This window comes from Carassius auratus, chromosome 36 (assembly GCF_003368295.1).
Source record: "Carassius auratus strain Wakin chromosome 36, ASM336829v1, whole genome shotgun sequence".
Lineage (NCBI taxonomy): Eukaryota > Metazoa > Chordata > Actinopteri > Cypriniformes > Cyprinidae > Carassius > Carassius auratus.
Genome location: NC_039278.1, coordinates 1135542 through 1279720, shown reverse-complemented (window position 1 = coordinate 1279720; position 144179 = coordinate 1135542). Strand labels below are relative to the sequence as shown.

General features: G+C 38.9%; 4 protein-coding genes and 1 pseudogene across 7 annotated transcripts; all 5 read left to right on the top strand.

The window, feature by feature from the left end:
• The first annotated feature begins 26086 nt into the window (after nucleotides 1-26086).
• LOC113054919 (60S ribosomal protein L29-like) lies at nucleotides 26087-43991 on the top strand. Of its 2 annotated transcripts, none has more exons than XM_026220720.1 (4): nucleotides 26087-26176; nucleotides 26424-26472; nucleotides 26594-26658; nucleotides 43839-43991. In XM_026220720.1, the coding sequence occupies exons 2-4, from the start codon at nucleotides 26436-26438 to the stop codon at nucleotides 43929-43931; spliced, it is 195 nt and encodes a 64-aa protein (XP_026076505.1). In that variant the 5' UTR covers nucleotides 26087-26176; nucleotides 26424-26435; the 3' UTR covers nucleotides 43932-43991. The 2 variants fall into 2 exon arrangements, with proteins under 2 accessions (XP_026076505.1, XP_026076506.1); XM_026220721.1 differs by having other exon boundaries at nucleotides 26137-26218.
• LOC113054918 (uncharacterized) lies at nucleotides 27565-31929 on the top strand. The gene is made up of 2 exons (XM_026220719.1): nucleotides 27565-28041; nucleotides 28264-31929. The coding sequence occupies exon 2, from the start codon at nucleotides 28571-28573 to the stop codon at nucleotides 29882-29884; it is 1314 nt and encodes a 437-aa protein (XP_026076504.1). The 5' UTR covers nucleotides 27565-28041; nucleotides 28264-28570; the 3' UTR covers nucleotides 29885-31929.
• Nucleotides 43992-46926: 2935 nt separating the features above from the next.
• Nucleotides 46927-54675, top strand: LOC113054917 (uncharacterized). 3 transcript variants are annotated; one of them, XM_026220716.1, is made up of 6 exons: nucleotides 46927-47284; nucleotides 48427-48478; nucleotides 51292-52294; nucleotides 52391-52546; nucleotides 52725-52814; nucleotides 54114-54675. In XM_026220716.1, the coding sequence occupies exons 3-6, from the start codon at nucleotides 51308-51310 to the stop codon at nucleotides 54420-54422; spliced, it is 1542 nt and encodes a 513-aa protein (XP_026076501.1). In that variant the 5' UTR covers nucleotides 46927-47284; nucleotides 48427-48478; nucleotides 51292-51307; the 3' UTR covers nucleotides 54423-54675. The 3 variants fall into 3 exon arrangements, with proteins under 3 accessions (XP_026076501.1, XP_026076502.1, XP_026076503.1); XM_026220717.1 differs by lacking the exon at nucleotides 46927-47284 and having other exon boundaries at nucleotides 47747-48478; XM_026220718.1 differs by lacking the exons at nucleotides 46927-47284; nucleotides 48427-48478 and adding an exon at nucleotides 50590-51106.
• A 15449-nt stretch (nucleotides 54676-70124) lies between these two features.
• On the top strand, nucleotides 70125-142898 carry LOC113055615 (isoleucine--tRNA ligase, cytoplasmic-like; annotated as a pseudogene).
• Nucleotides 81732-85598, top strand: LOC113054916 (serine/threonine-protein kinase Nek2-like). Its single transcript, XM_026220715.1, has 8 exons — nucleotides 81732-81853; nucleotides 82012-82044; nucleotides 82146-82611; nucleotides 82750-82886; nucleotides 83952-84171; nucleotides 84252-84316; nucleotides 84438-84563; nucleotides 84667-85598. Exons 1-8 carry the CDS (start codon nucleotides 81815-81817, stop codon nucleotides 85120-85122), a joined length of 1542 nt encoding a protein of 513 aa, XP_026076500.1. The 5' UTR covers nucleotides 81732-81814; the 3' UTR covers nucleotides 85123-85598.
• Nucleotides 142899-144179: the final 1281 nt, after the last annotated feature.

Below are 144179 nucleotides of genomic sequence, written 5' to 3'. Positions count from 1 at the left end.
CATTTGCAGAGCAGAACTGCCGATTTTCCTTTGCATTTTCTGCAGAGATTTTTAGACTGTGCATCAGATGTCAGCTGGAGAGTAATGGCCCATATTGTTTTGCAAAGCTTTGGACTAAACAAACATCTGTTTCTACTAAACCCTTTAAAAATGGACTTGTCTGTTTTTCCACCTTTTTATAAAGAGTCTTTAAAAAAAAAAGTTTGGAGTTTTAAATTCATAAATCTGAAAACCCGTACACACTTTACTGGCTTCTGGAGGAACCTTTAATTCTTGGGGCTCGGCTGGATGTAAATGACAATAACAGTTTTTTTAATATATATATATATATATTGTTTTAAGCTTAAAGAATCAAAAGTGATTTTTTAGGCACTAGATCTGTTCGATTAATTGCAAAGTTAAAGTCTACCCTCACAACAGAGGAGAATTTAATGTTGAAAGATTATTTTTCTGGAGTATCCATTCCTGATGAAAAATATTTTTACCCTTGGTACACCATGGAGGAATTTTCTTTTTTTTTTTCTTTTTTTTTTTTGCTTAAAGGAAAATGTAAAACCAGAATGGAGAGTTCTATATAAACCACCATTATCAAAAAAGGTTGGGATTTGCAATGGAGAATTCTTCATTGAATTTTAGCTGTTAATTATTTTGTTTCGATTTTAAATGTGGAAGTTAATGATGACTGAGTCAATAGTGGGATGTTGGTAAGACACAAATCAAGTCTTTTTGCCAGCAGTATACTGCACATAGTGCTGGAATGCTCAAAGAAAGAATGAAGTCCCTTGAACAAGCTATCCTTGGGTAAAGCAGTGACTGTACCCATAATAATTCAAGTTTCATTGACTCTGTTGTAAATGATATACTCCTTTTGAAGAATTTATTAGAAGGGCGAGGAAGATCAGCCCTTCTGAGAACCAGATTTGCACAGCTGAATGACATTGATGATCCTACATCATTCTTCTCTGGGCTTGAAAAAAATCCAAGGGAAAAGAAGAGTTTTCATCAGTTAAAAATACCAGGTGGCGGAGTTACAATGGATCAACGGGAAATTCAGTCTTATGCTCTTTCTTTTTATGAGGATTTATACCATTCGGAATTATGTGACGATGCACTGACTGATGAACTTTTATGTGACCTATTCAAATTGACAGAAAAAGCAAGTAATGAGTTGGACAGGCCTTTGACTTTTGGAGAGAGTTCACAAGCTGTTCAGGAAATGTGTTCTGGGAAGTCACCTGGATTGGATGGGCTCTCGGCAGAACTTTTAAAATCTTTCTGGAATCTACTAGGACAAGACTTGTATGAAGTTTTTCTTGAATGCATCAACCAAGGGATCCTTCCTTTGAGTTGTCTAAGGGCAATTCTAACATTAATTCCAAAATAGGGGGATCTTGGGTGCCTAAGGAACTGGCGGCCGGTATCACTGATATGTGTTGATTTTAAGATTTTATCCAAATCGTTGACTAATAGGCTTAAGAAATATAGCATCAGTCATTCCAAACATTTTGTGTCAATTTTTGATAACCTGTTTTTGATGAGGGATATGATTACAGTGGCAAAAATGCACAATTTAGACATCGGGTTGCTTTCATTGACAGGGTTGATTACCAGTATTTATATAAATCTCTCGAAGCTTTTGGTTTTGGTCCTTATTTTGCATCTCTTACTAAAATGTTATATAATGAAGTTTTTAGTATGTTGAAGATCAATGGGTCTTTAACCAGGCCTTTCTCTTTGTCCAGGGGAATAAGGCAAGGATGTCCTCTCTCTGGACTTCTGTATGCATTTTCTATTGAGGCTTTATTAGTCTCTTGAGTAACCAGTGTTCTTCATGGGCAAAGGCAAGTCACCATTGATCTTCATGAGCAGAGTCAAGTCACCATTGATCTTCATGAGCAGAGTCAAGTCACCATTGATCTTCATGAGCAGAGTCAAGTCATCATTGATCTTCCTGAATCCAGTTTAAACACCACGGAATTACCAGAGCCTCTCCTCATCTCTGCGGAACTTCCAGAGCCTCGTCATGTCTCAGCCGAACTCTCTGAGCGCTCGACTGATCTTGTCGTGGCCAAGGAGGACACCTTTAACTTGTTCATGTTCTCTGTTTCAGACTTGCCTAACCAGACTTGCTCTCCTGTGTTATCGATCCCACTGTGGTGGTCTTCTGCACCACCCGGGTGGCCTCTGCCTCGACCGCATAGATATGGTGGGCTTCTGTCTCAACCGCATGGCTCCAATTCCAGTTTGCTCCTCTCTGGATTTCTGCCCTGTTGGTTCGGCCCTGGGCCACTGAACGTTTTGTTCCTTCCTGGACTTGTGTTTTGTTGTTGTTTTTGTTTTTTGCTCTTCTCTCTGTTTCCCTCTAAGGTCCTGGCCCTCCATCCCTCCCCCTGATCGTCCGCTGGTCCACCTCCCTCCTGGGCTCCTTGTTTTTCTCTCTGTTTCCCTCTATGAACCTGGCCCTCTGTCCCTCCCCCTGATCCTCTGCCGGTCCTCCTGGTCTCCTTGCTTTTGTTTTTTGCATTTCTTGTCTCTGTTTCCCCATTTTACCTGGCCCTCCGTCCCTCCCCATGGTCCTCCGCCGCTCCACCTCCCTCCTGGTCTCTGTGTCCCTTGGTCTCTTCGTAGGCACTACAATTCCCACAAAGCCTTGTAACTTCATCACAGTAATTGCACTCCTGTTAATTGCACTCAGGTGTCTTCACTTGATAGTCATTACCCTGCCTATATTAACTGGTCTTTTTCTGTTTGTCCTCATGGAGTCCTTTCTTTCCGTCACCCAGTTTCCTTGCCTTCCGAGTTCCTGTTTCTAGTTCCATTCCTGTTCCTGTTCCTATCTCTAGTGTTTGTTTGTTTTGGATTGGTTTCTGGTTTTGACCCCTGCTTGTTGGATTTGGATTTGGATTACCCTTTAAACCACACTGCATTTGGATCTCTCGTCTCCTGTGTTTCCCTGGGTCTACGATCGTAGCAATGGTTTTAACATGACACGTTACTTGTTAATGCATGCGAGTAACTCAGATAGTCAGTTAAATTGTCAGGCCTAACTTAGTCATTTACACGTGAAATTACATGGATGCATTCTGTGCATTTCATTCACAATTTGAATTTATTTTTTATTTTTTTAGATAAGTGTTTCTTTTGAAGGCAGTGAAAAGAGCAGTCCCAAGCCATGAAAATAATTAAAGATATAGGGAGTTTCTTTCAAAGAAAAAAATATATATATTTATTCTGAAATTTAACTTGATATATACAGGGATGACAAAAAACTAAATTAATAAAAAAAATTTGCTTTATTACTGCATTTGTTTACAAGTAACTTCAGGTTTAAAAAAATAAATAAAATCCATAGGATTTACGTAATATACTGTAGAATTTAGTATTATAGTAACTGCACTTGTGAATCCAAACCCTGACAGTAGGTGGTGATGAGGGCTTGTTTGTTCCACCCACTTACGGCAGCGAGAGTCCTGAACTTCAGAGCATAATCATTAACAGACATCTTGCCTTGTTTTAAATTATATACTTTCTCACCAATCGACGAATCCCACATTGGTTTTCTAAAGACTTCTCTGAAGTGGTCTACAAAACTGGGGTAAGACTGAATGACAGGGTTATTTTGAGGCCACATAGAATCCGCCCATTGAAGAGCTTTAACTTGCAGTTGGGGGATGAGAAACGTCACTTTGGATCTTTCGGTGGGGTATAAGTGCGGATGCATCTCCAGGACCAGCGAACATTGGAGAAGGAATCCACTGCATTCCTCTGCCGAGCCAGAGAAGGGCACTAGTTTGGCCATGGTACTGGCATGTACCGCCGGTGAAGAAGTGGTGAAGTTGTTATCAGAAGTGTCCGTTGGTAGGGGAAGTGATGGAGTGGCGTTGAGAGTTCGCCGTAAGGTTGGCTCATGATTGTGTAAGACGGTCTGGGTCTGGTCTTCTGTTAAAGGACAGAAGGGGTCAGAGACGAGAGATGGCAGGGAATGGTTTTATTTACACAAGTAGATGTTAGATGAATGGCTGAGAGGATACCGGGAAGTGATACTGTCTTTGGAGTTGAGCTGAATGGTGATACGAAAGGCGATGGTGGAGATGGTGATGAAGACAAGGGAGACACACACACTCACGGTAGAGACAGGAGGGAACTTAGAGACGTTGGAGACAGGTAACTATAATGCTAGGAGTCCCCAGACCAAATTGCTGAAAGGTTATAGTGCTATGGTGTTTAATTGTATTGGGAAAAAAATTTATATCATGTTTGTATCAAATCTGTACATTTTGGCCAGTTACAGCAAAGAACAGATACGAAATAGAGGTCTTGCCTTTCTCTTTCAGATGAGATCTATCCATCATGGAGGTTGCTGTATAAGCCTCCTTTCTCTAAGAGATGTGAGGATATTCAGTGGAGGATACTACATTGTATTATAGCCACAAACTCTTTTGTGTCTAAAATTAATAAGACTGTTTTGCCAGTATGTCCTTTTTGTAATGCTCTTGACAATGCATTTTATATGTTTTGTGAGTGTTTTAGACTTAACTCACTATTTTCAATATTGGAGAAAATTATTGTGAGATTGGGTTTTAAATTTACCAACAGTTTATTTATTCTGGGTTGCAGATATAAAAGGGGTTATTCTGGGTTGCAGCAACACTTGTCAATTTTTAAATAGGACAAACTTAACATGTTATTTTAAAGTCTAATCGGTGTAAACATTCTGGTGAAAATGTGAATATAGTAACTCTGTCAAGAGTGGTGATTGAATATACTTATTATCAGCATAATAATAATAATAATGTTCTTTATTTTGAATGGAAATAGTGTGTGTGATTCAGGCAATTTGGTTTTTAATAGGTAATGGTTTAATTATTTTGATGTTTAGTTAGAATTTGTTGTTAAACATGTATTGATTTATATAATTAAAGTGTCTTAAAAGTCAAAAGTCTCTCTCTCTGAATGATTCTGCTCATGTAATGGGCTCAGTGGGTTCACAGCTGACTGTAGGACTAACTGTACTGCAGCAGGACTTTCAGACTTGAACTCGCTCCAACCTTCACTAATGCAGCATCATTAGACAAAACATGCAGCTGAGAAATACATTCTCACAGCTTTCTATACAATTAGACAAGACCAGACTGGAGAGATCTGATTCAAAAGAGCCATTCATTCGTGATTCAGAATTGTCCATTTAATACCATTTACATGTGGAAACTGCTAGTAAATCTCAAATATTTAGGAGCAACACTTATTTTAGTATCCTTGTCATAGATAATTACACAGTAAGTACACTGAAACTAAACCCTATAGTAAATATACTTAATGTTGTTATTACTCGGTAATTACACTGCAATAGGGACACAAGCTGTTTTTGTGACCGAAACACACTTGTCTGTTTAGATTCAAATGTCATTTTCTCCTGCAAGTAGAAAGCCACATGACATTTCAAATCCAGTTCTTCCTTCCATATATGAAAAGTTTATCTGAGAAATCATCGTGATTTTTCAATGTTTTTAAAGTAACAATGAAGTGTAACTTCAGTGTGACTGATATACTATTACAGATTTTGTTCATATTTTGACTGTAGTTTTAATTTATTTATCTAAATAAGTTTAATAAAATAAATGTAAATATAAAATTGACCATTTCATAAGCGATTATTTTTTTATTTTTTTAAGGTTTTAGTCTTAGTCACCGATAATAACCCTGATATAATCTGGGGGATTTCTTCAGGTTCATGTTTTAGGCTTTATTTGTCAGAAATGCAATTTTCTGCAGTGTTTGCTAGATTTTGCTGAAATGCAATAGGAAACCACCACAGGCTGATAACATTCCTCATGTGGCCTGTCTTCTGCATGTAATACCGAAGATATTGCAACATAATTTTTTGAGAAATTGTAAAAATGTTGCATCGTTACTGATTTCAAGGGTTTCAATTTGCACATCTGGAGACACACGTGCCATAAGGAAAATAGGCTTACCTTAAATCAGCAAGAAGCGCTGCAGCTGTGCTCTGTCTAGATGTTTCAGACTCATACATTATGAACAGACGTGAGCACTGCATGTGCAAACTGGTTTTCTTACTTCTAAACACTGATGAAAAATGTTTCACAGTTTAATTAGTTTTTGCTTACAACAACAAAAATATCTGCAAATGGGGTAAAAAAAAAAAAAAGAAATTCAAGGAGAAAACAATATTTTTCTTTTTCTTGTTTTAAGAAAAACAAATCCTAATTTGATGTAATTTGCTTCTCAAGTAAATGTATCTTGATTTAATAATGTTTAGATATTTGTACTGGAAAACAAGACTCGAGGTCAACTCTTTAGTTTAAGGACCTATTCTCAACGTAGGGGGCGTGATGACGTCAAAATTTGAATTGGAAAAATTTACGATCGATCCCACACATGAACAGTTTGATAAGTGCCGTAAAGACGATTTATTAGTGCTTGCAGATTTCTTTAATATTCGCGTATCTCGTCATGCACTTAAAAAGGAGATAAAGGAGATGTTGCGCATGGAGCTTATAAAACAAAAGGTCTTACCGGAAGAGGGTGTGGCTCCGGGTGTTGCTTTTAACCTAGAACTTGAAGGTTTGGGTGCTGCGGAGGCGGAACTCAAATCTGGCGAAGTCGATGGCATAGATCCCATTGCCCCTTCACCGGGTGAGAAACAATTGGAAATCCGTTTAAAAGAATTAGACCTGGAAATTAGTCGGCAACAGTATCAGAGTCAGCTGCTAAATGTCCAGGCACTTGAGCTTGAGACGCGGCGTGATGTCCGACTGAAAGAGCTGGAGGTCGAGTTAAAGACCAGATTTCAGCGCCCTTCTCCGGAGACAAAGGAGAAGGTTATTCCAGGATCAGTAAGTGCCTCATCTGGTGCATCATCTCCTCTACCTTCAGCGTCGCGAACTGCGCCGGTAAGTTCTCCTGAATTTGATATTCGTAGACAAATTTCGCTTGTTCCGTTGTTCAGAGAGAGTGAAGTAGACACATACTTCACTGTTTTTGAACGAATCGCGACCACATTGCAGTGGCCTAGAAATATTTGGCCTTTGCTTTTACAGTGCAAATTGGTGGGAAAAGCACAGGGAGTGTGCTCTGCTCTAACATTAGAGCAAAGTTTGGAATATGATGCGATTAAAGCGGCAGTGTTACGTGCGTATGAGTTAGTTCCGGAGGCTTACCGTCAGAAATTTAGAAGACATGTAAAAAACCCCAGCCAAACATTTGTTGAGTTCGCTCGTGAAAAGACCACTTTATTTGAGAAATGGTGTGCAGCGAGTAAAATTACGACCTTTGAACAGTTGAAAGAGTTGATTTTGGTTGAGGAGTTTAAAAACTGTATATCTGAAAAAATTGTGGTCTATTTGAACGAACAGAAAGTTTCATCTCTTGCTGATGCTGCTATCTTTGCGGATGAGTTTGTGCTTACTCATAAAGTAATTTTTTCATCATCGCGATCTTCGCAACGCACCTCAATAGATCGTACTCACGATTCTAAGCATTCGGTAGTTTCTCAAAAGGATGATTCATCGCTCGATACCTCTTCGGTAGCTAGAGAATGTTTCTACTGTCATGAAAAGGGTCATTTGATCGCTGCTTGTCCAGTACTGCAGCGGAAAAATCTGCGGAAGACTCACAACATATCTAAGAGTGTAGCTTTCATTCATGTACCGTCTTCTGACTCCTTAAATTCTGTTGACCCGACATTTGAACCATTTGTATGTGATGGAGCAGTTGCTTTGTCTAACTCTGATTCAGAGTTCACACCTGTACGGATTTTAAGAGATACGGGGGCTGCGCAGTCGTTTATTTTAGCAAGTACGCTATCATTCTCACCTCAGTCTAGTTGTGGATCGGATGTGTTGGTTCAGGGAATTGAACTGGGAGTACTGAGAGTTCCTTTACATACCATTTACTTGCGTTCTGGCATTGTGACTGGTGAAGTTAAGGTCGCTGTACGTTCCCAGTTGCCAGTGAAGGGGATTTCTCTCATTCTTGGAAATGATCTTGCTGGAAGTAGAGTTAATGCTCTACCAGAGGTTACAGATATACCGTGTGTATCAGGGGAAGATGATGTGTTAGTGCAGGAATTTCCCAGTGTATTTCAGTCTTGTGTTGTTACTCGGGCACAAGCCCGAAAATTTGAAAATGAGGTTGATCTTTCCAACTCTTTTATGTGTTTAGAGGGGTCAGATATGAAAGCCAATGATGAAAATGATGTTTCCTCAGATGTGATTGTTGGGCTTAATTTTGATTTTCCTTTTGGCAAGCAACAGCTAATCAGTGCCCAGAAAGCGGATAAAACCCTGTTATCGAGCAGTTCTTCTGTGGTAGATAAGACTGAATTACTTAAACATGCAATTGCCTATTTTCTAGAGGACGGCGTACTCATGCGAAAGTGGAGCCCTGAGAAAGTGAAGCATGAGTGGAGCACCGTATTTCAAGTAGTCGTTCCACAATCCTATCGCGGGTACGTACTGAAGCTAGCCCATGACCATGATCTTTCTGGACATCTAGGAGTTAGGAAGACCTATCATAACCTCTTGAAACATTTTTATTGGCCAGGAATGAAATCCTCTGTGTCCCAATATTGCCGTTCGTGTCATTACTGCCAAGTTGCAGGAAAGCCTAATCAGGTTATTTCTCCTGCACCTTTAAGGCCAGTCCCAGTGCTAAGTGAACCATTCGAAAAGCTGGTGATAGATTGTGTAGGACCTCTGCCTAAGACTAAGTCTGGACATGTGTATTTGTTGACTATGATGTGTTCCGCTACTAGATTCCCTGAAGCCATTCCACTGCGTTCGTTAAAGACCCCCAACATCGTGAAGGCCCTGGTGAAATTTTGCACTACTTTTGGTCTACCAAAAATTATACAATCTGATCAAGGAACAAATTTCACCTCGCGCCTGTTTCGTAAGGTAATGAAAGAACTGAATGTTACCCACGCTGTGTCAAGTGCCTATCATCCTCAGTCCCAAGGTGTCATCGAACGGTTTCACCAGACTCTAAAAACTATGATTCGTACTTATTGTTTACAACATGAGAAAGATTGGGATGAGGAGGTACCACTTTTGCTGTTTGCTGTTCGTAACACGGTGCAAGAGTCGTTGGGATTTAGCCCAGCTGAGTTAGTCTTCGGGCACTCACTGCGTGGACCATTAAAGTTGCTTCAAGAGCATCTCCTCTCTGAAACCCACTCATCAGAACCTTCCTCCAATGTGTTAGATTATGTCAGTTCATTTCACGAACGTCTACATTCTGCATGGAGGCTTGCTCGTCAGTCTTTAACCTCATCACAGTCTCGAATGAAGGATAAATATGACAAAAAGTCTGTCAAACGCTCCTTTGAGGTTGGTGATAAAGTGCTTGTGTTGTTACCTATACCGGGTTCCTCATTGCAAGCAAAGTTTGCAGGCCCATATGAAATCGAAAAGAAATTAAGTGATACAGACTATGTTGTACGGACCCCTGAGAGACACCGAAAGTCTCGTGTTTGTCACGTAAACATGTTGAAATTGTATGTTTCACGTTCAAACTCTGGAAATTCTAGAAATGCTCGGATAATTTCTCCCACTGTCGCTGTTCCTGTGGAAGTAGTTTCATCTGCTGATTCTCCTAGTATTGATGGCCTTAGTTTGGGCAGTGCGGCCTTATCCGGTGCTCGTTTACAAAACTCAGAAGCCCTTACAACACTAAGTTCAAAACTATCCCATTTATCAGAGTCATCTCGAGATGAGTTGTTACAGTTAGTTGAGAAATTTTCCTTCCTTTTCTCAGACGTACCAACTGTAACCAATCTGTTACAGCATGATATTGATGTTGCTGATCATCGCCCAATTAAGCAAAATGCTTATCGTGTAAACCCTGCCAAGCGTGAAATAATGAAACGAGAAACTGAATACCTTGTGAAGCATGGGTTAGCTGTGCCTAGTTCTAGCCCCTGGTGCTCTCCATGTTTGCTGGTTCCGAAAACTGATGGTACCTCACGCTTCTGTACAGACTACAGAAAGGTTAACCAGGTCACTAAACCAGATTCCCATCCACTTCCACGGATAGAAGATTGTATTGACAGGATTGGGAAATCTAAGTTTGTAACCAAGTTGGACTTACTCAAGGGGTACTGGCAAGTGCCACTCACGGAGCGTGCATCTGAGATTTCAGCATTTGCTACTCCAGATGCCTTCTTACAGTATAAGGTCTTGGCTTTCGGCCTTAAAAATGCTCCAGCAACGTTTCAACGTTTGATGTGTAAAGTACTGTCTAATGTGAAAAATTGTGAGGCTTATCTTGACGATGTTGTGTGTTATTCCGAGACCTGGAAGGGTCATTTGGAGGTATTGGAGGAAGTGTTTGTTAGGTTTCAAGAAGCTAATCTAACCCTCAATCTTGCTAAATGTGAATTTTGTCATGCTACTGTTAGGTACTTAGGAAAGGAAGTGGGTCAGGGCACTGTACGACCAGTCGAAGCCAAAGTCAACGCCATTGTTAATTTTCCTATACCGCAGACAAAAAGGGAGCTTCGAGGTTTCCTTGGCATGGCTGGATTCTACAGAAGTTTCTGTAGGAATTTTTCTGATGTAGTGAAACCTCTTACTGATAACCTCCGAAAGGCAATTCCCTTTTTATGGACTCCTCAGTGTCAGATTGCTTTTGATTCTTTGAAGAATTTGTTATGCAGCGCTCCTGTCTTAGCCACTCCTGACTTCACCAAACCGTTTAAACTTGAGGTTGATGCAAGCGGAACTGGTGCAGGTGCTGTACTGTTACAAGAAGATGAAAATGGAATTGATCACCCATTGTGTTTTTTTTCTAAGAAGTTTAATCGTCATCAATGTAACTACAGTACAATTGAGAAAGAAGCACTCGCGCTTTTGCTAGCTTTGCAACAGTTTGAAGTTTATATTGGTTCAAGTTCACAACCTGTTGAAGTTTTTACTGATCACAACCCTCTTGTATTTTTACAGAAGTTCTGTAACAAAAATCAAAGACTCATGCGCTGGGCTTTAATTTGTCAAGATTTTAACTTGCACATCCAGTACAAGAAGGGCACAGATAATGTTATTGCGGATTCTCTATCAAGATCTTGTGTATAAACATGTTTTCATGTTTATTTTTGTGTATGGGGGTGTTACATCCCCTTTGGTCTGTTTATGTGTGTTAGGCTTTGTGGGAGGTGTTTGTTTTTATCCAGGAAGAAGACCGGATTGGTTCCTGCAGTCTGATTGGTGTCACGCCCTGATTGATCCGCTGACACCTGGACGTGTATAAAAGCCTCCTACATTACTGTCTTCATTAGCCTTGTGCTCACTCGATACTTTGTCTTGCCTGACTTTGCTTCGATATTTGGTACGCCTGTTGAGAGTTTGTTTAAGTGGAAAGAGTTTGTTGAAGTGGAAAGAGTTTGTTTGATTCTTGTGAACTGCCATATTTGTGATAACGACCACCGCCTGTTTAATGACTTAGATTCCAGATAAACCCCTGAACTGATACCTGTTTATACTTTTGTTTTTATTTTATTTTGGGAGGTAGGGAGTCCGACGCCAACTCTTTGTTTTGATCTTTATTGCCTGTTTTTGATTAGGGAGTTGGGGAAGTAATTGTATTTTATTTTATTCTATTTTGTGGAGTAGGGCAGTAAGAGGTACATATAAATTAGTTATTTTGTTTGTTATGTTTGGCTCTGTCGGCTCCTGAGGTAAAATACCCAATTGTATTATTTTTTTGACCTGTTAAAATTCAATAAATATTGTTCCATTTATTTCCACATAAAAAGAAACCGTTGCATTTCCTTATTTTTTTTCATGTTATGTCCTTTGCCCTAGACGGGGCGTAACACTATTAACTCACTATTAATTACTACTTTTGTTTCAGTAAACTGATTTGCTGCTTGTTAATAGTCAGTAATGTAGTTGAAATATTTAAGGTATGGAATGGATTAAGCGTTATAAAATATGGTCATGTAGAATAAGTCATTAATGTTGGTAATATGCATGCAACTTATTGACTCTTATTACTGATATTTGCTGGAGTGGTTTGTGTTTTGTTAGGAGAATGACATCATTCTGTATTGCATTTGTTGAAAAAGAGTACAGTTATAGGTCTGTGTCTTCGAGATGCTTTTGTTAAATGGGATTGAGCTCCACTTCCTCTGGTCACTTCCACAATGGAAAGCCCAATTTGCAATGATGCATAATAACTATCGGTAAATGATGTTCTTCTATAAATTCCAGGTAAATATGAGTGTTTAGTTACAATTCTTCAGTAGTGGATGAAACACTACTTCTAAGCCACTCTTGAAAACTGAGGTTAATTAGTCTCCTGTTCACTCGGAGAACAATAACTGTAGTCATATCAAGTCACTGTGTTCTGTTCATTATAAGCATGCTCTTATGACATCTGTTGCTTTAAATGCTCAAGCTTGTTAAAGCAGGATGGATTGTGATTGGCTGTCATTGTTTTTATCATTCATCAGCTGATTTATTTTTTCTGAAAGTGATTCCAACTGTAATTTCTTTTGTGCTGTTATGGTTATAATTATACTGTATAGACTCTGCTATTCTTCTGATTTTTAAAACTACATCTTTATTGTTGTTGTTATAGCTATTAGTTTTGAGGTTTTCAGTATGGTACTGGTACTGTGTTCTTCTGTGGAGCACAAAAGGAGATTTTTTGTAGACTGTCAGAACATTAAAATCCATAATATGAAATTTTAAATATGTGCGAGGAACGCATATGACTTAGCTATCTTTATTTCTTCTTCACTGTAGCCTATATACTGCACATTAGAGGGTGACACATGAGTGGATTTTCAAACCTCGCCCATCCCACTCCCACGAAAGAAAAAAAAAAAAAAAACCTGGAAGAAAAGGACAATCCCATCCTGTCCCAATCCTGGAGGAATGACTCCCATTCCCTCCCTCTCCCATTTCTTTTTTTTTTTTTTTTTTTTTTTTGCCGTAATTTGTCAAGTAAAAAAAAAAAAAAAAAATAATAATAATAATACAGTACAGGTCACCAGTGTTGTAGTCGAGACCGGCTCATTCGAGTCCGAGTCCAGATCGAGTCCAGAGAGGGTCGAGTCCGAGTCAAGACCGAGTTCAGAGAGATTGGGTCTGAGACAAGACCTAAAGAAATCTTCAAGAGTATGTAAAATGTATGATGGAAACAATAAAGGGTAAAAGGGCCACATAGTATGTGGTGTAAAGGTAATTTTATTAGAATTATGAATTGTTACTTGTCAATATTAAGTGCTCATTTTCACATAACATCGTTGTACCACTATACACATCCATATAACCTTTCTAGTACACATAGCATTACTGTACGACTCTATATTGTAATTCCACATAACACTTCTAGTACAAGTAACATTACTGTACCACTATACCTGTAAATGTTCAACTGTAACAGCTTTTACATAACTTTTAACCTCGAAGCTTATCTAATGACTGCTAATATCCTGAAAATGTCTTGGATTATGTGCACTTTAGATGTTGTGAAGATTACAGATGGGCATAATTACTTTTTTTTTTTTTAAATAAGTGAGGAGACCATCCTGCTACCCAACCAAGCACGATGTGGTCTCATGATCAATCCACCCAGACTAAAAACTCTCTACTGGTGCAGAGGAAGCGGGGACTGACAACAGTCACCATTTTATCACTTTCTGTAACAGCAACGGATAATCTAATGCTAATTTCACAGGATGGTGGGTTTTAATGCAGGGTAAAATACACACTAGTCAAAGTTTTTTTTAGTTACGGACGGCATACACACAAGAGCCGACTGACTGTCCAGGAAAATTTCATGCAAAAGTCGAAAAACCAGGCTCTTGCAAACAGAGTAAGTTTGACAGGTGCAATATTTGAAAATCGATAATTATTTATTTATTTATTTAAATTACATTTATATCTGAATTTATGCCAACCTATAGACTTTCAAATATCAAAACGTCATGAATTAATATGTATTTGTGTACATAATGACACAAGTGACATATAAACATATTTTCCTAGTTTATTTCGCCTGGAAACGCTTCCAACACGCGCGTGTTCGCGTGAAAATAGGCGTCGGTTCTATTTCTAGCATGCACGCGTTTTCCGCGCGGCTCGAGCTGCGCCTGGGACGCGCGTCTCACGCAGGCAGTCTGCAAGATCTAACCTGTTAACAGGGGAGCCGAATTAAAATCAGACACGCCACGCAGCTGAGACGCTTGTGCCATGGATCCGGTCGCTGGCCTAACGTCTCACGTCAAAAGAAAATCACCAGTCATTGGATGTCTCAAACATACATCAATTTAAAGAAACATTAACATACAGTAATAATCATGAAATATTTTGATTGGGACTCGAGTGGACTCGGGCAGTCCGATTCCTAATATGTTCGAGTCCGAGTCAATACCAAGTCAAAATGCACACGAGTCCATGACAAGACCGAGACCATTAAAATACGGTCTCGAGACCGAGTCCAAGACCGAGTCAGAGTCTCGAGTACTCAACACTGCGGGTCACAGTTTGTTTTTTTGAACTGAAAGCCAGTTTAAGGGGGGGGGGGGGGGTGAAATGCTATTTCATGTATACTGAGTTTTTTACACTGTTAAAGAGTTGGATTCCCATGCTAAACATGGACAAAGTTTCAAAAATTAAGTTGTACGTTTGAAAGAGTATTTTTGTTCCAAAAATACCTCTTCCGGTTTGTCACAAGTTTGGGAAAGTTTTTTTCGAGTATGGCTCTGTGTGACGTTAGATGGAGCGGAATTTCCTTATATGGGTCCTGAGGCACTTCTGCCGGAAGAGCGCGCTCCCGTATAGCAGAGCACTGAGAGCACAACAGACTTCACTGATCAGAGCGAGAGCGTCGCCAAATGTCACAAAAGAAGTGTGTTTTTGGTTGCCAGGGCAAGACAACCCTGCACAGATTACCAAAAGAGAAACAGCATTAAGGGACCAGTGGATGGAGTTTATTTTTACAGAGCATCAACGGAGTTGTGCAAGTGTTTGTGTTTGTTCCCTGCATTTCGAAGATGCTTGTTTTACAAACAAGGCCCAGTTTGACGCCGGATTTGCACATCGTTTATTTCTTAAGGATGATGCAGTCCCAACGAAAAAGGGTCACGATCGTGTGTTGGAACCGCAGGCGGTGAGTAAAACTGCTTCAAATATCTCTGCCTCCTTGTTAGTGCGTCCCCTCCCATGCCGGAGACCCGGGTTCGAGCCCCGCTCGGAGCGAGTCGTTGCTGCTGCTGCTCTCGTTCAGTTTCAGCCTCTATAAATAAACGGCTGAATCTGACTGTTAGCCATGGTTTGTTTGGGATGATGTTTTTTTCCTCAAGGTAATGTCACAGCTTCCAAACGCTCTCTACGCAAAAGCCTACTCGCGCTCGTGATTCTTTAGCTCCGCCCACACGTCACGCCTCTTGGCGCTCGTGTTTTTCCGGGAAAAATCGGTACAGACTATCTTTCTCTTATGAATATAATAAAACTAAAGACTTTTTGGAGTTATGAAGGATGCAGTACTACTCTATAGGTACTCAAGATTAACAGGAGATTGAGTGAAAACGAGCATTTCACCCCCCCCCCCCCCTTTAAACAATGAACAGTCTGCATTGCACATGCATTACATTTAATTTAAATAATCCATGCTAAAAGACAATTTTATTTTTTTATAGATGTGTTTTTCATACACAGAGTTTTTAAGTTTCTTGCTCAAGTTCACATGACCGAGACCCAGAAAGTGCATTATGTTTGCTTCAAATCATTTTACAGAAGTGCAACGTTTCGTTGTTATTCTGAGTGCACACAAATAAACGCAGAGTCTTTACAGATTCGAAAACTTTTTACTACTTTTATCTGTATGACCAAAATTTAGTATTTTAAGAGCAAGTGAGAGCACCGTGCCTCCATCTGTCCTGCTGTCCAATGTCCACACACACTTCAGTAGCGCACATTTGTCACGTACGGGAACACAGGAGACGAAAGATCCAAGTGCAGTGTGAGTTTAATAGGGTTATCCAAAAGATAGAGTCAAAACAAGCCGGGGTCGTAACCAAGGACTCTGTCCTTGAAGATCACCAGTGACTTGACTTGACTCCTGAGGTCTAACTGTGGTTCTGCTTAACTCATGAGTATCAACGGTGACTTCAATCAATCACCTTTATTTAGGTGCTGGACTTAACCTGACTCTGGAGTGTCAACGGGAACCTGACTCGACTCTGGAGGGTCAACTGTGGCTGTCATCCCGTATAGAGGCGCTGGACAAGCATCCATCTTGTGCCATGACTCTGGACCGCTGGCCATCTTGGGCAGTGGCGCTGGGCTGGCGGTCCTACTGTCTGTAGACCCCGGTCTAGAGTCGGCCATCCCACCGAGAGAAACATGTGTGGCTGAGTCATCCCACCGAGATCGATGCTGTAGGTAACTGGTGAACCCCCAAAGTCCAGTATCTCCAGGCCCTTCATCTCCCACCCAGACAAAGGGTCATCCAGGCAGTCATTGAATAGGTCCTTCAGGGCCTCATCATTATACCCCATCCCCACTGCCATTGTCCCAAACATTTGCGCCAAGCACCCACCTCACTCCCCTTTTGACAGAGAGTGGTGAGGTTTGAAAGTTTCCCCATCCGCTTTTCTATGGTGGCTGGGGAACGTATACGAAATCCCACACCCCTGGATCTTGGCATGATGGAGTCCTTCTGTCACGTACGGGAACACAGGAGACGAAAGATCCAAGTGCAGTGTGAGTTTAATAGGGTTATCCAAAATCAGAGTCAAAACAAGCCGGGGTCGTAACCAAACATCAGTCTAAAACAGGAACAAACAAACAGGAACAAGAACAGGAACTCGAAGACTAGGAACGCAAGGAAACTTGGTGACGGAAAGTAAGGACTCCATCCAGACAAACAAAAAAGGACCGGTCAATATAGGGAGGATAATGACTAACAAGTGAAGATACCTGAGTGCAATTAACAGCAGTGCAATTACTGTGATGAAGGGACAAGGCCAGTGGGAATTGTAGCGCCTACGGTGAGGTGCCTATGGGGAAGTGAGACCACTAGTGGACACCCAGGGAAACAGACCAGACAGCATGACAACATTTCTGTAGGTTAACATTAGATTGAGCGGCCATGTAAAGTTGTTACTACATACATCTTTCAGATGAAAAGCCATATTTGAGGTCAGTGAATGACAGATGGGCCTTTGATGTTCTGCCTGATGTACTGTATTAGCACATAGACCAGCCGTTAACGATCTGTACGTCACAGACTGTACGTCATTCTCTGTAAGCCTTTACTGCACATGCGGCAGTGATGCCAGACATGTGCAACTCCTCATTTTCAGTCTGCTTTTGTGTCCTGTGGAGGAAATCAAGTCAAATGCAGTTGAAACCACAAAAAGGTTGAGAAAATGACAACACAATTAACATTTCTGAGTGTAATAGAATTATTTTTAGTGAGCCTTCAGATGTCCTCTTTCAGTTTTGGTTCCTGCATTCAGAAACCAGCCATTACTGTAAACGCTATCAGAAGAGAGTTCACTTCATGTTTCCTCCAGCAGATACAGTAAAACCCTGTTCTCTAGGCCCTCGGTTAGGAAAGCAGGCTCTGTTTTTAGAGCCGTCTGAGCCCACACACTTAGCGTGGGCGAAGTTTGCTGTGTGAAGGGAAGCTCAGGCCCAAATCATGTAATCTGGGGTCATCACTCCTTCCCAGAGATCCCATCTCCTCACACAACTGAACCATCAGATATTTCCTAATGCCAGATAGATGTACCTTACTGACAGTGCGAAATGCAACCAGAGTGGGATTTGTATCAAATATTCATTCAAAACTACAGCATGATGAGCCAATTTCACAGACAGACCTTATGAATGTCCAAAGGACTCCAAGAAAACCCCATTCCCTGCTTTCTCTTGTCGTCTTTGGGACATCGCAGGCCACCAGTCATCCCTCCCTCAACAAGCCATTCTTTCTTATTCTCCATCTTGTGTGACTGTGTAACAGAACCTCTCGTATAGGTGAACTGTAAAGGGATTTTCCTGCTACGAAATTATCTTGAAGGACCAAGCACCATGCCAAGTCAATTTGCAGAAAGATTTGTTAATTCTGCAACAGTTATGTTTTTTGTGTTTCATTTTGATGGACTTTTATTTTGTTTCTCGTCCCTTTCCTGTTTCCTGTGCTCTGGTTTCCCACACTCATCCGTTTCCATGCAGCTGTTGGTCATTTTGATTCATCACTTCCTCTCTTTTATTGTCTGGTATTGATTGTGTTTAGCACACTGTTTTGTTGTGATTCACTTTTAGATCTACCTGTGTTTGGCAAACTGCAAAGAGTGGCAGACTGCTTTAATAAGTTTTGTCAATTATATAAGTGATCCAGCCATATTGTAATTATGATGTAGTCTAGCAGATGGAGCGTTCAGGCTTTGCTTTTTTATTTTCTCTGAAATCATATAAATGTTGGGGAACTCCATTCCTGGCCACGTCAATTCCCATGAACCACTAGTTCTTCAGTAAGTTGCAAAGATCACTTTCAAGTCTAACTACCTTTAACTTCCACAGTTTTCACTCCCAGTTTCACATGTTCCTCTGTTATCACCAGCCAAGATGTGGGATGTTTTGTCACTCCAACTGACTGTGGAGAAGTGACACCAATGCAGACCCTCTAACAAAAATACTCTAAAAAATAATAAAAATCCATTTGTTAAAAACAAACTGTCAAAAATACTTTTTTTCATACATCCTCCACATTGTGACACTGGCAGAGATGCAGAATGAGGGTTGAAAACACACACGATTTGTGAATATACTGTGTGACTGTCTTTTGTGCCGAAACGTTTACTAGCATAATATGTGAACCTCAATGAACACATCAAAATAATTTATAAAATGCCATGTCATGATTGAGTATTACAGCAGCAATCACACTCTTAATGTAAGCAAAGATTTCCCAGGTTTATTTATAATGAGTTGTGATTAAAGCCTGTAAGGAATGCAGGAGAGTGTGAGCATGAAATACCTTGACCTCTTTCTGCATTTATTCAGAGGGGAAGTGAGTAATGCTGGCCATTCAGGTCTTGAAGACATGTCGAGAATATCTGTATTCTGGCTACACGACACCACAGTTCCTTCCTGAGAACAACAGTGCATTTGATTAGGACCAATGAGGGGAAAACTGCAGTCAAAGGTCAGAGACGCTAGAGCAGTGTACACTATTGTGTTACAATCTGTGTAATATATACCAGAGACAGGCAGATGGAGCACTGCTGCCCATTACCAACATCTGTCTATTTATATTTAACAACAAGTAAAGGTTTGACCCTGCTAGTGATGCTGTGGTGCATGCATTGTTTCCTAATTTTTTGCCATTCAAAAGTAAACCATGTGTCCTGACCAAATCAATTTGCAATTACATTGCACAGTTAGCAGTCATTAGAGTGTTGGTATACTATCCGCTAACACTTTGATGGAGATCCTTCAAGTAACTTCACAAGCACGTCAAATTATTCTACAAATCCTAACCTAACGGTCTAAAGACAGATAGCTAACATGTAGTTGCAAATTAAAGAGCACTAGTTGACATGTAGTTGTAAGATTATGTCAGGAGAATGTCGAAATAAAACGTACACTTGCATTATAGTAGACGATTGGCCAACATCTGAAGTTTGGAGGCTCTTATTATAGTGTGTGACTGTGCATGTTGAGACATCATTCATGTCTGTAACACAACCGGTGTGGAACAGGTTAAGAGCCGAGATGTTTTACTAGGGTTAGTTGCAATTAGTTCCAGTCTTTAAGTGTGAATCATGATGATGGTGATGCGTCCCATAGCAAACACCTCACACAACTGTTCCTCCATCTTGACATGCCTTGTCAGGGCAATAATCACCAAAGCGTTTCACAGAAGGAGCACCAGATGTTCAGATGCTATCAGATCATGGTCCATGGTGCCCAGAGTCTTCAGGCTCTATATGCAGAGAGCGTTTATCATGGGATGGATTTCACCCAGAGGTGCTGTCACCCCGCACATCATTAGCTGTCAGATGGGGTGTGTAGGGAGGCTTTTCCACTAAACACTCAGTTAGGACTTGAAGCTGATGAACAGATCCCTTTCTCGAGGCCAGATTAAGTTGTTTAACTGTTGTTGTCAGGGTTAGTGATCTGCCCAAACCACAAACACTATTAAAGTTCCTGCAGTGTTTGTGCTCTAGACATGAGTCTAGATTGATACAATTCGAAAACTTTCGAAACTTTGATACTGCCTAGACAAAACTTTTTCTGAAAGTTTAAAATGGGTTTCAGTATGTATTAACATGTTACTAGCATGCATAAGAACACTTTTTTTTAAACACATCATAGCATATTGCTAGCATGTTTCAACACATTGTTAGCATCCTACTCTTCTATAACATGTTTTAGCATATTTATAGCATGTTTTAGATACACTGAATGCGTTGCGCATTGCTTACCAGTCCCTCCAGAAAAACGCTGATTTATTTTGTGATTGTTGCGGGCAAAAATCCTTGATTTTGCAGCACGTTTTCGTAAAAAATGTGATGGAATATGCGGGATATTTTTGCAATTTTATGCGATGAAATTGTGTGAACCTGCAAAAACTTTATGTAACCTTAATGTAAAGAGCAATTTCTTATTACTTCCTTTGATAAGTGAGAATACTAAATCACAGAATATTTAAGGTGCAATCTCTTACTGCAATGTAAATTACTAATATAATTAAAACTGTTTTGGTACTGTTCTGTAACAAAAAAGTGCAATCTTACAACTGTAAAGTTGCATCAACTTCTGAGTGAAACTACAAGTGTTAGTAGCCTAGTGAGAAGGAATCCTCTTTTTTTTCTCTATTTCATCAAACCGCAGTTTTCGCAAGTTCTTGCAATATAATTTGGCTCCACTGTCATGTAACAAATAGGGAAACTGCTTTGCGCTTATTTTTGTTGGCAAATAAGAATGATTTGCGCGCTTCAGGTTTCACCCTGGTTTCAAGCGGCTTTGCAGATGATGTTCACGACACGTAATTACGTCACTTCTTAAGGTTCCCATGGCAAAAGGGGAAAATGGCGCTTTACTTGTGTGAAGTTTTTTGCAACGAAAATACAAGGATTATGAAATCATGCTAGCTGCGCATATTTTGCTTTCTGAAATCGGCAATTTATGCGGCAAAAGAGCAGAATATTTGAAAAAATTAGACCCCGCATAAATATGCGGCCTTTGGCTGATTATGCATTACATCAGGCGATCGCATTATCGCGTTTTTCTGGAGGGACTGGCTTACATGTTGTTTTCTTTTAAACTTTGCTAATACTTTTAGAACAATAATAACATGTTTTAGACAGTGACTGTTTTAGCTTGTTGCTAGCATTTTTTTTACATGTAATTATTAAAACAAATATTTTATCATATTGCTAGCATGTTGTAGACACTGAATTTTTAACATCTTGCTAACATGTCGTTAACACTTTCTAAACTGTGCTAGTAGCCTACGTCTAGCACAATTCTAACATGTTTTAGACACAATGGATGATTTAGCACTTTTTAGCATGTTTTAATCTTTTCTAAAAATGTTTTAGCATATTGTTAGTGTTTTTAAACACTGAGGGCCCTATTTTAATGATCTAAACGCAAAGTGTAAAGCGCACGGTGCAGGTGCACTCAGGGCGTGTCCAAATCCACTTTAACTATTTTAACGACGGAAAACGGTCCATTCACTTTAAGAGCCAGTTGCGCTCGTGCCATGACGGATTTGCTATTTACACGGCAGGATTTGGCAAGCGCAAAGACAGAACAAATCTCCGAGATGAAACTGAGCTACTCGTGTGTAGAGCCTAATTCTGATACATGCGATGACTATCCATTATGACATGTAGGCACATATATATACATATATATAATTAGCCTACAAAAAAATCTTATGTATTTAAATCCTTTAATTATTAATATTTGTCATGTTTGTGTGCTGCTGTTCATCCCTGTGTTTAATAAGCAGTGTGTATGTGTGTTGTGGAGCCGCCTATACTAACACACTCTTTAAATAACAAAGAAAAAACATTGCGGCAGACTTTAGACCAGGTTTGAGTTGGTCTATTGTGCAGTCTGTTTTCAGCTCCTTAAAATAGCAATTTGCCAGCAATGCGCCTAAACACAACTCTTTTTTAGACCAGCACACTCATGGGCGCACAAATGAGCGCAAATGGTTTGTCCTCTTCTTCCGCCACAAATGAGCACCACCACAATTTGCTAATTAAACGACATGGCGCTGGATGGAAAAATGCGAACAGCGCCGGACTGAAACTAGCATTGAGCCGGGTGTATGATAGGGCCCTGAATGTTTTAGCAAATGTCCAAAACTCTAGTTATTGTTGTAAAATTTGAAGTGGGCAGAGTCAGAAGAAGCTTAAATAGTAGTTCAGGTATTTTGGTTTTGTGTTTGAATTACTTAAATCATGTGTATTGTTGAGAAGAGTGTGCTGGTATTTAAGTGAACAGATGCACTAGTTTGAACACCAGACACAAAGAAAATACATAACATCCACACAGAACACCCTAGCAACCACATAACAAAACCCTGGCAACCATCCACAAAGTCCTGATGATGTCTTTTGTGTGAACAAACACCACTCAACTTTCTTCAGTCAACTGGCGGAAGAAGAGGACTAACCAGTCTGAGCCCGTCTCACAGTCTCACCCACGCTGTTATCTCTGTGTTTGTAGGATGAACTGCCAGCCAATCAGTGAAGGCATTGCACCGGCAACAACGGGAGTAATTAACCACAACGACTTCAATACAGCTGTCATCTTTCAGTTGGGTTATGTGCAAACACATCATCACACTGGGCTCAGACTGAGGAATATTGATCCACACCGCTGTGAAAACTCAGCACACAGTGTATAGCAGTCGTTCGGTCCGAACAGCCGCGTTCTTATCAGAGGAAGAGCAGGTTGTGGCTGGGAGTGGTGCATGGATTGCTCAATAAAACTGGGTTAAAAATATTACGCCTGTGCATGTGTGCGTGGGTGTGTACGTGCTTGTGTGTGACAACGAGCGTGAGTCATCTGCCGCACCTTACATAACTTAATTTCTCTGCTGATTGTACTGACTTGATTGTCTCCCATGGCCACGTCTGCTGCTTTTGTCTCTGAAGAGGCACGACAGCAGTAAAGTATGTTTCTACTGGTGTCACAATACAGGAACATCCCATATCACTTCTTACACAATCACAGAGTGGAATGCAATCAGTGGCTTAACTAGAGGCTTAACTAGGTCACTCAGTGCTGTGGATCTATATGCCATACAGGCGTTTCTTTCAGAGGATCCCCGGCTCCCGACAGCTGGCGCTCAGTCGAATCAGCTGTCTTCATTCATCCCGTCTCTTGTCCAATCACCACCACTCCCCATGCATTGTGATTGGCCCCCCAGTCAAACAGAATCGGGCCTGAGCTGGACACGGGCTGCTATGCCATGGAACAGTCGTCTAACACTCAGCGCCTGGCACACGAAACACGTCTGGCGTGCTACATGTGGGTCAGAGGCAGGAGAATGTCAAGGACTTGAGAGGGAACTAAACATGCGGCCAAGAGTCTGATCAGCCCCTCTAGCCTCTGCTGCACGCTGGATGCGTGTCTGTGGTAGAACTGTCCTGGCATGCATGCGGCCGCAGCAGGCGGGAGCTAAATGCAGGCGCACCGCTGCGGTGCTGCTTTAAACAAGGCTTTCATTTCAGAAGAAAGAGGAAGCTTAAGGCACTGATTACAGAATAGGCCTGTGCTGTAATGTCAACCCAATGTCCAGAGCTAACCACTGCTTCTGCCTCGGAGGACTCGCTTTCCCAAACCACAGCTCAGACCCCATCTAGCGACATTCTGTAACATGAGCCAGCTCGCAGTTTCATCTCTCTAACAGAAGACAGATGTGTAGACAGACTCGAGCGCTGCTGTGGACGTTTGCTTTGTTATTCAGCAGCAGTAAACACAGACGACTACATTCACGCTCCTTCAAACAAACTAATAGATTCTGGATGCAACTTCCAAAAGACAACATTGTTCAACCAATATTTGATAATTACGTTCTATGATTATTGCACGTACGAAATGAATACTTAATGAATTCCCCCAAAATTCAAGGGACAAAAACATCCTTTTTTATATCTTTATTTATATCATCTGCTTTAGTTAATATCACTTGAAGAGTAGAGGTTTTTTTTATCTCCAATCACAAATCGCAAATGTGACATTGATTTGATAAACACAAACAGTTCAATAAATAAGTTAAGTGACTTTTTAGACACAACAGTTCCTGTTTTTGCTGTTTCGTCAATGAAAATAGTTTCAGACAAGCCACAGCAGAACTGTGTTTCTGAGCAACACAACAGTGTTTTGTTTCTGAATCAGCCCTTTGAACAAATCTGTTGAATGAATGACTCAGTGTTTCACCCGTACAGTGATTTTAGCTTTATATTTAAAGTAGATTTACTTTTTTTCCCCAAAAATCATTAGTAATAAAAATCTGAAAAAGACAAAACGACTGAGAGTTAATAATGCTTACACCCAGAACACAATGACTAACTCTAAACATGCATTAACTTCAAAATATCTGACCACTTTGAAACAACTCAGGCTTTCATTTATAGCCAAACCCAGCAGTGGTTTCTGGGTTAACTCAGCAGATAAGTGAGAGATGGTAATATTATTCCACTGTCTTATGCATGGAGTGAAATCTGGAGGATTGTGGGATGTTTGTGTCAGTGTATAGATGAAAGAGCAGTGAGTGTGTGTGTGTGTGTGTGTGTGTGTGTGCATATAGACCATGTGACGCTGGCCTGTCTCTCAGCAGACCTGTTATGTAAAAGAGAGAAGGGACAGAGGTGCTGTAGTCTATATATGTTCTAAATGCATGTTACAGATAGTAAACAAGTCATCAAATTCGTGTTTCATAAAAAAAAAAATAATAATAAAAAAAAAGTTTTATGCTCGTAAATGTCATGACAGGATCTTCCGGTTCACTTTAGAACCACAGGACTGATGTAAAAGCACGCTCCTCTAAGAGTCTGTCAGAAAGAGGGATTTTGTGGCTCTTAATTTAGACCATTGAAGTCCCTGCGTATCATTAGAAGGCGAGGAGGAGGGCACTAATAATAGCAGCGAGTGAGATTGAGACACAGCGCTGCTTCTGTCTGTGTTCTGTGTGTTTACACTGACGCCTGCTGGACACCGCTTTCACAGTCACTACACTTGCTGTGAAATCATAATACATTAACACATTAGCGCTAGCAAGAATCGTTTCTGCAGTTGTGTTTTACACTAGTACGGCGAAACTTATAAAATGTTTCCCAGTTGCCATGTGTGAGGAATTAAAAGCGAAACCAAATACTTTGGTTTCTAAAACTGTGTTTGTTTACATCTTCTTCTTCTTCTGTATTTACTGGCGGTTGGCAAACAGGCCACTGTTCGTTTCCGCCCCCTACAGGACGGAGGATGAAGCTATCTGCTAATTACACCTGCACTGTTGATGTGCATTCTGAAATATAGTTTTAACTGTAATGACATCCTATATCTCTTTCACTTCTATGCGCTTCACAATATATTGATAAATGCTCATCTGTTTCTGATCCACAGTGATTCATATGTTCTTCTTCTGTTTCCACATTTCTTTCTTAGACATTTAGCAGACACTTTTATCCAAAGCGACTAACAAATAAGGAGAACTGAAGTAATTGAAAAAAAAGAGCGATGATACACAAGTGCTATAACAAGTCTCAGTTAGCTTAACACAGAGAAAGGATTTTTAAATCATATAATTAATTAAATAAATAAATAAACAAACAACTAAAAAATATAGAATATGAAAATAATAGAACAAGCTAGTGCTAGAGGCTTCTTGTATAATAATTGTATAAAATAATAATATATAACTAAAAAAGTAGTAATGTAGGGAGTACAGGCGCATGATTAGCTAAACGTTCATTTAAAATACGAAATATACACAATCTGTCTGGATTTCTGACCCATCCGTAAATATCTGGACGCATTTGATATATTGTTGTTTGTTTACATATTGTGAAGCGTCACGTTCTGTCTCACGTCACTTCCGGCGAAGTGGACTCTTTCCCCCCAGTACCCCCACTCGCTCTCTCTCTATTCCGTTTGTGGTGCGCTCCGTGTAGCAGGTACTGAGTTTCTCGACACTCGACAGCATCTGAGTGAATCCTGTGAGAGTGTAGATTTGTGTTATTACTCATTTATTACTGAGATCTGAGCTCAGTGCAGTGTTGAGAGACTGTGAGCGCGCGGCGCGAGCGGCATTGAGCAGGTTCTGATGGAGAGGGTTAAACACAAGCGCTGTGGAGCTAGCTGTTAGCCGCTAGCTGCTGTCTGTAACGTGTTCTGATGTGTGTGTTGTGTTTGTGTCCGCAGACGGAGATCAGGATGGCCAAGTCTAAGAACCACACCACACACAACCAGTGTAAGAGACCGTGCTCCACTGACCAATGTTTATGTGTGTGTGTGCGCGCTCCACCGACCGCTGTGTGTGTGTGTGTGTGTTTCTGTGCTCCACTGAACGCTGTGTGTTTGTGTGTCTGCAGCTCGAAAGTGGCACAGGAACGGCATCAAGAAGCCCAGGTCTCATCGCTACGAGTCCCTCAAAGGGGTAAGAGGGTCATTCTACAGAAACGTCCACATTTGGTATGGCAAGATCTCTTAAAATTGATTTCTTTTTCTAACATTTAAACTTAGACCACATTATTAGATTACCCTTTGACTTTATGAGTACACATAAATTACAGCTTAATGATTTTTTATTTTTTGTGTGCATGTATTTAAAGACCGCATACACCATTTTTTTGTCACTGGTGTTACCTTACTTCTTTAGCGATATTAAAGGTGTTATGAATTTTTTTTTAATTTTTTTTTCAGCACATGCAGTCAGAGGTACAGAAAATTTATGATGATCTAACTAATACGGTGATTATGTTTTATTTATTTTAATCGGGTTTGTTAAAAGTGTGACTGAATGATGTTAGTTCAATTGCACAACCATGTATTTGCTATAACAATGAAAATATTTGAAAAAAAGGTTTTAAACAAGCAATAATACAATCATTTAAAGCTTAACTCTTAAGTGCAGCAGAATTCTATGAATTTAAAATGATCATTATGCCACATATGACAGATTTTATTTAATGTGAAAAAAAAAAAAAACAGTAACACCAGTGACACAACAAATCACCAGTGACATACATAACATATACAAATGACTCATTTCATAAGAACTGAAATCAGAGTTAGAAAAATATTATAGACAACATTTTAACTTATCATTTTAACTTCATTTCTTCACCATTTCATATCTTCGTTTCTAACCGATGATCTTGTCTTTCAGTTTCTCTATTTCCCTTTGTTTCCTTTGTGCATCTCTCCTACGTTGTCGAGTGAGTGAGAGAGAGTGTGTGTGTGTGTGTGTGAGAGTGAGCGAGAGAGAGTGCTCTTGTTTCTGTGTCATATCAGGACACAACTCTGTATAATGACATGGGTATGACACAGGTATTACAAGGAGAGGGTGTCTTATGAGGACATAACCCATGCCCCTATTTTTCAAAATGCATATAAATCATACAGAATGAGTTTTTTTGAGAAAGTAAAAATGCACAAAGTTTCAAAGAGAGTCAAAAAGTTCCGTTGAGTAGCAGCAGCAACAAGATGAGCTCCTGATCATTTAACTTTTAATATTATTTTAAAATAAGACAGACATTCAGTTCTGACAAATTTTAAACAAGGAAACCTCCTACAATCTATATTATTCACAAGGAGAGTTTAAATTAACCAAGAAACAACAACAACAACAACAACAACAGAAGACAATCAGATGAGAGCAACTCAAAGGGCCACAACACTGCCACATCTCTCAAACTGAGACACTTCCAGACCGAGAGCTGTCTGAAGATACTCACAGACTAAACCTCACAGAAACAGAGGAGAAACAGAGGAGAAGAGCACACATCAAGCAGCAACAAATAACCAAGAGCCATTGAAAGTAAGGAAAGACACTTTTTTGAAACAATCAGTAAGATTTACTCCAGGAAGAATATTTTGAATGTTTTTTTTTTTTTCTGATCTTCTTGTACTGTTTGTGCACATATTTGGATCAGTATTTTAAAATAGCGGACATTTTGATCAATATTTGTATATAGTTCACAGAAAAACTCTCAAAAACAAACAAAGAGACAGTTTTTTCAGTTATTTGTTTACATTCTAGAATCAGCAATGGCCGCTGCAGCACATAGGCCCCGCCCCTTTGTGTACCCTCAGAAGAGCTCAGAGCATTCTAGACAGCTCCACAGACAGAAACAGATCAAGGACAGTCCTGAAACACTGTTTGCTGACTCAACCTGCTCTTCTACACCGAGAACAGCTCCTCATGGCATACTGCTTTCTGCCAACACTTCACCTTCACCACAAAGAGAGGCATCTGCAAAGGCAGACAGATCCTGGTATTGGAAGATGCTGAAGGAAATGAAGAATCAAGAGTTTTATCTCTTAACTTATACCACAACGGCACTGTCATGATCCAAGGCTCAGAGCCTGCCCTCCTAGCATTTTCAGCTGACTTTTTACAAATTAAACAGCAGACATGTCTTAATACAAGTCTCGTACAAGACCATATAGATATGAACACAAACTCTTCTCCCGTAAAAGACACACAGAAGACGACAACTGCTACAGCCTTAACTCAATCTCCCATGTCAAAAATGAAGGAGAAATTTTCACTTCTGGAAATCGATATGGTGGATCTAAGAGAATTAATCATGTCCAATTTGAAAGACAACAGCGACTTGGAGCAGCTTACAAAGGACATGATGAATTTAAAACAAGAGACAGAATATCTGCTGAGAAACAAAGAGCAGATGTCAAAGGAACTTCACCAAGCCAGAGAAGAGCTGAAGGAACTCAAAGGAACTTTCAGAAGACAAATCACAGAAATCAAAACAGAAATGCAGGAAGAACTGTCTGTCTTGAAATCTGAACTTCGAAAGAAAGATGAACTTATAAACAACATGAAGGAACAACTGCTTCATGATTTATCTCCCAAAGGATCCGATGCTAAACACTTGACCGGTCTGGACGGTCAGCAATCATCTGCAGTGGACGAGCCTCAGTCTTCATCAGCTCCTCACAACTCCAGCCCAGCAGAAGCCCTTCTTCTCATCGACTCCAACGGGAAATACATCAACCAGAAACTCTTGTTTCCAAAAATGAAAGCACAGAAAATGTGGTGCCCGAACACTAGCAAGGCTCTTCAGATCTTATCTGATAAAAATCTGAACGAAACGTACAAGCACATCATAATCCACACAGGGACAAACGATCTAGGAGCAGCGAAGGGCAACGTGGCTCCTGTGCTCCGAGAGCTGGCCATCAGAGCCTCAGAACGCTTCCCAGAAGCTCAGATAACTCTGTCCACGTTACTGCCACGGACTGATGTGCCCTTTCACGTGATCCACGGAAACAACGTAGAGCTTTCCAGAACCTGTGCACTCATTCCTAATGTTCACCTGGCACACCATAAAGACATCCGGCCCCATCACATGTATGACTACATACACCTCAACAAGAAAGGAGTACAACTTTTCGCAGGAGTGCTGAAAAGCACAGCACTTGGAAGAACAAACAGCAGAAATCTGCACAGCAAGAACAGCTCCCAACTACACAGAAACATCCAGCCTCGTCCAAGAACCAGACAGGACTCGACCCCTGGACCGCCATCACAGCATCAGAGCTACGCTGCAGCAACCCAACAGCCACAGAACCCTGCAGCCGCCGAACTCAATCAGATAAGACACCTGCTCAACGTCATCTGCTCCAAACTGGTCAAATAACGTACAAGAGTAATACACACACACTTCTCTATATCTATCTATGAAATCATTTAAAATTAGCTGTTGGAATATACAGGGTTTACATTCTTCAACTTTCGGGAACAAGACTGTAGACCAAGACTTACTTTATAATATAAAAGACATAGACATTGTAATATTTCATGAGACATGGTGTCGGAGTAATGAGAGCTTGCACTGTCCAAGAGGATACAGAGAAATCACTGTGCCCTCTCTAAAAAACTCCCAAATTAAATTTGGTCGTGATTCAGGTGGCATAGTTATATGGCACAAAGATCATCTAAATCACCTGATTAAAACAGTCAAAACTGAAAAATCCCTGATTTGTCTTGAAATCAAATCTATCCTGTCACAGAGTAATCTCTATATTCCTCCTCATGATTCTCCCTACTACCAAGAAGAGAGCTTTCTCCAGCTGCAAAGAGACGTCCTGCACTTTCAGGCCAAAGGAAGTGTTCTTGTATGTGGTGACCTAAACGCAAGGACTGGGAGAGAAATTGATTATGTAAACACCACAGATAATACTCACATTTTTGGGGACATTGTATCTCAGTCAACACCAGTCATTACTCCGAGAACCAGTTATGACAATGTCATCAACATAAATGGGAAGCAGATGTTAAAGCTTTGTAAAAGTCTAGGGCTGTTTATCATAAATGGCAGAACCAGGGGTGATTCTTTTGGTAGATTCACCTATTGCTCCACATTAGGAGCCAGTGTAGTTGATTACTCAATTACAGACATTGACCCAAATGTTATTAACGCCTTTACAGTCAGACCTCAACTTCCCATTTCTGACCACTGTCAAACAGTCCTTTACCTGAAACAGTCCTGTGACAGGGTCAGATCTCCCCTCAAACATGAAAAACTCTTCCCCTTAAAACCAAAACTCAACTGGAACCAATCTAACGCTGAACAATTCAAAGAAAACATGAGCAGCTCTGTAATACTAAAAATACTGGATGACTTTTTGTCCTCAGATTTCACTCCAGATACTAATGGAATAAACTCAGCAACATCCAAACTTAATTACATATTTCAAACTTTGGCCACTATATCTAACATTAAACAACCAAACAAACATAGAATAAACAAACCAAAAACTAAAAAGAATATGTGGTTTGATAATGATTGCAAATGTCTCAGAAAAGACCTTCGACGACTTGCTAACAAAAAGCATAAAGATCCGGCCAATCAGACGCTACGCCTCGCCTACTCCAGCTGCTTAAAAAATTATAAAAAACTCATTTGTAACAAAAGAGATCAATATTATGAAGCTAAAATTGATGAAATCGATCAATCAATAGACCAAAACAATTTCTGGAATCTCTTTAAAAAATTTGAAAGCCCCAAATCAGACCCATTCCTCCAGAGCGGCACAGTCTGGAGCTCTTACTTTAAAACTCTTTACCAAACACTAGAAGCAGACCTCAACCAGCCCCAAATTAAAACACAGAGAAAACTAGACGATCTAAAGAAAACCATCAAAAATTACCAAAATCCACTGGACATGATTATAACAACATCAGAAATATCAGAACACATTAAACAGCTCAAATTAAAGAAGGCATGTGGACAGGACAACATCAGTAATGAGATGCTCAAACTCAGCAGTCCTTCCATAACTCAAGCCCTGGCTAAATTATTCAATCTGATCTTATGGTCTGGTGACTTCCCTGAGGCCTGGTCTGAAGGACTGATCACACCCATATATAAGAACGGAGATAAACTGGATCCCAGTAATTACCGTGGCATCTGTGTGGGCAGTAGTCTAGCTAAGCTCTTCTGTAATATAATAAACAGCCGCATAGTGACATTCCTCACAAGACACAACATCCTAAATAAATCACAAATTGGCTTTTTACCAAAACAATGTACATCTGACCACATCTATTCTCTCCACACTCTAATTAACAAAAATCTAAAGGACAAACAAAGAAAAATATTTACATGTTTCATTGATTTTAAAAAAGCTTTCGATTCTATTTGGCATGACGGTTTACTGTACAAATTATTACAAATTGGCATTGGTGGAAAAACATTGGATATTATAGAATCCATGTATAAGAAGAGTAAATGTGCGGTCAAGATTGGGAATCTGAGAACAGAGTTCTTCCAGCAGGGTCGTGGAGTGAGGCAGGGGTGTAGTCTGAGCCCAACACTGTTTAACATCTACATCAACGAGCTGGCAGCATCCGACAGCATCCCAGGCCTCGCTCTACACCACTCTGAAGTCAAGTGCCTGCTGTATGCAGACGACCTGGTTCTGCTGTCTCCCACAGCCGAGGGTCTCCAGCACAGCCTGGCCCTGCTGGAACAGTACTGTGAGGAGTGGACAAAACCAGGGTCATGGTGTTTCAGAAGAAGGCCAGGTCTCAGGGAAGCAGATATCAGTTCAGTTATGGAGGAGAAGTCCTGGAGCACAGCAGTAGCTACACTTACCTGGGCATCCAGATCTCAGCATCAGGGGGCTTCAGTCTGGCCCTCAAGGCCCTCAATGAGAAGGCACGGAGGGCGTTTTATGCCATTAAAGCACGGTTTGGCCAACTAAAACTACCAATTAGAACATGGATTAAATTATATCACGCAATCATCAAACCAATCCTACTGTACGGGAGTGAAATTTGGGGAACAATATTAAAATTTGAAAACTGGGACAAAAGTTTAATAGAAAGAACACAATTGGAATTTGCCAAAAACATCCTAAGGGTAAACAGAAGCACTTCTAATATCGCCTGCAGGGCTGAGCTGGGCTTATACCCCTTACACATAGAAATACAGAAAAGAGCGGTTCAGTTTTATCATCACCTGACTCAATCTGACACTCGATCTGTTCAATATAAAGCCCTCCTCGCCACAGTGTTTCATCCTCTAAACACACTCGTGCTTCAACTGATGAAGGAAACCCAAACTGAGTCTGACTCCAATCACAACCCCAACATTCAGAAACTAATTGACAAAAATCTGAAGTATAATTATGATGAAAAATTAAAAAATGAATTTGAGCTCCAAACCAAACTCCAGTGTTATTCGGCCCTAAACAGAAACACAAAACTGGCAAACTACTTATCACTCAAGCAATTGAAAGAAAGACAAATCCTTTCCAAATATCGACTCGGTGATCATGATTTGGAAATAGAGATTGGTCGACATAAAAGATCCTGGCTCCCGAGAGAAGAGCGCCTGTGCAAACACTGTGAGCTGAATCAAACAGAGGATGAGAAACACTTCCTTCTGGTCTGTCCCAAATACAGCACTACAAGAGAAACATTCTTCCCACAGTTTGAAGCGTTCAATCCTTCATTCTTGTCTCTAAATGACTCAGAGAAACTACTCTATATACTTGGAGAGAATGAGACGGCAATGACACTAGCTGCTAAATATTTATACACCATACACACCATACGAAAGGGGTAATTGATTGTATTCAACTGTTTTATTTGATATTCTTGATTGTATATAATTACTATTATTAATATTTGAAATACTATCTGTTGTTGTTATTTTTATTGTATTTTATTGTAATTATATTTTATTCTGTATCTGAATGCTTTGGCAATACTGTAACTCAAATGTCATGCCAATAAAGCAACTTGAACTTGAACTTGAACTTGTTTCCTGTGAGGGTTAGGGTTAGGTGTAGGGTTGGTGAAGGGCCATAGAATATACAGTTTCTACAGAATAAAAACCATTACACCTATGGGATGAACACACTTTACACAAAAACAAACATGTGTGTGTGTGTGAGAGTGTGTGTGTGAGAGAGAGAGAGAGAGAGAAAGAGAGAGAGAGAGAGAGAGAGAGAGAGTGAGCATGAGTGAGCGTGAGTGTGTATGTGGAGGTACTGAATGCTATGCACTTTTATATCTCTTTTATCATTTATTTTTGTATTTGTTACAGTTCAGTTTGTACCTTGAAAAGCTGGGTGATCTATCTGGTGATGATTTGGGGGGGGGGGGGGGGGGGGGGTCAATGCTCCTGCTCTGACTCTTTGCCTGCATCTTTGCTGACGGGCCCTCCATGCCTTTCGCTCATATCTCTTCTCCCTTTCACTCAAATCACTTACTCTTTCTTTTTTGTGTGTCAATGTCACGGATATAGCTCTGTTTCCTTTTCTGCAAATACTCTGCTCTGCATCCCTACGCTTTCTGTATAGTTGCTGTTTCTCAGTTGCGCTCAGTTTAGACATACCCTCAATTTAGAAATACATGACCAAAGGAGGATTAACAATGACAAAGAAAAGTTAGAATCACAATTTTAGTGCTATTTTATGCAAAATAACTAAATGAATAGCTTTGAACAAAGTTTATCTATAAAAGGGAGTCAATGGTGTTACTGATCTTCACTGGTGTTACCCATAAGGAAGGTAACACCAGTGACCGTAATACCAGTGACAATTTTCATGAAAACTGCATTTTACAAAATGCCTGCTGCAAGGTATCAAACCACATGATGTCAATCATGGTGTACTCACTAAATTAAGTAGTTTAATCCATTTGTATTCTAGTTTTTTACAATGCCCAAACAATAAAAGAGGTCATACCAGTGACTTCAACTAAAAGCTTCATATGAAATCATGAGATAAATGAGAAGATTTCTGATAATTGAAAAGAGACAGTGGACTTACCATGGGCTTCTTTTCATAGATCTCCAGAAAATTGGAAGAAGGAAGTCGAGTGATGTCATCAGCGTGATTGTTATTTCAAAATAAGAGCTTTTTTGTTAAACGGTAACACCAGTGACACAACTCCAGGGGACCACTACTTTCTTTATATATTTTATAATATTTATTTATCATTTTGTTTTTTAATGTAATTTACATCATATATTTGATAGTTATGGACACATGGTTGTATTTCAAATGGAAGAAAACACTGTTTTTGACCTCAAAATAAAGCATTTTCCCTCTGTACATGACTGTGGGGACGAGCACTTCTGTGGTGCTTGGAATTCTAATTAATTAATAAAAATCAAATATTGCCACATTGATGGCTCAAGAAAGTGTAATTGTTCAAATAACATATTGTTTCATTTTAAAATATAAAAAAATTGTAAACCTAAAGTGTTTTTCAAGTGTAATATTTCTGTAAAGGCTAGGGACAGAAAAATTGACATTTCCGTAGAATGACCCAAGAGTTCTCCTGAGACGGGTGCTGTGAGGACCTCGGTCTCTGCTGGACCAGCACAGCCTCAGCACGAGTTCACACACACTGTGTAACCTGATCACTCTTATGTTTAATGTCTTGCATGCTAGGACTGTCACTTTTGTTTTAAGACAGTTTTAAGACATAAGTGTTCATTGAATCTATTGTAAAATCAATTTTCCACGTCAAAAAAAAAAGACATTTCCTTTTTCAACGCCAAATATCGGACGAACTTAAAGAGAGCGCTGGAAACGCACAAGTCAGCAATATTTCTTATTTATTGTTAGAGCTGTAATCGGGCCTTAAAAGTTAGGCCCGACAGCAGTAGTGTAGCCAGAAAAGAGACTCTGGGTGTGCATATGAAAATCTGGGTGTGCCACGTTTATTGTCAGATTACTGTGCAAAATTATGGCATAATATTTGTCGTGCTGCTTTCGTCCCACCATACTCCTAGTGATTTGCAGGTCAAGTCAAAATGTAGTTGGTTTAGAATAGATAAATAACTCTTTTGACTCGTGTATGATCATTTTCTTCCAAATACGATCATTTTGAACTTCTGGTATGATACTTGGACATTTCCAGTCTGACAACACTGTCTCTTGATGTTGGGCCTGGGGAGGGAGAAACATCCTCATCAGGTGTAAGGTTATGACTTGTGTCCGGCTGTCCATCAAGCCGAGCGCTCAGCGCTTGTCATATATCACTATTAATATGCAGTGTTTTCAACCACATAATGTTTATTTTAGGTTTCATACATTTAAATATACATATTCACTAGTAAAACAATACATTGGTAGTTTGTAAAATACACACTGATGTCTATGGAAGCAGCAAAAACTATCTAATCAAATGTAATTTGCAGACGTGTTTTATTCATATATCAGACACGCATAGCAGAACAATAAAGTTTACTCTATTCTTCGTCCAGTTCAACAGCCACTTACTTTCATGTATTTCGGGAGAAACTGGGGAATTCAAGTGCTTTACGTTAAATCCGTAAAGCTACGCCACTGCCCGACAGGACCCGAGCCCGAAAGGTTTCGGCCAGAGCCCGACAAGTACATTTTGATTGACAGCTTTTTAAAAGCCTGAACCTGTTTACGGCCCGACATTATTCAAATGTGCGCACGCACACAGCTCTTTTATACATGTTTAACATAATTTACTCATAACTAACACATACTAGGCCACTTGGAAGTTGGAATAAAGAAATAAAATAAGTCCTCTGTGACATCGTAACATCTCAGCACTCTTAATAGACATAGACTCATTTAACCTATAAATAGACCAACGCACCAATAAAAACAAGTTTTTTTAACAAAATTAAATTAAGATAAATTGTAAATTAAGATGGGTATTTGGCAATAACGAAATTAAGATAAAGGCTCCGCAGGATTTGCTTCGCCACTATCAGCTGACATTTAATAAAAGAATAATGCCAACATTAGTGTATGTACTCTGTCCACATTATGCATTTAAGACTCAATGAATATTTAGTTATCATTTGAAAAACCTTTACTCACAGAGATTAGGCTAGGTCTACATGTTTTTGTGGAGGAAATGATTGAATCCACTGTAGATGTCTTCAGCGCGCTCCTACGCTCACTGATGGTGCGTCATTATTCACTCATTATTCTCATTATAAACACGGTCAAAACTTCTCCACACCTCAGAGTTTGCTTTATTTGCTGGTGCTACCAAAGCGTAATCACCAGAGGCAAGCCTCCGTTACACCTTACACATACATTTCACATCTTTCTCGTGCTAATCGAAACATATCACATGACCGCTCGTCTACCTCGCAAACCGGAGCGCAAGCCCGAGCCCACGTAAGATGGTCGATCTTCAGCTCTAATTGGCATGAAGTTTCGTGCAGAATAACAAACAGCAACAGGAGTACAACATCTCGGAAAAAAAAATGTATGCTGAGGGGACTGCTGCCATAACATAAATGAAAAACATCACTGCAGGCTTCATCCCGGCTGCATTTATGATTTAGGCAATTCAAGGCAATTAGGCTGCGCAAGGTGGGGGTATTACTGCCAATCTTTCACCACAGAAGCGTGTCGCTGTCAGCTGGCAATGGTGACTCCTTTTCATAACTCAGCATCTCCTGTAAGAGGTCGCTTTCCTAAAGGAGCGTAAAATTGCTGGTATTTTCTGTCTAGCTTTCTGTATTCTTTATTTTCTTTTTCTGCTTGTTTGTGAGTTTCATTACATCTATATATTTTTTATTGTTTAATTATGTTAAAATTAATAGTTTGGTCAAAATCGATTCCCTATTTTCATTTTCGGAATTTTTTTGGTTGGTCCGATCGATTGTGCAATCAATTTTCGAAGGAAAAGTGACAGCCCTATTGCATGCACTGTGTGATTCCAGCAATGTTTCTGTTAAATCCCAGCTCTCTCTGCACGAGTAAATCACATCAGATGTTCTTGTGTTCACACTGTAACCTGACTGCTCTCACAGCCCTCTGTGGACACCTTGGCCATTGAAGCGCCATTGGCTAGTAATAAACAGTATCCCACAGAAGTGAGTACACACCTCACATTTCTGTAAATATTATATCGTTTCATGTGACAACACTGAAGAAATGACACTTTGCTACAATGTCAAGTAGTGAGTGTACAGCCTGTATAAGTGTAAATTTGCTGTTCCCTCAAAATAACTTGACACGCAACAGTACACCCCTAAGTAAAACTGTCCAAATTTGGCCCATTTATCCATTTTCTCTCCCCGGAGTCATGTGACTCAGTAGTGTTACAGTGTGTGGGCAGTGCAGTATTCTAACTCCTCCAAGCTGAGGTGAAAGTGATGGCCTGGCCAAGCACGTCTCCAGACCTAAACCCTATTGAGCACAAGGTCTCTAGCATCCACCAGCTCTGTGATGTGGAAGAGGACTCCAGTAGAATCCTGTGAAGCTCAAGAGACTTCAGGCAGTGCTGGAAAATAATGGTGACCACACAAAATAGTGACACTTTGAGCCCAGTTTGGACATTTTGACTTAGGGATGTACTCTCTTCTGTGGCCAGGGGTTTAGATGTTAATGGCTGTGTGTTGAGTTATTTTAAGGGGACCTTAGATCTACACTGTTGTACAAGCTATACACTCACTACTTTACATAGTAGCAAAGTCTCATTTCTTCAGTCACATGAAAAGATATGACAAAATATTAACAAAAATGTGAGAGACTGTAAATAGCACAAGTTTTACATATTTGAAAGTACACTCTTAACATCATTCAGTCAAGCATTATAAATTGATAATCAAGTATTGTTTAATGCTAGAACTTTAGAATTAAAACTTTGTAATCATGTATGTTTGAATGCATATTTTCACACAGACATTTTACTTGAATTTAGGACTAACTGTTTTTCTCTTTTTTTGTCATTCAGGGTTTCTGTTTTAAAAAATGGATAAAAAGCTAACAATAATACAACTGATGAGATGATGATGATAATAATATGAATCCTGCTAATAAGAACAGTTAAAATGCACCAAGGATTAATGAGCTGTTGAATTCATGAATATTAATCGTGAGCGTTTGCTCGAACTGATTTGCTTAAATCAAAACAGAGATGATAATAGGTGAGTGCCAGCCAATGAGATTGGTGTTTGTGCATTAGCTCCACCCACTACTGGAGAACCAGGCAGTTCTTAAATGCTGAAGAATTCCAAAAGCAATGCTGTTATTTTGACAGGAAACTACAACAAGAAAATTGTTTACATATAACATGAAACTCTCAAGCGCTTAGTCAGTGTTCGTGAGTGAACATATATCTGAGTTAAACTTTCACTTAACCTCAAAATCACACACTGGTGAGTAAAACCTGAGAATTCATCAGCCATTGTCTAATATCAGACATCATTTAGTCTCTCAGAGTGACGTCAAGCGATGCATGATGAAGCCTCAAAGAGTCACACGAGTCAGAATTGGTCTCAGAATCAGATGAAAAGCCTAATACAGTGTGAAAACAGCAGTGCTTGATTCCTGATTAGACGCTCATAGAGCAATGATACGGATGTTGGTAATGAAAACACGATGAGGATGAACAACATGTTACTTAGCACACCTTACCAACCACACACAACTTCTCTTATGCCTTAAGTAGGTTGAAAATCGATTCAAATGTGTGATGATTCAACAAGGGTGAGATGCTAAACAAATTTCGATTCATTTAGTGGCATGAGTTTATATGAATGTATGTGTGACGGGAACTTGCTGTCTTTAGAAGAGTTTAGGATGCTAGTGCCTCTGTATAATGCATATTAAAGTTCACAAGCGCAGCGCTGCTTTGTTTACAGCGGTAACCAAGGAAACACTGTATCATAAGTGCTCGATGCGTCCCAAATCACGTACTGGGTACTACATTTGAATTTGAATGTAAAACTCGACCGTTAGAACAGTACGTTCTATATAGTATGAATGTGGGTAGTATGAATGGAATTTGTACGTACTACATCCGCCATGTTGACATAGTCATGTGACATACGTCGTCACAACAGCACGTAAATTTAAAGAGCCCTATCTACTGAGCGAACATCGGTGGTGTTTTTCGTTATTCTTACCACTTTCGTCTGCATTTTTGCATCATTTGATTTAAAAGTTCAAATCAGGCGTCGGTCAGCTGCACGCAGATAAATTGTAAATCCTTTACAAATTATAATTATAATTAATTATAAATAAATATAATAACTAATTATATTTATACTTCCTGTATAGTTATGGTTTTCCATAATATGGTTTCAGTGAAGAAGTCTTCATCGGTGGATGAGAACAAGAGTGTGTTCATCAGTCTCTAACATCAGAACAGGATACACATTACTGATGATTTATGATCAAAAGTCACTTAACAATAGTTTGCCATGCAACGTTATCCAACAATTTTTTTAATCAAAATATCAACACTAATAAAATGTAAATCAACTCGTTTCAATTACTTTATTTTTCTTAACTTTATTTCATTAAATCATTTAATGAGCTGTAGAAAGCAGTGTTAACATGCTAAGGCACAGCATCTGATCGATAACAACGATTAAACATCTTTTTACACTCAATTTACAAAATCTTCTCAGTTTACAATCTGTAAACCGTCAACAAGTCAATCGTAGATTATGTTATGACCCCTTGGCTCAAGGAGTAGCAATATGAATGGAGAGTCCATGCAACATAATCAAATTTGCACAAATGTATTATAATCAGAAAACAGACATAACTACATTAAGGTAAAACAAAAAATATATAAAGATACAAAAACACAACATCAAGCCTTGGACTGGAGGAGAGCGTGAGAAAGTCAGCAAGACCAGCAGACACCAAGCCCCAATCTCCTTCCCTCCCGAGGGTGAGAAAGCCAGCATCTTATAAGCAGCATGGTTAATCACAATCAATTTTCCACACCTGCATCACAGCACTTAACCTTAAGACACAAAAAGTGTTACCCCGAGACACCTACTGGACAAAATAAAATACTACAGCCCCTTGGATCGTCACAATTATGTTAAACAAGCACACTTTAACCACGATGAACAACGTTTATCCATAAGGTACTTACACTTCAAAACATCTGTCACACGGTTTTCCGTTATTTCCGAATACAACGAGTTCTCTCCCCTGGCCTCATGGGATAGAGTAGTGTCTATCCTATGCATGCTACAGAATTCGGGCAGAAGTAGTAGGTCATCCGGGTACATCTCGCCTACTGTTTTTCGAATACTAAGAATTCGTACATATTACTTGCTTCACATACTGTTTTTCACCTACTATATAGTATGGAAGTATGCGATTTCGGACGCAGCGACTGTATCACAAGTGTTGCGCTTCTTTGTTTAGATCGGTAACCAAGGAAACACTGTATCATAAATGCAGCACTGCTTTATTTACAGCGGTAACCAGGGAAACACTGTATCATAACTGCAGCACTGCTTTATTTACAGCGGTAACCAAGGAAACACTGTATCATAAGTGCAGCACTGCTTTGTTTACAGCGGTAACCAAGGAAACACTGTATCATAAGTGCAGCACTGCTTTGTTTACAGCGGTAACCAAGGAAACACTGTATCATAAGTGCAGCACTGCTTTATTTACAGCGGTAACCAAGGAAACACTGTATCATAAATGCAGCACTGCTTTATTTACAGCGGTAACCAGGGAAACACTGTATCATAAGTGCAGCACTGCTTTGTTTACAGCGGTAACCAGGGAAACACTGTATCATAACTGCAGCACTGCTTTATTTACAGCGGTAACCAAGGAAACACTGTATCATAAGTGCAGCACTGCTTTGTTTACAGCGGTAACCAAGGAAACACTGTATCATAAGTGCAGCACTGCTTTGTTTACAGCGGTAACCAAGGAAACACTGTATCATAAGTGCAGCACTGCTTTGTTTACAGCGGTAACCAAGGAAACACTGTATCATAAGTGCAGCACTGCTTTATTTACAGCGGTAACCAAGGAAACACTGTATCATAAGTGCAGCACTGCTTTGTTTACAGCGGTAACCAAGGAAACACTGTATCATAAGTGCAGCACTGCTTTATTTACAGCGGTAACCAGGGAAACACTGTATCATAAGTGCAGCACTGCTTTATTTACAACGGTAACCAGGGAAACACTGTATCATAAGTGCAGCACTGCTTTGTTTACAGCGGTAACCAGGGAAACACTGTATCATAAGTGCAGCACTGCTTTGTTTACAGCGGTAACCAGGGAAACACTGTATCATAAGTGCAGCACTGCTTTGTTTACAGCGGTAACCAGGGAAACACTGTATCATAAGTGCAGCACTGCTTTGTTTACAGCGGTAACCAGGGAAACACTGTATCATAAGTGCAGCACTGCTTTGTTTACAGCGGTAACCAGGGAAACACTGTATCATAAGTGCAGCACTGCTTTGTTTACAGCTGTAACCAGGGAAACACTGTATCATAAGTGCAGCACTGCTTTGTTTACAGCGGTAACCAAGGAAACACTGTATCATAAGTGCAGCACTGCTTTGTTTACAGCGGTAACCAAGGAAACACTGTATCATAAGTGCAGCACTGCTTTGTTTACAGCGGTAACCAAGGAAACACTGTATCATAAGTGCAGCACTGCTTTGTTTACAGCGGTAACCAGGGAAACACTGTATCATAAGTGCAGCACTGCTTTGTTTACAGCTGTAACCAGGGAAACACTGTATCATAAGTGCAGCACTGCTTTGTTTACAGCGGTAACCAAGGAAACACTGTATCATAAGTGCAGCACTGCTTTGTTTACAGCGGTAACCAAGGAAACACTGTATCATAAGTGCAGCACTGCTTTGTTTACAGCGGTAACCAGGGAAACACTGTATCATAAGTGCAGCACTGCTTTGTTTACAGCTGTAACCAGGGAAACGCTTTAAGCTCCACCTGCTGGCAGAGAGTGGATCTGCGTCTCGATCAGCTCGAATGCTGTTTCGGTGGATTCACAAAACTGAAGTCAAACCATTGTGTTTTTGCGTCATATGTAAACTAATTTAGATTAAAGCTGCTCATGTTCAATATATGCAGCTTCTTTGTTGAAAATGCAGTTGTTGCCTCTCATTTTAAATGGAGAGAGCACACAAAGCTCTTTGTAAATCATACAAAAAGTATGTTTTTTTATGACCTTCAAACACGACTGAATGAATTCTAGTTGCAATTTTTTCATTATGCAGGTTTTTTCTCCGGATATTCTTAGCACCGTATTACAGAGTCTCTAAAAGGACAGTTGCACAAATCTAGAATACACAGACGTTGGAGCGTGCACACAGCTGTATTGTGCCAGCGGTCCGTTCATGTCATGTTCTCTGCAGTACAGAGGATGATGAATTGGACATAAGGCCTTGATATCAGAGGTGCTTCCCAAGGAAAGCCATGTGTTGAGCAAATAGATCTTAATTCATGTGCATCCGTGCTCTCGTTTCTTCATGAGAAGATGACAGTGATGCACAGAGGAAGGGGTTATAGTATATAAAACTAGAATTGCAATTGCAATCTAATGCATAAGTGCTATATGTGAATAGTTTATTGAGGGCATGAAAAGCTTTCTTGTGTGCATGCCAGAAAATCATCAAAAATTATAAATATTCACAGATGACTGTGCTATATACCGAATATAAATCTGGAAATACTGCTGTATGAATGATTTATGTTCAATATGTTCTGTAAATCTGCTGAATTCGAGTCATTGGAGAATGTGTAGGAACCCTGTTATCTTTATTATTCATCATACTTGACGAAGAATTTTCTCTAACATTGGTGGCTACAAATTAAAGTCCAATCTAAATTGCTGTTTACTTTGATCTGATCAGCACTCTGATAATCGTTAACCGTATTTTCCGCACTACAAGGCGCACTTAAAAGCCTTTCATTTTCTCAAAAAAAGACAGTGTCTGTCAAAATGTTGAGATTCCCTTTAGCACAGCTCCATCTAGTGGATGCATAACACAAACCCAGTCAAGCGTTTGACTGCAGTATCTTCTGTTCTATGCGCTTTATAATCCAGTGCGCCCTATATATGAGAACAGTTCTGAAATAGGCCATTCGTTGAAGGTGCGCCTTATAGTGTGGAAAATACGGTAATCGTCTCTGCTCCACTTTGAGTTTATTATCAAGTTGACAGAATCTTAAAGCTGAAACTGTGTTTTATATCAGAAGTATAAAGCACGAAGCTCCCTCTGATTATGAGAGAAAACACCGAGACTGGAAGAAGTGTGTGTTCAGAGCACTGGCTGTGCTTTCATCAGGTTTGTGTGTGTTTATTCATGCATGCGTTGTGTTTCAGGTGGACCCTAAGTTCCTGAGGAACATGCGCTTTGCCAAGAAACACAACAAGAAGGGGAGGAAGACCATCGCCAAGAGAGAGGCGTGCAAATAGATGAGGACAGACCCCAGAGACTTCACACCTTCCTCAATAAAGCTGTGCTTTGACCAAGTCTCTTGCTTGTCTGGTTTGACTGTTGTATAGCATGTAGACACACACGGAGCTGAAGGTGAGACGAGCTGATGACCAGTGGCTTTACTGGAGAGACTAGCACACTCGTCCTCGTGAGGTTACAGACCTGAGGTGTGCTCAGGTGTGTGTTCTTGTTCTGAGACATCAGTGGCTCATCATGTGACACTGACAAAAACATAGTTACTGCCAGCTGATTGAGGTATAATCTCCAACTTCATTGTTTATTCAGTGATGGAAGCATCATTTATTCCACACAATTACTATGAAAGTGTCTTTCTGTCTTAGAGTAAAAGAAAAATCACTTTATTTGTCACTAATGTGTATTCATCAGTTTCTTTACATCTTATAGTGTTTGCATGTCTAATTTGTGACTCAACTTTTTGAAATTGGCTTAAAACTTGAGTTCATTATAGATTTACACATGAATCCTAATAATATTAGTCTTCTCTATGAAGCAAATCAGATTTGTACTCTAAACTGTGTAATTGAGGTCATTCCAGACCATGATCTCGCTGATCACAATAGTCTGTTTTTGGTGAACTCGTCGGTTTTCTCTTGCGTTAAAAGTCCTACGCCTCTACTTGAGTTCATTCACCTTTCTGAAATATAATGTTCACCACAATCAAACTAGCTAAAAAAATACGTCCATTAATGTCCTAAATCAACTGAAACAGATTACAATGTGCGCCAAAAAAAAAAAAAAACCCATTTGATGGCACTTGGCTTCAAACATCAAGTGTGTGAGAGACTCTTCAGCTCTCAGTGATGCGCACAATAATAACGGTCAAATATACAGTTATTTCATATAGATCTCAGTATCAATTCAGATGTAAGCCTAAATCATGTACATGGAAGGGGATAAAAAATATATTTTAGCACCATTTTGAAGTTGGGTTAAATCCAGTATTTGCTTGCATTCACTGAGTGTACTTAAACGAGCATCATTAAAATAAAGTATGTAAGTTATTACAGTTCACATATAACAATCAAGTGTCTATGTATTCAAATGAAAAACTGAATGAGGAAGGAGGTATGACCTGCAATAGCCTATTTTAAAGACTCATACTGGTATCTAGGGTGTAAGGGTTTATGGTGCCACCTGGTGATCAACAGTAAAAAGGACTAATTTTACCTCTTCCCAACAGGGAAAAACACCAACAATCAAGAATGCATGATTTTATGATGTCATAATGTAGTTATAATGGAAGTCAATGGGGCAAAAACAGCCACAAACAAATTCCAATCTGATGTTGCACAAAAACTTTGCATCAAAGTCAGTATTGTTACTAATCTTTGACATGCCCAAGACTGGTAAAAGGTTAAAAAATATCCAGTCCACAATCACTGATTAGATTGAAAATAAGTCATTTTGTGCCCCCCCCCCCCAAAAAAAAAACAAAAAAAAAACAAATTGGTGACCTCTAAATGAAGTTTACAGTAGTGAATTTGCCCACAGTGTATTGAGTTTTTGAAATTTTTCAAAGCATTTTCCCACAATGTGTCAAAGTAAGATTTGATTTTTGATTATGTTGTAGATCACCAGAAATCATTCCATTTGCTAAAACATGGAAATTTGTGGCCAAATTAAGACTCAACATTACCCCCTAGTGGACAATAACGTCCCCAACACAACAATGTCAGGGATCAAGAAATGGGACACAAAATGCAGAATGAGCAGACAAGGGTATTTTATTAACAAAAATCACACCAGTCTAAACGGCAGGTAGAGACTCAAGGGACCAGAGACTTGACACGTGAGAGAGGGGAGCTGCTTTGAGGCAGTGGCGTTCAGTGGCCAGGGAATCAGAGTTTAGGCAAGACAGGACAAACACCAAATCAAACAAGATGAGACTCAAAATGCCACAAAACAGACAGTTGAAAACAAAAATGTGAACAAAGTAAGAGAAATAACCAAAACTACCTAAAGATATAAGCAAAGAGTAAAAACAAAAACCAAGACCCAAAACTGCAGTCACTTAAACAAGAGTAGATGAAAACCTAAATCAAATGAGAAATAAAAATAGATCAGAATGCACAAAACGTATTTCTTTTTCCTTTCTTTTTAAACTAGACAAAACGAAAGACCAAAAAGGATATAAAATAACTAGATAAGAGATATAAAAAAAAAATGCCAAAAAGAACCAGCAGCGAAAGAGGCCAAGAGAACCCAATATACAGAGCAGCACACATGAGGATCAGGTGAAAACAATCAGTGAGGAGCACGTGGCAGACACAGAGACAGAACCATGTGCTAAGACACAAAACAATCAAAGAAACATTGACCAGAGATGATACGGACAAGACTGTCAGGGCACGATCCTGACACATGAGGGTTAAACGATGTGGTTTGTTCTAGATTTAGAGCTGGCATATCGATTAACCCCATCAAAAACAAAAGCTTGTGTTTACATAATGTATGTGTCTATACTGTGTATATATACAAGAATCATTTTATTTACTTTTTATTTTTTTTTTAAAACTTCTATCAAGATCAAAGGTTCAGATTGGCCACAATGGCTTTTTAAGAATAATACAGAATATTGTAATCTCTAGTTATGTGGAACCACATTTAAATTGATTTCTACTTTGAGACACATTAATAACCAGATTCCAAGAATAATTTCATTTTATTTATTAACTCTATAAACAGTAATACAAGTAAATTATATATTTCCATTCTATTCTTTGGTATTGGTAATAGTGATCCAAATAAATAAACTCTCAGTTCACTGATCAAGATCAATTCTCAACCCTGAAAAGAAAATTATTACATGTAGTGCGGTTTTATGAGAAATAGGTTTATCAATACCCACAACCCTACACTGAAAAAAAGGAAAAGCAGTTTTACTGAATTTACTAAAGCAATACACTTACAGTCTACTTCATACATTTATGTTTAAGATGGAAACATAATTTTATTGTTTAAATTCTAAATGAAATTCAACACAATCATCAAAACATGATATAATCACTTTGCAAGAAAATGTTCAAATTGTTTCAGATTTCAAACAAATGGTGTTCACATAAAATGATTTTTTTCTGCTGTTTGATTTACTTAATTAAAATAGGACCGTGTCACACAATTACTTTGTATTTTCTTCTCAACTTAATTCCATTGTGTATGCTATAATTAATCTAATTCCGTTTTGTGAAATACGTCGTTTGCGCGGGAGCAACGTGCGCGTGCGCATGCGCTTTGAAATCCAGCCCACACCAGGACCGTTGGTTTGGAAAGACACGAGGGGACTGACTGACTTGTTTAAGCTCGTTAAAAGGTAAGAATTTCAGTAGAAAATCATGTGATATATATTATAAAATGCAGTCATTGTCAGTTTAAATGCAATAATAATGTTTTAAGATAACCCCACACGCTTTTAAATCGTGTCAATGGTATATTTAGTCGAGTGTCATCGCAGATTTTTTTTTTTTGAGGGGGTTGGGTAAAGTTAACGTTAATGTTAAGTAAACCATACATATTACTGGTAACGGTAGTTGATCAAACGTCTACTATGCGAATAAATAATTTAAAATGGAAACCAAGTTTTCATCAGGTGAATAATAATGCCTTTCAATACATTGGCTAACTTGATTCAGATTTTCAAAATCGGTGATCATAAATATTTAACTTTTTGTGCTGAGGGTTTATAGGAAATAATGCGTACGTATTAACAAAAAAAGAAGGAACCTAACTGAAGCATAAATTAATGCTTCACAAGATCGAGGTATCCAGAGAAAACCCACTGCTTCCAAGTTCACTGCTATGTGTTATTAGGACCGGTATTTCTACAATCTCCCTAACTTGCATCTCTGAGAATGAGGTCCTCTCCACTGGCTTTAGGATTTGTGTGGGGGAGGGGTTCATAGCCGTTACCATATCACGGCAATGGGCAAAGCGCTCAATGCTCCGTCAGTGCATGCCTTTGATTTACCAACGAATAATCATTAAGTTAAACATACAGTACGTTTTTAGTGCAATTACCTATTTTATCAAGTAAACGAATACTCGATAGCCCCGCCCTCGCCCCATAACTCACAAAAATCTCTTTCAGACAGGTTTTAAGATTACAATATTAGGATTTCACATATAAGTTAATTACATTTTGGTAGTCTAACTAACATGATTGTCATTTTAAGATGGATATCATAATTAATATAAATGACTGCTGCAATAAAGGTTATTTTATGGTATGCTATAAAGTGTTTTTTAAAGTGAATGTTGGTTAATTTTCTAGTACTTACCATACATTTTGGAAAAAATTTAAAAGCCTTTTTCCAAAACGGTACATCTTAAAAGGGGGTAATCTTATAAATAGCATTGTCTTTAATTTGGAATAGTACAGTAAATTGATTCTTAAAATCATTAATTGTTGTTGTTGTTGTTATTTATGACTAATTTCTGCTGTTTCTCTCTTTACAGTGACATTTGCTGTATATGTGGAATTGCAAAGCCTGTTCAGTTGTTGTACCAAGTAGGTTAAAACTTCTGCAGCATTATAGGTTAAAACACAGGCATTTCGGACATAATAGTCGTTTTCCATGTGTTTATTCTAACTGCCCCTGCACATTTAGAACTTGGAATGCACTTAGAATTCATTTAAATAGATTTCATGTGTCTGACACTAGGCAGAAACAGTTTCAAAATATAATATTTAGTTGCCATATATGTCATTGTGGAGGACTTAACTTGGAGAAAGATTACTGGGCTCATATTAATGCACATCTTAAGAAAAATGAATTGATAACTTGTATGTTTTCAGGTTGTAACTTTAAAACAAATATCTGTGGTACCTTTAAATCTCATAAGAACAGAAAGCATCATTCTTTTTTACTAAATGATTTTAAACCTGGGATAGTAACAACTACAACAGTAGCTTCACAAGAGTCAGATTTAGCAGATGATGTTGAGGTAGAGGCATATTATGAAATTGAATCTGATGTCCATTCTTCAAATAACCTTCCAAATGAAATCAAACACAATTTTGCAGCAGCATTGTTAAAGCTTGAACATCTGTCCCATGTACCCAGTGCAGCCATTGATGAATTTTTACAAGAGCTTTACATCCTAAATAGCACTTTGTCAATTCCCCTTACTACAGATGTTTTAGTAGATGCTTTTCAGAAGCACAATCTTGAAGTTGACAAATCTATCCTGAAAGAAATAGCAACTACACTGTCCACAGATAACCCTATACACAAAGCTATACAAAAAGGTGGCTGTCTTGGTTCTGCTTATCAACGTAGGCAGTATTATAAGACTAACTTCAATGTAGTTGATCCTGTTGAATATATTCTGGATGCTAAAAACAAAAAGACTTTTCAGTACATTCCAATTCTTGATTCCCTTCAAGTGCTTTTAAATCGGAAAGATATTTTAGAAAAGATATCTCCGGATCAGAAAACACAAGAAACTGAGGAAGACAGTTTGTATCAGTCTTTCAGAGATGGTCTTCATTTTAAACAAAATAGGTTTTTGTCAGGTCAAGAGCTAAGACTTTTTGTGGGTTTATATGTTGATGATTTTGAGCTCTGCAACCCCCTGGGGACATCCCGCAAAAAACACAAGCTTTGTGCAGTCTATTGGGTGCTAAGGAACCTACCTCCTGGGTCCAATTCATCATTGTCCTCTATATATTTGGCCCTACTATGTAGAACTGATGATGTCAAAACATATGGCTATAACAGAGTGCTTGAACCACTCCTAAAAGACCTCAAATACTTGGAAGAACATGGAATTTTCATACCACTGTTAGGAGAAACACTGAAGGGAACTGTTGTTACTGTTTCTGCAGACAATTTAGGAGCTCATGGTTTAGCTGGCTTTAATGAAAGTTTTTCAGGGCATTATATTTGTCGATTTTGTACTGCAAGCAAACAAGACATTCAGTCAATAGAGGTAAGAACAGGTGCTCTCAGCCTCAGAACAAAAGAGCTCCACAGTGCTCATGTGAGGCTGGCTGAGGATAGTGATACTAACTATTTTGGAGTGAAAAAAGCTTGTCCTCTAACTGAAGCTCTTTCTCATTTTCATGTCCTCACTGGCTACCCACCAGACATTGCCCATGATATATTTGAGGGTATTGTACCTGTTGAGCTTGCACATTGTCTCACATTGATAATATCAAAAAAGTACATTACCTTGGATAAAATCAACAAATCAATTTTGGATTTTCCATACAAATATAACGATAAGACTAATAAGCCTCATGTTTTGCCTCAACCTTTATCAAGCAGGAAAACAATAGGAGGCAATGCTCATGAGAACTGGAGCTTGTTACGCTTGCTTCCATTTTTAATTGGTCCTCAGATTCCTGAAAATGAGCCTGCATGGCAGATTCTCTTAGACTTGAAAGAGATTGTAGAACTTGTTGTTGCCCCAGTTCACAATGATGAGTCCATTGCTTACTTAGAAAGTAAAATATCTGAGCACAGACAAAGATACCAGGACTTATTTCCTGAACAGAGATTGCTGCCCAAACACCACTACTTGGAGCACTACCCTCAAATAATCAGGTTGTTTGGTCCTCTTGTGGGGTATTGGACAATCAGGTTTGAAGCAAAGCACAGCTTCTTTAAACAGGCAATTAGACATACCAGTTGCTTCAAAAATGTCCCATTCTCCCTGGCCACAAAACATCAGCTAATGATTGGGTACCAGCTAACTTCACCAAGTCTTGAGAAGTCAGAGCTGGAAATGTCAAGTGGATCTGCAGTCCCAGTGGATATTTTGAAGGAAGAGATAGCTATAGTTGTGAGGCAGAGATATCCTAATCTCTCTGAAATTCATATCACAAAAAATGTTTGGAGTAAGGGTATCAACTACAGGACAGGAATGATCGTTGTTCATGGATCTGAAGGTGGATTACCTGAATTTGGTCAAATTGAGCAAATTTGTGTTTTGCATCAAAAGTTGTTCTTTATTGTGAAACAACTCTGTGGATGGTATAGAGAGCACTATAGAGCTTACGAGCTAAGTCAGTCCCCAACAAAGGCAGTTAGCCTTGTAGAAGTCAGTGAATTAACTGATGAATACCCCTTGGCTGACTATTTGATTGGACATGTGCAGATGGTAACGTTAAAGAGATTTGTCTGCTGCAAAGGTAAGGAATAAAAAAAGTAAAAATAGCTTCAAAATCGGTTTGTCTGTTTGTTTCCTACAATGGAAAAGCTACTTTGATTTACAGTGATATTGTATAAATATCTTTAATTATTCCACATTTAAAAAGTGCTGTATCCAAACATGCAAACAGGTGTGTTCACTATTGTTTTTTTGTTCAACTTACAGACTGAGGCACTGGACAATGACATCGGCTGTTCTTCGAATCATTTTGGGGGAGAGCAGCTGCCAGAGAGTGGTTTTTCCATCTGGCTTGCCTGAGTCTGTGACTGAACTAGAAGATGCTGTGAGGAGTCAATGTAAGCTACAGGACCCCTTTCGTCTGCAGTTTATGGACACTCTTTTTGATAACCAGTTTATGAATTTGACTTCAATGAATGAAATTAAGGACAAAGCCACAATAAAAATAATAAACATTACTGACTCCCTCTCACCACTGAATGCTACTTCAGCTGGCACAATGAACAGTTCAACCTTTGCCCCAGGACATTCCGAAGTCTCTGCATCCATTTCTTCTCTCTCCTCTACCAGACGATCTTCTTGGCCTGAAACATTCTGCATTCCACCATTTTCATATGATGCAGAATTTAAGCTTGAACAGGCAAACAGTGTCTTCAGAGAAAATGGAACACTGCTTATTCCTGATATCAAGCTGAAGTCAGATATACTTGAGGGGTTGGTCCAAAAAATTGTTCAATACAAGGTCTATGTCACGGACAGAGAGTTTGAACAAGTGGGAGAGGCACTCATCAAGAAGCATCCATGTTTAACAGAAAGGGGCTCAGACACTGGGTATGGGGGTTGGAAAGTGAGCCTCAAGTACAAATTATCTAACTATCGCACACATCTCCGAAAACTTGGATGTCCTGAAGTTACTGTAAATTCTTTAAAGCATAAGCCAGATGGGAAAAAAAGCCCTGCCTACAATGTAAAGAAGCCCAAGAGAGGTGAAGTGCACTACTGCCCCTCCTATTCCCCTGGAGAGAACGACCATACTCTGGAGATTGCAAGAGTTGAGCTTCTTTCAGATGTGAAAAAAAACAACAACCGAGAGACTATTAAAACTAAAATGCAGAGAACATTTGCACTCAGGAGACAAGAAGTGCTTCGTTGTGCCCCTATGATCGGGGACTTCATGATGAGATGGCCAGCTCTCTTTGATGTCACTGAGGTTTGTGATAGATTTCCAAAATTGGTTGAATATGTCTAACAGAGAGTCATATCTTATTGCTACTCTTATTTCTTTTTGTTAACATTCTGCTTTCAGGTGAATGCAGAGTTCAAGCGAATCACAACAGTTCCTCTACAGTCAAAATTTCTGTCACAGCTTGACCTTCACTATGAAGGCTTTCTGAAGGTTTTTGAAAGGCGACCAGGGCAACAAGGCAGAAAGCTGAAAGAGATGATGTCAACTGTAGTTGAAGTAAGTGAGCAAAGTTGCACTTGCATATGGTGATCACATCAAAAACATTCATATAAGCCCCTTTCACAAAGTCTTTTCAGAAGGCTTTCTGAGTCGCACCCATAGACAGCAACATAATTGATTTCGAGTAATGTCTTAACCTAACCTTTCTTTCTCTGCTCTGGCTTATTTTTTTAAGGATGACATTGATGCAGCTCGTGAACTTGCCATCAGAGGACTGTGTATCTATCTTAATGAGGACCCTAAAGATCTCATTCAGGAGTATGTGGTGAGTAGTTATAGCTTAACTGATGGAATCTGTACTATGTTCAACAAGAAACACATTACTACATCTAAAAACCATGGTTTCATCAAATATGCACATTGCAACATAAATTAAAATTAATTTCATCCACTAGACACGTAGCTATAATTGTTTAACTTCTAAATGTTCGTACAGAGCACACATATTTACTTATTCAAGGACAACACTGGTAAAACCGATATTACCGTTGGTGTTGAGGGGGGGGGGGGGGGTGTTAGTTCATTGGAGTTTCCCTCATTTCTTTCGCTTGCAAATGGTTTGTAAAAGTGCCATGCACATTTTACTTTCAAATTAGCAGCAATTGAATTGCTGCAATTCGGCGTCAAGCTAATTTTTACTCTTATTTCTTGGCATTTTACTTTAACTTTTACAAGCAACAAATACATCAAACTCAGAACTTTTATTAACAAAACAAATAAAAATACAATTTATATGCCTAATAAAATAACAATACTTACTGTGTGTTCACACCGCCGGCGTCGAGAGCATCACAACACTGCAGAAAGATTCATGAGCGCTCAGACACACTGATGTTGATCAAATGCGTTTAGTTTTTAAGCATGTCTGTCCTCTAACTGAACTAGGCTAAATTATTTTTGTTACTATTAAAAAATCAAAAACGCGGTGGGGGCGGTGCTGCGGTAAACAAAATGACGTAACCAGTGTTGTGGCTTAACACCAGTATAACTAAAAACACTGTCTATTGCAGCAAACCTATTCCCTATAACACTACTGTGCATATTCAATACCATGATATGCCACATTACTTTAAACCAGCACATGGCTAGTATCAGATGTGGGAAACAAATTACATTTCTAATTTCTAACAAGTTTCATTATATTTTTCTTATCTCCTATTCTCAAATGTTATGACTTTTTGGGGTGTCGAACTCAATTCCTGGTGGGCCGCAGCTCTGCACAGTTTAGCTCAAACTGAATGAAACACCTAATTCAGCTAATCGAGGTCTTTAGGATTACTAGAAATCTCCAGTAGATCTCCAGGAGCAGGATTGGCCCCCCCTGATGTTTATTTTACAGATGGTGTCAAATTTAACAGACATTTTATGTGCTAATTTGGAATGTGTGATGTCAACACAGATGTTTAGGGTTCTAAAAAACTAACACAATTTTAGTAGTTCTTAAGTAAAAAATTAAATGGGGGGAAATGTGATAGTCCTTTCTTTAAGTAATATTCCATTATGCTACCCCTCATATTTCTTGTTCATGTGTTAAATACATATTCATCTTTTTTTCTGTCTTTAGGACATGGAAGAAGATCTTCTACAGAGTGCGTTTGAGAAGACTACCATGGGCATCTTCGTGATGAAGCACACTGCAGACAATGAAGCCCATAATGTAGCAATTGTGCTAGAGGGTGTGGCAGTGCTTCAGGACCTCGACAGCGTGGCTTTTGCAACTTCAATGTTGTTTGGTCTAATCTATACTCTTAACCTGCAGTACCCCACAAAGTTGCGTTTTACATTTGAAATTTTGCAGAAACTCATCATGGAGTTGGATGCAGGTGAACTCTCTATCAAGGCCCAAAATTTGAAATCTAAACTCCACCAGTGAGATGGACCAATTTTTGAGTGACTACTGAGACTACAAATGAGCAACCTCAGAAAATTTCAGCAGCATTCAGAGCTGCAGAGAGTAAAACGTGATCTTATTGTTTAGACTGTTCCGCTTTGCCTGCACTTGTTTCTTTTTATATTTTTTTTCTGAATTTGACCTTTCTTTGGACTGGCCCAGAAGTTTGAATGATTAGAGAGCTGAATCTGGGTAAACTAGCATAAATAAAAAAACACTGTTAATAGTTTAGATAAGGGTCAGATAGTGTATTTTCACATTATTTTGTAATGTCTTTATATAATTATCTTTGAAACGAAAGTGTTTTTCTTGAAATAACAGTTCCAGGTACTGCTGTTCTTTGGTACAGTTTTAAGGTTTCTGGGAGAAATGAAATAAATTAGTGTTACAATGTCGTTTTTAAACAGTGTTACATGCAGTGCAATGTTACTTTTATAAAGTTGTATATCTTGTAAAACTTATGAAGGTTTACATATATTGTTGATATTCATGTTACATGTTATGCATACAAAATGAATTTTCTTTGTTTTTATACTAGTGTAATTAAAACTAAAAAATGTATTTTTATTAAATTTAATCAGAGAAGTTATTTATGCTACGTTTTTGAAAGCAAAATGTTATTGAGACATGCCATTTAAATTACACATTGTTCAAATTATTAAATAAATGATTTACAAAAGGTTTTTTGTGTTACATGAAATTAAACATGCTACAACAAACCATTGAAATGTATTAAAATGTAATTTTAGTGAAGTTATCAAAATTATGTTAAGATAACTTGATTTAATTGCACAGGATTAACATGATATAAGCATATATCTGAAATAAAATATTAATGTTAAACTAACGTAACTGAATTATGTAAGTATAACTTAAAAAGATTATGTACACATTACTTTTTGAAATTGCATATGATTAACACAACCGTATTATAATGAAACCGCATAAATGCATAGGATACTCTGTACTCAAACTGAATGTGTGGAACCAATGTCCATAATTCAATTGAGTAAATCCAACAAATCTTTTTTTTCAGTGTACAAACCTACATTTAGTCACATAAATCTTTTTTTGTTTATTGAATGTTTTATGCTAGAATAATGATAACATGCCCCAAACCTCACAGAAAATGAATGTAAGAGAGAAGATAGCAGTGAAACTAATGAAGAGTTTTCAAGAAGTAAAGCGTCTCATTTGTTGGAAATAGAAAGTTGTTGAAGTCTCAGAGCCTGCAGTGGATGGGTGACTGCAGACGACAAACCTCAAATTAGGTCACTTTAGCAGAGCTGCTCTGTAAAAATAGCTCTTTGTGGTCTTGTTGTGTGTGCTGCGCTGCTTCGGGTCTCCTCTAAAGATGACCCAGTTAGGGTGGTGTCTGCAGGTGGCGCTGTGAGCCTGCTGCAGGAGAGAGTCAGCTGAACACCAATGATGCTCCGCAGACACAGCCGGCACACTTTACCCCACAGCCAGCGAACACAACACTCACTACAGGTGCAATGATACATCATGTTACACTTTATCACAGTGTGTCTCATTAGAAAGTTCAGACCGATTTAATGTAGTGTCAAATATGGGAGCTTCCATGTTTGATAATTATTAATACACTTAAATATATTTAAGTAGATTAAAAAAAATAGAATATTTAAATAATTTTAATGAATGTAGTCAGGGACAGGGCACAAGTAAAGTGGCAAGCACCAATAATGACTGATAACAGACAGTAAATCATCATATTATTCTGATTTCTGAAGATCATGTGACACTGAAGCCTGGAGGAATGATGCTGAAAATACAGCGGAGCATCACAGAAATACATTACACTTTAACACAGATTCACACACATTTATTTTGCAATTGTAATGTTTTTTCACAATATCACTCTATTTTTTGTTTAAATTAATGAAGCCTTGTCCTTCAACATCTCTCTACACTGTTAAAAATCGCTGTAAAAAAACGGCCAAATTTCGACAGTAAAATACTGTTTTTCATTAAAACAGTGCATTCTGGGTAATATTCATCGTTTTCGAGAAGTAGCCTGCTGCTATATATCGTAAATTAACAACGTTCAAAGTCGATACTCAGCGGCTGTGTTTCAAATCACACCCTACACCCTCATTCACTATTCCCTACATGAGTTTACTAATATAGTCCACCTAACAGAGAGAATGAACACTTATGAGTGAATTCAGACAATGATCAACAGCTGCTGTTAATGAGTAGAATCACTGAAGAAAAAAAAAACATAACAAGACAAACACATGAAATACAACTGACTTCAGCCACAGCCTTAGATGAAATCAACTGAAGATTTAAACGATCAACAAACAGCTTCACCAACTTCACACATTACTAACCAGACTGACTTTATTTCTGTCAGATCAGAGAACAGAGATCAAAAGATCTTATTGAGAATTAAAGAGATTTAGATGATAATGTTACTGTTTCGTTTAGCGTCACCATTGTGGAGATCAGTGTTTGCTTTAGTTGGGCTCCTGACCATTGACTTTTACACTTTACATTTTGTTTTATTGCTGTATTTGTATCTTTATGGTGCATCTTTTACAGCAGTATTAATTTTGATAGTCAAGTGATTATGGTTGTTTCTAACAGGCATGGTCTACTAGACTGACTTAAAGTGTTGCTATAATAATCAAATATTAATTTGGTGTTGAAATATTTGAGTGAATGACACTTCAATTTAGTAAGATTGAAAAGTAGTGTGATAACCAGTATTTATGGATTTAACGACTAGTTTTAGTTAAAAAGTATTTCGGGCAGCAGTCCCCACAACACTCAAAGAGAGAAATCAACAATCAGCATATGAATCTCAACAATGGTGACAATCAAAAGGTTCATGATGCAATGCATGCTGGGTACCAGCACAGGATAAAACTCATCCATGACTCCCAGCATGCATTGCGGCATGGATAAATTATACCCCTGAATTGTTCACTTATTTTCTTGAATTCTTATGTGCTTATAATTTTGCATTTGTTTTAAGTTTTAGTAGCATGTGTTGTGATGTTCAGAACTGATCTGTTCATTTATTTTGTGGATTGTCACCATTGTTGTGATTCATACGCTGATTCTTGATATTTCTGTCTAAATTTCAGCAAAGGTTTTTTTTTATTTATTATGAGTGACATTTTCTTAACAGTCTTTCATAACTTATGGCTCAGCAGTGTTCCTTCTCATGCTGTAGTATCAATAAGAGAAGAGATACAGGATTAGATCAGAAATAATAGTATTTGTTCTTGTCAATCTATAAACAACAACATCCGATTTTTTTTTCTTCTGTGTACTTTTGTTTTGCTATAACAGGTTCCAAAGACGCATTGTTACAGCATGAAAAAAAAAAAAAAACCCTTAGTTGTTGAAAAGTCACGTTCAAGAGCCCAACTAAAGTAAACACTGATCTCCATCATGGTCGTGAAAAAAAACACCTAAACCTATTTAACTCTCCATAAGTTCTTCTGTAGACATCTGACAGAAATAAAGTCAGTCTGGCTAGTAATGTGAATCTAGTGAAGCTGTTTTAGTAGTTGTTTAATCAGATCTTGAGAGATTTGATGTATTCTTTTATTCAGTTGGTTTCATCTAAGGCTGTGGCTGAAGTCATTTGTAGATCTTGTGTTTCTCTTTCCTTCAGTGATTCTGCAGGTGTTTATCACTAATGCTCAATCATCAATTAATCACCGAATTATCTCATTAACTTCACTGATTCAGTGTTACTCTAACACTCTGTAGTGTGCACACATTATAAGTGTTCATTTAAAACTGAGGATTTTCTTGTGGGGTTTAAAGGGTTAAAGATTTAAGATGAAGAAAAAACAGAATGAAACATAATTTAACAGTAATAAACTGTAATTAATTTACAGGAAACAAACTGTAGAAAAACAGTTATTTACTGGCGCCCCTGCTGCCAGTAAATAACTGTTTTTCTACTGTTTCTTGCCGTAAATTAATGGTTGCCAGCAAAAAAAAGTGTTTTTCTACAGTTTTTTGCCGTCAAGTCAAGGAAAAACAGTAATATACTGTAAAATGTAAACGTCAGATTTACCAAATGAAAAATAAGTTAATTTAACTAAAATATTTGTGAACATCCATAGAAAAAAAATTAGGCAAAGTCATACACTGATAATGAGAGTAAATACTGAACTTGACTGTATTAATGTGTGTTTGCACAAGAGAGATAGTTTAGTTTAATGTAGTTTTGTTGTTCACCATTGTGCTGGAGAGTAGAGCCGGTGCTTCAGTCAATGATGAGCCACAAATTCAGATTTTCTGCTGCTTTATATAAAGGCAGTAAATGTGGAGTCGCTGATACAGTGGTGATCTCTGTGTTAAGTACTTCAGCATATACATGTGTGCTATAGCTGACAATGAGCTGCAGTGATTTGAGTAAAAGTCATGTGTTTAGTTACTTTATTACTGCACATTAAGTGTAAGAAATATTCCTTCTCAGTGGACTCAAATGAAATAAGTTCATAGTACTAACATCGTAGGAATGCTAGTTTTAAAAACTCGAACTGTTTGAAGCAGTGGGAGTGGAGTTAATTTCCATGGTAGAATTTACGGTAAAATACTGTTAAAAAATAAGAGTGGTAAATTAATGGTTAAGAGCTGTAAATTAACAGTACTTTACTGGCGCCCCTGCTGCCAGAAAATTACTGTTATTTAACGGCAAAATTTTTTACAGTGTAGCATGAAACAAGTGCACAATATGAGCACGATATTGCATTTATGTTCTGGATATGTTAAAGATGTTGTTTTCATGATTGTGCTGCAGTGTTGTTGTCTCTCAGGTATCAGCTCACAGAAGATCTACATCACGATGGAGGCCAGACTCCTCGCTCTCTTCAGATCTGTCTCTGAGTTTACCGCTGCAGAGTAGCACAGACTCTGAAGCGTTCTGAAGTAACTACTTATTCAGAAAAAAAGATTTACATTTAACCACTGTAACAACCTATTTTAGTCTAAACCAACAAAATAACAAATTAAATTGAAACGAATATCTCCTTTCTTTCATTTTACATGCAGATTAAAATATGTTAATGTGTGTGGCCAGTCTCCTGAGGCCACAGGATGAGCTAAATAATGCTGTTTATCCAATGCAGTGAAATAACGGCAGTCTATAAAAAGCGCAAACCGTCTAAACTCATATTTATAAAACAAATATAATTTTATAAATTGCATAAACAGTATAAATATTAATACAAATAACCAAAGCGCCGATCACATGACTGCATTTAAAAACATGAGGCGCAGTGAGATGGATTAAAACCCCCACGAATTCTCGAGAAGTGTTTCCTCAAGGTTAAACCTCTTTTAACTTTGCATGGCTTTCGTTCATCTCTTGTGTGAGCCGATTATGCATCTGTGTGATTGGATTGGTTTGGGTTTGAACCTACACATCATCTTCTCCACATTGAGCTTCTGTATTCCTCTAATATTTTAAATATTGATACTGTGATAACACTTTATAATACTGTTTCTTACTTACTACATAACTAATAAGGAATTATTGAAGAACTAACAGGTGATTATTCATTAACACTTAACTCATTACTGTTAACTACTAAGAAAGATGTGTTAATTAATCAGTATCTAATATAATTTTATGATTATGTTAAGTAACAGTTAGCTAATCAATAACTAATATATTCTGTCATACCTCCTGAAGAACTACTATTAATTATCTACTAGTTAGGGTTCAAGAAAAATAACAATGATGTAACTACTAATTAACAGTTTTACACAATTACGCTGAATTGTGACCCTTTCATATAACGTTATTAGCAATAGTAGTAGTATGACAATGCAATATTAATAAATGCAATATATTTTATAGAGGTTTTGCTTACGTAGTGAATTGTTTTGTGAGTGTGTTTTGTAAGAAATCAGCTTCCAATAGGAACCCCACCATGACTCCATTGCCTTGTTATAACTTACCTTAGTTTTTATATTTTATATACAGTGTTGTATGTGTGCCTCCTCAGCAAATACAATATTATCATTAATTAAATTCCTTTATGTAAGGCAAAGCCAGAAGAAAAGTGAAAATACAGGTATCCAATTTGTATTTAATAAAGAATTATCAAATAATTCTGCAGGACTCATTTTGAACCTGAAACATTAGGCCTACTCTAAAGTGAAAACATTGGGAACCCATTAGTAATTAATAAAGAATTATCAGATCATTTTTGCACCACACATTTACTGTATGTCCAATGAGAGCAGCATAAATGTTCTTCACAAGTTCTCTCTTGGTGATTGTACAGTAGAAAGTCATACGGGTTTGGAGCAACATAAGGATTAGCTGATGTCTGAATTGAATACATTGTGAACTTGTCTCACAAACCGAGACTGTCTGTTCATAACCCGAGTGATAGCCTGAGCTAAACCCTTACAAAAAATAACCATGGTTTTATTATAGTAAAACTGTAGTAACCCATGGTTTTTTGGCGTATTGACTGCCATTTGTAAAACCACAGATTTACTACAAATATCATGGTTAAACTATGGTTAATATAGCAAAACCATGGTTAATTTGTGGTTACCATGGTTTAACTACAGTAACCATGGTTTTTTGGTTTTATTTGTAGTAAAACCATGGTTAATTTTCGTAAGGGAATTCCCACCTGCTCCTTCAGTATTGATCAGTCATAGCCCCTTATAAATGTTCATATTCTCAAAGGTCAAGGAGAGTTTTTGGCATTATAGTCTTGTGTTTCGCCTCCTTCAGTGTAATTCTCTATCTGCTCTGTGGTTGTAGTTCAGTTTTGATAATGTGTGTTTTTCTCTTTTATAGATTTCCTGACAACACACTAAAGGGCAAAAAATACAAGCCTCTGTTAGAGTACTTCATCAAGGTAAGCATTGTAATGCTGCGTCACCGCAGATTGATTCACTCTCAATGACCGTTTCATGCTCTTACATTTCTTTAAAAGGAACATAGGTTGAGGAAACAATGACAGAATGCTGAGACTTCTGTATCTGAAAAAATATGTTAGCATTAGCATTACAATCTGCTGATCTCTTTAGCTCAGTTCTGTTGTTTTAATCTATGCACCTTCTAAATGAGTAAAGCTGCACCAATCCATGTCTCCTAATGTGGTCATTAGTCAGGAATCTTTCTCCATGAAGCACTTCATCTTATTATGTCAGAGGTGGTCGTGATGAATGCTTGTTTTTCTTCTCAGTATAAGGAGAGTGGTGCGTTCTCGGTTGTGGTGGATAACTATGTGCGTGATGATGACAGTACTGGAGTGGTCCATCAGGCCCCAAACTTCGGAGCTGTAAGTCATATCTACATTGCGCTTTCATTACATTGTGTCCTTCAGGGGTTTTGGGTAATGTTGCTTCATAAAGCAGTGATTTGAGCATTTGAGCAGGGTTTCTGCTGGTCTTAAAAAGGCCTTCCACAAATTAAGGCCTTATAAGTGTCTTAAATCACAGCAGAAAGTCTTTAATTAACACAGTCATGGCTTTAAATGATGTATGAACTGAAAATAAAATATGTTGAGTTACAAATATCTAAACATCCTTAAATCAAGATAATTTTACTTAAAACGCAAATTGAATGTATATTGAAGTCTTGTTTTATCAAAAAAAAAAAATAAAAAAAAAAAGGAAAGATCAAAATAAACTGAGTTTGTGCTTACAACACAATCAAATATCTGTAAATGAGAATATTTTCCCCTTTAATAAAGTTGATTTTTCTGAGCCCATTGGCAGATATTTGTTCTTGTTTTAATCAAAAACCCACATAACTTTTTTAATCAACTAATCACAAAACAAGGCATATTACCTTACGCCTACTCCAGTAAGTGTATCTTCATTTAAAAATCTTTACATGAAAACATATAAAAAAATACTGATGATCAAAAGGTTCAGTATCACTGAAATATTATCTATATGTCTCAGCGTTATCATCTGTGCAGAACTATTGTTCCAGCCTCCCAAGACAGATTTGTAAATAACCTGCCTGATCTATCTCAACTGCTATCTGTACCCATAAATACACATTAACTAGGCAAAATGACTGGCAACATGGGCACTATTTTCTCTAATAGATTAGAAGCTGTTGCCCCCATCATATTGAAAAAGGTTAGAGAAAAACGTACTGTACCATGGTATAACAGTAATACTCACTCTCTCAAGAAAGAAACTTGTAGTCTTGAACGCAAATGGAGAAAAACTAACTTAGAAGTTTTTAGGATTGCATGGAAAAACAGTATGTCCAGCTATAGACAGGCTCTAAAAACTGCTAGGGCAGAGCATATACACAAACTCATTGAAAATAACCAAAACAATCCAAGGTTTTTATTTAGCACAGTGGCTAAGTTAACAAATTACCAGACGCCACCTGATTCAAATATTCCACCAACGTTAAATAGACTTTATGAATTTCTTCACTGATAAAATAGATAACATCAGAAATAGAATAGCGAATGTAAAGTGACGTGACATTCAGCCAAGTATGGTGACCATGCTCAGAATTTGTGCTCTGCATTTAACCCATCCAAAGTGCACACACACAGAGCAGTGAACACACACACACACACACTGTGAACACACACCCGGAGCAGTGTTCATCATTTATGCTGCGGCGCCCGGGGAGCAGTTGGGGGTTCGATGCCTTGCTCAAGGGTGCATAAGTCGTGGTATTGAAGGTGGAGAGAGAACTATACATGCACTCCCCCCACCCACAATTCCTGCTGGCCCGGGACTCAAACTCACAACCTTTAAATTGGGAGTCGACTCTCTAACCATTAGGCCACGACTTCCCTAGATTCTACAGCGTCTAACACTTCAGTTTCATCCATCGCACCCAAAGATAAACTGCAGTGCTTTACAACCATAGGACAGGAAGAGCTAAATAAACGTATCACTGTATCTAAACCAACAACATGTTTATTAGATCCTGTACCCACTAAATTACTGAAAGAGTTGTTACCTGTAGCCGAAGCACCGCTTCTCAATATTTTTAACTCGTCACATCCCAAAACCATTCAAGCTGGTGGTTATTAAACCTCTTTTTAAGAAACCACAACTAGATCCAAGTGTACTGGCAAATTATAGGCCTATTTCAAATCTTCCATTTAGGTCTAAAATTTTAAAATTTCTGCTTAATTGTGCTCCTTCCTGCAAATTTTTTTTTTAGCTGTATGAAGAATTTGAGGCCCCACCAAAACACAGAAACTGCACTTGTTAAAATTGCAAATGACCTGCTCCTTGCGTCAGACCAAGGCTGCATCTCATTTCTAGTCTTACTTGATCTTAGTGCTGCGTTCGACACCATAGATCATGACATACTCATAGATCGATTACAAGCTCTAAGATGGTTTAGATCCTACCTGTCCGATCGCAACCATTTTGTTTATTTAAATAGGGAGTCATCTTATTTATCACCAGTAAAATATGGAGTGCTACAAGGATCCGTCCTAGGTCCCCTTCTATTTTCAATATACATGTTGCCCCTTGGTAATATTATTAGAAAATACGGGATTAGTTTCTACTGTTACGCTGATGATACTCAGCTATATATCTCAACGAGACCAGATGAAACTTCCCAATTATCTAAGCTAACAGAGTGTGTTAAAAATTTAAAAGATTGGATGACCAATAATTTACGTCTATTAAATTCGGATAAGACAGAGATATTAATTATTGGACCAAAAAACAGTACACAGAATCTTGTACAGTTTGCAACTAGACGGATGTACTGTTACTTCCTCTACAGTCAGAAATCTGGGTGTTATATTAGACAGCAATTTGTCTTTTGAAAATCATATTTCCAATGTTACAAAAACTGCATTCTTCCATCTTAGAAACATTGCCAAGTTTCGAAACATGTTATCTGTTTCTGATGCAGAAAAGCTAGTTCATGCATTCATGACCTCTAGACTGGACTATTGTAATGCACTTCTAGGTGGTTGTCCTGCTTCTTCAATAAACAAGCTACAGGTCGTCCAAAATGCAGCGTTTTGAGTCCTTACCAGGTCAAGAAAATATGATCATATTACCCCAATTTTACAGTCTCTGCACTGGCTACCTATTAAGTTCCGTATCAGTTATAAATTATCATTACTTACCTATAAGGCCCTAAATGGTTTAGCTCCAGCGTACCTAACTAGCCTTCTACCACGCTACAACCCATCACGCACCCTAAGGTCACAAAACGCTGGACTTTTGGTCGTTCCTAGGATAGCAAAGTCCACTAAAGGAGGTAGAGCTTTCTCACATTTGGCTCCCAAACTCTGGAATAGCCTTCCTGATAATGTTTGGGGTCCAGACACACTCTCTCTGTTTAAATCTAAATTAAAAGCACATATCTTTCGCCAAGCACTTGAATAATGCATCTCAGATACAACTGTGGCTGTTCTGATCAAATGCGCATTCTTATTCTTTAGCTTGGGTTAAACTAAGTCATTTTACTTTGTTGGAACAGCAGCTATATTAATGATGTCTCTATGTGTTTCTCTGTTTCTGCTGGATCTTCATCCCGTGGTAACTAGGATTTACACAAGCTCCAGTCTGGATCCAGAACACCTGAGAAGAGATGATGCTGACCCTCAGAGGACCTCAGATGATGCTGACCCTGAATCAACAACAGAACTAACAAATATTGCTACAAGTGTGACTGCATCATATAATAATTGCTGTTAATAATGTTCATCATCTTGTATTCATTTTTCAGAAAATTCCTGGCATATGCACATAAACTGACAGTCACCACTTATAAGCTACTACTAAATATTGTAGAAACATAATTTTCTGTAAAGTTGCTTTGAAATAATTTGTATTGTAAGAAGCGCTATACAAATCAACCTGAATTGAATTGATTTGAACTGAATTAAATTCATGCTTTTGAAAGTTGTCATGTGACTTGAGTGTGAAAGTGCTGGAAGAAGAGTGTCACTGGTGGCGATAAATAAGTGTTGAGTCTTGCAGACACCACTGTGGTTTCACCTAGCACCTCACGGGTTAAAGTTTTCTCCAGGAGAATTACAGATACCCTTCATAAGGCCTCACAGGTTAAAAAAAAGGTTCCTTAAATCGATTATGAATGAAACAGCCAAATTCAGATCCTCTCTGCTACAAGGACAAGCTGGACACGTTTCCATTCAAGTGAATTAATATGACTTTTGTTGAAAGGCAGTCAATGAAAAGTGCAGCCAACTGCTTTAGTGTAGTGATGTGACCGTCCTCAAGGATACCAAATGCTTCATACACTTATATAGCTCCAGAGCTGCAGATGAAGCTGTAAAGCCAGGCCTGTGTTTGCAGCGGCGCTCGACGCCAGCTCTGCACTTACACACGCTTTATTCTTTAACACTCACACACTGTCTGCTTGTATTCACTGCATGCTCTGAGACTTTGTTCTGTCTGTCCTCAATGCTTTCAGGATGCAGACAAAAACATAATCAAGTGGCTGACGGAGAACGGGCGTCTGGTGAGCTCCAGCTCGTTCAAGCACAGCTACCCTTACTGCTGGAGGTGAGTGCAGACACACTTTAACTGGCTTCAATCTGCCGCCACACTTACTGTTGGTCTGGGAGATCTTGAAGTTGAAGTACAGCCATTTCCATTAAAATTGACCACTGTTTTAATAACAAATCTATTCATAACATATAATAAACCTGTAATTGTATATTCTGAATATTGTTGGCTCAGTGACGAATTGCTTGTTCTTCTGTTTTAAAGGTAATTTCAGAGGAAAGCGTTGGATAAATGCATAATTGTAAATGAAAGGCATGCAGTCTCAAATCTTGTGTGAGAGTTCAGTTAGTCATGTGCTTTCACCACAGTGACCAACAGAAAGCTGATTGCTTTGAAAGTGACTTCTGTGTGAGCTGTGCTTCATTTTCCTGAAAATGTGCTAATCATGTCCACACCTTTACTTTGGTCACAGCAGCTTAGACACAACCTGAACTAATTATGTACTGTTCTCATGTTTGGTTGTAGTGTACTTTTTTCTTCCCCCCCCCCCCCCCCAAATAAAATAAGGGTAGTAACTGTATTGAGTTAGAGAGTTAAATTATTTATGTTTGGTGAAAAACTAAAAACATGCCTTGATTAATTAAACAATTTTTTTTATGTATTTTACAACTGTTTAAATCTACTCGACTACCATCAGCACAATCACTTAACATTTACAGGGGTTGGACAAAATAATGTGAACATCCATTATTATGCGGTAAATATCATTTCTGTAGGTTACAGTGAAAAAACAAACGTGATTGTTTTTTTCATATTTTCATTGTCTGTTTTCTTTATGTTGTATATCTGTAAACTCCGGGATGCCTGTATCTTCACCAAACTAGACTTACGGAGTGCATACAACCTGGTCAGAATTCGGAAGGGAGACGAGTGGAAAACCCCCGCTGGGCACTATGAATACTTGGTAATGCCGTATGGTCTAGTAAACGCCCCTTCTGTATTACAAAGCTTCATGGAAGAGGTTCTCAGTGAGTTCCTGAACCGTTTTGCCCTCGTCTACATAGATGACATACTCATTTACTCTCCCAATGAAAAGGATCATCAGTGTCACGTCTCCCAAGTGCTTCAATGACTCATCGTAGACCCCTCATCTTCCATGCACACTTCTCCGTAGGAACAGGTCACCCCCGGGTCAATAAAACCCTCGCTTCATTACAACGCAAATACTGGTGGCCAAGAATGCAGGAAGATGTCCAGTAATTCATCCGAGGGTGTGCCCTTTGTGCCATGACAAAAGTTCTGCGACAGCTACCTACTGGGAAACTGATCCCCTTGCCGGTTCCACATCGCCCTTGGTCCCACATTGGAGTGGATTTTGTCATGGATCTCTCAGTTTCAGATGGTATAACCTGTATACTAGTAGCCATAGACCGATTATCTAAAGCATGCAAACTAGTTCCCTTGAGAGCCTTACCCACAGCCTTTGAGGCAGCAGAGCTCCTGTTTGAACATGTGTTCCGTAACTTTGGAATCCCGGGAGAACATTGTATCGGATCAAGGACCCCAGTTTATCTCCAGGGTATGGCATTCGTTCTCTGGACTACTCAAATGTTATCGTAAGTCTCACTTCCGGCTGTCACCCCCAAACAAATGGACAGAGAGAAAAACGATCCAAGATATCAGTCATTTCCTTCAAACCTTTTGCCATCAAAATCAGAACCTCTGGAACCGTTACGTAGTCTGGGCAGAATATGCACAAAGGTCACTCCGACAGTCATCCACCAACCTGACCCCTTTCCAATGTGTTCTAACCTTCTCTGTTCGCCTGGTCTGGTGAGCCATCCGAGGTCCTCGCTGTGAACACCTGGTTCCAGAACAGTGAGAGGGTTCGGAACCAGGCACATCTCCAGCAGGCTGTAAACCATCACCAATATTTGCCCTTACTTACCGACTCAATACTGGATACACACCACCTTTCACTTTTCTCTGTTAAAACCCCATCACTTACTTGTCTCTGTTCCCTCTGCAGACCTGACTACAACCCCCCATTACCACCCATTGACGCTGAGCCCATCTACACAGTGAGAGAGATTCTGGACTCCAGACGTCGTGGTGGGCGGCTAAAATACTTGGTGGACTGGGAAGATTATGGACCAGAAGAAAGATGTTGGGTGCCTTGTCAAGATATCCTCGACCCCAATCTGCTCACAGAGTTTCATGCCCGGAAAGACCTGTTCTGCAACCCCGAGGCAGGCCTCCACGACGTCGGAGAGCTAGGTCCGCTGGCGCAGACCCTAGAGGAGGGGTAGTGTCAGGGATTAGACAAGCCCGGTCTCAGCCAATCCACAACGCTCACGTTCCCCTGAGTTCTAACCAGCCACACCTGCTCCGCATTAATCATCCAATCAGAGCACTATAAGATACTCACCCCAACTTCAGTTCTCCGTCTCCGTCTCAAGCCTCCAACAGGAGCAGACCCTACACACTTGTCTCCTGAGCTGCTGACACATCACTGCCAACCAGACGTAACGTATACTCACCCTTTTGTACACTAACCTGTGTCCTTGCTCTGCTGCCCCCAGGACCCCGGAACACACTTTCGTTACCTGTGATCCAACGGTCTCTGAAGTCTCCTGTGTTTATCCCGAGCTGGAATTAACTTCGGCATCTGTAAAGGAAGAGAACAAATATGAGCGATCTGTGACTGTGGCTGTGACACTCCTGAATCAAACTTACTCACCTGTCTACAATCCAGTCCCCTGTGTTTATCGTACTGCCCGCATTTGAAACACGAAGTATTCAACGAGCACTTGAATCACAAATAAACACTGTGTACTGAATTCACCTACCTTTGACAATATCAGTGCAGTATATAGGGCCCTATGAAATGGGTTTGATTTTTATCCAAATGCATTTTTTTTTTCTCTGTTTTATATAATAATTTTTCTGAATTATGTATTTTTTCTTGGACTCTGTTTTACTGGTTAAATTAAATAATGTTAATCAAAAGCATGTTCAATTCATTGGAATCATGAGACTTAAACAATTTAACAGCAATTTATTAAAAGTTTATCAAATCACATTTTAAGGCCCTTTGAGGTTTTTATTTTCTTTTTTTTTTCTTTTTTTTTAACAAACTTCTGTGTTTTCCATTAATTTTCTGGATTCCATTTTAATGGTTTCGTAAAATGTTAATAATCAGAAGCATCTCTGATTAATTGATAAATTGTATAAAATATAATTTATTATTTTATTTTTTTCAGAAATGCTGTGTTGTGTATTTACATTTTCTGGTAAATAGATTCTGATGATTTATTTTATTTTTTGTAAATTTTCCTTAGAAATTATGTTTTAATAATTGTATTAGTAGTAGGAGTACTTTGATTACATTTATATATTTCTGTCACAGTTCCTTCAAGTTAAACCTAATTTTTATTTTATTTTTATCAAAGGAAAGGGTCAGATGCTCATGAAGTGACTCTCAGAGACTCTCAGAGAATGTTTATTGTGTTTTGATTTAAGTCCAGAAGAAGAATACTGGGCAAAAACTGAAAGTGACTGGTAAGGAACGTTGAACACTAAGAAGGAGGATTGTGTTTAAACAGAGATCGAATGCAGAAAGTGACCACAAACCTCAACATTCACCTGTTTCAACAAAAACAGCCACAGAGAGCTTCACAAAGCCAGTCTCTGAAGCAGCTGGCAGATGTTCTGATAGACGACATTCAAAGGTGTTCACTTTATCAGAAATCCAGAGAACTTGACTTTAAAAATATTGAGCCTTCCAAGCCTTTCCAAAACTGGCGCACTCATCTCTGTGACCTCTGCTGTACGAGGAAGAGTTTCAGTTGATATGCTGGTCTACAGAGAGGGGCTTCACGGCGCAGGAGTGTTAGCATGCACTGCTCAACATGCTCCTGAGAGTGGGTCAGAGGTCACAGCCTCATTTACCCCTCTGATGCTTGCGCCATCAATAAATCACTCTCCTATCGACTCTTAAGAGCGCTGCCCATCCCTCCACTGCTGCCCATGAACATTATGGATATTGAAGGGGTTTGTCAGTGTAAATGCTCCGCAGATACTGATGGTCTGAATGCTAATGCTGACTTTTCCAGAGGTCAGACATGCTCCTCATCTGTAATTGTAGACCGCAGTGTCAGTGAGCTGCCAACAAACCACAACACTGAAATTAGCAGAGAGGTGCGAAGGACCGGTTTAATTAAGGTCAACCAACAAAAGATGCTTTTTCTCATCCTTAATGGTTATCTGGTAAGAGTAATCACCGGAAAAGCAGAAAAAGTCAATTAAAGGAGCTGTATGTAATTTTTTGGGGACTGTACTACAGCATAAAAACACCAGGATGTGTTTCCAGATATTTAGGAAACATGCTAAATTAACATATTTGTTTCTCTGAAAATCAATGTTACAGCCAAGTAATTCTACTTTGAAACGTGTGTCCTGTGTTGGAATGTCTGACTCCGCCCATTGCCACTTTACTCAATAGCATTTCAACTCTCTGGGATAACAGTTGGCAGAAAACAGCACACATATTAAAAAGAGGAAGAATCAATTTATCTGTTCACAGTGTAAGACTCGTCGCCTCTCAATGTTGAGTCTGAGGAGGAGGGGCAGGAGAAACAACTCGCTCCAATGTTTTGAATTTGGACTGCAGTACCCATTTCAGCCACTAACTCTCAATAGAACAGACTGCACCTTTAAACGCTGTTGCTTAATCACTGCATTGATGGACAGATAGTCAAAACAGAAAGTACACGTAATAGGTAGGTGCTAATAGAAAGTTGGCATGCATCAATCGGATTCTGAAGTAAACCATTGGCTAGCTAATCAACATGCACTGGTGCGAGTCATGGTCATTACTGGACATCTCCCAAAATATCAACTAATTCTGACCATTTTTACCCCATTTATTTTCTTCGTAGGCTTTTAGGTAATCAATTTCCCATTAGATAAAAAAAAAAAAAAAAAAAAAAAACATGGAAATGGAAAGAAAAGGTACTGGAAGAATCTACTTTATTCCATCATGAAATAAACTGAAACATTGTGAGTGAAGGAATTGAATCAGCAACTGTGGCTTAATTTGCTTAGTCATTCATTATTTATATTAAATACAATATTTTGCATTTTGGAAGATGTTCAGAAAGCAAAAGCCATTTGTAATATGTATGCCATCCTTTATTTATAATACAATAGATATTTGAATGCTTTTACTTTTAAAATGATTAATCACATAGAGGTTTCTGCATTATTTTCTTTGGGGAAACAATGGCTGATTTTTTACTTCCAGAGCACTTTCCACTTTGCCATCTGTCTTTTTTTGGTAGTGCTGCCATACGAACATGCACTTTAACATCATAAAAGTTTATTTTGAATACTGAAAGAACCTTTCTTTGGCAGGTTGGACATGCCGCTGATCTATAAAGCAGTGCCCAGCTGGTTTATGAGGATGGAGCACATGGGGGAGAAACTTCTGGACAATAACAGCAAATAAATCTGTGTGTGACCTGCATGCAGATCAGTGCGGACAAAACCTCTCATCGAAGTTCGGTTGGTGTTTCCTTGTGTATTTTAATGGCATATTCATTCTCTTGATGATGTGTTATATGGTGCATTGTGGGAGCTTAGTTTCATAGACGCAGTTTCAAACTCATTTGAGTGACTCGTTAAAGAAGGTGCTGGAAACCTCTTGCTTTTGTTCTTATTTCTTATTCTTATTCTTATTTAATTTCAGGGTCTCCAGTTTCTGGACGATTGTTCATTTTCTGAAAAAGCTACCTTTTTAAAACTAATCCATTGATGTGAGTCCCACATATATTTTTTAATTTTATCCAGGTTTATTTCATATTTTGTTATACAGTTTGTCTGGTCAGAGTATTTCTGTTTGTCACATATTTTGCTTTCTAATTAGCCTGTATCTCCTGAGTGCAGAGTTTAGTCTACATTAGACTTGGTGCACTTTCAGGAAAGGTTATTTTGAAGTCACGCACCAAGTTTGATCCAGTTCCGCCTATAGTGGGCCCAATAACTGAAATATGTTCATAACTCATGCACATGACGGCAGGGTGCTACAGCGCTCGATTACTGCACTGTCCTCTGACCCTAAACAATGGCACTTCCTCTTGTTTTTAATGTATGCACAAAATCTCCAGCCTCCTGCATGAAGCTGTGTTTAAGTGTGTGTGCAGTAAGTGCTGTCTGTGGTCTCAGCACAGGTGTTTGACAGCTGCTCTGTCTGCTGTAGTGTGACGATGGCTCTCAGATGAACCAGGTGCAGAACACACACACACACACACCACTCCAGAGTCACTGTAAAAGCCCATGTGCTCCAGATAACGGATGACGAGTTCAGCAAGGTCCTCTGGGTTTATGTGGTTTAGTGCATGACAATATTTTTTTAGCAGTGTGATGATGGCTGTCTAGATCTGGTGGTTCAGGGTGATTCTGTATGTCAGGGACTCTCTCTCTCTAGAGGGCTTTCCTTCAGATTAATGTCTTATGTTTGTAGATGTTTGCACTCTTATATACTGCTGAAGATGCTTGGAATCCACCATATCATAAGATCTGGACTTGTCATAAAAGCATCATAACAGTCATCCATGTGACATGTTTCCTATACATGCCAAGTGTTCCTAAGTCGTATGGTGTGAGGATCTGAAGGAAACACAAGTCGTTAACAATCGAGAACGCAATTCTTCTGTTGACTTACTGTAGAGCTGTGGAAGACGTCCTGCACATTCAACACTTGTCTGGAGGGCATCTAACCTTCCCTTACTGAGGGACGGGTTGTGTTAAAGCTTTCCAAGAAGAAAGAAGATAACAGGAAGTGAGCCATGAAATCAGTCAGTTTTAGTCTAATTGATGGTCAATAGAAATATTCATATGATTTTTCAAATACGAATTATCCTTGGTGTACAGAAATGTATTTTAATTAAACATAACTATTATATTGTAGTCTTATTTGTGAAATGACTTGTAATTTGGAGGCATGTTAATCATTTCTGTTAAGAGGTCAGAGATGGATCCGGGTGTTGGAATGGGGAGGACATTTTAGGTATTTCAGATCTGTGTATTTGTTTGAAAATGGTTTAAAAGTAGGAACCGTCGTTGCCATTGTAGATTCAAAATGTGGATAAAAATAACCAAGGCATGGTTTTCCATACTGCTTTTGAATGAAAAGAAGGATTTATTGATTGATTTAAATAATATATAGAAATAAACAATAGTAATTACCCCCATATGTTAATATTTTAATTAAAACATTGTGTCATTTTTAGGTAACTTAATTGGGAAATGAATTATCTAGCAAAAAATTTTTTGCTAGAGAGTTGGACAATAAAAAATTATTTGAACAAACATTATTTTGCTATTTACAATATTACTTAGTTTGATATTTAGAGCAAATCATTCATGGAGCAATCCTAGTGAAGCTGAAAGCAGTGTGAACATCTGTCTCAGACAGTGGGGATGGTCTTTAACTGCGTGTTTCTCTTAAGAGCTCAACTTGTGGGACGTCAGAATTAAGTTGTTGGTGTATTTGCCTGCTGAAAGGAGCTGTTGGAAAAGAAGGACAGCGACCTGCTTCCTGAAAATAGCATCTAATGAGTGCGTCTCTGGAGTGCCACCGGCTCCCCGAGCAGAGCGGAGCGGGGCCAGAAAGCACAGCTCTCTTGCTCTCTGCCGAGGCGGCCCTATCTGGGCCACATTACCTGAGACCAGCCAAAACGAGGACAGCTGCCCAGCCTCGCCGCTCACTTTTAGTAACACACTTTACGGTGAACTTCTCTGCCTACCTGGTGAAAATCAAGGTTGTCCTGCTTTTCGGCCAGTGTTAAGTTCACATGAAAATGTCCCTGTCGTTATCTGCTGGATGATAAAGCAGGCGAAAATAGAAAATAATCCCACAGACTTTCTTTACAGCAGGACAAATGCCTAGTGCTACTAACTAACCACCTGCACTGATCATCAGCACCAGATCTGCACCCGGTCAAGAACACCTTGTGCTGGTTTATGCTCGGACACCGTTCTGGTGGACATTAGGACATATTCTCTCTAAGCAGTCCATGTGTCGTAGTTCAGCCGGGTTTAGGAGACTGTCAGGCAGACGAGGTTCAGTGTTGGTTCTTCATTGGTGTTTAGGTGGTGTGTGTGTGTAGGCTCTGACTGGAGCTACAGTATGGGATCTCCACAGAGACACCGGACCCTCACCTCATCACAGCCTCAGCACTGCAGTGTGTATGTGTGTGTGTGTGGCTGCGTTCACCAACTGACCATCCCATCCCGCTGTGGGAAGGGGCACCTCAAGAGGGTCTCGGAGGTCTTAGACCGCCTGATCGACTTCATGGCTGAGGGCATCGATCAGACCAGAGGATGGTGAGGAACAATTTAAAGTAAAAAAAAAAAAAAACACTAAATAGAATTAAACTTAGTAAGCTTCTGATGGCAAAATCAGCCAAACAGCCACTTATATCTGATGATGTTATGAGTTACACACATTATCTGTCTTTATACACAATTTTGACTAATATGTAATTAGTATACTACTTTACCTAAAAATGACTTAAACTACATTTGAACTGTTCACTGGTAGTTTTAATAGAGTTTTATTTTTACTCCAAAATCTTCTTACAGTGAATGTTGAATGTCAAGAACTGGTGTTTTAGTGTTATCAACATTGCCATTGCATGCACAGATAGTGAGAATGTGAAATTTTGTTGTAACGTTTGATCATGCTCCAGTCCACCAGAGGGAGCCTTCACCTGAATATTGAACTCTGCCATTTCCTGTTCCTGCCACATCATGTCTTGTCATTTCCTGTCACCCAGTATATAAGTAATTTGTTTGCACTACCATTTTGCGAAGTATTGCCAGTTCACTGCCTTACTAAGCGTAATTTCATTGTTCCATTGTTGATACTTGTTATGATCTTTGCTTTTGCTCTTTTGACTCACGTTTTTGGATTACTGTTTTGGATTTGTCTGCCAGTGGATTGTTTTGCCTGTGTTTTGACCCAAGCCTGTGACCTGACCACGAGTTGTGAATCTTGTTTGGATTTTATGCTCAGATCCTATAATAAAGACCCGCTTATGGAATCCACTCAGCCTAAATCCTCCTTACAATTGTTAAATGTAAGGTGGACCACCATCACACTTGACCATCTAACAGGAGACCAGTGTGCTTTAGTTTAGTGAAATCACTACTACACTGTAAAACACGTTAAGTTCAGAATACACACATTTTTTTGTGGACACCGATTACCTCAAAAACAATTAAACAACAAAAATTTTAGTTAAAGTTAACATTAATTAAAAATAACAATTAAGTAAAACTAAAAAGTTTTAAGAGCAGTGTAATTAAAATTGTTCTTCACACGTATCACACATAAGCCGCAGCATTTCCCAAAAATGAAAACATTCCTTTATTGTGATATTCAAATAATACATTTTCACAGTTGTTTTGATGTAATTACAGGTTCTTCCATAAGTTCGCTCCAGTCACTTCCGATTATCCGCCATGTTGAATGGATTCTTCTGAACGTCAATTAGAGCAACAATGTGACGTCTACTCAAAGAGTCTACTCAAAACTGTTCAGCCACGCAAAAATAAAACAAAATTCCTCATTCAGAAAATATAATTGTTATAAGTTGCTACGTTACATCAACGATTTATTGCAGTGTTCTTAATCGTTGTAAGTTAGTAGTACTGTTCAGACCTGTTGATGTGTACGTTTAGCATGTACAGTTTAGTCTGTGTAGGAATGACCGTGCAATAGTGAACAAAAAGGTGACCTAAACATGGAAACATCGAAATCAACTGATTTTGTTCAAGTGAAAAATATCGACCATCACTGAACCAAACTCACACTTCAGTTTACACAATTTAAACAGCCTACTGTGTTCATAGTGTTTAATTAGCAATATTATTTCTGATATCAAATATTAATATGAAACTTATTTAAAAGAAAAATTGTTTGATATGTGTAGCATATTTTTCTAAATATGCAGCAAAAATGACATTAAAATGACTTAAATTATATTTTACTAACAGTATATGTAGTATATTGTAGATATACTCTGGTGAAATTCATGAAAACTTTAAAATTTACTTTGTTTTGCTCAATTATGAATGAATGAATGAATGCAGTGTATTTTTCAGTATCTACAGTGTGTATGATGGTCTTTCCTGGCTGGTGCATTATACAAAAAAAAAAATATATATATATATATATTATTTTTCAAGCTACATAATCTTAGAGCAATTCAATCCCAATCATAGTGACATGTTTTAAAGAGTTTCCACATCCCACAATTCACACATTAGCGTCTGGCGAGTTGATTGTGCCCTCTTCTTATATGCTAATGGCACTAATGCCTCCACATTCAGCAGCACTATCACCTGGCCCTTTCGCAGCAAGCAGATACTTGGACATACAAGCAAAGCCCAGAAAAGAAAGCAGGTCCATGTATTTTATAAATGAAATGATACAAATAGTCCTTGATTATACTTGATATTATTTTATCATTAAATTTGGGTTGAAACTCAAAATTGTAATAAAGAAGCTGTTTGTATTTAAGGCATTGTATAATATTTTAGTGTAATTTAACTTAAATGTTGATTTATGTAGTTTAGTAAAACAAAAACGAAGATGTATTTCAAGCAAATTTCCAGACTGTGTTAGTTCATGGCCAGTTTAGCAAAGTTTTTTTTTTTCTCAAATCTATCATCCAATAGCATAACAAGAATGAACAATTGGACTTATTTGTTCTGTTAAATAAATGTGCAGATTTATTTAACTCTTTAGAGGGGTAATGAACTCACAGTGACCTGCTGTTACCTAAATTCTCTAACTTTAAAATATAAAACGTAAGTTATGAATATAACTATGGATCTGTGAGACCGAAGGATTATCGTCACTATGGTCTAATAGGATGATAACCTTCGTTTCGCTTTCTCTCGAGACCTTATGTAAACAAAGTCATGCCCATGACCCCGGAAGCGGAATATCACGCGCTATAAAAGGCAAGTTAAACTTCCAGTTCGTTCTCTTACCTTGAACGCCCTAGTATTCCGAGCGACAAGGATAGTGACAGTCATCCTTCGGTCTCACAGATCCATAGTTATATTCATAACTTACGATCTGTTTCGACCTCACTCTGACCGTCACTATGGTCTAATAGGATGACTCATGTCAACAGGGTTGCGAGGAACTACAGACTAGGAACTATTAAAACCTCGCTGGGCAGCTGACATCAAAACTGCAGTGCTAACAGGCATTGCGCCAGTTACCTCCACCCTGTAAAATTTAGAAAATGTACATGGTGTAGACCATGATGCTGCAGCACAAGTCTCCTCCACCGAAACTCCTTTTAGTGCAGCCCATGAAGTGGCTACACTTCTGGTTGAGTGGACCAGTATTCCCATAGGAACTGGTAACCCTCTTCCCGTATAAGCCTGGGAAATAACCAACCAATGCGACAAATGTTGTTTAGAAAGCAGCAACCCTAATCTGGCCCTACCATAGCAAACAAAAAGAGTAAAATTTACATAGGTGCGTAATGCCCTTACTGGACAAAGGTTAAGCAAACTCTGCTGATCTGCCTGTGAAGGGGGTTGAAATTGAACTATCTCCAGAACTTGATTTCTGAACTGAGGAATAAGCAATTTTGGTAAAAAGGCAGGGTTGGGCCAGAGCATTACCCCTGTGCCATCTGAAGAAAAGCTGTCTTGAGAGACAAATCTTTTTAATCTGCCTCCGCCATAGGCTCGTACGGGGGCTTAGTGAGACAGTCTAGTACAAAAGGCAAATCCCAATTGGGTGCCCACAAAGTACGATTAGGACATAACCGACAAGCTCCCTTCAGAAACTGACCTACCAAGGGATGTCGCCCCAATGGCTGGCCATCCACTCCCCCATGGGATGCTGAAATGGCTCAAGCATAAACCCTAATTGTACTGGCTGCCTTTCCTTGATCCAGTTGAGCTTGTAGGAATCTAAGGACAAGTGGCACAGAGCAGATTATTGGATCAACACTCATGCCTAAACACCAGTCTAAAAATATTCTCCACTTTATGGAGTAATTAGCCAGAGTAGATGGAGCTCTGGCATTGTTCAGTGTTTCACATACCGTTTCATCTAGCTGCTGAAGGACGGACTCTGCAGAGGCCATACCCACAATTGCAGTGCCATTGGGTTTGGATGCCATATCTGCCCGCTTATTTGGGATTGGAGATCTCCTCATGTTGGAAGTTGCCACGGAGGACCCTGTATCAGCTGAACTAGGTCCAGGAACCATGCTCTTCCATGAGGGAGTACCATCCCAGGCAATGGTTCGTTTCCCTGGAAGCAAAGAGATCTACCTAAGCTGTCCCGTATCAGGTCCAAATTTGGGCTATTACCTCCGTGTGCAACCGCCACTCTCCTTGGGAGAGGCCCTGTTTCAGGATTACCTTTCTGTGCCGGTGGAGGAACGCATTCCTGACCAGGAGGTAATGAAGGTGATAATGAGTGACAAGCTTCAACTCGATCCATCCTCTGTGCTAAACTCTGAATAGCAGTCATGATCTGTAGTTGAGTGTCTGTGTTGACATCCTCTGCTGGTGGGGCGGGAGTTGGGCGTTAATCCACTTTCACCACCTTCTCATGGCTTGAGCTGTGCAATTCATGGCAATCACGAGAGTGTCTGCAAGAATGCTTATGATCACGCTTGTCCGATGAGCGTTCCCTCGCCCTGCCACGCTCAGGTACAGAACTACATATTCTATTAGCGCGGTGAAGTCGTTCTCCTCTAGGCAGGTCACAAGCCACACTGCAGGGATTATCCACATCCTCTCTTAAATGAGCCATCCCCAGGCATGAAGGGCATTCACTATGCCCATCACGGGGGTCCATTGCCCATCAGTCCCACTGACTGCGCACAGTAGTTAAGGGATTACCCAGCTCACGCAAAGCAAAGAAAGGCCTGCACTTGTACGCGAACGTATTTTAGCAGGCCTCTATCGAACACCAACAGCTGCGAACAGTGATATAAGGCTCCACTGTTTTTTTTATTTTTTTTTTATTAAGTATATTCACTAGTTACAGGTGGATACTCTGAAATAAAACAGAAATAACCCATAATATTGAATGGCTAGTATGTTAGAAACTATCCTTAGAAAACCTGAATTTATACAATAACTAACTTCAATTCTTAATTACATATAGCGTGAATTGAGTGTTTGTATTGAAATATTGAATGGTTAGTATGTAGAACCCTCAATATCACAATTATACATTGCAAAAAAATAAAATAAAAACACCACAATTCACAGGCACAAGGCACCTGCACCACTTTTGGGTGATGAATTGAATGGTGAATTAACAATATTAATTTGAATCCTACCTGCACCAGGTCTCTAAGGCGGAAAAGGTCAAGAGAACGAGCCGGAAGTTTAACTTGCCTTTTATAGCACGTGACGTTCCGCTTCCGGGGTCATGGTCATGACTTTGTTAGCATAAGGTCTCGAGAAAAGGTGGAACGAAGGTTATCATCCTATAAGACTGTAGTGACATAAGACTGTAGTGAGGGTCAGAGTGAGGTCGAAACAGATCAACTTTTTATCCATTCAGTAATGATGCTCTCAACATTCATAATGCTATAAATGCTAGATAAATAAAATAACATCATAGCATTAAGTCAGTGTAATACTTTTATTAAGTCAGGCATTTGATGAACACACTGCTGGGTATTTTTTATGGGTACTTTAGAAAAAAAACAGGAGACCTTCTTTTCCATAACATGCACCAATCCAGAATCAGGCTTATGGTCTGTGGTATTTCAGACACTGGATAATATCACTTAAAATATATAATATCCCTTAGGGCTTAAATTAACCTCATCATTTAAATATAGCTCAGGCTTGTCAAAGACTATGTGTGGATGATTGACAATGCTCCCATAATTTGAATTGTATGAAGTTTCATAATTGCTGAAAAATGTATGTTTATATGATGTTTATTTAATTGATAAATTGGCGGTCTTTAACATGGACAGCCAGAACTCACAGGTTTAAATGTAAAAGCTTATCCCTGAAATAAAAAGTAAATTGAAAGATATTCAAATGAATAAACACTAACACTTAGGGCCCTATCATACACCCGGCTCAATGCAACACAAGTGTGTTTGCTAGTTTCAGTTCGGCGCCATTTGCATTTTCCCGTCCAGTGCCATGTCGTTTAATTAGCAAATGCATTTGCGGTCCTATGTGCGCCCATGGGCTTGCTGTTCCAAAAAAGAGGTGTGTTCAGGCACATTGCTGGAACATTGCTATTTTAAGGAGCTGAAAATAAAGAGTGCGTTTGTAGAAAATGTGCCTCTGGGCGGGTCCACAGTGTTTGCGTTGACTTTGCTTATTACACACAGGAATGTGCATCACACAAACATGCCAAATATTAAAAACAAAAGGATTACAGTGTAAAAGAATATTATTGTGTCGGCTACATATAAAAATGTAATGATGGATAGTCATTGCGTGTACTTGAATAAGGCTACCTATTTGCAATTCAGCCTATCACTACTTATAATGATGAATGAAATCGGCTATTGTACAAACGTGCCAATACACACACACACATATATATTAACTGACTCATCTCGCAGAGCTTTGCTGGATTCCTGATTGTCCCGCAGATGATCTGTTCGCGCACTATAACTTCACGCACGAGCAGATTGGTTTCTTCGCTTGAAATGTTTTCAGCTTTTCCGCCAACAAATTCCGCCTGTAAATAGTGATCCGCCATGGCACAAGCAAACGTTACACCTATTACTTATTAAGAGAATAGGGACAACCCATTCCAAAAATTTGCCCTGGCGCCCGGACTGTTTTTTCGTCGTTAAAATAGCAAAAGTGGATTTGGACATGCCCTGAGTGTACCTGCGCCATGCGCTTTACACTTTGTGTTCTGATCTTTAAAATAGGGCCCTTAGAGGTTTACTTGTTTTGAAATGAGATCAACAAGAATCATAAACGTCATACATTTTTGGGAGTATATATTTTCGTATTCAAAACATTTTATACTCAAAATGTATTGAGTAGCAACATAGCATTTTTGATGACTGAATTTTCTGATGAAGTGAAATTATTGTTTAGAGTTAACAATGTGAACTGTTGACTTGACTTTTCTTAAAAAAGGAAAGACAGTTTTGTTAAACATGTTTAAACATAGTTGCAACATTTGCAGAATAACTGATTACAAAATGTAGAACTTTCCTCTTTTGAAGGGAGAACATATCCTACAACATGAGGTAAGTTATACAGACAGCTTCACTTTAAAAAATGAGTGAATGTTCTGTGATTATAAACCAGTTGTTTTGGTTACATCAGGGTGTGATTACTGTCTGTATGACAGCTATCAGTATGAATGTGGTCTGTATGGCCAGTCATCTGTATGATTAGCATCTGTATGACTAGCCATCAGCATGCTGGCCATTCTCTTATGCATTGCATCTCTACCTGATGAGTCACTCTATGTCTTATGTTTTTATTTAAGTTATCAATATTTATTATGTTTCATCTGCCACGATTATAAGTTTGTGTTTTGACAGAAAGCAACCAGCAAAAGTGTGTAATTATTTAATGCCATTTGAAATGTTTCCAAGTATAACCAAATTTTAAACCAACCAGTTACCCGTATTGTTAAGCCTCTATTTAATCCTACTGAAATCTGCATGACTGTACAGTAATGGGGCAACAGTAATGGGGCTGACTGAGCCTTATCCAATCACAGTCCAGATCGCTGGGTAGGGTCGTATATATACTCTGGGTTCCTGACAGAATCTACATTGAAATATTTTTTTTTTCAAAGTATTTACTTTGCCCAGAAAAGAGCACATTTGTGTGCATTTGCCACCACAAAAATCACTGCCGGGGAAGAAATTATGTTCGACTGCGGAGATCCTGACTTCCCATGGAGACAGGTAAGTACATTTCTATTTTAATATTTTTTAGTTCATATTTCTAAATTATTTCATGATGCGAGGAGGAAACCTCATACCCAGTGAGGTTTATTTTAATTATTGATCAAATAATGTTTCCATACTCAACATATTGACATCATGCATGTAATGATTTTCAGAAAACCAGTACTTCCCTGTGCAGAGAGATCAAGGTCAATTTATAGAGATTTCCTTTTTCATTTGACTTTATAAGTGAAAACATGATTGACATGATTAAAATTATATTTACCTAATGCTTTTATGCCTTTTACAGGAATCCCGATGGAAGGATTCATTTGAAAACCTTGACCTAAAGCCTGGCATGATGAAAAATGATGAAATTGTTATTAACACAGAAACAAAGATTGCTGATGGATGCAATGCTGCTGAGATTTTCCCAGGATTCTTTCACAACTGCAAAGTTGCAGTGAAACGAGTTGCCAAACATATTTACAAAAATGAAATGGAAATGGCTAATTTCCTGTGTTCAGAAAATTTTAAAGCAGAACATCTTTTGAAACCCATTGCGGTGTTGGAAGACACGTACTTTGCCTATTTCATCTCTCCTCTTTGTGAATACAATCTAATGGAGCTGATTGAAAACAAGGATTTTCCTGAAAGAGAAGGGCTAACAGAGCATCGAAGACTGGAGATCTGTCAGGAGTTATTGCAAGGACTTCAGGAACTGCATTCTTGTGGAATTTTGCACAGAGGCCTGAAGCCTGAAAACATTTTGTTTGGTAAGAACAATCTGTGGATTAGCCATGTATTTGATTACCCTTTAATGTGCACTTAAAATATAAATAAAATACATTTAAAATACATGATAAGGTAATTGGAAGTGCTACATTTTAACTAATTGTTTTACTTTTTTACAGATATCAACAATAAAGTGTACATAGCAGACTTTGGAGCGAGCAGAAAACTGCATCTGACACAAACAACACTTTCTTGGTTAAGTTATGAAGATGTTGGGGGCGTGCAGTACAAATACAAGAGAGAATCAGATATCCAGGTAAGTCAGGACTGAAAATGTACAAGTTGTTAACCTTCAAGAAGACCCCAGTGCACCGAATTGTTATTTATTTGTAGTAGATCAAAGTAACTTTGAGTTTTAATGTACAATAATGTAATTAACTTGGCAAACCTGTTACAAACAATGTTAAGTACATGGATTACCAGTTAACAGTTGTGAAAAAGTGAATCATTAATTACTACTTTGTTTATTCTTAACTAATGCACAATTCTGGATCCTTAAAATGTTAAGTTAATCATTAATTGCTAGTGTGTTCCTGGTTAATTAATGATTAGCTGTGAACAAGAAAATTATTATCAATGCTTAACTAATGCATTAATCTGGAGCCTTTAAACGTTATCCTCTAAGTTTTATGGGCAACACTTCTCAACAAGTGTAATTTGTTAACATTTAGTTAATGCATTAACAAAGAGCTATACGTTTGTTACAATATTAATTCATCTTTGTTAACCTTAGTAAACATCTTTCGGTTGCACTTTATTTTAAAGTACGTGTACTTACATGTACTTATAGTGTACTTACAGTGTATTTATCTAAGAAAGTTCTGGTAATACAAGGTAAGTACATGGGGTAGGGTTAGGTTTAGGGGTAGGTTCAGGGTTAGTACCTAGTTATTACATAGTTATTGTAATTACTATACTAAGTACATAGTATGTACATGAGGAACAGGACTGTAAAATAAAGTGCTACCCTTTGATTTAGTTCAAAATGAATAAATGTCTTCTTCAGCAGGAATAACTAAACTTCTAGAGCAAAGACTTTATGAATTGCATCTTTTAATTTGGGTCTGGGTTTGAGTATAAAAGGGGGAGCAAGTCAACAGGTTTAATGTATGCAATGATAATATTTTAGTCTGTAACAACTATGATTAATAAAAGGATTAATTAAAGGATTAAATAAAATACATTTTACAAAAAAGAGCACTTATTGAATTGTCCTGAATGCCATTATAAGAATTCATAACAATATTATTACAATTAATTGTATAAATTCTGTACAGTTTAGTTAGGTGGCATTGTTATAAATGAATCTTCTATTTTATAGGTAGCAGGATGCTTGGTCCATTACATCCTGACGGATGGGCAACACCCTTATCAGACAACTACACCCTACGCCAACGATCCACTTGGTGTATCTCTAAATGTCAGAATGGGTAACTTTAGTCTTCAATGTGATGAAAGACAAAACAATATCTTAAGCAGAATGCTGAGCAAATCAATGGAAGAGCGTCCTACTATTGAGGAATGCCTCCAGGAAGTCAAAAGTATGTGCAAAGAAATATTGTTTAGTTTACAATAATCATTAATTAAGTAACTGGCTATAAATGTTGGTGTGAATTTACAGGTTTCGATCGCCAGTCTGATCAAATTGGAAGCACAAACAGCTACAGCAACAAGAATGGAAATAAAGTAAGTATCCTTAGGCAGTTTATTCTAAGCAATAGGTGTATCATTGCTAAACACGGGTCGGACAAAAGTAGACCTTAATCAGGTGTGTTACATGGACTCATAAACTCTTATTAATTTACAGGACAGAGCCCATACAGAGAATTGCTTTCCTCAAGCACAAGATGAGATGGACATCCCAGAGAATCTGTGCAGTGATGTGACAGATTCATATTCCCACACTAAAGAGGAATTGTCTGCATGTGAAATGGTAATTTGGGGTTTATTTACATAACCAGGGGGTTTGAATAATGCAGAGATTATAGCACTGTTATTCATTGCAAATTGATTTAAGTAATGTTTATGTATTGCAGAGCAACACAGAACAACTGGTATACCCTTTCCTGGAAATGACAGAGGAAGCAGGAGACAAAGAAGAAGAAGAAATCAAAACAAAACAGGCACAAGGGAAAGTAGCAGAAGAAATAGCCATCCAAGGAAAACCGCTTACAAAGGCTTGGATGGAAATGCAAGGCTGTGCATCTCAACAACTAAATATGATCAAATTGAAAGTCTCCTCAAACACACCATATCAACGCATCTATAATTTCTGTCTTTACTGTGAGAAGCCTAATACAAGAATCAAAAGACATCTGATACTGAAACATTCTAGAGAGGTTGAAGTTGCAAAGGCACTGTTATTTAAGCCAGGCTCAGCCAAGCGTAATCATTTTTTATTAAAAGTAAGGAACATGGGAAACTACCAGCATAATAATTCAGTCCTATCCTCAGGAAAAGGGGAGATCATTCAAGAAAAAGCATCACTGTAAGATGTAACACAATTTCATTTAAAGACAGTAAATAAATAATACATGCTGCAATGAGATGTGTATTTATTTGAAATAATATTTGCTTAAGAATATTGTCAAACAAATAACATTATTACTAAATAAAGTAAAAAATGACTAAATAGAATTAAACTTAGTAAGCTTCTGATGGCAAAATCAGCCAAACAGCCACTTATATCTGATGATGTTATGAGTTACACACATTATCTGTCTTTATACACAATTTTGACTAATATGTAATTAGTATACTACTTTACCTAAAAATGACTTAAACTACATTTGAACTGTTCACTGGTAGTTTTAATAGAGTTTTATTTTTACTCCAAAATCTTCTTACAGTGAATGTTGAATGTCAAGAACTGGTGTTTTAGTGTTATCAACATTGCCATTGCATGCACAGATAAATCACATCTATAAAACCTAACAGACATCAATTTATAAAACAAGATTATATAGAATTATAATTTCACAACTCTCAAAATGTTACTTTTGTCTTTACAGGTCTTTCTTTTTACTATCCTGATTGCAGTTTAATTTATAATTACTGTAACTGTCCTGTTACAACTGTATTTTGATTGAATGTGTAAACGATAAGATGTGTAAACTCAGACTTTTATGAAATAAACTAAACTCTTACCCTTGCTTCCCGTTCTTCATTCGCCATGCTGGATTACTGATGTAAAGGCTTAATTTCTGTTCTAATTAATCCATATTGTGCAAATGGTGCGCAGAATCGTGCTCCTTGAATGCACTCAGTGGCTTATGATATGATTGGTTGAATGGTAAGCTCGCATCTGATTGGCTAAAGAGTACGACAGACCCACGTGGGAAGAGAGCTCTGCTAGGAAAGTCTCAAGAACACACACACACAAATCCAAGTGGATTCGTAGTAAATGACGATTCGTACATTCAGACACTCGTACATTTTAAACATTGAAAGGTTTTTGTGGACAGTTGTAAATCTACAAATTGTTTTTTTGCATTTGTGAAATGTATTTTATAAATATATAATTTTATTTTGTGCTTGTGAATTGCTGAAATGCTGAAATTGTGAAATGAGCATTGAGTGAAAAAATTCTGGAAATTATTTAACTGAGATTTTGTTCCAAAGACAATTGACACTGCTGCTTCATGTCTCTCTCTTTCATAGACAACTCAAGATGAAGAATTTTCATTTTGACTTCATGTTCTTCTTTTAAATATTGTAATTTACGTTCATTGAACTCTATGGCAAGTTTCTCATTAATGGTCATGCTTTTCCCTCTTGACCGGCTGTCTGGATTACAGACTGCTGGATGCTGACTAATGCTACTGCAGGAGATGGATGCTGCTGCATGTTGGTGCCGGCTGCTGCTGGATACATTTGAGCATCTTGACTGTTCCCTGTGCCCCCCCAAGTCCTGTGTCAAGATCAGGTCATGTTTGTATGGAAAAAAAATTTAGCATTACATTCGACTTCAACAATAAAGGTCATTACATAGTTTTTGTTACAATACATGACTTGCATTTAATTATGTTGGATGGGATAGCACGTGTTTCTGTAAACGAGACGTGTCCTATCAAATTAGTCTTTGAAAGATTCCTCACCTGAACTGTCCAAATGGTCATCATCTGGAATACCTTCCAGGGGTTGCTGATTTTCAATAATCCCAGACAACAAGTCCCCCAACTCCTCCGTGGAACTGGGAGTCCCCCACCTGTCTTGAAACGCTCTTGACGCGTAGCAGCAGTTGTTTTTTTCAGGTTTATTTTTATACAAAAGCAGTTGTTTTTCCACAGGACCTTTACAAGATAATATACTCTGAAGTAGGAGTTATATATAATATTGTTTTCTTTTTACATTTAATTTATGAAAACATTTATAATTTGTAAGAATTGGGGCAACAATAAATCTTACCTGAACTTGTTGGAGTGTCCTTTTGGTTACTTTTTCATTTGAGTTGAATTCATTCAATATGGAAATCCATGCCGCCTTCTTGTTTTCTGTACCTGAATCAATCATGCTGTTTGTTTTCAATTACAGGATTGTTTGATACAATTTGTTTAAAAAGGGTCTTCTCAAATTCACTTAAGTTTTTTTAGCGTTTTCTTCAGCCTTTATCCATTTCTTGGTTAAGTGTAGTGACTCTTGTTCCACACACTCCTTAAGACTAATGAATTACAAGTATTCCATACCAGGTTTTTATAGCAACCTCTCCTTAGCCACATGTGCATGCCATTAATCTAATTGGGTTTCCAAAAGATGATCTCACTGGTCCTTGATTACCTTTATCTGAGACTCTGTAGTCTAGAACTAGTTAATCCAAATTTAAGCAACATCTCAGAAAGTCAGTTGTTTAGTGTGGATTAATTTAAGTAGAATTAGCCTAGTCCTGGTTTATTTTAAGCCCTTAACGGGAAACTGGCCCTTAATGTTTAAGAGCAGTGTAATTAAAATAGTTTATCACATGTAAGCTGCAGAATTTCCCAAAAATGAAAACATTCCTTTATCGTGATATTCAAATAATAAATTTTCACAGTTGTTCTGATGTAATTACAGGTTGTTCCATAAGTTCGCTCCAGTCACTTCCGATTATCCGCCATGTTGAATGGATTCTTCTGAACGTCAATTAGAGCAACAACGTAATGTCTACTCAAAGAGTCTACTCAAAACTGTTCAGCCACGCAAAAATAAAACAAAATTCCTCATTCAAGTTGCTACATTACATCAACGATTTAACAGACTTTTATTGCAGTGTTCTTAATCGTTGTAAGTTAGTAGTACTGTACTGCAGTACTGCAGATGCTGTAAAAAAATGCTTGAAAACAGTCACATTAAAATGACTTAAATTACAATTTACTAACAGTATATGTAATATATTGTAGATATACTCTGAAGAAATTCATGAAAACTTTAACATTTACTTTGTTTTGCTCTTTTAAGTGTCATGTTCAATTATGAATGAATGAATGCAGTGTGTTGGTCCTTCCTGGCTGGTGCATTATACAAAAAAAAGGTTATTTTTCAAGCTACATAATCTTAGAGCAATTCAATCCCAATCATAGTGACATGTTTTAAAGAGTTTCCACATCCCACAATTCACACATTAGCGTCTGGCGAGTTGATTGTGCCCTCTTCTTATATGCTAATGGCACTAATGCCTCCACATTCAGCAGCACTATCACCTGGCCCTTTCGCAGCAAGCAGATACTTGGACATACAAGCAAAGCCCAGAAAAGAAAGCAGGTCCATTTAAGTGTATTTTATAAATGAAATGATACAAATAGTCCTTAATTATACTTGATATTATTTTATCATAAAATTTGGGTTGAAACTCAAAATTGTAATAAAGAAGCTGTTTGTATTTAAGGCATTGTATAATATTTTAGTGTAATTTAACTTAAATGTTGATTTATGTAGTTTAGTAAAACAAAAATGAAGATGTATTTTAAGCAAATTTCCAGACTGTGTTAGTTCATGGCCAGTTTAGCAAAGTTTTTTTTTCCCTCAAATCTATCATCCAATAGCATAACAAGAATGAACAATTGGACTTATTTGTTCTGTTAAATAAATGTGCAGATTTATTTAACTCCAGCTAAAACTGATGTTTTAAGATTACAACAGTGGGCTTTAGAGGGCTAATGTTAGGGAAAGATTGAACTCACAGTGACACGCTGTTACCTAAATTTTCTAACTTTAAAATACAAAACAACTTTTTATCAATTCAGTAATAATGCTTTCAACATACACCATGCTATAAATGCTAGATAAATAAAATAACATCATAGCATTAAGTCAGTGTAATACTTTTATTAAGTCAGGCATTTGATGAACACACTGCTGGGTATTTTTTATGGGTACTTTAGAAAAAAAACAGGAGACCTTCTTTTCCATAACATGCACCAATCCAGCATCAGGCTTATGGTCTGTGGTATTTCAGACACTGGATAATATCACTTAAAATATATAATATCCCTTAGGGCTTAAATTAACCTCACCATTTAAATATAGCTCAGGCTTGTCAAAGACTATGTGTGGATGATGGACAATGCTCCCATTAACACAAAGAACAAACTTGGCCATCACATCGTTCACAGACTTCCTGACTTTATCCACCTTTCGTACAGAAAATTAAATAAAAAAAATTATTAATCATGGCTCAAATCTTTGGAAGTTACGTGATTGCTGAAAAATGTAAGTTTATATGATGTTTATTTAATTGTTAAATTGGCGGTCTTTAACATGGACAGCCAAAACTCACAGGTTTAAATGTAAAAGCTGATCCCTGAAATGAAAGTTAAATTGAAAGATATTCAAATTAATAAACACTAACACTTAGGGCCCTATCATACACCCGGCTCAATGCAACACAAGTGTGTTTGCTAGTTTCAGTCCGGCGCCATTTGCATTTTCCCGTCCAGTGCCATGTCGTTTAATTAGCAAATGCATTTGCGGTCCTATGTGCGCCCATGGGCTTGCTGGTCTAAAAAAAGTGGTGTGTTCAGGCACATTGCTGGAACATTGCTATTTTAAGGAGCTGAAAATAGACTGTGCCATAAACCAACTTAAACCTGGTCTAAATTCTAAAGTAAATGGCGCAATATTTTTTTGTTATTTAAAGAGTGCGTTTGTAGATAATGTGCCTCTGAGCGGGTCCACAGTTTTTGCGTTGACTTTGCTTATTACACACAGGAATGTGCATCACACAAACATGCCAAATATTAAAAACAAAAGGATTGCAGTGTAAAATAATATTATTGTGTCGGCTACATATAAAAATGTAATGATGGATAGTCATTGCGTGTATTTGAATTAGGCTACCTATTTGCAATTCAGCCTATCACTACTTATAATGATGAATGAAATCGGCTATTGTACAAATGTGCCAATACACACACACACATATATATTAACTGACTCATCTCACAGAGCTTTGCTGGATTCCTGATTGTCCCGCAGATGATCTGTTCACGCACTTTAACTTCACGCACGAGCAGATTGGTTTCTTCGAATGAAATGTATTAAGCTTTTCCGCCTACAAATTCCGCCTGTAAATAGTGATCCGCCATGGCACAAGCAAACGTCCGGCGCCCAGACCGTTTTTTCGTCGTTAAAATAGCAAAAGTGGATTTGGACATGCCCTAAGGGCACCTGCGCTGTGCGTTTTACACTTTGTGTTCTGATCATTAAAATAGGGCCCTTAGAGGTTTACTTGTTTTGAAATGAGATCAACAAGAATCATAAACATCATACATTTTTGGGAGTATATATTTTCGTATTCAAAACATTTTATACTCAAAATTTATTAAGTAGCAACATAGCATTTTTTGAGGACTGAATTTTCTGATGAAGTGAAATTCTTGTTTAGAGTTAACAATGTGAACTGTTGACTTGACTTTTCTTAAAAAAGGAAAGACAGTTTTGTTAAACATGTTTAAACATAGTTGCAACATTTGTAGAATAACTGATAACTCTTTTGAAGGGAGAACATATCCTACAACATGAGGTAAGTTATACAGACAGCTTCACTTTAAAAAATGAGTGAATGTTCTGTGATTATAAACCAGTTGTTTTGGTTAAATCAGGGTGTGATTACTGTCTGTATGACAGCTATCAGTATGAATATGGTCTTTATGGCCAGTCATCTGTATGATTAGCATCTGTATGACTAGCCATCAGCATGCTGGCCATTCTCTTATGCATTGCATCTCTACCTGACGAGTTTCCCCATGCTTATGTTTTTACTTAAGTTCTCAATATTTATTATGTTTCATCTGCCACAATTATAAGTTTGTGTTTTGACAGAAAGCAACCAACAAAAGTGTGTAATTTTTTAATGCCTTTTAAAATGTTTCCAAGTATAACCAAATTTAAAACCAACCAGTTACCCGAATTGTTAAGCCTCTATTTGATCCTACTGAAATCTGCATGACTGTACCAACAGTAATGGGGCTGACTGGGCCTTATCCAATCACGGTCCAGATCGCTGGGTAGGGTTGTATATATACTCTGGGTTCCTGACAGAATCTACATTGAAATATTCTGGCAAATAAAAGACTACAACTTTGGAGAACAAACTGCTTTTCGAGATTCCTACATTGGAGATTTATCTACCTACAAGAGACCACATACAAAAAAGCCTACTAAGGCCATTTCTCATCTCTTTTTTCCATTCAAGACTGAAAAGGTAAGTTGCACTTTCTGAATTTATTTACTGATAATATGTAAATTGTAGCCTTATAAAATAAATGTCTGCCAAAAATGCAAACATGCATGCAGACTGTTAAAATGTCTATGTAGTCTCTTTGTAAATGTTAGTGCTGTTTAAGTGCTGTTTTATTACATTTTATTACATTTGACCTGTTGTAACCGTTAGCTTAATTTTTTAAGCCCATAGAACTGATTGCGGGAAAGTTGTATAATTTGGCACACTTATAGAGAACATTCTATAGCAAATTTGAAGTCAGTAACTCCAACTCTCTAGCGCCACCACTTGACCAAAGTTTAAATATTTTTATGCTAATAACTTTTGAACGTAAGCCAGAAAATAATTTTTTTTAGCTATTTTCAATTTTTCGAAAAACCTACTTTTTCTAACTCGTCCTAGATGATTATTATGATTTTCAAGACAATTGGCTCGGATTATCTTCATACAATGATAGCAAAAAGTTATGGAATTCATGTTGATTCGTCCAACCGCTCTCGAGTGACACGCGATCAAATTTGACGGAAAGCACGAATGCATGTGAGGCTATATCTCAGCAATGGTTTGGCATATTGAGACCAAACTTGGTGTGTGTTATAACAAGCATGACCTGAGACTACCTGCAGTGTTTTGACGCAGCGCCACCTAGTGGTCAGGAGATATGAAAAATGCATATTTTGGCTTATAACTTCTGAATGGTTTGGCCAAAAATCACACAACTGGTCTTCTAGTCATGTCGAGGTGAATGATATCCAATTTTCCAGTGTTAGCCATTTTAGGCATCTGCCATTTTGAATTATGTCTTAAAATGTTTTTTTTTTTTTTTTTTTTTTTTTTTTTAACATAGCATCGTATCATTACAAAAATAATTACAAAAATCTTCAGCTCCATGCCCTGAAGATACTCAAAAAGTTTGGTGGCAGCGCCACATATTAGCTTTGACATATTTGCACCAAGCTTTGTATGTGTCATCGTCACCTCACACTGACCATGCCAGATACAGATAAATTTTGTAACAGTGCCACCTATTGTCCAAGAGTAATAAACCATTCATTAACCTTCAATTATGAAATGTACAAAAATGCTAACAACTTTTGATTGCATTAGGCTACTGTAATGAAACTGATCTCAAAATATTCCTTGGGTTGTGCCGACAACAGACATACCAGTTTTTAGTAGGAAATCTGAACTCCCTGTCCGCCATTTTGATTAATGTTGAAAATCTACTTTTTCGAATTCCTTCTAGACCGTTAGTCCGATTCTCACTAAATTTGACGCAGATCATCTTAAGATGCCATTGGCCAAAAGTTATGGATTTCATGTTGATATACGAAATGGTTCTCATTTAGCACATCAATGATTTTGCTTAAAAGGTGCCAAAATGCATTTGAGGCTGTATCTCTGGAAAGCTTTGTCATAATTGCACCAAACTGTGTATCTGTTATTGTCACCTCAGAATGACCATGCCACATAAATTTGGTAACAAGAGTAATAAACCATTCATTAACCATGAATAATTACACATTTAAAAATGCTAATAACTTTTTAATGCATTAGCCTATTGACATGAAACTGAACTCAAAATATTCCCTGGCTTATGCTGACAACATAGATACCAAATATGTCAGAGTAAGCTGAACTTCCGGTCCACCATTTTGATTTATGTTGAAAACCGACTTTTTCCGAACACCTCATCAACCATAGGTCCAATTTTCACCAAATTTGAATCAGATGATCTTCAGTCGATGCTGAAAAAACGTTATGGATTTCGTGTTGATAGACAAAACCATTGTCGCATACCACAGTGACGAATTTTAGGCATGATGCCACAATGACCTTTCAGGCTGTAGCTCTGCAATGCTTTGGCATATTGACACCAAACATTGTGTGTGCCATTGACACCACACACAGAACACCCCAAAATGATTTGATTACAGTGCCACTTGTTGTTCAAAAGTGGTAAGCAATAAAATCATATTACTAGTGGTTGTATTTATGATTTTTTGGCTATATCAATTACAATCATCCTAAAATTGCTGTAATTGCTCCATGCCATGCTTAGCTTCTAAATTTGCCGGTTGAGTGCTTGGCCCCGTAATTGCTGCTTGCAGCTATATATATATATTTTTTTACTGTATTTATTTGTTCATTTATTTTTTGTGGTTGTTTCTTAAATATTGTTTTTCATCTTGGCAAATGCAGTGTACCCTAAAAAAATATTGAATATTTCACAGGAAAATGAGACCCAGAAGAGTCTGTCCTGAAAAGGAAGCTTTGAAATTCATCGCATCTGGGAAAGATAAAGACATATTTCAGAAAAAAATTATGAGTCAAGAGAAAGGTAATTTATCATTTAAGATTCTTTCTCTAAAACTGTATGACAGCAAATCATATTTAAATACTTAGCATAGTAGCTTATAAATTTCAAGAAGGGTACTGTGCAGTGTTATTACTTGTTCATAATGTGCTGTATGAAAAAATGTCTGGTCTTGTTTAACAACAGGAATGATAGATAATCTGTGGCTTGAATATTAGTGTTTATTAATTTTGTTGCACAGTCATGAACATTGTAATGTACTGGTAATCATACTTTAATATTGTTTATCATTATAATTGATAATCATTGGAATTCAGAGACAACTGGGACGCATATTAAACTTGTTTCATAAATGTATGTATTCTCATACATATACTCTCTTTGTTAGGTTATGGAGTAATAGCCAGCAGAAACATTGAGGCAGGAGAATTCCTGCTTGAGTATGCTGGAAGACACATGACTGGATCTGAAGGAGATGCTCTGTTCAGAGAGTACTCGGCTGAGGATGCTGTGTTTCTCTATTTCTACTCCTTCCAGGGACATTTCTACTGGTAAGACATTTTGTTTATTGTAAAATATATATATATATATATATATATATATATATATATAACATTTTATTTTTTATAATTTTATATATATATATATATATATATATATATATATATATTCTCTCCACACAGTGTTGATGGCAGTAAACACACAGAAAGATTTGGAAGATTTATAAATGAGGATCACATCAAGCCAAACAGCAAAATCAAAATCGTAAGTCTGACTTTGTATTATTTTCTTATACTAATTTAAACATACAGCCCCATATTAAATAGAGTATTATTTGATATTAGTACAGAATATATGACAATTAAAATTTGTGCATGTGTATGTGTGTTTGTGACAGATTGTTGATGAACAGAAAAGAGCACATTTGTGTGCATTTGCGACCACAAAAATCACTGCAGGAGAAGAAATTATGTTCGACTGCAGAAATCCTGACTTCCCATGGAGACAGGTATGTACACCCAGTGAGGTTAATTTTAATTATTGATCAAATAATGTTTCTATACTCAACATATTGACATCATGCATGTAATGATTTTCAGAAAACCAGTACTTCCCTGTGCAGAGAGATCAAGGTAAATTTATAGAGATTTCCTTCTTAATTTGACTTTATAAGCGAAAAATGATTGACATGATTAAAATTATGTTCACATTATGCTTTTATGCCTTTTACAGGAATCCCGATGGAAGGATTCATTTGAAAACCTTGAACTAAAGCCTGGCATGATGAAACTTGATGACCTTGTTATCAACACAGAAACAAAGATTGCTGATGGATGCAATGCTGCTGAGATTTTCCCAGGATTCTTTCACAACTGCAAAGTTGCAGTGAAACGAGTTGCCAAACATATTTACAAAAATGAAATGGAAATGGCTAATTTCCTGTGTTCAGAAAATTTTAAAGCAGAACATCTTTTGAAACCCATTGCGGTGTTGGAAGACACGTACTTTGCCTATTTCATCTCTCCTCTTTGTGAATACAATCTAATGGAGCTGATTGAAAACAACGATTTTCCTGAAAGAGAAGGGCTAACAGAGCTTCGAAGACTGGAGATCTGTCAGGAGTTATTGCAAGGACTTCAGGAACTGCATTCTTGTGGAATTTTGCACAGAGGCCTGAAGCCTGAAAACATTTTGTTTGGTAAGAACAATCTGTGGATTAGCCATGTATATGATTACCCTGTAATGTGCACTTAAAATATAAATAAAATACATTTAAAATACATGATAACGTAATTGGAAATGCTACATTTTTACTAATTGTTTTACTTCTTTACAGATATCAACAATAAAATGTACTTAGCAGAAGCAGGAGCAAGCAGAAAACTGCATCTGACACAAACAACACTTTCTTGGTTAAGTTATGAAGATGTTGGGGGCGTGCAGTACAAATACAAGAGAGAATCAGATATCCAGGTAAGACAGGACTGAAAATGTACAAGTTGTTAACATTCGAGAAGACCCCAGTGCACCGAATTGTTGTTTATTTGTAGTAGATCAAAGTAACTTTGAGTTTTAATGTACAATAATGTAATTAACTTGGCAACCCTATTACAAACAATGTTAAGTACATGGATTACCACTCAACAGTTTGGGATCAGTATGATTTTTAAATATTTTTAAAAGGAGAGTTTTCGGGGTTTGGGTAGGGGGATGAGGCAAGGACTCAATGATGCAGAGAGAAGGGCTCTTTAATAGTAATAATAAAATAAACAAATAAAACTACCCCGTAGGGGAAACAGACAAAACTTGATTGGCAAGGCAAGGCAAGGCAAGACACGATGTGCACAGACAAATATTTGACAACGAACTAGCAACCAGACTGCAAACACAAGGACAATAAATAGGGAGCTTATGAGGAGGGTAACGAGGGAACACACGTGGGAAAATTACATCAATAACCAGGTAACAAGATGGGTGGGGTCAAGACTATTGACAAGAGCACATGGCACATCGGAACTAAGTCAAAAGCCATGAGCTTAGAGCTGGCATCAGGCCAGGGAGCTTGGGCGGTGCACTGAGTTGGGCACTGTATTGCCGTCGGACACTACTTGGGGCAAAGCAGCCTCATCAGGCACCTCTGGGGGGACTGCAGCCTCATCAGGCACCTCTGGGGGGACTGCAGCCTCATCAGGCACCTCTGGCAGTGGCGGGGCAGAGCCCTTCCTCTTCTTTCCCCTCCTCCGTCTACGAGAGTGAGGTGCTGCAGTCTCTTCGGCCACCTATAGGGGTTATGCAGTGTCACAAATCGCCTCTGGGTGTACTGCAGCTCCTTCATCCACCATAGTGGGAGCTGCAGCTTTGACGGGCACCACAGGCAGCACTGCAACCTCCTTAGCTGGGGAACGTTCCACAAACTCCACAAATTCCCCAAACGACAGGTGGTCCAGCCCCCTCATTCTCCACCACCTGAGAGGCTCAACAAGGGCGTAATTGAAGAGGTCCTTGAGGGCTGCATCATTAAACTCCAATCCCTCTGCAGTACCACTGAACTCCAAGGCAAAATCCCTCACACCAGTCCCTTGCTGATGGAGAGAGATCAAGGTCTTAAACTGGAGCATGCACTGGTAGTGGGGGCTGGAGAGAGTGGAGGCTGGTGGACGGTTCAAACCCTTCTTCCGCTCATCCTCGAGTCCTCATACTGGCTAGTTCATACTGTCAGGGTTCGGGTAGGGGGATGAGGCAAGGACTCAATGATGCAGAGAGAAGGACTCTTTAATAGTAATAATAAAAAAATAAAAAATAAAAAACTACCCCGTAGGGGAAACAGACAAAACTTGACTGGCAAGGCAAGACAAGGCAAGACACAATGTACACAGACAAATATTGACAACGAACTAGCCACCAGACTGCAAACACAAGGACAATAAATAGGGAGCTAACGAGGAGGGTAACGAGGGAACACATGTGGGGAAAATTACATCAATAACCAGGTAACAAGATGGGTGGGGTCAAGAAAATTGACAAGAGCACACCACACATCGGAACTAAGACAAAAGCCATGTGCTCACACAAAACAAAAACAAGCACATGGCCAGCAGAACAATTACAAGGCATGTGCTTGAATTAGACACAAACACGCAGCTAATGAGCAAACTCATAAGGCACGTGTTCACACAAGACAGCACGCAGCCAGCGAAGACTAAGCTGCGTGCAACAGCACAATACAAAATAGAACAAGAAAGCACACAGCCGATAACTCGAGCTGTGTGCAACAATACAAGACAACACTTTGAGACCGCACGCTACCACAATAAGACAGAACATGGAGCACGAGTGTCCAGTCTCCGACACAAAACCGAAATTCAGCAAAACATTAGTGCCGGGATCCGGGATTTATTCTTAACTAATGCACAATTCTTGATCCTTAAAATGTTAATTTAATCATTAATTACTATTGTATTCCTGGTAACTTAATGATTAGCTGTGAACAAGAAAATTATTAATCAATGCTTAACTAATGCATTAATCTGGAGCCTTTAAATGTTATCCTCTAAGTTTTATGGGCAACACTTCTCAATAAGTGTCATTTGTTAACATTTAGTTAATGCATTAACAAGGAGCTATACGTTTGTTAAAATATTTATTAAAATACAAGCTTTTATTGCCTAAAAAAATGGCGCCGTTGTATGTGGCCTGCCATCTTTCGCTTGCTGTGCTGTCTAGTTTGTTTGTTTTGTTTTGCTCTACACTTCAGTTGACACAATGTGCTTCACCAGTATTAACTTATGACCGACTATCTCTTCTAAATTTGGGAGTCCTTTCAAACAAACTATTTAATCAAGCCATAACTGGTTCATATTACGCTCCCCCTCCCTTACTGTCTATACATGACTATTTGCGCCATTGGCCGTGCTCCCTACCGGTGAAAAAGTGCAGGAGACGACGCGGAAGACAGAGTGGCATAGCTGTGAAGTTAAAGCTCTTCTTGGCACTCCATAATGAGTCTCACCTTCCACTAGGGCTCTTTGTGGAGGCTTCTGACCAGAATTGCTTCTTCCGATGGCGCTCTCTGGAGCCAGTACACACTGGTATTATACCCATGACTCCGACTGCGGCGGTTCCGCTTCCTGGTTTCTGTTCTCTTCGCTTCTTCTATGGAGGAGTGTGCACAGACCATCTTCGCACACTACCTAGAGGAAAGCAACCTGATCTATCCTCCGAGCATCGGCGACGGCTAAAAATGGCCTTGATTAACACCATATAGTAGTAGTAGTAGCCCTTTATTGTCACTAGTCAAGTCAAGTACCAGCGAAATTAGCCATCAACCTGTCCATACATACACACATACAATATGACAGTGGGGTAGACAGGACAGGAAGACAGGGTATTTGAGGAAGAAATACAGCATACAGGGAAGTGAGGAGAAAAAAAAACCAACACCCACACTATGCTCCATAAGGGAGCACAGTATGAGAACAGGAAAAACATCTCAGCACAAAAAGCACATAATCAATACACCATAGACACACGACTTTGCAACTGGGTATGGAACTTGGGGTGGTTGAGGTAATCCAGCGCAGGCAAACAGCCATCCGGTCCAGCAGCTGAAAAGTGCTAGTCACAGACCCGCCTGCCAGACTGGAGGAACAAAGCGGCGAAGGCTGGGGATGGGGGTTGGGAGGGTGAATGTATATCTGTATATGTGTAAGAGTTTGTGTATTTGTTGGCCTGGAGAGTTGAGACTCTTTCTAGATGCCTCAGTCCGCAGATTTTACAGCGTCACAGCAAGTTGCCATGCAGACGTCCTTGGTCAGGTCCTAGACAGAGTCAACAATCAGCAGGTGTCTGTGGGAGAGGGTGGAGGAATGCAAGAGAAGTCAAGCTGCCCTGCTCGCCTGGGAGATTTTTGTCATCCAGCCAAAGCTGGTAAAGAAAGCCAAAGAAGATAAGATACCAGTTGTTTGGTGTTGTAGCCACATTTCTTTTCACAGTCACTATGATTGTTCATTGTCCATTGGTCTCCAAATTCTCCAATTTCTTTTCCAAATCCGTGAGCTTCTTGGTGATGTTATCCATATTGCGGTTAATAGTCTCAGTCTCAATGCTGACCGCTCTGCCCACTACTTCAATCATGACGGGCAGCCTTGTGAGGCTTTGGACAGCTGTTCCCGTCTTCTTAATTTTCCGATAACCCAGGGCAAAGCCTAATCCAATCAGCAGAAGACCTGTTATCATGGTTCTGAATAGGTAGATGTCTTCAATGTCCTCCACGGAAATAGCCGCCAGACACACGACCCACCAATTCGCCCACGCGTCCATCGTGTAGCCAGCTGCAAACGTTCCGGCAGGGCAGTCATGTCAAGAAGATGGTGTCAATTGCGTTGAAAGACCAATTTATCAAATCCATTTTCCAGTTTAGGAGAGACAGTAGACAGGACAAGAGAAAAAACAAACGAAGCAAGGAAAGGCAGGGAGGAGAGGAAAGAAATGCGACCGCCTCTGTTGAGAGCAAAGAGAAAGTAGCTCTCCATGATGTTGAGTGGGAAACAAGACTTTCATTGTTAATGATTTCTTCTCTTCTCTGGATCTGGATTTTTTATTTATAACTGAAAATTTCTGCTAGGGATTTAAGTCCTTTCTCTGAGCTGTTACTGTCAAACTGTGTATTTTTTAATTCTCCCGTTTATTTATTAATAATAAATAAAAAGTTTATTAATTTAATTCTCGTTTGACTGGCCGAGGTGGAGGACTAGCCTTCATCTTCAAGGACGTTTTCTCTTGCTGTAATATTGCGTTCAATTAGTATAACAATTCTCATTTATTAAATGCCTTCGATATGGTTCTTCATGTCAACACTCCCACTCATCATCATGGACATATACTTGACTTAGTATTATCTCATGGTTTTTCCATCAGTAATCTTGAAGTGTGTGAGAATGGTTTTTCTGATCCATTTTATTTTCTATTCCTTTTAGTTTTGCTGCACCTAAATCTATTAATCACGCTCGCCACTCTCTGTGGATTACTAATGCTACTAAAAATGCCTTTTCTTTAGCTTTCCATCATGTTACTATACCAATGGAAGATTGTCTTGGTAATATGAGTGCTCAAGGGCTGTTGTCTATGTTTAATTCTATATGTGAAAATGTCTTAGACACGGTTGCAACACTCAATCACACAATTTTAAACCAAGAAATGAACCCTGGCGAGATGATACAATACGCTCTCTTAAGCAGATTTGTAGGAGAGAGGAGCGAAAATTGAAAAGAGACAAACTTCAGGTCTATTTTGAAATGGTAAGAGATTCTTTATCTCAATATCAGAAATAGCTAAAAGTAGCCAAATCAAGGTATTTTACTGACATTATTAATAAGAACTGTCATAGACCTTAAATTCTTTTAGAAATGATTAACAACACTATTAACCCATCGGTCTGCTCTCTCCCTGATGTGTCTTCATCTATGTGTGAGGACTTTTTAAAGTTTTTTGTTAGTAAGATAAATGATCTAAGATTAGGAATTATTCCATCTCCTTCGGATCCTTCAATTCACCATAGCTGTATGGCTGTTTTTAGTCAATTTAACCTTATTACTGGCACTCAGCTTCAATAAATAGTAGAGCACCTTAGGCCTTCAGGCTCTTCTGCTGATGTGATCCCTCCGTTTTTTTTCTCAAACAAGTATTTGAAGATGTTCATTCTTTTCTGCTGGTCATATTAAATCATTGTTTAGAAACTGGTATTATACCTGAACCGTTAAAACATGCATCAGTCTACCCCTTACTTAAAAAACAGAACCTGGACCCCACAGTGTTAGACAATTTTAGACCAATCTCCATTTTTTCATTTATGTCTAAAATTTTGGAGAAAATAGTCCTGCAACAATTACAAAGCTTCATAACTGATAATGCGATTTTTGATTTTTGAATGCGTTTCAATCTGGGCTTAGAAAACACCATTCGACAGAGACTACATTGCTGAAGTTTTTCAATGACGTACTAATAACCTGTGACTCTGGCGAATATGCAGTTCTTGTGCTTTTAGATCTAACTGCTGCATTTGATACAGTAGATCACTCTGTACTTATTGCCCGATTGGAACAGTGTGCAGGCATTACTGGCAGTACACTGGAATGGTTTATATCTTATTTTACAAATAGAAGCTTCTCAGTGAAGATTGGAGAATATTCCTCTAGTAAGGCTGTGTTATTGTGTGGGGTTCCTCAAGTGTCGATTTTGGCCCCCATTCTTTTTTCTTTATACATGCTTCCACTAGGTTCTATTATTAGAAACACGGGCTGTCATTCCATTTTTACGCTGATGACACTCAAATTTATCTGCCCTTAAAACGTTTGTCAGATAATCTAGAAACTCTTATGACCTGTTTGACTGAAGTAAAGACTTGGTTGTCTTCAAACTTTCTGAATTTTAATGAGAGCAAAACGGAAATGATTTTATTTGGTCCGTCAGACTTCTCTACCATTCCTTAAGTAAATTTTGGTGGTCTGTCTTCATGTGTGAAACCGTGGGTGAAGAGAGGCAAATAAATTTAGTTGTGAAATCCTGCTTTTTTTCAGCTAAGACTACTATCAAAAGTAAAAACATTTCTTTCTTTTAAAAATTTCGAAAAAGTAATACAAGTATTAATTTCTTCAAGGCTAGACTACTGCAGTTCTCTCTATGTTGGGATTAGTCATGCAGCAATGACGCGATTACAATTAGTACAACATGCGGCAGCTAGACTTTTGATGGGTGCAAAAAAACGGAATCATATCATGCCAATTTTAGGTTCTTTACACTGCTTGCCAGTGCTTTATAGAATGGAGTTTAAACATTTACTTTTTGTTTACAAATCTTTAAATGGTCTGCCTCCACCTTGCATGTCTGCTCTATTGACTGAGCATCATCCATCAGGATCACTCCGGTCATCAAATCAGAGACTCTTGTCTATCCCGAAGTCAAAATTGAAGTGTAGGGGGGACCGTGCCTTCTCTGTAGTTGCCCCTAGATTATGGAATGACCTACCCATTTCAATTAGAGTGGCCTCATCGTTATTTGTTTTTAAGTCCAAGTTAAAAACATATTTGTTTGATAAGGCATTCAACACATGCAAATTGGTGAAGCATTTATTCTATTTTATTTTATTTATTCAAATATTTATTTTATATTTTTAGTCAAATCTATATTGTGCTGTGGTTTTATTGTTGTTAGTTTATGATTTGTTTTATTAATACTGCAAAGCACATTGGACAATGTAAATTGTATTTAAGTGTGCTTTATAAATAAATTGCCATTGCCATTGCCATATTAAATAATCTTTGTTAACATTAGTTAACATTTTTCTTTAGACTTTGATTTAGTTCAAAATGAATAAATGTCTTCTTCAGCAGGAGTAATTAAGCTTCTAGAGCAAAGACTTTATGAATTCCATCTTTTAATTTGGGTCTGGGTTTGAGTATAAAAGGGGGAGGAAGTCAACAGGTTTAATGTATGCAATGATAATATTTTAGTCTGTAACAACTATGATTAATAAAAGGATTGATTAAAAGACTTTAAAATATGTTTTTTTACAAAAAAGAGCACTTATTGAATTGTCCTGAATGCCATTATAAGAATTCATAACAATATTATTACAATTAATTGTATAAATTCTGTACAGTTTAGTTAGGTGGCATTGTTATAAATGAATCTTCTATTTTACAGGTAGCAGGATGCTTGGTCCATTACATCCTGACGGATGGGCAACACCCTTATCAGACAACTACACCCTACGCCAACGATCCACTTGGTGTATCTCTAAATGTCAGAATGGGTAACTTTAGTCTTCAATGTGATGAAAGACAAAACAATATCTTAAGCAGAATGCTGAGCAAATCAATGGAAGAGCGTCCTACTATTGAGGAATGCCTCCAGGAAGTCAAAAGTATGTACAAAGACATATTGTTTAGTTTACAATAATCATTAATTAAGTAACTGGCTATAAATGTTGGTGTGAATTTACAGGTTTCGATCGCCAGTCTGATCAAATTGGAAGCACAAACAGCTACAGCAATAACAAAAATGGAAATAAAGTAAGTATCCTTAGGCAGTTTATTCATATCATTGCTAAACACGGGTCGGACAAAAGTAGACCTTAATTAGGTGTGTTACATGGATTCATAAACTCTTATTAATTTACAGGACAGAGCCCATACAGAGAATTGCTTTCCTCAAGCACAAGATGAGATGGACATCCCAGAGAATCTGTGCAGTGATGTGACAGATTCATATTCCCACACTAAAGAGGAATTGTCTGCATGTGAAATGGTAATTTGGGGTTTATTTACATAACCAGGGGGTTGTAATAATGCAGAGATTTTAGCACTGTTATTCATTGCAAATTGATTTAAGTAATGTTTGTGTATTGCAGAGCAACACAGAACAACTGGTATACCCTTTCCTGGAAATGTCAGAGGAAGCAGGAGACAAAGAAGAAGAAGAAATGAAAACAAAACAGGCACAAGGGAGAGTAGCAGAAGAAATAGCCATCCAAGGAAAACCGCTTACAAAGGCTTGGACGGAAATGGATGAATGTGCCCAAGGCTGTGCATCTCAACAACTAAATATGATCAAAGTGAAAGTCTCCTCAAACACACCATATCAACGCATCTATGACAAAAAGAATTTCTGTCTTTACTGTGAGAAGCCTTATTCAAAAATCACAAGACATCTGATACAGAAACATTCTAGAGAGGTTGAAGTTGCAAAGGCACTGTTATTTAAGCAAGGCTCAACCAAGCGTAATCTTTTTTTAACAAAAGTAAGGAACATGGGAAATTACCACCATAATAGTTCAGTCCTATCCTCAGGAAAAGGGGAGATCATTCCAAAAAGACAAGCAACATTTGTGTCAACAGCAACTGACTACGTGGCTTGCAAGTTTTGCTTTGCTATGTATATTAAAACAGCCCTCTGGAGACACCATAAGCGTTGCAAATTACAAGTAAAAGACAATACTCCAGTGATTCGGAAGGTTTCGCAGGAGGGCTCTTTTAGAGAGCTTATGAGATATTCTAGGTGACAAACTTGATATCACTTGGAAAACCATTTCTGTTGTCAGGAGTGCAGCAGAAGAAGTGACAAACCATCAGTTTAGGAGTGTGTGTGCACTTTAAACAAAGTTTCATTCAAAATGCTATAGTTAAGTTTCTTTTTCATGTTTTTTTTTTTTTTTTTTTTTTACGAAATTCTTTTCAATGCAGCAAGTCAGATTTTACATTTACATTTAGCATATTCTGCCTATTTCTGAATGTAATGTCAATGTTGGTAATAAAAATGGAGCTCCTAAATTAAGTGCTGCTCTGAAAAATTTAATTGTGTTAAACGACTTAAGTGCCATGGTTAAAAGGTGTTTTATTGACCTCGACTGAAAATTTTTGATGCAGCAAGTTAACATATAATTGTTGTTTCTTGACCTCCAAATTTTTTACAATGTGTCTGTGATGCAAGAAAAGGTGATTCAACAGGCGTCGCACGTCACCATCTAACTGGGGACCAAAGTCATTTTATTGCATTCATTCGTTTATAACAAATGCACTCTTTACTGTCAAAATTATTGACATGCAATTGTTACCTTAAAGAGCTCTTTCTGCTGGTTTTAACCCCAAAAAAAGTGTGAGCAGGGGTGGATAAAGGTTGTCAGGGGCCCCTACGCTGCTCTTTGTGTGAGGCCCCCCTTAAATTAATTTAGTTGCATACATGGTCCACAAACAAATAGTAAGGTGACCTGGCATACACACACACACTGAGACAGCCAATCCTACAGAATTTTCTCTACATTCACAGTGTCTCCACAGGATTTTGTGAGACTGTGATGGGTTCAAATTGGTTCCTCTAGTTTATTTTGTTCATTTAAAATTTAAATGCATAAATCTGCTTCATTTTGAGAGCAGAGTCTAGTGAATAACAATTTAAGGGAACAATTTACACTATATCAATTCTTAGAAAAAGCTACAAATGTCATTCTGTCAAAAGCAGGGAATTATTTTTCTCCTCATCTTTTGTTGTTCTGTTATTATTAATGTCCACACTTAACTGAAGCCACAAGACAAGATTTGTACACATAAAAAAAAATAATAATAATCTCAATGACCAAATACATGACTGGAAAATTGTATTGAACTGATCATTGTTACGACCCTTTGCTTCCTCTTCTCGCCTGCTGGTGGCGGGATGACTTGAGAGGGTGTGGAAGATTGCACACCCCTGTGGAATAATATCCTCTAATTTTGGAGAGTATAAAGATGGGACTGATTCTCTCAATTTCACTTTCTCCAGGGGATCGGCAGTCCTCAGGAGAAGTCATTGACTCCAACCTTTGTTTTGTTGTAGCCTATCAACATGTCCTTACCATTTGGATTATTATTTAAACCCTATCATTAAGTTATATTATTTTGATATTGTATTATTTTGAAACTTGAATAAAGAATCTTGCAAGTCAATTGATCTAAACAAGTGCTCTTATTTTTATGTTATGATCGAGAATGAGCTGGGCGTGACATAAATTGGGTGTCTCGTCCCCGATCCTTTGGTGTGGGAATGTTGGTGAGTAGCTATGTGATTATTTTTGTGAATGGTTAAATTTTTAATGAATGAGAACTCTGATTAGTTAAAGTGTATCCAGCTGGGTTGTATATACAATCCTTCTGACGGAATACTGTATTTTTTTTTTTTTGTTTGTTTATTATTTTGCCTTTTTTATTTTTAAGGGTTATTCTGGGTGGAGAATTAACTTTCGGTACGCTTTCGGACTTTCAGTTAAACTGATCGTCACAGTTCAGCGTTTAATGCCGCCCCGAGCCCATTATACCTTTGAAGACTAGGTAGGAATTAGTTTAAAAAAAAAAAGTAAATCGCGTTAGTGGGTATATCGTGCGTTCTTCTCTTCGTGCTTGCATTGTGTTGTACCTTGCGGTAAGTCTTCTGAAGTTCTTATGAATGAGTATAGGTTGCGTAATACATTGACGTAGTTTTTCTTCAAAGCAGTGCTTTATGGGAGTTGTATTTCTGGTAAACAGTGTCTCACGTGCTTGAGCTGGTTGTTTTGTTTATATTTTCATAGTACACATATGAACAGAATATCTTCGGTGCTCGATTTCTTTGCGTGCCCTTCAGAGTCTTTACTTGAGTTGTACAAAGGAGCAACTGGTGCAAATCGATGGTGAAAGTGACTTAAAATTTCCGGATTTGTCTTTGCAAGAGAAACAATTGTATTTAGATGCCACGAACATTCGTGCTGAGAGTGACGATCGTGCTATGAAAGCGCGAGTGATGGAAAGAGAATTTGCAGAGAGAAAATAAGATCACCAGTTAGCTGTGCAATGATTGGAGCTTGAGGTAGAGAAGGAACGAGACGAGAGCGTTTCTGTTAAAAAAGTTGTAAAAAAGCTGTAAAAACAGCAGAAGTTTCACGAGTAGATTTGCCCCCTGTTTTACCACAGCATTCGGCTGTAGGTGAACCTGTTTTTGATGTTCATGGAAATATGAAATTAGTTCAATTTTCTGAAAAGGAAATTGAGAAAAATTTCTAGCATTTTTTACGTGTAGCTTTATCCATGAAATGGCCGAAAAGCTTTTGGACTTTATTTTTACAGTGTGTTTTCACAGGTAAAGCACGGGAAGTATATTCTGCTCTCTCACTGGAACAGAGTGTTGAGTATGATATTGTGAAATCTGCTGTGTTACACGTGTATGAACTCGTACCTGACGCATATTGTCAAAAATTTAGAAACTTGAATAAAACTGAAAGTACTCATGTTGAATTTGCGAGAGAAAATACATTTATTTGATCGTTGGTGCACTTCAATGAAAGTTACAACTAAAGAACAGTTAAGAGAACTAGTGCTTTTGGAGCAGTTTAAACATCGTGTTCCTCATGCTGTAGCTACGCATCTTACTGAACACAAAGTGAATACATTATCTGAAGCTGCTATCATGGCTGATGAATTTGTGTTAACCCACCGTGGGTCATTCATTTTAGTCAGCTTTAAAAAGGGATCGGTCTCTAGTTTTGGTGGTAAATCTGTTGATCGGTATGTAACCACTTCTGTTGATTTATACACCATTTATCACTGAAGGAAATGTGTCATTGCCTGGTTCAAATAAAACTGTGCCAGTGTGTCTTCTTCGAGATACGGGCACTGCACACTCATTTCTTTTAGTAGGAATTTTGCCCTTAACTTCTGAAACTGCTACTGGAACCCATGTACTAGTACAGGGTTTTGAGATGGGGTTTGTTGAAGTGCCTTTGCATCGAATCCATCTTTTTCTGCCATCATATCTGGTGACATTGTAGTTGGTGTCCGTTCTGCACTTCCAGTTCCTGGGATTACATTTATTCTGGTAAATGATTTAGCTGGGGGAAATGTTTGGGGAGGAAGTAGTGGGGCAGCTCCTCCCATAATATTATCTATACCCAGAAAGTCTGATGATAACCATAAAGAATTCCCTGATTTGCTCCCAGCTTGTGCAGTTACTCGATCAGTGGCTAAACCACTGTCTGAAAATCAAGTAGTAGAGGTTCCACTTCATGACACTTTCTTTCACACTGTTAATGCAGGTGAACAAGGATGCATCCAAAGATCCTAAACCTCTTAACAGTAAGACCTAAAGGCCTGCTCTTCGTTGTCTGACCAGGAAGATTCTATGGTACTGCGTGAATTTACTGGCACATCTGAGGTTTTGTCCACCCCTGAGAGAACGAATGTTGATCTCTTTGATGTTGATTGCTGTTCTATGACTTCCTTGTTACAGATCTCTCGAGAGGATTTAATTAGAGCCCAGCGGAGCGATGACAATCTTAAACACTTATTTTCTGCAGTAGGGTCTAAGAAGGGTTCTGATCATCTTTCCTCTTCGTACTTTCTTGAAAATGGTCTGCTTTGTCGGATGTGGGTCAAGCATAAAGATGCTTCTCTTGAACCTAAAACTCAAATTGTAATGCCTCTTATAGTAAGAGAATATGTGTTGAATTTGGCTCATCAAGGACTTGCTGGTCATACCGGAGTCCGGAAAACATATGATCATGTTATGCGACAGTTTTATTGGCCTAAGTTAAAGCGACAAAGTTACAAAAGCTTTTTAATCAAGAGCAGTGAGTGTTTTCTTTTTTTGTTCCTGTTTGATTAATATAAAGACTGTCACTTTAAGAGGATACACTGATCCAGTATTTATCAGTTTATTTAAACTAAATACATAAAAAATATAGTCATGAAAAAATACAAACAAAATTACTCCACCTTTAACAACTACAAAAACAAATTCAAAATATGAACAAAAAACTGTAACCGTATATCAGTCACACTAAAGTACCACTTCATTGTATTGACTTTCATCATATGAAAAATTACGATGATTTCTCAGAGAAACTCTTTTCATATATGGAAGGAAGAACTGGATTTGAAATGTCATGTGGCTTTCTACTTGCAGGAGAAAATGACATTTGAATCTAAATAGACAAGTGTGTTTCGGTCACAAAAACAGCTTGTGTCCCTATTGCAGTGTAATTACCGAGTAATAACAACATTAAGTATATTTGCTATAGGGTTGAGTTTCCGTGTACTTACTGTGTAATTATCTATGACAAGGATACTAAAATAAGTGTTGCTCCTAAATATTTGAGATTTACTAGCAGTTTCCACGTGTAAATGGACCCACTTTATATTAAGTGGTCTTAACTATGTACTTATATTTTAATTAATAATTTAGTACAATGTACTTATTCTGTACATACATGTTTTTACATTGTACTTATATTTAAAAAAACTACATGTAATTATATCTGTATTTAATTTCTGTAATTACATTTATAATTACACTGTTGACCCATACTTTACACCTTATCCCACCCTTAAACTTACCCATACCTCCAACCCTCTCCCTAACCTTACCCCTATCCCACCTCAATAGCAGCAAAAGTGTTTTACAATACAATATGAACACAATAAGTACATTGTACTTATTTTTTAATGTAAGTACATAGTAGTTAAGGCCACCTAATATAAAGTGGGACCGTGAATAGTATTAAATGGTTGATTCTGAATCATGAAAGAATGGATCTTTTGAATCAGATCTCTCCAGTCTGGTCTTGTCTAATTGTATAGAAAGCTGTGAGAATGTATTTCTCAGCTGCATGTTTTGTCTAATGATGCTGCATTAGGGAAGGTTGGAGCGAGTTCAAGTCTGAAAGTCCTGCTGCAGTACAGTTAGTCCTACAGTCCGCAGTGAACCCACTGAGCCCATTACATGAGCAGAATCATTCAGAGAGAGAGACAGAGAGAGAGAGAGAGAGAGAGAGAGAGAATTCAAATCCATTTATTACAACAAAAAAACACTGTCCAGTCATTCAACACACTGTTAAAATAAAATCAGAACAGACAAGATACAATTATGTTAAGAGGGATGAAAAATGAAGATTATCATCAATAATTTCACACAAAGCCCCCTTATGGCACCAAATCTGATCAAAAGAAACAAGGTCATTCATAGTTTTAAAATATCGAAAATCTATTAAAATTCTAGATTTCACCGAATTAAAAAACTTGTGTTTCGTTCAATTTTATGTTTCCTGGTATTATACAGTATTGTTCAAAATAATAGCAGTACAATGTGACTAACCAGAATAATCAAGGTTTTTTGTATATTTTTTTATTGCTACGTGGCAAACAAGTTACCAGTAGGTTCAGTAGATTCTCAGAAAACAAATGAGACCCAGCATTCATGATATGCACGCTCTTAAGGCTGTGCAATTGGGCAATTAGTTGAATTAGTTGAAAGGGGTGTGTTCAAAAAAATAGCAGTGTGGCATTCAATCACTGAGGTCATCAATTTTGTGAAGAAACAGGTGTGAATCAGGTGGCCCCTATTTAAGGATGAAGCCAACACTTGTTGAACATGCATTTGAAAGCTGAGGAAAATGGGTCGTTCAAGACATTGTTCAGAAGAACAGCGTACTTTGATTAAAAAGTTGATTAGAGAGGGGAAAACCTATAAAGAGGTGCAAAAAATGATAGGCTGTTCAGCTAAAATGATCTCCAATGCCTTAAAATGGAGAGCAAAACCAGAGAGACGTGGAAGAAAACGGAAGACAACCATCAAAATGGATAGAAGAATAACCAGAATGGCAAAGGCTCAGCCAATGATCACCTCCAGGATGATCAAAGACAGTCTGGAGTTACCTGTAAGTACTGTGACAGTTAGAAGACGTCTGTGTGAAGCTAATCTATTTTCAAGAATCCCCCGCAAAGTCCCTCTGTTAAAAAAAAGGCATGTGCAGAAGAGGTTACAATTTGCCAAAGAACACATCAACTGGCCTAAAGAGAAATGGAGGAACATTTTTGTGGACTGATGAGAGTAAAATTGTTCTTTTTGGGTCCAAGGGCCACAGGCAGTTTGTGAGACGACCCCCAAACTCTGAATTCAAGCCACAGTACACAGTGAAGACAGTGAAGCATGGAGGTGCAAGCATCATGATATGGGCATGTTTCTCCTACTATGGTGTTGGGCCTATTTATCGCATACCAGGGATCATGGATCAGTTTGCATATGTTAAAATACTTGAAGAGGTCATGTGGCCCTATGCTGAAGAGGACATGCCCTTGAAATGGTTGTTTCAACAAGACAATGACCCAAAACACACTAGTAAACGGGCAAAGTCTTGGTTCCAAACCAACAAAATTAATGTTATGGAGTGGCCAGCCCAATCTCCAGACCTTAATCCAATTGAGAACTTGTGGGGTGATATCAAAAATGCTGTTTCTGAAGCAAAACCAAGAAATGTGAATGAATTGTGGAATGTTGTTAAAGAATCATGGAGTGGAATAACAGCTGAGAGGTGCCACAAGTTGGTTGACTCCATGCCACACAGATGTCAAGCAGTTTTAAAAAACTGTGGTCATACAACTAAATATTAGTTTAGTGATTCACAGGATTGCTAAATCCCAGAAAAAAAAAAATGTTTGTACAAAATAGTTTTGAGTTTGTACAGTCAAAGGTAGACACTGCTATTTTTTTGAACACAACTAATTGCCCAATTGCACAGCCTTAAGAGCGTGTATATCATGAATGCTGGGTCTTGTTTGTTTTCTGACAATCTACTGAACCTACTGGTAACTTGTTTGCCACGTAGCAATAAAAAATATACTAAAAACCTTGATTATTCTGGTTAGTCACATTGTACTGCTTTTATTTTGAACAAAACTGTATATAGCCATTTTAGCTTGGCCTAGCAAAAAATTCAGAAGTTGACACCGAAAACGGTGTCTCCTAACATACTTAAAACTTCAAATAAAATCTTCAACAGAAAAAGATTCACCAAAACAAACAAATAAATTCTGTAAAACAATAAACAATGATTTCAGTCTAAAACATTGCATAAATGCATGGAACACAGTCTCTCTCATCAAACAAAAAAGGACAACCATGACTAACACCAGGGTTTAAAACTGAAATAAAAGCATTAACTGCCAATATTCTTAGTTAATGGTGACTTGTAAAGAGCTCTCCATTCTGGTTTTGTGCCCTCTCCCATCTGTAGGATGGTACACCAGGGTGTTATCTACTTTATTATCTAAAAACCTTTTATTCAAAGATTTGATACAACTTTTATACAAGGCTTTTCCAGAGGCCGGCTCTGAACCCATTAATGACACATTTTCAGAAAATTAGGTGATAGAAGCAAATTAGGAAACGGATCCCTGCGGTCCGGAATAATCAGTCCCTTAGAGTAGTCCTCCAGCAGTTTACATTCTTCTGTTGTAAGAGCAGATCTCCACTTTTCAAGGAGTTTAGTCACCACACGTGTGGATCGAATGCCCAGATGTTCACCTACCAAATCAACATTCTTAAAGTTTGTTTCCTGCGAGCTGTACTAGATGTCCAAGGGTTATCACACCAGAATGGAGTAAAATTCCTTCAAGTGCTGGGAAAGGTCCTTTACTTGATATGTCCAGACGAGAACCATGAATCAAGGGTTCTTGTAACAACCAGTGCAAGGAATCTGTATTACTCATTCTTTGCACTATAAACAATGACCAAACTTTAAAAAAGTTACGATTAAAAATGGACAAGTTCATCTTTTCATAATTCAACCAGAACAAAGACTTGTCCAGGACTAATCCTTCAAACTTCTGAAGAACTGCAAAATCCATGGATTTCCAGCTTGAGTCCACTGGTCCAGTTAAAAGTCTCTGTGCAAATTGGAGTCTGAAAGCTGCTGTTCTGCTCTGTAATTTTATGAGTCCATGCACTACTTCTTCTTTTGGCAAATACAAAACAGTTTTTGAAACCCAGTGCAGCTTATCCCCAAAAAAATCAATTAAAATTGACAGAATTTTTTACAAAAGATCTGGTGGAGGATCAACACAAATGAAGCAATGCCAGAGAAGATGCTACCAATTTATTAATAATCAATGTGCGTCCTCTATATGACATTTTTGGAAGCAAATATTTCCATTTGTTGAGGCAACCTTTTCTTTTTTCAACAACTCCTTCAAAGTTTTTTTTTACCATAATCTTCTTCTTCTTTCGGCTTTTCCCTTCAGGGGTCGCCACAGCGAATCATCTCTGTCCACCTATCCCTATCTTCTGCATCCTCAACACTTGCACCCACTAGCTTCAAATCCTCATTAATTCCATCTATATACCTCCTCTTTGGTCTTCCTCTTTGCCTCCTGCCTGGCAGCTCCATGTCCAACATTCTCCTACCAATATATTCACTCTCCCTCCTCTGAACATGTCCAAACCATCTTAATCTGGCCTCCCTAACTTTGTCTCCCAAACGTCCAACATGAGCTGTCCCTCTGATGTACTCGTTCCTAGTCATGTCCAATCTTGTCACTCCCGATGAGAACCTCAACATTTTCAGCTCTGCTACCTCTAGCTCTGATTCCTGTCTCTTCCTCAGTGCCACTGTCTCTAAACCATACAACATAGCTGGTCTCAACACTGTCCTGTACACCTTCCCCTTGATTCTCGCTGATATTTTCCTATCACACAGAACTCCCGACACCTTTCTCCACCCATTCCAACCTGCCTGCACTCGCTTCTTTACCTCTTTCGCACACTCTCCATTACTCTGGACTGTTGACCCCAAGTACTTAAATTCCTGTACCTTCTTCACCTCTTCATCCTGTAACCTTACTGTTCCACTTCCCTCCCTTTCATTTACACACATGTACTCAGTCTTACTACGACTGACTTTCATTCCTCTTCTCTCCAGCGCAAACCTCCACCTCTCCAGGTTTTCCTCCACCTGCTCCCTGCTCTCACTACAGATCACAATGTCATCTGCAAACTTCATTGTCCAAGGAGACTCCTGTCTGACCTCCTTTGACAACTGGTTCATCACTATAGCAAACAGGAAGGGGCTCAGAGCCGATCCCTGATGCAGTCCCACCTCCACTTTGAACTCCTCTGTCTGACCTACAGCACACCTCACCACTGTCCGGCTCCTATCATACATGTCCTGCACCACTCTGACATACTTCTCTGCTACTCCTGACTTCCTCATACAGTACCACAGCTCTTCTCTTGGCACCCTGTCATACGCTTTCTCCAAGTCTACAAACACACAGTGCAACTCCCTCTGACCATCCCTATACTTCTCCATCAAAATTCTCAGAGCAAAAATTGCATCTGTTGTGCTCTTTCTGGGCATGAAGCCATACTGCTGCTCACAAATTTCCACTACCTTCCTTAACCTAGCTTCCACTACTCTTTCCCATAGCTTCTTTGTATGGCTCATCAACTTTATCCCCCTATAGTTGCTGCAACTCTGTACATCACCCTTATTCTTAAAGATCGGCACTAACACACTTCTTCTCCATTCCTCAGGCATCCTCTCACTCTCTAAAACCCTGTTGAACAAACTAGTCAAAAATTCCACAGCTACCTCTCCTAGACATTTCCAGACCTCCACCGGGATGTCGTCAGGACCAACTGCCTTTCCACTTTTCATCCTCTTCAAAGACTTCCTGACTTCATCCTTTCCAATCTTATCTACTTTCTGTTCCACAGAGTTCACCCCTTCTACTCTTTTTTCCCTCTCATTTTCCTCATTCATCAGCTCTTCAAAGTACTCCTTCCATCTCCTCTGTACACTCTCCGCACTTGTGAGCACCCTTCCATCTCTATCCTTAATAACTCTAACTTGCTGCACATCCTCCCCATCTCAATCCCTCTGCCTAGCTAACCTGTACAAGTCCTTCTCTCCTTCTCTAGTGTCTAACCTAGTGTACAACTCATCATATGCCTTCTGCTTGGCCTTAAACACCTCCCTCTTCACTCTGCGCTGTAACTCCTTGTATTCCTGTCTATTCTCTTCAGTCCTGTCCATGTCCCACTTCTTCTTGGCTAACCTCTTCCTCTGGATACTCTCCTGAACTTCTTCATTCCACCACCAAGTCTCCTTATCTTCTTTCCTCCTTCCGGATGACACACCCAGCACCTTTCTCCCTGTCTCCCTGATTACTTCTGCTGTATATTCCCAGTCATCTGGCAGGACTACCTGACCACCCAGAGCCTGTCTCAACTTCTGTCTAAATTCCTCACAACATTCCTCCTTTTTCAGCTTCCACCACTTGGTTTTCTTCTCTATTTTTGACCTCTTCTTCTTACAGACAAACAAAGTCAGCTTACACACCACACCGTGTTTTCTCTGGCTGTTATAACCATGTGTATTTAAAACATGTTTGTTATAACTCAGAAAACCAGAGGAAATATTATCAGGTACTGGTTGTTGTGCAGCTTACTGGTGATGACAATCATCAATTATGGAGCAGTTCAGAGCTCAAAATCTGACTAAACAGATGCTGCATAATTAGTTCAGTTTACTATAATGGAAGCCATTCAAAGAGCCAGTTGTTTTGTTATCAGTTTACATAAAATTACCGAACATTTTATGCACATACATCTTTCTTCTATGGCAGCAATTAGTCACACACAGACATCAATAATCAGAATATGAACCTCTACAATGGTGACAAAAAAAAAAAACATGCTGCAATGCATGCTGGGTATTATTATAGTACAAAACAAATATATGGCTCACAGCATGCTCTGCTGTATTTTTGAGGTAAATATGCTGAATATTGATGTCTGTGTGTGACTGTTTAACACCACACTATTTGGAAAATCCTTTATATTAACTATTTATCACAGAACCACTGCTTTTTAGAATCGCTTTTACTATTTTATCTAACTAATTACACAACACCCATTTCGTCAAAGGTCACTCTCCGAACAGTTCAATAATTGATTATCATCATCAATGGGTTAAGTTAAAAATGCTAATGGAATTTATCTGGGCTTTCGAGATACAACAAAAATGTTTCAGAAACATGTGGTTATAACAGCCAAAGAAAACACAAAGACTGAAGTCAAGGGTCAAGAGCCCAACTAAAGCAAACAAATCTCTAACATGGTTACTTCAAATGAAACAATAAATCAACATCTAAACCTTACCTTAACAGCAGGTGTTCATCACTAATTCACAATTTTCACTCAGTTAATCACTTAATTACTTAATTGCAATGTATAGCTTCTTTTTCTGAACGCAACTGAATCATGTTAAATTAACACAAATATTTCAAGCTGGTTGAACATCATCCATTGTTGTTAAGATAATGTGGTGTAATCACGTGGAACCACTGTCCACGATAAAATCATGTTCAACCAATGTGCTATTTTTTTTAGTGCAACCAGTATCGCTTCACTTTTTAACCAATTTACCTTTGCAGAAGAACACTTTTTAAAATCTTTTAATTTTTTGATCAACAAATCCACATCTTTCTGACAATTAATCAAAATAACAACATCATCAGCATATGCTGATAATTTAAGTACATTTAAACAATTTGAAATATACACTCCATGCAAATCTGTTCTTAACTTGTTTAAAAGAGGCTCTATTGACAAAGCATAGAGCATACCAGACAAGGCACACCCTTGTCTAACACCTCTAAAAACTTTAAAAGGAGCGCATAAGTCACCATTAACTTTCAATATACTTTCAACTTCACAGTACAAAACCTTTATCATAGAAACAATTCAGGTTTAAAACCAAAAGCTGTTAAACATTCAATGGACATTTCATAAATAATTATGCTCAACTTGGTCGAAAGCCTTTTCTTGATCTATTGACACTAGTCCAAAATCTAAATTGAGACTCCTACCTAGGGCTGGATGATTAACTGAAAAGTAATCGAAACTGAAATTCAGAACCTCAAACCAACTTAATTTTCCCATGTCGGTTATTTTGGTTTTTAATCCTGTAAATACTTCTCCCTTAAAAGCATACTACCGCGTATGTCATACTACATGACTCTGCTCTCCTGTCAGTGGCACGGAGGTGAACGCCGGTTCAACACATAGTGATGGCACACGAGCGGTGAGCCTTGCGTCTTCACTAAACTTTGTTAGTTGTATTTGTTTTATGATTTGGACATTTAAGCGATTAGATGAAGGGATGTGTATCATTATATCGAGCTCCCATGTTTGCACAGCTGCATTGTGGCACGAACACTCATATAAACAGCTGTGAAGATCGCGCTCACAGAGGAACGCAAAAACTAGTTGGCAGCCACAAACAGGCCATAGCAATAGCACATGTCAGCCAAGAGTAAAGAAATTAAACAGAACTGGACCTTATCTGAGCCACAAAATATGTGTATATTAAATATGCAGTTATGTCAGCCTTAATAAGCCTGTTAACAAGCAGAATCACTGAAAGAAAGAAGAGAACACAAAAAGAGAAGAGCAGAAACACAAGAACTACAACTAACTTCATCCACAACCTTAGATGAAATCAACTGAAGATAAAAGAAGACATTAAATCTCTCAAGATCTCAGCAGAGGAGGATTAAACAACTCAACAAACAGCTTTACCAGCTTCTCTTATTACTAACCAGATTTACTTTATTTCTTTTATACATATACAAAAGTTTTTATTGAGAATTAACAGAGGTTTAACTCTAATGTGTTTCACCATAACAGTGATTAGTGTTTTCATTAGTTGCGCTCTTAACTCTTATTATATATATATTTTTTTTTTTGGCTGCTGTGTTTGTTAAACACATTTGCAGCTTCAAAGAAAGCTAGAGTGACATGATATCAAGGGACGGCTGTTTTCTGTTGATGGTTTTATAATCATCATGAAGTACACTGGTTCATTGATGTTTTTTTGTTTTTTTATATATAACAATCATGTTGTTCCAATGAAACATCCGTATTACAAACCCTTGGTTTCTGCCACATTAGATCCAGCGGTATTATAAAAATCAGTTAACAAACATGAGCTCAAAAAAACTTAACCTATGCTGCCACACACAGATATAAACAATCAGCACATGAAAAGCTACTAAGTCACAACAAAAACAACAGCAAAGAATATAAGCAAATATTTAGAATTAAACAAAATAATAGGCCAATTCAGCTGCATAATTTATTCATGTTGCAATGCATGCTGGGAGTTTTTTTACTAGGCTAGTACCCAGCATGCATTGCAGCAAGGTACATTTGATTGTCACCATTGTTGAGATTCATGTGCTGACTGTTGATCCCTGTGTGTGTCATCATAGATTGGCTTTTTCATGCTTGTTAAATTCTTCTAACTGATTTTTGTAATATTGCTGGATCTCATGCTGCAAAAACACATGGTTTGTGCTGTGAATATATTAATGACACAATTTTTAGATTAAAAAAAAGCAAACCAGCATGTTTTTTGATGATTATAAAATCATCAACAGATAACCACCATCACCTGACCTCAATTCACTTTGCCTTTTTTTGATGCCGCAAATGTTTTCAACAAACAAACCATCACAGCAGCCAAAAAATACAAAAGATAGAATAAGAGTTAAGAGCGCAACTAATGGAAACACTAATCACGGTTATGGTGAAACACATTACAGTTAAACCTCTGTTAATTCTCAATAAAAACTTTTGTAGATGTCTAACAGAAATAAAGTCAGTCTGGTTAGTAATAAGTGAAGCTGGTAATGCAGTTTGTGGAGTTGTTTAATCCTCCTCTGGTGAGATCTCCAGAGATTTAATGTCTTCTTTTATCTTCAATTGATTTCATCTAAGGTTGTGGCTGAAGTCAGTTGTAGTTCTTGTGTTACTGCTTATCTCTTTTTCTGTTCTCTTCTTTCCTTCAGTGATTCTACTTCATATTTAATATATACACAGATTTTGTGGCTCAGACAAGGTCCAGTTCTGGTAAATTTCTTTACTCTTGGCTGACATTTGGCATTGATTTGGCCTGCTTTCGGCTCAAATCTGGCAAACAGGAGCGGTCCGCCCAAGTGCCATCATTCCACGCTGCATGTGGGCCAGATCATCTTTCCACATGTGCCAGATGTGAGCCGGATCTGGGCCGACACAATGTTGCTATGTGGGTAGTGAGCTATGATGTCAGATTGCGCTTTCAATAGGAAAAAATATTCCACCTTTAATAGTTGATCTCAACTGTCTGGCTGAGGCCAGTCTAAAAAGATGCTCAGGACAGTTGACAGAACGCTGCTGCGTGTCGTCATGAAAGTGTATTATTTTCACGTGTTATTAAGCCTTGCCACTTTCAAATGTAACCATTCAAAAGACTTTAAAGCATTCAAACACAAGACGCAGAAAAGCTGAACTGAGTAGCTGGTTACTCGCGCTGTGCTCGGTGCGCATGAGAGAGAGCCGCGTCTCACACACAGTAACACTGAACTGAGCTCTCCTTTGCGGAATTGCTAATGCAACTTTTTCACACCACAGACTGAACACAATTAATCATTGCTTGGTAATTGGCCAACAAAGCATTGACTGTTGTCTGACGTTTTGTTTGATAGAAATCCATGTAATGGATTACAATCAAAGTTATCTGAAATTATCAAGATGAATTTGTTCTAAAAGTTTAACTCTGTCTGAGTTATAATCCAATTTTGTTACTTATTCTAAACTATAGCAAATAAACTGATAATGTGAGAAATCTTGAAGGTGTCTGAATACATTTTGGTTTAATTTTTACAGTGCTATTTTACATTTCATTATTCAGTTTCTGTACCTGGACACTTACAAACTTGAAAAACTTAAACACTGTACATAGCACAAACAGATAAACAGAACAAACTCAAATTAAACACTTTCAGACAGGACCCACTGGTACGACCTGCACCGGGGCCCTGCTAACCCCAGCTATGGCCCTGCTTACAGTACAAACCTTGTCAGAGAACTACGAGGGCAAAAAAACTAAACAGAAACAAAATAATCGTTTATTAATCGTATTCGAGGTAACATGTTCAATTCATTGAGGTTTTGCTTTGAGGCCATAATCGTCCAGCCCTACTCCTACCTAAATCCAAAAGAAATGAAAGAAATGTTATCAGAAATGTGTCTACCAGGTACACAATATGTCTGGTCAGGATGGATAACTTGTTTCAAAACTTCACCCAATCTATTAGCCAAAACTTTTGAGAGCAATTTATAAATCACTGCACAGCAAACTCACAGGTCTCCAGTTTTTAATATAATTTAGATCTCCCTTCTTTGGTAACAGAGTGAGAACTGCTCTACAGCAACTTATGGGTAGCCGCCCATTGGCTAAGCTTTCCCCAAGCACCTCCAACAGATCTAGACCCACCTCTGATCAGAAGGACTTGTAGAAGTCGACTGGTAGTCCATCTACTCCAGGCGCTTTTCCACACTCCATACTTTGGAGAGCTCTATCCAACTCCTCCAGACTTGAAGCTTTACTGAGCCCAGCATTAGCTTCTTTGGATAGCTGAGGTAAATTATTAAGAAAGACATTACCATCAGTTTGTTCATGTGTGAGTTCACTTTTGTACAGTTCTTTATAAAAACAAATTGCTCTTCTTCGAATGTCAGAAGGGTCTGACAATAAGTCTCCAGTTTATGAACGTAAAGCATGAATAAACCTTCTCTGTCCATTTTTTTGTGTGTTTTGAAGACATGATCTGACCAGAGCTCCTTGTGTTACTGTGTCTAGAAGTTCAGCTAAAGAATTTTTATTATTATTAAAAATTTCAAAATGAGTCAAATTTCCTGTATCAACACCCCCCTGAAGTTCTATTAATTCATTCGCTATTATTTTCATTGAACTGGTTATGTCTCTCATGAAATTGCAAGTATATTGTTGGCACTGAACTGTTTAATCTGAACTTTTGCAATGTCCCACCACTGCTGTAAGGACTTGAAAGAAGATTTTGTAGTTCTAAAATAATTCCAGAATTCTTTAAAAATATCTTTAAAATGGTTATCACATAATAAATTATTATTAAAGTGCCAGTAAGGACTTTTTTTGGCTTAATGGAGCTCAAAGACACAACACACTGTATCAAGCTATGATCAGAAAAGCTTACTGGAACAATTGAACAGCTTCTGAAAAAATTAAGCTGGTGCTTGAAACCATAAAACCTATCCAACCTTGCTAAAGAAATTAAATTATCGTAAGCATGAGTCCATGTGTATTGCCTCTGATTACCATGAAAATTTCTCCAAACGTCAACAATCTCATGTGATTTCAATAACTGGATGAGCCGCTTTCGTGAAAGCATATGCGGTTCAACATGATTTCTACCTAAAATGTGCTCAGTGCAATTAAAATCCCCTCATTATAATAAATCCTCAGAATTGCAATGACATAAAACATCACCCAGTGTCTCTAAAAAAATAATTCTTTCCAATGCATTATTTGGGACATACACACAAATAAAAACAAAAGAACGATTTTCAAAGGAAGCTATAACTTTTAACAGTCTACCTTTTATAATTTCATCTACCTGATAAGAACAGGGAATAAAATTCTTGGAGAATAAAATGGCAACTCCACCGCTGGTGGTGGTCAAATGACTCAATACAGATAAACCATCAAATTCTCTTGCCCAATCAGAAGAATTTAATACATCAGTATGCGTTTCTTGAGCAAACAAAACATAAATTTTCTTTTGTTTTATTATCTCAAATAATTGAAATCTTTTTCTTATATCTCTTGCCCCATTTATATTTAGAGAAGAAAACACAAAATTCTCCCATAAATATATAGAGAAATAACCATAGCAGGTACAACCACAAAACAACACACAGAGAAAGATGATATTTACGCATTATCATTACTAACAATATGATAACTAACAACAAATATTCTACCTTGTACGATCGGCTGGAAAATCCACTGGCAAACTGCATGAAACACTACATTCAGAAAAATCGCTTTCACTCTCTGTATCAGTCTGATTCCAGTCACAATCATCAATTTTTTTACCTGTTTACCAACATCATGACATTGTTTTAGTCTTCTCTTTTGAGGCGTTTTAAATGTACAATCTTCTGAATCAATCACGGAACAGCAATCCTCTTTTATGCTGGCAAAAATGTGCTCAACTGCAGCAGCCGAGCCGTCGCTGTTTTGTGACTCATTCACCTGATCTGCTGGAAGATCCCACGCCACGGGCACCGATACTTCATCTTCCTCCACATCAGCGGCACCTGCACTCTCCCTTGCAGTAGCCTTATCCATCAGTCCAACTTCTGGTACTTTTTCAACGTCTGTCCCTGCTACTGGTTTCTGAGCCATACTTTTTCCAGGCACCTCAGCATCAGTAGGCAATACAGTGGCACCATTCTGCATTTCTTCATCACGTACAACGCTATTTTCCTCAACACTATCGACTGGTGGAGGATTATTATCAGTCTTATTCAATCTTACTGGACATGCAGGGATGAGATGATCTGTTCCACCGCAGCCAAAACATTTCATAGTATTTGTTATGGTGAAAATTACAAAATTTGAAATAAAAGGCGGCACATTAGAAAAAGTCACTTTTTTGAAGGAGTAGAAAGAGGGAGCACTTGGGTAAAAATACCATTGAGCTCTACTACAATTTCTACCGACTCGTTAAATCGATTGTCTTCACAAACACAACAATAGCGCTGTTAATGCGAGACGCAGACAGAATGTTCTCAGGCCCAATCACTTCTCCAACAGCCAGGCTACAGTCTTCTATACTAAGCGCTGAGTCTATTTTTACACCATGACGGCGCGTCAAAAATTCTAATCTTCTGGTACCTGGGCCATCCATGCTCCCATTACAAAACCAGGAGCAGACACCCTAGAGTATTAGACACCTCCTTACCCTCCCAAATAAATGAAAAAAAAAAAAAAAAAAAAAAACACAATACCTAAATTTGAACCACCATGAAAAACGATACAAAAACAAAGAAATAGAAAGATAAAAAAAAAAGATTACTTGTACCTGACACACACCAAACACCCAGCTCATACTCAAAAGCTCGGCCCACTCACTCAGCACATGCACAGAGAGAGAGCGAGCGAGCGAGCGAGAGAGACGGAGACAGAATTTTGAATTTAAATACATCTTTATTTAAAACAATAATCTGTTCACAATAATATTACACACTCACAAAACAAGAACAGCATGTGTGTTCGGTGTATGTGAAATGGTGAACACCTTCCATGCTTCCAGAACTGACTTATAGAAAATAGTCAAATTCAAACGGTCCTCATTCTGGAGCTCCATTAAAAACAGATGTTTGTCCAAACCCATACCTCTGATCCTCCTGAGAGGAGCATAAGCTTGCTTAAACCATGAAGCATCCGTGTGATACAACAGTCTCGGAGCTGCTTGCAACCTGAAGCCATGATTCTGAATCTGATGTCGATCAATCCTTGGCCTCCCTCTTGAACTGGAAGGTATAAAGCAGCAGCACAAATCCAGTGTTGTCCAGACCAAAAAAAAAAAATCACAATTTGCCTTTGAATAGCCTCAATAACTCCAACAGGTGGCTGTAACACAGTTACTTTATGCCACTGGGCAGAAGCAACCAAATGTGAAACGTGTCCCGAGCTCTCGTTAGCGTCGCCCTGGAAACCGAGCAGTCACACCTGCATCTGCTTGTCACGAGCTGAGTGGCCACACCTGCAGCAAATCAAGCACACTTTCTCCACTAGCCCCTCCCATTTTTTCTTTAGCTAAACATTTGCCCCCCCCCCCGCCAAAAAACAATAATTTAAGTCCCTCTCTGCCCCACTTTAGGTCTCCAGCTAACTTTGTTTATATATACATAGGAGAAAGTTGCACAAAAGCAATCTTTAACAATAAGGCTATTTACTATTAAACGATACAGAAAAAAAATTTCCTTCAAAAAAACAACGACAGTCTGATTCATCCATGAAGCATATACAATGTTCTCATTACCAATTTGATCGCCAGCTGCAATTAACACATCCTCCACTGTGGCATTATCCTCAGGAACACATCTAAAACCATTGCTGAGTGATAATGGTGGCATCTCCTAAAGAAAAACAAGAAAGTTCTCACCCCTCACACAACAGCTCTCACCACCACACTATCCCCAATTCCCACCATGTGAGAGAGAGAGCGCTGTAATCAACACATGCCTCTCTGCTCCGTTTATCAGCCTGCCAGCCACAGTCAGATCTGACCGCTTCAGTGAACTCTGTGTGTTTGTGTATCACACATTTCAAATGAGTGTCTATTCATTTCCTTACAATGATCTAACTATCAATTGATACGATTGCTCAAAATGATAAGTAACTGTTACATTACTCTTAATGCATATTTGTATGGAAACAGACAAACAATCTTCCATGTTTACTGTAAATCATGAAAGTTTCAAGATAATGAGATTCAATGTCACCAATTAGCATGGAGCATGAACCAATTAGACTACAATATTCATGGATGTATGGACTTCTGAGAGGTGGTCGTGGGCCGCGTTTGGGAGGTGTGGGGGAACGCGGTAGAGGACGGGCACTAATTCTGAGATGTGGTCGTGGGCCTTGTTTGAGGGGTGTGGGGGAACGTGGTAGAGGACAGGCACCCCTTCTGAAAGGTGGTCATGGGCCTCATTTGAGAGGTGTGGGGGAACGTGGTAGAGGACAGGCACCCCTTCTGAGAAGTGGTCGTGGGCCTCGTTTGAGAGGTGTGGGGGAACGTGGTAGAGGACGGGCACTAATTCTGAGATGTGGTCGTGGGCCTTGTTTGAGGGGTGTGGGGGAACGTGGTAGAGGACAGGCACCCCTTCTGAAAGGTGGTCATGGGCATCGTTTGAGAGGTGTGGGGGAACATGGTAGAGGACAGGCACCCCTTCTGAAAGGTGGTCATGGGCCTCATTTGAGAGGTGTGGGGGAACGTGGTAGAGGACAGGCACCCCTTCTGAGAAGTGGTCGTGGGCCTCGTTTGAGAGGTGTGGGGGAACGTGGTAGAGGACGGGCACTAATTCTGAGATGTGGTCGTGGGCCTTGTTTGAGGGGTGTGGGGGAACGTGGTAGAGGACAGGCACCCCTTCTGAAAGGTGGTCATGGGCATCGTTTGAGAGGTGTGGGGGAACATGGTAGAGGACAGGCACCCCTTCTGAAAGGTGGTCATGGGCCTCATTTGAGAGGTGTGGGGGAACGTGGTAGAGGACAGGCACCCCTTCTGAGAAGTGGTCGTGGGCCTCGTTTGAGAGGTGTGGGGGAACGTGGTAGAGGACAGGTACCCCTTCTGAGAAGTGGTCGTGGGCCTCGTTTGAGAGGTGTGGGGGAATGTGGTAGAGAACAAGCCCACAGACCAAGACAGTGGCAGCAACAGCATAGAGTGTCCAATGAAATTCAACCAATAGTTGTAGACCATGTCATTCATCATGGCATGGCAATTACTGAGGCGGCTACAATGATACAACCAAACCTCAGAACGTCAACCACGGCTTCAATAATCAGAACTTTCCGCAATGAGAACCGGTAAGTTATCAGCATGCACTAAACATTATGCTACTCTCAGTTGTCAATGGCTGCATACCAATGTGTATCACAGAATAGGTGATGTGACTAAGTGTCTTTTTACTCTAATGTTCCCCGTAAAATTGTGACCAGGCACATAGTGGGGGCAGAGGCAAAATGATATGATAGAAATTATATTCGCCTTACAGAAATTCGCCAGCATATCTTGGACAATGAAGACATGTTCAACAATGTGGGATCCATAAGTTTGCAGACTATTGCACACATACTAAAAAGGCACTAGGTATCTATAAAACAACTATACTGTGTGCCTTTTGAAAGAAATGCAGACAGAGTGAAGCAAATGAAGATTGAGTATGTTCAGGTAAGTTCAGTTTCAAGATGACTGTTGTAAAAACATTCCCAAAAATTCAACATTGTACAGTAATCTCTAAATCTCATCCAAAATGTATTTTTAGAGGGTGATGGAGCTAGATGCTGATGATGACCATCACTAATTCGTATATTTTAATGAAGCAGGTTTTAATCTGGCCAAGAAAAGGAGGAGAGGTCGGAATTTCATTGGCCAGCAGGCAACCATCCAAGTACCTGGACAACGTGGGGCCTACATTACCATGTGTGCGGCTATATCAGAAGATGGTGTGGTGGGACGCAGACCTCATATTGCACCATATAATGCAGCTCTCCTTCTCACCTTTCTTGATGAGCTCAATCAGGTTTGTAGAGTTGAAGGTGTGACCTATGTCATTGTGTGGGACAATGTCAGTTTCCATCCTGCTCATGTAGTGCAAGCATGGTTTCAGGCCCATGCACAATTTACCACCCTGTATATACCCCCATACTCTCCCTTCCTTAACCCGATTGAGGAATTTTTCTCTGCATGGAGATGGAAGGTTCATGATAGGCACCCTCATGAACAAGTCACTCAATCAATTATCAATTATTCAATCAATTATAGTCAATTATTTTTGCTCTGATTCAAATAAACCTAGTTTGTGATTGTACTGTAGTGTTTTGTATCAATATATTACAAACTTTGTTCAATGATTCTACTATGTCTGTAGTATTCTCTCTACTACTGCAGTACTTTTATAGAGATGTATTTACTGTACATTTAGTACCATAATTAAACCTGTATCACCTATTTTGTTCTACAATATTTAATGTTTGTACGAACAATGACACAGTGAAACTATCGGTTGCTTGTGTGTGGGTGATCTATAGTTATGTTTCAATGGTATTTCACAGTAAATTTGTGTTTTGAACCAAGTGCAAGTGCAAGATTTCTATAAAGATGTGAATGCACATTGCAATGTTTTGAACATTAGACAGCCTGTGTTACAAGTGATAACCGTTTTGAGTTTTGTCTCTAGTTTTGAAAAATGACATCAAGGTTCTTAAAATAGTAGCAAAGTGATTGTAAAAAAAAATGTTAACAGACTTAAGCATAAACTTTTGAACCAGGAAATGAATCTTGTGAAAGTTCAACACGAAACCAAGCCTTTATGTCTTATCTTGAACAACGTGTTACAGCGATTGACTACACGAGCCTGTGTGTAAATGTGTGTGTGTGAGAGAGAGTGTGTATGTGTCTGTGTGTTTGTGTGTGTGTCTGTGCGCACGCGTGCATGTGTGTGCGTCAGTGTGTACGCTTGCCTGTGCACTTGTTTGGCCTGTACAGGCCCATCCACACTGACCCAGAAACTCTGCCAATATCTGTGTGCATGTGTGTGTTGTGTGCAGCGACGGACAGAAAATGAGCAAGCGGAAGAAGAATTACCCCAACCCCGGCCTGATTGTTCACAACTACGGCGCCGATGTGCTCCGGTGAGCAAACCACACAGATGCACTGCACACACACATAAAATATAATCACACTCACAGGATCCCCCTCACAGTATCTACAGATACTAATCTGTGAACCATTGAAGTCCCCTGAAGCACATTTGTGACACGAGCATAAGGGTAATGAATGATAAGATATTTATGTCCATCCATATGGAGCCATGCACATGAAACACTCCCATATGATATGACAGGGACTTTTAGCTTCTTCCTTCCTGATTGGGAAGGGTGGTGTATTGAATATTTACCATATATAAAGTACAGACCAAAAGTTTGGAAACATTACTATTTTTAATGTTTTTGAAAGTTTCTTCTGCTCATCAAGCCTGAATTTATTTGATCAAAAATGTAATATTGTGATATATTATTACAATTTAAAATAATTGTTTTAAAATGTATTATACTTTAAATTATCATTTATTTCTATGATGCAAAGCTGAATTTTTAGGATCATTATCACATGATCCTTTAGAAATAATTCTAATATGATGATTCATTATCAAATTTGGAAACAGTTCTGCTGCTTAATATTTTTTCAGAACATGTGATAATTTTTTAGGATACTTTGATGAATAAAAAGTAAAAAAAAAAAAAGAAGTTATGTTTTTAAAATATCAATATTTTGTAATAAGAATATACACTACTGGTCAGTAATTTGGGGTCAGTCATTTTTTTTCTTTCTTTTTTTAAAATAATATCAATACTTTTATTCAGCAAGGATGTGTTAAATTGATAAAAAGTGAAAGAAAATATATTATTAGAATATATATTATTAGACAAAAAATTTATTTTGAATAAATGCAGTTCTTTTTAATCTTTTATTCATCAAATATATTAGACAGCAGAACTGTTTCCAACACTCATAATAAATATAGAATATTATAATATTAGAATGATTTCTAAATGATCATGTGATAGACTGGATGTTACATGTGACACTGAAGGCTGGAGAAATGAAGCTGGAAATTCAGCTTTGCATCAAAGGAATAAATTATTAATAATATAACTATTATTTTAAGTAGTAATAATATTTCACAATATTACTGTCTTTTTTTCTGTATTTTTAATAAATGCAATAAATGCAGGCTTGATGAGCAGATGAAACTTCTTTCAAAAACATATAAAAAAAATATATATAATATTTTGATGGGAATATCTATATTTATTTTTGCAGCATTGTTGATTTACTTTGGCCACTAAGTCATAGACGAGTGTCAGTGATTCAGTATTTTGCTAATCTGTCACCATGTCAAATGTGCAAAGACTTGCTACCAAACCAAGCTTACATGACCAAACCTGAGGCACACATATATCAGACACAATATGTCTAAATAAAGTGATCCTGTGGAGCTCGGTGCTCATGCTGCACATTAAAACCAGACTACAGTGTAATGACACTTCCACTAGCTACAGAGAAAGATACTGAAAGATATGGTGATTGTGGCTCTATCAGCCAGATAGATCCTCAAGCCAGGACTGAGCTCAGTTCACGTGTTGTTTACCCACATGCCAAATTACCCTGAAACTTTTGAAATATTGTGCGTCTGGTGAAGAGCACTGCTGTGCTGTGGATCAAAAATCAGTCACGGATCCTTATGCGTTGTGGACTTGCAGATCTCGTACAGATAGAGTCTGCAGCATCTACATATTTTAGCATGAAATTAGCATGTAGACCAATCTCACATCAGTAAACATCATTTGTTCTACACCACTCCAAGCTGGTAATGGCTCTTGATTTTGTTGGATAAGTCTAGTGACCAGTGACAGCAGTTTCTATACCAGTGACACATTCCTTTCAAATTCATATAAAGTTAAATTCAATTTTTTTCATGTTGTTAATGCTAATGCATTTTTCCACAAAGTGAAACAACAGTGGGATATGATTGATTTGTAAGTGACAAGTGAATAAATAAATATACAGTAGTTGTTGTTGTTGTTGTTGTTATTATTATTATTATTATTAAGCAAATATGATATATGCATTATTGAATATAAGTGATATAATAAAAATGGAGCAACAGGCCAGAGTTCGAACTGAACAGAAACACCACGTATTCTATAAATATATAGAATATTCTATAATTATTTTTTTACAAAAGTGATATTTAAAATAAAGCTATTACATGATTATATTTCATTGCCAAACATTAGACATCACCTTCTTCTACAGTCTGTGGTTATGACCAATGAAATGCTTGAAGATTGACACCTCAGACTTGATCACATACTTCTTTTATAAATGTGGTTTTATTAACAAAGTTTGGGACAAGCACGATCAGATAATAATCCAATTTGGCACAGGTGCATCTCGTTTAGCTAATCATTTTAAATGGCACACAAGCGTATATATATCCAGTCCTCCTACCTCCTATCCCACGACAGTTTTTCGGCATCCACTCGTCTGCCAGATGTCGGAACTCGAACTTTTCCCTTCAGACAACAAGCTAGAAGCTCCCCAGCAAACCACCGGCTCTAAAGCAGCTTCCTCTGCTGGCCCCATGGCACCTCCTTCTCAACCCGGATGCAGCGCCGAGCCCGAGGCCTCAGCGTGTGGGCGAAGACAAACTAGGCCTTATACGCACACACCTAAGCCTCGAAGTCTCCGTTCACCTCCACCATCGAGACAGCCAACCCAATCACCATCAACATCACATGCATAGGCTTCACCATCCATCCCACCCATTGGAAAATGGACTGTTGCAGGATTAAGACAAGCGCTGTCAAATTCAGATGTTAGGTTTTCTCGTAACATGAGCAAAGCTCAACTCTGTGAGCTTTATAGCACACTGGGAAATAATTCACCTACCTCCAAAAAGGTAACCAAAGCCCACAGGTCTATACAACGTGTCTCACAAATGTCATCTTCTTCCAGCTCAAGTTCCGGCTCCCCTCAAGCGTCAGGACATAGCAGATCATCAGCAGATCGGGGCCACGCCCAAATTCGGCCGCTCCTCCCATCGCACTGCCTCCCTCTTCACAACCTATCTCTGCAGCTCCTTCAGCTGCCTCGCCTCATGCAACAGTGCCCAAGGGCGCAAATTTCCAACCTCCACTGCTTTCTACTTTACCTTCGGCTGCAAAGACTAGCGCAAGGCTGCCTCCGCTAGCCGCTCAAGCTCAGCCTCCTTCCTTTTACCCCTCCACTTTTTCTTTCCCCACCAATGGCCAGCAGCCCCAGTTGCAGACACCCAAGCTGGGAATCCTCAGCTAGCAACACAAGCAGGCTGGCCTCCTTCCTCCTTTCCATCTTCCTCTTCCTCTCCTTATGGGCTTCCCCAAGCGCCGGGGTTCAATTCATGCGTGAGGATGCCTCCGCAAACGGGTACAACCCCTCCCTCATTTCCTCCTTTCTCCCTCTATCCTTTTTCCTACGGGCCGACCCCAGCTCCAGGGGATAATCTGTGCGTGAGGATGCCTACGCAAATGGTTTCTACGCGGAGATTTCTCAGTAACTTAAAAAAATTCGACTCCCAGTTCATCTCGCCCCCTTTCTTTTTCCGAATTCACGATCGCATTTAGCCGTTATACGAAGGTAATCTGCTCTGCTTTTCCCTATAGACGGCGCAAACTCAATGACTATCTGGCTATAGTCGCGGAACTCGCGCTGTCTTATGGCGGAACCCATTTTTATACTTACAACAAGATATTTTCAGCCAAATGTGCAGTACGTGTAGCCCAGTGGAATCAATGCCCCTATGGCAGTCTGCAGGTCAATTGCTCACTCGACCATCTCATGCCCTCAAATGAATCCAACTATTATTCCCTGCCCAGAACCGACGCAAATCAAGTCAACCAGCTAAGTTCCATGTCCGGCTACCACCCATCCAGCATCAAATAGAGAATCCTTCTCAGCCACGGGTAACCAACAGGTCTGCGGTAATTTCAACAGAGGAAATTGCGTTAGACAGCAATGCAAGTTTCTCCATGTCTGTAATTACTGTGGTGGAGCTCACGCTCGTACAGTATGCCCAGTCATGAAAGCTACCAATAAAAAATCTAGAAACTACTTACCAACTCCGATTAATATTTCTCATCTTTCCTCTGAACTTTCACACCACCCAGACAAAAAATTTACCAATTTTCTTCTATCTGGCCTCAAACAGGGACTTAATCCCGGCACTACATGCCCAATCTCACAGAACATTATTAGCAAAAATCTTCAATCCGTACTCGCAGTACCAGATACAATAGATAAATTAATCAAAAAAGAAGTTGAGTCAGGCTTTAGATCGGGCCCTTCGATGCCCCCCCCCCTTCAAAGAATTTGAAGAAAAAAAGAGACTGATTATCGATCTCTCAGCCCCACGTAATTCCCCATTTCCCAGCATAAATAGCCTCATACCCCTCGAAGAATATTCTCTGCACTACCATGACATAGATCAAGCGATCACCATGATAAAAAATGTAGGTCTTGGTGCATGGCTGGCTAAAGTAGACATCACTTATGCTTTCAAAGTGATGACTATCCTTACTTTCGGATGTAAAAGCAGCCCAAACATTTTCGATATGTTATCAGAGGCAATCTGCTGGATTCTTTCTAATAACTGTTAAATTCCTCACCTAATCCACCTGCTCAACGACTTTCTTATCGTCTCACCTCCCGATGCAATTCCAGCCGAAAATATCACAACAGTCCACAGGGTTTTCTCAGAGCTAGGAATCCCCATTGCGCACGAGAAATCCTTGGGACCAACCCATTTTATTGAATTCTTAGGTATCAACCTGGATTCAATCAAATTCCAGGCCTCTCTGCCAAAGGAAAAAATCGACAGAATAATTTTAGTGGCTTCTTCCTTGGCAGAGTGCAAAAGTTGTTCAAAGCGTGATCTCCTTTCTTTGCTCGGGCATCTTAACTTTGCAATGCGCATAATCCCGCAAGGCCGCCCTTTCATCTCTCATTTTCTCGCACTCGCATCCTCCGTGCATGCCTTAGATGATCAAATTATCATAAACCAGGCATGTTGCAATGAACTCAGTTTATGGATCACCTTCCTCAGACAATGGAACGGCTTAACATTTTTCTACAGCGATTTGGTGTCTCTCCCCGACGACATCCAATTATTTACCGACGCAACCCCATCCGTCGGTTTCGGGGTTTTTTATCAAGGCCATTGGTTCGCATCTCCGTGGCCCCCCCAGATGCTCGAGTCTCCCCAATCCTCCGCACTGTTCGAACTTTACCCCCTAGTCGTCGCAGCCTTTACTCTATACTACATGCAGTTTCTCCCAGAACCATTCAGTCGTATCTTACAGCGTGGAGATGTTTCAAATCTTTTCACCTCTCCTATCACTTGCCATTCCCCGATTTTTCTCTCCTCTCAATTACTTCATTTATTTCCTTCCTCAGTACCACTAAGTACCTCCAGGCAGGTTCTATTAAAGGTAACTTAAGTGGCGTTAAATTTTTTCATAAACTAATCCAAGGCTTCCCCTCCTCCGAGAAAAACAATTCGCAAACTTCTCTTCTAATCAAAAGAATTCAGAGAGCTCGCCCATCAAACCTGGATTCCAGACAACCCATAACTCTGGACATCCTCACAAACTGCATCCAAAATCTCCACACATGGTATCATTAGATCCATACCGCTCGTACCCTAGATGCCATGTTCCTATAGGCTTTTTTCGGTTTTCTGAGATGCTCAGAAATTGCAATTACCTCGAAATTCAACCCCAAACTCCACCCGACAATCTCTGATTTGTGCATACTGGATAACGAAACCATCGCTTACTCCATTAAACATAGTAAGAAGGACCAAGAAAGGAAAGGCCACTACATATACATTTTCAATCTCCCATCTCCAATTCAACCTTATCAGGCTCTCGTCTCTTATATCCAGTCCAGGAACGCCCAATCTAAATCCGCACTGGACCCTCTCTTTGTCGACAACTCCAACCATCCTGTTACACGTTTTTGGTTCCAAACACATTTAAAGCTCATCCTTACGCAATCAGGCTTTCATGCAGAAAATTTTTCCAGCCACTCATTCCGCATTGGGGCGGCAACTACAGCAGCTCAGAAAGGACTCTCCCAAAATCAGATACAGGCTCTGGGTCGTTGGTCATCAGAAGCTTTCAAAAGTTACATCAGGTACAATCAAAGCCACATAAAGGCAGCCCATGCAGCCCTGATCAGCTGATAGATAAATAAAAAAATAAATGTAAATAAATAAATAAATAAATAAAAATAAATAAATAAATAAATAAATAAATATAAATAAATACATATATTCAGTTCTATTTATATATATATATATATATATATATATATATATATATATATATAGTATTATAAAATATATTATATAGATATAAATAAAAAAATAATAATTATTAAAAAAATATTATAAATAAATAAATATAAATATATATTTTGAAGCCTCTCCTTCCCAACTCAGTCAATTATCGTTTCTTCGGCCAAAGTAAAGGCCTTCCAGCCGTCGTTACAATCTCCTTGCCATTCAGGATCGGACAGGGCTCTCCCTTCCGGTTCAGCAGGGCAGTGGCTCCCTCCGGTCACAGCGTGAGCCCTTAGTCCGTCATTGAGTTGCGCTGTGCGCTCAGTGGCGGACGGGGTTCTGCCTCCCGGTGCAGCAGAACCACAGGCCCCCTTCGGTCGTTCTGACAGCCCTCCATCCGATGCATCAAAGTCGTGCCTCGTACCCAGTCGCAAGGGGGACTCTCCCTTCTGGTGTAGCAGAGCCGCAGCCCCCTTCGGACGCAGCGACTGTCCCTCCATCTGTTGCGTCTTCTTGCCTACTCTGCATTGGACGGGGCTCCCCTACCGGTGCAGCAGACCCACGGCTCCCTTCGGTCGCAGGTTGAACCCCCCGTCTGAGTTATGTTGCATGCTCAAGGGCGGACAGGGTTCTCCCTCCCGGGGGAATAGAGCTGCTGGCTCCCTTCGGTCGCAGTGAGAGCCCTCCATCAGACGCATCAAACCATGCCTCGCATCGCAAGGGGGACTCACCTTTCTGGTGCAGCAGAGCCGCAGCTCCCTTCGGACGCAGCAAAAGTCCCTCCAACAGTCGTATTCCAGTTAGCGTCAATCAGGGCTCTCCCCTCCAGGGCAGCACTCCTGCTGCAGAGTTGCGAACCCCTACGGAGGCTGGGAGAACCCTCCGAGGCAAAAAAAAAACGTGCCTCCATAAACTCGCAATGGGGGACCGGCACTTCCGGTGCAGCAGAGCCACAGCTCCCTTCAGATGCAGCGGGAGTCCCTCCAACAGTCACTTCTCTTTGCCTCCTCAGCATCGGACTAGGGCTCCCTTCAGTCGCAGTGTGAACCCCCCATCTGAGTTATGTTGCATGCTCAACGATGGCTAGGGATCTCCCTCCCAATGTGGTACAGCCGCTGGCTCCCTTCGGTTGCATTAGGAGACCTTCATCCGATGCGCCAAACCGCGGCTCAAATCTCATTAACTATTCAGCATCTGACGGGGCTCTCCCTTCTGGTGCAGCAGACCCACGGCTCCCTTCGGTCGCAGTGTGAACCCCCCGTCCGAGTTATGTTGCATACTCGATGGCGGCCAGGGATCTCCCTCCCGATGGGGTACAGCCACTGGCTCCCTTCAGTCGCAGTGAGAGCCCTCCATCAGATGCAACAAACCGTGCCTCGTACTCAGCTGCAAGATGGACTCTCCCTTCCGGTGCAGCAGAGCCGCAGCTCCCTTCGGAGGCAGCAAGAGTCCCTCATTTCTTGATATCCGGCATTGTGCTCCTCCCATAAGCGGCACGGAGGGCTCGCTGATAAGACGTTGCGATCCGCAGCTCTCGTCGAAGACTGCACGGGCTCTCCCGGTCACTCTGCATTCTGTTCCCAACACGCATATTTTGGGGGGCAACTAAATTTTAGCTCTCTGACTGCTGTCCTATGGCTTTAAGCTTCTTTTGGGGAGTTATTTTACTTCGGGCTATGCTCCGGGCCTGGACCCCTCCCCCAGGACAGCATGCCAAAATATGCCTACTATTTGCCTTCAGATTAGATGTAAGCGTGAACTCGTGAAATGTGGTTTTATTGACAAAGTTCGGGAGAAGCACGATCAGATAATCATCCAATTTGGCACAGGTGCATCTCGTTTAGCTAATCATCTTAAATAGCACACAAGCGTATATATACATATCCAGTCTTCCTACTTCCTGTCCCACGACAGTTTTTCGGCATCCCTCCTCCACCCCAACTCCTCACTTGTCACTTCTAATCTATTTACCCCAAATTAGGGATAGGGGGAGTTATTTGGGTTCGGGCTATGCTCTTCAGTCAGAGGAAATGTTCATTCAGCTCTGATTTCATCGTTTTTGTCCATCCAGACTGTATCTGATCGACTCCCCCGAGGTTCGTGCTGAGGACCTGCGCTTCAAAGAAGAGGGGGTGCGAGAAGTGCTCAGAGACGTCTTCCTGCCCTGGTACAACACCTACTGCTTCCTGCTGCAGAACATCCAGAGACTGCAGAAGGTACATGATCTGACTGAAGCTCTTCAACAGCAAGACTGCAATCAGTCAGCACAGCACATTTCATTTAGTCCACAGCAGCAAAAACACATGAAATCTGTCATTTACAAACTTGATCCAAACTGCATTTGTATGCAGTTTACCGTCCCATGTTTGAGGTCACTGTGTTTTAATTATTATTATTATTTTTGTTGATGTTGCTAATTCAATTCTATTATTCATCAGGAATAGTGACTAGTGAAAAGTGACAGCAAATACATTTTAATGTTACAAAGTAAAGTTTTCAATTAAATGCTATTTTCTTTTTCTTTTCTTTTTTTAATTTCTATTCATTAAAGAATCCTGAAAAATAAAATGTATAATAGTTTTCACAAAATACTAAGCAGCACAAATAAGCATATTAGAATGATTTCTGTTCAGATTTGACTTCAGGATACAGGATAAAAAATTATAATAATCACATTTAAAATATATTAAAAAAGAAAAGTTATTTTAAATTAATCAAATGCATTTTTCCTTGGTAAGTATTAATGCAAAAGCATTTTGTCTAATTCATATTTTAAAACCTTTTAATATTATACCACTGGCTTGCACAGAGTAAAGAGTAAGACTCATAGGGGTTCATCTGTCAAAAAGCCTCCCGCTCACATCCTCTCATGTGTCTTGAGTTTAGCAGCCCAAGGTGAGCAGAGCCCAAGAGTCATCCTTCCTTACTACTCTGAATTACTTTCTTCTTGAGTGCTACTTTCCAAAACTTTACCATGAAATTGATGTCTTTATCAAGGTCAGGCATGCTGCAGGTCATATGACGCGTCGTATTCAGAAATAGATCTGTTTTTCAGTCTACAGACTCTATACGGTGGTTCCCAAGCTTGTCAAATGAGTGGATATGCTCACCTACTGGTATGTGCGGATGAACCGCAGGCGACTGAAGGTGGGCAAGATATGATTCATACACAGTCACGAACATCAGGTCAATCTCACCAAACCTGTCGAAAATATCCTGCTCATGTGACACATTTCAACAGCGATATGCTTCTGCTTGTAATCCTTCAGGGACCCACACTGAGAACCATTATAAAGGCCTTACTGACAGATCTATAACTTTATAAAAACATATCTCATCCCTAAATGTAATTTATTCATATTGTGCTAAATGCACTGTGAAATTTAGGCTAAATCTGAATTCATGAGTTCATATCAGGACACAATGTATAAGAAATCGATGCGAGTTTTATCTGGTGTGAGAAGAGGCACAATTTCAGGCCAAAGGCATGTTTTTTTTTTTTCTTTTCTTTTTTCCTGGGTCATTACAGTTGCTAATGACGAACAGTGCACATCTTAAAGTGGCAATTATGGTATGTTTGACAAATATAAATGACCTTTATTTTCACCACAGTTTATATTTTGCACATCTGCCACAACAAATCAATTCTTGCACTGTTATGTAAAACGGTTTTATGAAGAAAGTGTTGTGGTGTTATTGCATAGAATAACCTATGGGCCTTCTTTAGCTCCATTGCACTATTATAGACAGTACCGTATTTTCTGGACTATAAGTTGCACTTTTTTTTCAAAGTTTGGCTGGTCCTGCGACTTATAGTCAGGTGCGACATATTTATCAAAATTAATTTGTCATAAACCGAGAGAAATGAACCAAGAGAAAACATTACCGTCTCCAGCCGCGAGAGAGCGCCATCTCGCGGCTGGAGACGGTAATGTTTTCTCTTTGTGCTTGGTTCTAAATAAATGCGACTTATTGTTATGTGGAGGGTAGGGATGAACTCCCGCGGCTCTCTCCTTAGCCCTCACGACTGCGGACTTGGATACAGTTCTCTCAGTAGCCGTTTCGGGGTCAAGGTTCTCTGCTGCTGGCTCGGGGATGCCAGCGCTCACTGCTGCTGGCTCGGGAGGCATGGCCGACTCAGGAGGAGACAGAGACGCAGGACCAGAAGACCCCTTCTTCCTCCTCTTCCTCCTTGGCCGCAGTGCAGAGATCACAGCTGGGTCTGAGACTGGTTGAGGAAGTTCGGTCTCTGGCAGGGCTGACTCCGTCGCTGTGGACTCCAAAGCAGACTCCCACGAGAACCGTCTCCCTCGCTTCTTGGGGAGACTGATGGGTGTGGGAGGCACCTCAGGATTCGGGGAGGGATTTGCCTGATCCTCCAGTGTTGTAACGGCCAGGAGACGAACCTATGGGATCACTGGCAGCTGGGCAGATGGTGGGGACCTTGAGGGGGAAACCAGCGGCTCCTCCTGGGAGAAACTCTGCAATAGCCAGGCACAGTTCTTAAGGACCCACTCACCCTCGGACGAGTATGGGAGGGTGACCCTCTTCTTGTCGGTGGGGGATGACATCCAGCATTGCCTCCGGAACTCCAACTGTTGCTAAAGCTCGGAGGGCCACCTGTCTGCTGAGTTCTTGGCTGGTCGGTTCATTCTGTTATGTGGAGGGTAGGGATGAACTCAAATGCAGACAGGAATGCACAAAACACAGGATTTATTATACACAAAAGGGGAAAACAAAACCCACGAGGGGGAAAACAACGACTAGGGCAGAGACAATATAACTTAACAGGACTGGGTTGACACGATAAAACAAAGACTCTAAACACTAGAGCACTAACTACCAACAAACACTCACGGGTAAAACAACGATTTATTGAAGGGGTGACAATGATACCATATCTCACGAGCTAACATTAAGGAACACATATGTAGAAACAATGAACCGACAAAAGACAGAGCACACTAGGGGATATAAATAGGAAAACAGCACAGGTAAGGCAATCACGACAAAACTAGGATAACAAGGAGGCGGGGCAAGGGGACGAGACAACACAAGCACATGGCCCAAAGACAAGGCCATGTGCTTGTACACAAAACACGGCTCTGTCATGATCCTGCCTCAAGACTAGAGAAAAGTCAGGACATGAAGGCAGAATCATGACACTTATAGTCCAGTGTGACTTATATATGTTTTTTTCCTCATCATGATGTATTTTTGGACTGATGCGACTTATACTCAGGTGTGACTTATAGTCCGAAAAATACGGTGAAATATGTGTAAAGGTACAATGTATTAGGGAATATTAGAGCAGCTAAAATATTTCAATTAATCTTATTCAACCCTCTTGACCTGCAAGACATTCGGAGGTTGTGAACTAAATTTTATATGTATTTTGTATAAACGTAGGCATTGATAAATGGTCATAGAGATGGTTATTAATGTAAAGTACTCTTTTTTTAAATCCCATTGTTTCTCGTCACTTTGTTTCACTCACTTGTTCTGACAAGAAATGCTTGTTTTAAAAAATTAGGTGTGCCCCAGGTGTTTGTCATAAGCCCGTCTGCATTCTCTAATATTGAGGAAGCTGCATATCACTGATGAATTATTTGCATTAAATCTGGATGATCATCATCAAAGTTGAGCTTTATTAGTGGTTTCATCTTATCCTGCTCATTTTATGCATATTCAGCTCTCACGCATATGGAGTTTCTCTGTATATTGTGCTCTCAACACGAGTCTCAGCTCAGAGCTGGACCTGCAGGCCCAAACATGGTGCGGTGTTGTGACAGTGTGCTGTAGAGGCAGCTTGTTGTGTGTTATGTGCTTGCTGCTGTTAGCCTCTCTCTCTCTCTCTGTGTGTGTGTGTTCAGGGTGACAGTGGTACTGAAGACTGCATGCGAGCCCTGGAGACCTCTTCAGCCTGCTCTTCTCCATGTGATGGAGACTAATGGTGAGTCACGCCAGCGCTCGCAGCTCCTTCTCTACTTCAGATGTAGAGAAGAGAAGGAATGTGGTCATTCTCAGAAGACCGCGATGAAATGATACAAGTGTGGCAATGCTGAAGGAAGAATTATGGTGCACTAATAAAATTAATATGACTAAAACCACTGATTCGTGCACATTATAATTTTCTTGTTAGAAAACAGTCCTTTACATGAAATGCAAAACTTATTTTGTGTTCCACTGAAAGTGTCATAATGAAACCTTTCAATGAAGTAAACTCTTGTATGTTTTATGTGTAATTATGCTTGGCAAATGCATCTTTATTTTAAGGATCTTTATTTATTCTTAGAAAATTACAGATGAAGTGGATGATTTTGCAGTGTAATAACTGTAGAGCTGGCCATCCTTTCATAATTATGTAGGCAGGGCATCAGTAGAGCTCATGTATTACAATAATTAATTACTGACCCAAAAGGTAGTTAGAAAAATCATTTGATAGATAAGCAGGGTGTGAGACAGTCAATGCCCCATTTTCCTCTTCTCTGATTTTGAGTATTTAATGTCTAAATGAATCTTCATAAAACCTCACAGTAGACTTGCTGTACAGTTATTGCTCAAGCAGATGATGAAAGATGTTGGAGAGTGAAAGCTTTAAGATTGAAGGAAAGCAAAGAAACCCTGGAGAAGAGCATGAGGTCCTCTGTCCAGAGGTCCAAGTCTCTCTGGTTTGAGAGCCGTCCAGCACAGTCCTGCATCCCTCAGTCTGTCTCTGCAGTGTTTATGAATTCATGTAATGTCCCTCATTACTGTGCTCTGTGCGTAGTGATGTTTCTCACAGCAGTGTCCTGCCGTCAGAGACAAGGAGGCCATCCAGAGGACATGAGCCCCATTTACTGATCGAACATCTTCCTTTTCAGTAGTTTGGACTTTCTTCCTATATTCCTAAGTACTGCATTTGCTGGTGCATTGAGCACTGGAACCAAGAAACGGGATTGTTGTTAGCGTAGTTTGTACCTGTGTTTTGGTCATTAAAATGCTTCTTTATTATTATTTTAACAACATATAAATCATAATGGCAGATTTTGTGTGTGTGTGTGTGTGTGTGTGTGTTTGTCAGGGAGTCTCTGATTGACAAGCACATCGAGAGCGCCGTGTCTAAGATGTCGTGGGTAATCGAGCAGGGCCGTGTGATCAGAGACAGGAAGACATTGCCCGTCAAGGTGAGAGACCATCGTCATGATGCAGCAGACGCTGTCTCTCGCTGACACAGGGATCTGTTTCAGTATCTGCTGAAGGAGTGCTGGTGATCCATCAGGTGCTCAGAGAGATCCAATCCCTGTAGAAGTACATCCTGGAGGTAAGGATTTCACAAGCACACACGCTTCCTGTGACGTATCCTCATTTATCTGATCGCTCTTTCCCTGGGAGGCAGAAAACATCAGTCAAAGAGGTTGGTTCTGCAGTTTTATAGTATTATGGCATCTATGCCATGGGATTTGTTAATGATTTTTAAAATGATTCATATCATGACATATATCATTATCAGCCTACAGTAAAAACAAAACTTATATTTATATTTGGGAAGCACAATATATCGGCCACCTTATCGGTATCGGCCATTAAATTGTAATTTTAATGTTATCATTATCGAAGCAGTAAAAACATTTTGCAGATATACTGAAGATGATAAATAATGCATTATTTCCTGCAGAGACACTTCAGGCGCTATGGAATTTGTTAGAATAATTTTTATAATGATTAATATCATGTCGTATATCATTATCAGCCTACATTAAAAAAAAAGCATTTATATATATTTACATTGATATTTTTATCTCTTTCTGTTTTAATATTCCTGTGATGTCATGATGACATGTTCCTCTGACTCCAGTAATTCTCTCAGCATTACTAGTCCTAATTTAGTTTTGACTTGTTCAAACTACAGTTTCCGATATATCTGTGTTTAAATTCAGACTACGAATAATTCCTATTTAAGATATCTATACCTTTTCTACTGAAACCCATATTCGTATCCCTCAGCTGGTTCATAAATTTCAGATCTATGCAGTGGACTCTCTGAATTAAATAAAATAAATTATCTGCTCCATTTCTACAAATCACATTCGGGTATGTTTAGTTACAGATATCCACAAAGAACTTGGATGTAATCCAGTTTTAATTATATATATGGTTAGATTGTGCATCATATAACTGGGCATAATTCAGTTGTGACTTGTCAAAGTAAAGCTACTGATATCTGTAATTGCTTTTTGAGTAGTAAGAGCAAGACTGGAACTAGAAGTAAATTATTTACAGATACAATCTGATAATTATTTGCAGTATATTCTGATTTATTCACAATACTAGTCATAAAAGCGTTGCAGATTAGTTTTTTTACTGGTGAAACTGTAATTAAAAAGACGTGCCGTGGTTATTCTCTTTATTCAGAGGCAGCTCATTATGCTAATGTCGCCTCATGCATATTTATCAGGTCTCTTCTGAAGCGTGGCAGGGGAACTCAAAACATGAGGAGAGCCAGCATTGTCTGCTTTCAGTGCAGTCTGCAGTGAAGATTTCTTCATATTCACACTTTCATTTCCCCCACATGCTGAGTTTTGGCTGTATTTAGCACTTAGAAATGAAAACCAAGACCTGGAACATGAAAGTGTCAAATGTTGAAGAATCAGCTGCAATGAATCTGGCCTAAATGTATCATTCACACAATTTACGGAATGCATTTAGAGATAATATGCAAAAAATATATAATGGAAGTACCCAACCACTCTTTTGCATTTCGCATATCTCTACACTGGAGGCGTATGATACACTGCAGCAAAACCTAGATTGAAGTGTAGAAATGTTGCACACTTTCCTTGGATCATTCATGATGGAGGCGTGCTGCGCTAATACATATTATGTTGCTGTATTATTAGAACAAGAAGTCCAGCACTGTTTGTTCCACTCTACAGCTCCCCCTGCTGGCCTGGAGCTCCGGGTGGTGTGTTAATCTGAGCACAAACGTCTGTCACTGTGAACGGGTCATGCGGTGAACCTGTGTCCTTCATCTCCAGCCCCTGCTGCAGGGGTTTATGGGTGGGCTGGGCCTCTCTGTGTCTGCTACGCTCGATTGATAAATGCCCCAGTGGAGAAAGCCATGTTGCCTGCCATTGATCAGAGCACCAGCTTCAGCGTCCACCATGACCCGCTCGACTCACAAATATATTCATGAGAAAGTCATTCAGAGCAGATGATGAAACTGCACGTTTTTCAGATGCATTCATATCCATCTGAAACTGAGACGTTTACTGATGTATGTACATCAGTGTGTAAGCGTTTTCTTCTTCCATTATCTGGGTTTTGTCTCTTACATATATGTAGTTTTGCGTCTAGTGTTTTACACACTTTCTGCAGGTTCTTCATGACATCATGCTCTGAAACTGATTAATTTGTTGGTGAGACGGAGAGCTGAAAGCGCTTCTTGTCAGGTGGAATAAAGCATGCTCTCAGTGAGCTTCATTAGGTGCCATGTTTTATTCAGATTAGCTTCTTTTTATTCTGCTCTCACAATGTGAGAAACACCTGATTTAATGAACAGCCTCCCACTGTAAGACCAACAAGCTCATCCTAGTCTCAGACAACGTGAGGATGAGCAGGTTCTCTCCTGTACTGTGAGTCTGAGTTCAATGATGAAAAGTCATTCTTGTAGCAGTAGAATGATTGACATCTTGTTGTGTCAATCTCAATGATTTTTTTTTCTTCTTCATCAAGAGTTGAATGTCCGCCAGCTCACTCTTTCCACTGAAAAGGACAAATATGACATTCGTCTGCGAGCTGAACCTGATCACATGGTGCTGGGCAAACGGCTGAAAGGGGCATTTAAATCTGTTACTGCATCCATCAAGAGCTGGAGATCTTCCAGAGGACAGACATGAACTGCTCACCACATCCACACACCACTCACTCAAAAATCATCATGTTTCACACCTGCATGTCTTCATTCTCTGCCCAACTCAAAACTGTGATGAACGTACAGTAAATGAGATTCTGAAAGGGCAGAAAAGCATCAACCTCTGGTCACACTTCAGCAAAACTAATGTCCACATCTTCTCATGAGTCACACACAGTATTATTGACAGTGATATAGTTATCTTCCTCAATGTGCAGAACATAAATATGATGTCTAAAGAGGATTTTTAGAGTAACAAGAATTATCCTTGAGAATAACCAGAATTTAAAAAACAGGTTCCAAAGCCAGACATCTGACAGGATTGTGGTAATGCATTACTCAGGGCCCTGTGATTTTTCCCACCCAGGACATGTGGACATGATATCAGTTTTTCTTCCTGGCTCTGAAGTGGGCGGTGGTTTTTCAGAGCCGTTACCTGCGTTGGAGGGAAGAGAAGAGCTCAAGCAGCCGTGTAATCTCAGATCAGAGTGCAGTGTTCATCGCTCACATGTCATGCCTCTTACACGTAACAGTGCATATAAGTCTGGATAAGACTGGGACATTGAGATGTGAGCTTACTGGAGACGCTCAGATATCCTCTCTCTCCCTGTACACAAACATGTGCTGATTTAGCAATAGAAGATTCTTCATTAGCACTGTAACATGTCCAAGGTGCTGTAAGTCTGCCTTGCAAAACTGCTCCCATTTCTACCTAAAATCAAACATGAAGCCCAGGACAGCTCACGAACTCAGAGTCATGAAGATGCTTTCATGTTTCTGAGAGTTCGTTCTGCTCCCAAAGGCTGCGCTACCTTTACGAAAAATAACCATGGTTTTATTATAGTAAACCTGTAGTAACCCATGGTCTTTTGGTGTGTTGACTACCATTTGTACAACCACGGATTTACTACAAATCCCATGTGTGGTGAACCCTGCAGCGGGGGAGAGCGTCAGGAGATGCACGGTGAGTGAGTGGGTGAAGCGCAAATAACGAACACCTGTCTCTTGTTGCAGTAATTGGCATGAAGAAGGAGGCGGGAACTGGTGGACAAACAAATAACTTTAATAATAAAATAACAGACAAAAACCAAACACAACTAAAGTCCAGGCCTGGTCCTCTCTCGTCCTTCACTGTCGTCCCTCCTCTTTTGTATCCTGGGACTCGAGACCGGTGAGTGGAGCAGGTGTCACTGATTTCCAATCACTCCACCGGCCTCGCCCCGTTCCCACTCGTCACGCCATGGTTATACTATGGTTAATTTAGCAA

Coding starts and splice junctions, on each gene's coding strand:
- LOC113054919 (XM_026220720.1), top strand. CDS start 26,436: ATGGCCAAGTCTAAGAACCACACCACACACAACCAGT. Junction 26,473..26,593: donor CCACACCACACACAACCAGT/GTAAGAGACCGT, acceptor GTGTGTCTGCAG/CTCGAAAGTGGCACAGGAAC. Junction 26,659..43,838: donor GCTACGAGTCCCTCAAAGGG/GTAAGAGGGTCA, acceptor GTTGTGTTTCAG/GTGGACCCTAAGTTCCTGAG.
- LOC113054918 (XM_026220719.1), top strand. CDS start 28,571: ATGATCCAAGGCTCAGAGCCTGCCCTCCTAGCATTTTCAGCTGACTTT.
- LOC113054917 (XM_026220716.1), top strand. CDS start 51,308: ATGACATCGGCTGTTCTTCGAATCATTTTGGGGGAGAGCAGCTGCCAG. Junction 52,547..52,724: donor TGATGTCAACTGTAGTTGAA/GTAAGTGAGCAA, acceptor TATTTTTTTAAG/GATGACATTGATGCAGCTCG. Junction 52,815..54,113: donor ATCTCATTCAGGAGTATGTG/GTGAGTAGTTAT, acceptor TTCTGTCTTTAG/GACATGGAAGAAGATCTTCT.
- LOC113054916 (XM_026220715.1), top strand. CDS start 81,815: ATGTTCGACTGCGGAGATCCTGACTTCCCATGGAGACAG. Junction 84,172..84,251: donor ATGCCTCCAGGAAGTCAAAA/GTATGTGCAAAG, acceptor GTGAATTTACAG/GTTTCGATCGCCAGTCTGAT. Junction 84,317..84,437: donor GCAACAAGAATGGAAATAAA/GTAAGTATCCTT, acceptor ATTAATTTACAG/GACAGAGCCCATACAGAGAA.